The 144,179-nt window shown below is 41.2% G+C and overlaps 1 protein-coding gene and 1 long non-coding RNA gene across 2 annotated transcripts; one reads left to right on the top strand and one right to left on the bottom strand.

Moving 5' to 3' along the window:
- Nucleotides 1–90,348: 90,348 nt before the first annotated feature.
- On the bottom strand, nt 90,349–133,055 carry EPM2A (EPM2A glucan phosphatase, laforin). The gene is made up of 4 exons (XM_072856183.1): nt 132,752–133,055; nt 119,249–119,423; nt 94,845–95,086; nt 90,349–93,431 (listed from the first exon to the last, which is right to left on the bottom strand). Exons 1-4 carry the CDS (start codon nt 133,011–133,013, stop codon nt 93,151–93,153), a joined length of 960 nt encoding a protein of 319 aa, XP_072712284.1. The 5' UTR covers nt 133,014–133,055; the 3' UTR covers nt 90,349–93,150.
- A 197-nt stretch (nt 133,056–133,252) lies between these two features.
- On the top strand, nt 133,253–142,312 carry LOC140650078 (uncharacterized). The gene is made up of 5 exons (XR_012041846.1): nt 133,253–133,368; nt 139,394–139,514; nt 139,885–140,101; nt 140,951–141,032; nt 141,829–142,312. It is a non-coding gene; the product is annotated as an uncharacterized lncRNA (long non-coding RNA).
- Nucleotides 142,313–144,179: the final 1,867 nt, after the last annotated feature.

The following is a 144,179-nucleotide window of genomic DNA, read 5'->3' as shown; positions in this document are numbered from 1 at the left end:
TTACAGCACTTTCCTTTACTCCCTGCTGCCTGTCAGCTATGCACACAAACCATAACGCTCCTGCATACCCTGCTGCTATCACAAACCCATCAAGTTCAGACACCCCCCCATGCACACCTTTCCTACTCCCCCCAGCCCCCACACTTACCCCAGCAGCCCCAGGCACCCTCTCTGATGTACTCAGAACTGGCAAAATTTGTGCTTATCTGTGTCTTTTCCTAACGCTGTTTGTGGAAGGGCAGATTAACCATAAACTGAAATTAATTGGCATGTAAAATTATTTTTAAAATGCAAATTAGTCCATTAAATCATTTAAAATGTCATGCATAGTGCAGCACAAAATTTGGCAGGGAGAAGGGCTGATTATCACAGGTAGGCAGGCCAGCAGATGGCTGAGTGCTTGGGAACACTGGCTGTGAGGCAAGGATATTGTTCATAGCTCCTGGACTGCCTCTTTCCATGTTAATAAACAAGTACTAGTACAGTAATGGAAATGCCTATCAGCTCTTTTTGCTATAATGTGGAGCCCGTTAACATAACACTGATATTTGCATAGCCACAATGCTACCACATGCTTATCTCTGCAGGGTCGATTTGAACTTTAATGTTTCCAAAGCTGGTAAACAGAAGCTGGTAAAGTGAACGGTGTTTTTAGTGGGAGAGTAATGATGCCCATTTAGTTCCCGCATTTAAGCTCCTATGGAGTGTTTTCATAAATGTTAGGTTTAGCTAGATATCATGGTGAAAACTATTTCTGTGCAGATGCAATTGCTCCTATATGTTGCACAGTAGTTCAGGTGGACTGTGAGATGTGGTTATATTTCAGCAGTCTTTTTGTTCGTACTGTTTGCTGTTCCTTGGTGATCTAATGAATCAGGAAACACTTTAATTGCAATGAACATTACAGTTCCTAAGGGGCTGGATGGTGCCTGTGTGGAAATGTGCACAGTGTCTGGTTAGGGAGCTGTGCAGTTCCTACAGTGCAGGAAAAGGAATCATAAGCTATAACCAGATGGGATCAACCTCAGAAAAGAAATTGGGGCATCAAGCAGGTGGCAGATGGAAACTGCCTGTGTAAGAAAGTCCAGATGGTCAGAGCTGCAAATACGCTGTGCTGGGAAGGCTGGACCTCCATTCCAGGACCCCTGGCATCTGTATTTCTTCTTACAGTCAGCCTGAATTCAGCCTGGGTTCAGGCTACTTACAAAACTGTCTGGTCCTATTCCATCCCACCAGGAGCATGGGAAGATGTTCAAAGGAGAACCATGGGTCCTGTGACTGCTTGAGAGGGTGATCTCTCTTGAGGGGGTGAGAAAGCCTTCGCGAGAGGAGAACTAGGACGGAAGGCTGCTGCAGTGCTGGCCCTTCCTGCTAGAGTGCAGACAGGCAACAGTCTCAGGTTTGAAGGTATCCTGTGGGTCAGACCACACTCAGAGCAGGGACTAACAGTTGCCCCTGAAGGAAAAAAAAGACTTGCTTGGAGGCAGGAGGATAAGGTGAAGAGAGCCCAAAATGATGCTTTTGTCTGAAAGGGACAGTGCTTGTATTTCCTCTGATTAATAGAGCACACATCCCACAGGCCAGACACCCAGCGTGACGGTTACCACAATACTTGGGGTAACCTTCCCTGGAATAGGTGCAATATGTAAAGTATCTTCAGGCATTTATATCCATTGATATTGTGGAGATACTCAGAACCTGACTGGACACAGTCCTGGGCAACCTGCTCGCAGTAACCCTGCTGTGGCAGGCGGTTTGGACTAGATGGTATCTAGAGAGTCCTTCCAACCTCAAGCTTTCTAATTCTTAGTTTAGAAGCAGACATAAGGTATAGTGGCAAAACACCATCTGCAACTTTTAAAAGGTTTAGAAAAAGCTTTGAAAAACAAAATAGATGAAGTGCCAGGTGGTCAGCATGATATTCCCACAGACTGGATTTATGGCATCATATATTTGAAATCAGACTTCTCCATGTCTGCCTACTGAAAGTACCAGTTCTGCCATGAAGTACTCTACAAAAAGACAAATTAGTTTCTATGGCACAGAGCACATAAGCTTCAAGTTCATTTCTAAAACTGGAATTTCGGATCGAAGCGCATATAAGCCTCATGATTTAATCTCTTTCTCAATCTGAACAGGAGAATATTGTCTAACAGATGCTATCACATGAAAACTTTGAGAAGTCAGGCTTGTACTAATCAGTATCTCTTTAAACAAAAAGGTTTGTTTAAAGAGGTAATGTTTGTTAAAAGAGTAGCAGATTATGGAGCTAACAGAAGATATGTCAATACAGAATTCATGTTCAATATTATTTATAACTGTACTTCGGATTTATCCTTTCACTGTGGAACATGCAATTAATATTTCTCTTTCTCCCACTAACTTGCTGTGTTACTCATCATGTAACAACTTCACTGAGGTGAAAGCAACCTAAGAGATCCTGTACATATTTCAAGTCAGTTTAGGCATTGTCATACTATTATTTTTTTACTGATGTCTAATTTAGAAGTTTATATAGCTTCATAGGCCTTCTGTAAGTGTGCTTAGTTTTCATTATCAGTACAAACAAAAGGTGACGTCAGAGTCCTGGCCTTTTTTGTAGTAATCCGTTCATAACAAATAGGTAAGTGGCATTACAAGAAAAAAATGTCAATCTGATCACTGACAGCTTCCAAGTTTTTTGCATGAAGTTAATCTTGGAAATCTTTGCACAGCCTATCTGCATGCTATAAACTATTTAATATTCTCTAGCTCTTTTTTGAAGACTTCCTACAGACCCATCAGAGAACTGTTTTTCAGATAATCAGACTTTTCTCTCCCTGTGACAGTTTCCATTGAAACCTCAAAAAAATATAGATAAGCAGTAAGTACAAATGAAAAAGACAAGAACCTGAGGTAGCTCTCAAATCTCATGACATAACAGGTTTCTTTCTTACATGTGACAACTTTAATTATCATGACTGCTTAACCCTGTGACTCAATTAAGGCTTTCAAAGTGCTTTTAAATTATTGACTGAAAGGCAGCAAGGAGCAACCAATGATTGAATATGACTTTATAGTGCAAAAGTAACAGTAATTCAAACTGCAACCCACAAATGAATGTTTAAAAAGAGTATTTTACTGAGCACGGGCTTGCCAAATAAGGAGGCAGCCCCCAGTCCTTCAAATCATTGATTTTTCTCTCATTTTGAACACTATTTGTCCCCATTGCTCAGAATGACATACACAATCATTGCTGTCAGGCAGTAATGAAATTTCTGTTCAACACACTCCCTGACATGAGAAAGTCAATGCAATAGCATTTGTCAAAGGAAAATGAGATGCTACTAAATCCTTCGAGGCAGCATTTGACCTCTTCTCTACCCAAAGAAAGTGAACAAAGGAACCTGGTCTAAGGAAACTGGAGGAGGGTGGTGCTCATAAGGTCTAATGTATACACAGTTTTTAAAAACAGCACTTTCTACCATGAGTATGGTTACAGTTAGCACTACTTTGGGATTAAAGTTAGGAAATTCAGATCATTTGGTGCTGTCTTTATTTCTGAATCCTGTAAGACCTCTGATGATAGTAAGAAGGCTTGTGCATATCCAGGACATTCAATTATAATCTCTTTTAAAATGTGATTTCCGTCATCGCTTAATTCTCCATTGTCCTTTTAGACAGGAGTAGGGTTTGTGACCCGTAACCAATATCTGCTGTTAATTCTTATTGTAGGGTTGAAGCCAACATATAATTAAGAGTAGGACTGTAGTCTAAGGCCTTATGTTCTCTTTTATCATCAACATCGATGCATTGTCTATAACTAAGCTTAGGTGTATGGGCTACAGTTAAGCAATCTAAAGTCTAAAAATCCTATTTTATTCTTCTGCTGTTCCCAGCCTACAGAGTAAGGAGAAGTGCTCATTCTGGTAAGGACTTTTACTGTATTTTCATTTTAGTGATCCTCTGGCTATGATAGGGCAAAGATTATGGTTGGAAATATAGTTAATATTGGAAAAATCTAAATACACAAAAGCCTATTTTACTTCAGGATTCTTTGGAGTTTCCAGAGACAAATAGAAAAATTCTCACAGTTATTGCTGCTGTCTTCTAGCAGAAGATTTTTACTCAAGGATACAAGTTAGAGTTAGGATTGTGGTTACATTTCAGCAATTTCAGAATCCCATAAAGGTCCAAAAATGAGGAAAAGAACAAATTAGAATTGGACATTATACTCTGTTTTACAATAGGCTTTGATACCCTCGAGGTAATATTCTGCACATCCTGAAAAGACAGAAAGAAAACAGATATAAGATTAAGGCCAAGCCCTTAATCATGCACATTTACATGGAGTGTCTGTAACTTAAGTTCAGAGCTAGAGTCAGGGTTCAGGCTTTGGATCAGGTAGCATAAAAAGCTGTACTTGTTGCTGGGTTAGTTAAAGCCTTTGGCATTGGAAAGAAAGCTCATAAGTGCCAGTAATATTTTTATATTACTGTATTATTTGATTTCCTAGGCATCTTGGCTGACTACTAAATAAAAGATGACAAGACAGTGAACTCAAGCATTGGTCCTGAATCATCCCTATAGCTTATCAGTAGCTTGCTAACTCTTTCCTCACCTGTTCCAAATAACACTCTTCAAGACAAATTTCCTGTGTGATTCTAGAGATAGTTTACTCCAGGGACAATTCCCCAAAGGGCAGGATGGGCAGGACTGCAGAGGACAGCAAGTCTGCCTGTTTCTGCCCTACATAGTCCTCTAAAACCGTGTCCTTAGCCTTTGCACCCACTCCTGCTTTCATTCCTGGGCACAGAACACAACTTGCATTGCTGTTATAGAAACACCAGTTCTAAACATTTCTTTTGCTAGCCTAGAGGATAACAGTTCTCGAATGGAAGGCACATAGCCACACGTAATCTCCTACTGATGAAACTTTGCCATTAAAATTAGGTCTGCTGCTTTAAATCTCATCTGAGTCATTGGAAGCATCAAACATTTTGAAGGAAGAATCTTGGGGGAAAGTTCCTGAAAAGTCTGTCGAATTAATATGATGGCAAAAGCTTTGTGAAGATATGATAGCTTAAAGTAATTCAATGAAAAGCATGCCCTTAGAACAAGGATGTGACTGCTTAAATTACTCTGTTGGTTTAATAGCCTAGAGCACCTTAGAAATGCCCCAAACCTCAATTTCAGCAAAATCCCTCCTTGCCCCAACAAGTTTATTTTGAGATGTCCTGAGGGGCTGAGACAGTGAAGAGAGCTCTGCACTGAACAAATGTGAGGGGAAAAAGAATAAAATCTGGACTCATACCTCCAATGCTTAATATAGATGGAACACCCTGAGGTTACTTAGAAAAAGGCTAACCCAAAACGTGACCTTCGTAAGTGCCCTAAATGCTTTCACCTGTGGAAAAAAATCCTGGCATTTGCCATACTAAGGCCATTTAAAAAACAGAGAAATTCAGATGGATGCCTGAGGTATTTTTCAGTTTGTGATCCCCTTTCTGCTTTTCATAGCTGAATGAGATATGGAAATCACAGAGGTACAGCCACAGCAAAGCAGCCCCAGTAGCACTAGCTACAAAAACAACACAATTATAAATGCATTGTACCTGTTATTGAAATCCTCCACATTTAAAACAAAACTTAAGTATTTCAGGGTAACTACTCCATGAAATTTGTCCTCAAATTCTGTTTCACCTGACTACAAATTGTCTTTATTGTGCTATACGTGGAAATTGAGCAGCGTTGTTCTTAGCCTGTGTGCTTGAAGAAAAATGAGCCAGAAGCGTTTTCCAGACAGCCACCCGTCTCAGCACTCCACTACTCTTTCTTATTGTGAAAACTCTCTTTCTGAGCCGCAAGTACAGGCTGTATATCTAGTTCCGTACACCAAGACACCCTACAGTGGGAGAAACCTCTAATTTTGCTATGATGCCAGACAGCATCTCTAATGCAATTTAGTGGTGGCAGTAGCAGTTGCTCAGGGGGTTGATAAAGGAAATGCATTTTTCAGCGTCCTGGAAGTTAGTCTCAAAACACTACATTTGCATAGTGACGGAAATTCATTATCGTCAGATGACTGTAGGCTGCTGGTACCATATGTGACAAAGGTTGGTTTTAATCAGTTTCTGATCACACTGGATCCTCCACTATGGTTAACACAGCAGCAGAAATGCCAAGGGCCAAAAGATTATTGAGGATGAAGTACCCACATGCCTACAACCCAGGCTGTAGCTCCTCAGTATCAAAGCTGAGCTTCTTTGACAGAGCAAAATGAAAGCTCCTCCATTGTCAAGTCCTGCAGAACAGAGGTTCTGCAACTCAGTAGAGTATCATGATGGCATAAGGCATTACTTTTAGCTCTTTGTGCATGGATTTCACAATGCATTTGCAGGCGTCCGTGTTCACAAACACGAATAGTTATTCCAGTTCTGTGAATATGCTACCACAGCTGTACCCTTTAAGCGTTCATTGCCCATATATGTGGCCAGATGGCTACCTAGCTTTGTGGATAAGCAGGATGGAAAAAAAATCTGTGCATGTGTAGCCCATACTGAACAAGCAAAATAAGCACATTTCTATGATTTAGTAATAGGCTGAGCAGTCAGTTTTGTACTCATCTGAAACCTTCAGAAATGCTGAGCAAGATGTCTAGCTCTCTAGACCATTTTATGCATTATGAAAACAGCAAAACACCCACCTGCTTGCAGCTGTCTGCATGTCAGTGTGGCAAGTTCACTTCTGTTGCAGAATCAATAAAGGCTTCAAGCACCTAGCTCAGGATTTTTGAGATACACTGAGGAGATTAAATAAGCAAAGCATATTTTTACTCCTTTTGTCTAAACTGAGGAGATAGTTTAGAGCCTTCGTTACTGCGGCTGCACCACAACCCAACATATGGGGGCTGTAGTCACCCAACAGAGGATTCTCCACGGAAACATTTCCATTGCGCTTGTGGGCAGCTCCCCTTTCATTCTGCACCGCAGAGGAGGTACGTATCTGTGGGGTTCCCCCTGCATGTCTCCCCAGTGTGCCATTTACCTGAGGCAATAGCTGCCTGGCACAGAGGGGAATTCTGAAGTGTAACAGCAATTCTGAAACAGCTGGTAAATACCGTAAGGTCTCAATGTTAATGCATTTTCATATGCAGACCCAACAGAGTCTACTACACGTATCCAGATTTACCTATTTAGCTACTTAGGGCCTTTTTCCCCTCAGCTCTGCTTGCCCCTCTTTTTCCTGCTTTTCCTCTTGCATTCTCTCCTGTTGCCTTCCTCTCCTTTCCCATCTCCTGTTCTCACCCTGTGAAACACTTCTTTCTGCTCCCCCACCACACTCTCCATTGTAAATGTCTCTGACTTCTTAAGTAATTGTTGCAAACAACCCTAATTCATAAATTAAATTCTGTGTTGACTGCCCTGAGAATTAAGTCAGTTCTCAAACTCTGTGCATAATTTCCAACTTTGTTGTAATTAAATGTAATCATAATGTAAATGTTATTCCCACTGTGTTACTTATTTAACATTTTTCCTTCCACCTTAAACTATTATTTTAAGAGGCAGAATACACACAACTTTAATATAATTTATTCAAAGCTGGTTTAATCTGACCTATTTCACTCATGAAAACCCTCAGTTTTCAGGCAAATGAATTACTGGCTGTGAAGTTCTCTCTTAAATATTTTCCTTAATAATGCAAGATAGCTCTCTTGAAACTATTTCAATTCTGTCTCTATTCTCACTCTTTGTAGTTCAACCTTCTACTCTACTTACACACTATTTTTTCTGTTACTGATACTTCCTAGCGTGAAATAAAAGAGTCACAGAAGATACACCAACCTTCTAAACATTACCCCTTGAATTACCTTTCTATGAATTAACCATATTTTATCAAGGTTCAGCCAATGCCTTTGCTTCCCACTTTTCTTCTTGTCATGGGGGAAGGACAGAGAGCAAAACCTGTGTCTACTTCTTCATGTGAGAGCCAGCCTTTAGGTTAATGGGAAATCCTATCCTGCAGGCTTCTCCTCCCAGCTGCTGGCCCCAAAGTCATTCCAAGCCTAGCCACAGAAGTGAGCCATCTTCAACCAGTTTGGCTAGTCCTGCTCTGGGGGAAGAGCAGAGGTGGCCATGAGACCCTCCAGGCAGACGCAGGAAATGAACATCAGACTCCTGTTTCCCACAGAAATTATTACTGTCCTGTCACATGCCTGTGAGGGGTTGAAAGTGGCTGTTTCTCTTCTTTCCAGCTGTGTTTTGTAAGACAGCCTTGGCTGCTACTCTTTGCAGAGGGACTGCAGTCCTATCAGTATGTTTCACATACTTTGAAGATACCTTATGAGAACGTGTTTCTAAGGAGACCAAAAATGTCAATTTTTTTTTTACTCCAGTCAGATGTAACTGGAACCTTACGAGATTGAAAGAAACCATAATCAACAGTGGTCTACAAGAGTCTTAAAAGCACAACACAGTTAAGCTGATTTTTGGGAATAACATGGGATGTTTCAAAAATTGTTCTTCAATGTTTATTTGCATGCAGCAAAGGAAAAAATAAACCCACAGCAAATCCAAACCTCAGCTCTTTCCTGGTTATCAGCCTGTCTTACCATTCTAGGGTGCTGTCCTGGTTTAACCCCAGCCGGCAACTAGGCCCCACACAGCCACTGGCTCACTAACCCCGGTGGGATGGGGGAGAGAATCAGAAGGATAAAAGTGAGAAAACTCGTGGGTTGAGATAAAGACAGTTTAATAGGGAAAGCAAAAGCTGCGCACAGAAGCAGAGCAAAACAAGGAATTCATTCACTACTTCCCGTGGGCAGGCAGGTGTTCAGCCATCTCCAGGACAGCAGGGCTCCATCACACGTAACCATTACTTGGGAAGACACAGTGCCATCACTCCAAATGTCCCTCTTTTCCTTCTTCTTCCCCAGCTTTCTATGCTGAGCATGACGCCATATGGTATGGGATATCCTCTTTGGTCAGCTGGGGTCAGCTGTCCCGGCTGTGCCCCCTCCCAGCTTCTTGTGCACCCCCAGCCTCCTCGCTGGTGGGGTGGGGTGAGGAGCAGAAAGGGCCTTGACTCTGTGTAAGCCCTGCTCAGCAATAACTAAAAGATCCCTGTATTATCAACACTGTTTCCAGCACAAATCCAAAACATACCCCCATCCTAGCTACTATAAAGAAAATTAACTCTATCCCAGCCAAAACCAGCACAGGTGCCTGCTTGTAGGAAGTTGCCTTCTGTCCTTGTTCAAGCTCTCTTCTCCTCATTACAATGGACCATTGGTTTTGAACATAACTCTGCAAAGCAAGAAGAGTTTACAGGTATTTTTTAGTAGTTAAAACAAACAAAAGAAAATCCCTCTGTAAGTTGTACCTTAAATCAAGGAGATGATACCCCAGAAGTTTCTAACTTCTTCCTTTATTGAGGAAGAATGGTAGTTTACCATATGGAACAATGAGGAATGATGTAATTAACCATATTTATTTCAAATCAAAAGGTAAATAGTTCCATAATCATAGAGCAGGAAATAATTTGTAATTATAATAATTATAGAAGAAATAGATGTAAAATTATACACAAGTTTCCAGCAGTGCATAAACCCAGTAGGCTGGGAGTTTACTAGCACTATGGGAGACCTTCGTTAAAACTTTTATATATTGGTATGATATACCATAATTACTTTGAGAAGAACAGTATCTCATTACAGATAATTACTCCCATTTCAAGCAGCTTTAGGCTACTTAAACTAGCAAGGAGAACTCTGTGGGTGCTGGGTGCCCCTGCTGATGCACAGGTTTCATCACTAGCTGTGAGGAGCTCCATGGCACAAATGACCTTATGGCCTTGGGTACTCACTATCCAAAGGAAACTGATGGCAGTGGTTTTGCTGAGCATCACTCACATACACCAGTTTCCAGCACGTGCATTGGTGGTATGCAAACATCTGAGCAGCCTGAACAGTCAGCTTGTTTAACTATAAGTTTGTGACAACAGCGTTGAATTATCTGAACGCATTTTGTTCAACTAATTGTGTTCATAGGGAAAAATAGTCTCCAGAAGCTGTTTTCCATCCATGTGCCATTAATAAGCTATGTCTGGAAGTGCATTATTGGGTTTCAAAGACATGCTGCACCAGCATACTGATGCTAGCAATTTGGGCCTTAATGCTTAATTGCACCACAGCCACGGGACAGTGGCTGAAGTAACTGCACAGAGCTGTGGTCAAAATCTTGACTCAGTAATGTGAGGTTAATTAGGTAGGACCATAAAAGAACTTAATCTGATAATGAAGTATCGTAGGTTAAATGCATACTTTTTCTTTTTTTAAGTGGTAGTTCAACAAGGTTGGCTGCAATCACTTCTCTTGCCTCATTTCTGGAAAGGAAAAGGCTCAGGAGATCTAGGCATTGTACCAGTTGAGTATCAAGCTACCTGGGTCCCGCCTCAAACTCGTTTGACCACAGAAACCAAACATAAGCATACAGTGCCAAATTTAACAATCCGTGAAACTGTTACTGCAGAGAAGCAGGTAACGCGCTGCCAAATGTACGCTTGCTGTCACCCTCGGGAGCCCAATATGCCCTGCCACTGGCGTGGGCTAGGAGGGCTGCTACCTACAAGAGCTCTTTCCAGAGGTCAGTTTCTGTGGGACTTGTTACAGCATATGTAAAGAAAACATTTAGATTATATGTGTGGCTACAGTACACAGAGCTATTCCCTTACCGGTCTTGATTTGTCTGTGTTTACAGAGTATCTGGAAATCCTCAGGGAAAAGTTGTAAGAAGCAGTGCAAGATAATCCTTGGAAGCATCAACAGGGGGAAGGGGAGTCGCATTGCCCTGGTTTCTGTTAGAGCCCAATAGCTTCAGCTCACACGTCAGAATATTTTGATTACTCCCACTTGGTTCTTTGTTGTCTTATAACAACATAACACTTCAAATATTTCAGCTGTTTTCCCTCAGTGTACACCTAGACACATTTCAGCAGACTTAAATTCAATGCTTAGTTTCCTATCTCTTAAAGGAAAGCTTGCTGTATCTTTTAACACATTTGCTACACTTACCTCAGTAATATGTCTAAGAAAGTCATCAAAGGGCAGAGAGGTGTCAGATTTATCAATGCAGAAGGCACTGGATTCAAGGACTCTTGTCTTTAATAAAATTATATTAAGAGTATGGAATAAATCACCTAGTGGAGCAGCTGTCTCATACTGAACTAAGGGAGGCTAAATAGGGTGTTGGTAGGTAGTGATAAATTGGAACTTGATTTTGTGCTAGTATTACCTACAGAAAAAAACATCCAAAAAGTGAATCATTGAAACTTCTGGGTATTGTTGCATTCATTCACTAATCCTGGCTGCCTGCTTACCTGCAGTGAGAAATATAATCCCTGGGGGGACAGGATCTGATCATAGTTCAAGTGCGTTACTATATATTCACTGCCTCTATGTTATGGTTTAACCCCAGCTGGCAACTGAAGTTGTTTGTGATTGCAGACAGGAGAACATATATGCTTCTTTTCCTAGTACAACTAAAATTATCAAATTGTAAATAAGGCAAAAGTACTACTAAAGAAATGGAAACCAATATATTATATCTTAATAGTCTAGTCAGTCAGTGTGCTTAATATTTCTCCAGAACAACTATATCACACTGGTACTGGCAATAGAAGGGTATCTTTGTAGGGAGCCTGAAATTATTGTTTTACAAGGTAACCTTGGGTGAACCCATTGTACTCCAAAGAGAAAACGTCACTCTTCAGAATTAGTCAATGAGTTCAGAGAAAAAACACGTCTTTGGCAAGGGAAAAAAAAAAAGCTGTACACAGAAGAAGAGGAGAATCAAATTAGATGAAGAGAAAAATCACCTTTGATTTCTCCTTTAATTTGACCGCAGAATTCTGACGGGAAGTTCCTGAGAGCTGCCGAGAATATAGTTCACAGAGGTAATGAAAATACTTTCCTTTCTTCTAACCTAAGCTCGTTGAAACAGCTTAAAAAATTAAAAACAAAATAAAACACTTCCATTAAGATCAATCCAGCCAGAAAGCAACGATTTTCTGCTTTGCTAGCAAAATACTTGTGAATGGTTCAGCTGAAATGACACACTCCCATGGAAAATTTCAGGGTTGTAGCAACCACAGTTTCTGTCCCCAAAAAAACCCAAAGAAGTGGCAATGTTTGGGCTTTGGTCCTAAAGTGTATCAGGTACCGTTGCAACAATTTTATAGTACAGATGATTGAATTACAGCCTCTAGGAATCCTCCTTTTTCAATTACTGGTATAGATATAGCCAAAATGTCCAAGGGTTGTTCACATCTAAGCTCAATGTTCTGGAAAGGCAGGCTATGCTTATTAAAAGGCAGAGTTACTGTGCTAGGATATTACAGTGAACTAATTTGAGTTAAGTACATCTCTGTTTTCCTTAGTAAACAGTCTCAGTGAACTACTAATTCCATATAATCTCACACATAACAAAAAATTTGACTTGCTCAAAATTAAAGGCTCCCTCACTTTCAGAGATACATACGTAGTTTTAAAAAGTCATGTTTTTTTCCCAATCCTCTTTTAAATAATGAGATGAGACTTGCTCTGGGTGATTTTTCTGGAGTAACAGATTCTGACATTCTAATATCCTGAAACTTTAAAGTATTACATTCTAACATTCATCTGAGTCTTTGCTGAGTTTCATCCCATTCATTTTAGATGGGCACCATTTATATCACTTGACTTGTTCTTCCTGTTATACAGTGTTTATACTCTTCAAACACTTAGTCTTATTCCCTTCTAGTAACCGACTTCTTGGTTATATTAGTCTCCTATCATGCCATTATAAAAGAACTATTTTGTTGCTCTTGTCCACAACTGGAATTCCTCCAACTTCTTGAAATCTTACTGGTGTTAATTTAATTAATATTGTTGTTTAGGTGGGGACTAGACTTAGACATGTGAAAGAAAAAAGTAATTTTCATGGGCAATGAAAAAATGTTTCTGGGAATTCTGTCCAAAGTCATCAATTTCACCTTGGCTGCAATTCTGATACACTATTTGACATCTTTCCTGGATCACCAAAGATGTCAAATATTTCCATTCTGCTGAATTTTGAATTTTTCATAGTGACTTCACTTAAAGTATTCAGCAGAAGTGTTTTTCTAATTTTGTCACACTTTTGTCACACAAAAAAGTGTGGCTTCTTGTCACACTGAGATCAGTAATGTTAAGAGTTTCCACTTGTTCCTTGGAAGATGTTATTTTACAGTAAGACAATGTATACATTTGCAACATATACACTGATATTATACAACTGTGGTTTGGATTAAGTTTAGTAAAATAGTTTTTTCTTATCTAGGATTATGTTTCCCTCCATTCTATTTCACAAAACTGTTATCTAGGCTTTAAAATAAAAACACAGCCATCTGTAAAAGAGAAAAAAAAGGTAATGATAACCTTTTAGAATACCTTTTTTTCCTCCTTCTTCTCTGTATGTGTGGGTTTTAGTGACAGGTTCCTATTTCATTCCTGACTATCCCACAAGAAGGAACAGCTCTGAGAACAGCAAAGTAATTCTTCCGTGCCCAAAGGTGAGAACGTCCCTCCACATCTCATCTGACCTCTACAAATAGCAGGCTATTTCTATCAAAGATTGCAATTCAGCCTTCCTTAATTTTAGTGCACAGCAGCCAGAACACTGTTGGTCAATGGGAAAGTCCAGCCATCCCATCGCGTCTATGAAATGGAAGAGACTGGACTGACTTGTGCAATTAGACAAAAAAACTGGTGTGAAGGACAGAGAGAACAAACAAGAACAAAAGCTGGTGCCATTCCCCCTTCTTGCAATTCCCCCACCCCTTCAAAGTTTCTCAGGATGTTCTGAAGAAGCAACTAAAGGGTAGCTGGCAACCGAGCTGCAACATTTCAAGTGGGGAGTGAGAAGACAGAAGAGCTATCAGATATGTAAACAGCATGTTTATATTTCTTAAGACGTAAATATCATTTATAAAACTTGTTGTCCAGAAGTTCAAAACCTAGTAAAGGACAGTAATGAACATCTTCAACACCGAACCACTAAATTAAATATGACATTAATGGGAACCATTTAATGCAGTTCAGCTCTGCTTTGATGGCCATTTTGATTAGATTGCTGCTGTGCTGAACTGAAAAGCTGCTGACAGCATCAGAAAACCATGTCTTGCAATACAAAACCTCATAAGATGTTGCTGGATCCCAATTTGCTTGTATAATTAATTAGATATGTCTCTCTCTGGGCACTTCTTACAGGAGTGTAATTTGGTTCAGGTGTCAGGCAAACACATGGGTATTCACCAGCAACTCTCTGGCCTATGGTCTGAGTACAAGGGCCTTTTCCTCTGATGGGGTCCAGCAGTGGGATGCTGCGACTGCTGTGACAGTCTCTCCCTGATTACAGGGCTAATAGGTAACTCGTCTGTTGATTTAAAAGTCAGATGTTTGTCACTGCATGTGTGGACAAGAAGGTTAGACGAATTTTAAAGGCAAGAAGGGGAAGGCTTACAAATACCTCTCAAAAGCAATCAAAATTCCAGCAGAACTAAAGCCTTCCACAAGAAATAGTATCCCACCCAATTTGTTTGATCTCATATGTGGGACATCATTCCTTCTCTAGCTTTCTAGAGAACTAAGGAAGTTAAAGTCCAGCCTCCTTTGAACTCAAAAGGAAAAAAGGAAGGAAAGTAATTCTTCTATGACTGCATTACATGGATACTTTTGAATGGCTTTGAAATGGTAGGAAAAACAAAACTTAAAAGGCTTAATACCTCAAAAGGGAAACAGCACCATAACTTCATCATTTCTAGTATATGTCTAGTCACTAACCCTTTAGAAATGCATACACGTATTGCAATCTACCATGTAATATTTGACTATCAAAAAGTTTTGAAGTCAGTCTGGCTCCAAAAGCTGAGGCATTAAACAGAATTTGCTCCACCATCCTGTTACCCAGAAAGTTCTGGTACTGGCAGTCCACAGGCAATGGTTTTTACTATAAAGCCCCTCTACTGCAATAAGCATAATTTAAGGAACTCCATCTTCCTCCACACACTCATAGGAAAGCAAAGATTAGCTCAGCAATAAAAAAGAACGAGACTGAAAATAAAACGAGTAATTTCAGAGGGTCATTTATACCTCCAGTACTGTGCCTTGTACTTGTCATCCAGCCTCAGGAAGGGCTCAGTAGGAATTATGAGCAAAGACCTTTGGAAAATAAAGCTGGCCATGCAGTGGAAGTGTTCAAAAAATATCCTGAATGCTATTTCATTAAAAAGAATGATGGAAATACAGCACGATCCATTCATTCAAATGAGAATCATGTCCATTTCAAATGCAGTATAAATAGCAAGAGCTTCAAACTTCCCTTCAATATTGTCTTATGGAAGATATTGGATAAAATGTCCATAATAAGTAGCAACATAGAGAAATTAATCTGGAAAATTCCATTAAAGCTGTCTCATAAAAGAGAAACAAAGGAAAGCATCATGAAATTGAAAAGCTGGAAATGAGAGACAATGCAAAGAAGTTGTTGACTTGCTTTTTAAATACAATGCCTAATTAAGTTGTGGAACTCCTTGTCATAAGATACAAAGAGCTAATTAGGATTCAGATAAAAGAACCGGGCTTTTGTAGTTAACTAAGTCCCTTCAGTCTCATGAGATAAATCAGAATATCATGGCATATGTAAGGAAAGAGTAAAAAACAGAATAACTACCCAGTATGTATAATCAAATGTGGTCTGTACGATTTACTGGTCTGAGCAACCCATTATTGCTCCTTGCCTCTCAGTAAGGTCCACGGCCTGTAATAGTGTCTGTCTTCTACAAACCTGCATTCAGTGAGTGTTTTTATGTTGTTTAGTATCTCATTTCAGGCTTGGAGTGCACTTCTGAAGCAAATGTCCCTATCATCTCCAGAACCCCACTACACACCTCCTTCTGTGACTGGTGACACCAAGACCCTCTCCATTTTTATGGAGTGTGCTTGACAGCACTTGACTGTGGCCATGCACCTATCATCCCAAGTTCCTCTACCATGTGAACAGACTTCAGATGACAGGAAAAGACATGATGAGGGAGGCTCTTCAGAGCAGATGGCAATGGGGGCCAGTGAGATGAACTGCTTGGGATGCTACAGGCAGCAGATTAAACATGTCCATAGTGGGTTAAGAAAAATAGCGATCTTTTTGACATGTATTGGGGCAGGAGCTCCAGCATATCCCACATCAAAGATCCTGTTTATAAAAGGCAACACTGTCATCCTGCTAGCAACTTGCCAGGTACCACAAGTCTGGTTATTTAGTCTATTGGCCCCTCTCATCTACTCTTCTTTCTTCTCTTTCCCCATTCATTGCCTTTCCTCCTGTTCGTTTGCATGTGCCTGTGCCAGAAGCCTCCATGCTTTCTGATTTTCTTGCCTCTTTTCCACTCACTGTGCTTCTGCAGAGGATGCAGAGATGAAGAAAATGTGTGATGTACACAGGTCACTATAATGGGACGCTCAGAAAGACAGGGAAGGAAGTAGTTGTTTGCTTCAAGAAGGGAGTAGTAATTATTGTGCTGTGAGTAAAACTGAAGTAAGGGCTTGAATTGCCTTGTAATCTTTAAGATAAAAGAATTTCTGCTCAGCAATTGATATTTTGCTTGGATAAGACCCTAGATCCTCCATTTATATGGTTTTGCCTTACCTCTTCATCTTTCCAAATCCCTCCCATTTGAGTTCTCCTGCCTTCGGGTCTGCTGGATAAATAAAGAGTCTACGTGAATTCATTATAAACCCAACCAAATACAACCTGAATTACTGAAAAGAGTAATGTGTGTGTGATCATCAGACTAGCAGCTGAAATCACCATTCACCTAAAAGCTGTGTACATTATACCATTGATGTAATTTATTTGTAATCTATAACTTAGATCCACATTTTGACCCACATCTTAACCTAGAGGCGGGATTGCTAAAAGAGATGAACCAGCATGGGAGCATATCGCATAAATCCTTACGTTATTGCAGTAAAATATTTTAGATTTGAAATAATCTGTCAGCATCATTGTCGTGGTTTAGCCCCAGTCGGCAACTAAACACCACACAGCTGCTCGCTCAATCCCCCACGGCGGGATGGGGGAGAGAACCAGAAGAGTAAAAGTGAGAAAACTCATGGGTTGAGATAAAGACAATTTAATAGGGAAAGCAAAAGCTGCACATGCAAGCGAAGCAAAGCAAGGAATTCATTCACTGCTTCCCATGGGCAGGCAGGTGTTCAGCCATCTCCAGGAAGGCAGGGCTCCATCACGCATAATGGTTCCTTGGGAAGACAAACGCCATCACTCCGAACGTCCCCTCCTTCCTTCTCCTTCCCCAGCTTTATATACTGAGCATGACGTCATATGGTATAGAATAGCCCTTTGGTCAGTTTGGATCAATCATGCTGGCTGTGTCCCCTCCCAGCTTCTTCTGCACCTGGCAGAGCACGGGAAGCTGAAAAGTCCTTGACTAGTGCAGCAACAACTAAAACATTTCTGTATTATCAACACTGTTTTCAGCACAAATCCAAAACATAGCCCCATACCAGCCACTATAAAGAAAATTAACTCTGCCTCAGTTGAAACTAGGAGAATCATTTAAAAAAAGGCAGAGGAAAATGCAAATGTTAGGCTGCCGTACTTCAGATTTCTTCAGTTCATAGCTTGGCTATCTAAACTAAAACTTTGTTATTATCTAATTTTCTTTCTTTGATTTAAATGACAGTCTTTGTATGTAAGGGGTAACTTAGATCAGTGTTCCAGGAGAAGATTTTTGCTCCCCTTGCACCTCCTTTTTCCAAGAAGTATTTCCCTCTGTACGCTGTCTTAGCTGGAGAAGCTGTGTAACTTGGATTAACCCTATCAGCAACCGAAGGGACAGGTGGCAACAAGGCAAATGATGAGGCAAGTGCACTTGACCAATGCTGAAGAAGGTCGGACAGTGTTAATCCAATAAGTAAAATGACTGACAGCCTGGGGGACTGGAACAGGAGTGTTAATCCCAAAAAAAGAATTTACCAACCCTATATGAGCATGTAGTCAGAAAACAGGGGTAAGTGCACTTTCTGTGCCTGGAGGAGAATGGAGGCTGACAGTGTGAATAACTGGAAAAGGTTTTTGTGGCCTGCAGATGCAAACCAAGAATTTCAGAGGAAGCAGGCTGTAAAACAGCACAGGTATGATCTGGGAGACCCCCTGCAAAAAGCTCAGCAATCATCCCTGTCAGTGCCACTCATGTTTGCAGGCAGACACTTTGGTAAAGAGGAGTGAAAATTCACCTACATCAGAAGGTGACCTCCACCTCTCAGCTACCTTTCCTGGCAAATGCTGACGTGTTGTAACTTATACTCCAATAAAGTTTCCTGAAGAAATACAGCAATAGGTAGCAGTAGTTTGTGGGGTTTAGCATGTGTACATTTGGTTTAATTGGGTCAATTTTGGAGCATTGGCAATAAATGATGACAAGTATATCTACATTTTGGCATCTAGCATAGGATCTAATTGTGTAACTACAAACTTCTGCCAGGAGATGAATACCTGTTGATCAATATATACATATTCTATATACTTCAAGGCATGTTTTAGTAAGCTGTTTTGTCACATTGACATAATTAGAGGAAGCTATGAAAGCCCTGAGCTAGGAAATGTCTATTTTCTGTAAATGCTGCAAACCTATGCAAAATTCAAGAAAATCCAGGCTTTCCAGTTAATTATGGTGAATTATGAGCATGCCACATCTGGAAAATGCCCTTCAAGCTAAACTGTTATCTAACAACTTTATCCAAACTGAATCTGTTTTCTTCTGACCAATGTTAGCATATTGGTAAATTCAATGCCCAAGATTGCAAGAAACAGAGAAATATAAACACAGATGTAAACATCTGTGTGTGTGTGTGGCCCCGAATACACATATTTTTTCAAGTAGCAGCATTGTCATAAGAAGTTTAACAATAAACAAATATATCTTTTTAATGTATGCTCAACACCAGTTCCAAGGTCATCTTTAAAAAGGTCATCTTTAAAAAGCTTAAAAAATTCCATTAGTGATGAGTACCTAGATACTATTGCATATATGGGCATTGAGAGGTTTAGCAAAGGAGAAAGATTGAATAATGCCTGTCTTTGGTCGCCCCACTAGCCTAGGTAGTGGCTGGTTTGTTATGGTTGATAAATCAGTCATGGCATAAAACATCCTCCAGTTGGATGGCTTTCTCCTGCTTCTTCATCTCTCCTTTACACCTTGTACCCCCAGTGGGCTCCTGCCCATAGCGAGGGCATCCTAGTTTCAAGTTTCTTTTCCCTCACACTCCTGTCTTGTACAAAACCAGTAAGAGAGAAGACAAATCACTATATTGGGCTGACAGCAGCTCAGCAAACAACCAGCAAATCACAGCTTTGGCAAAGTGGGCAGCCCAGTGGAGCCCCGAGGGTCAATGTCAGACCATGCTTTCTTCACTGTTCGCATTTGCTTACAAAAGCACATGAACAGGAAAAATTGGGCAGTGATTGTCTCTACTCATGTATGCAGTCGGTAGTAGTCAGAGGACAGTAAATTAAGCAAAATGTGTAGCCTGCGATCTCTACTCTCTGCCTCAGGATAAGGCTTACAGAAGGTTTTTGTTGATAGGGTATGTGTACACTGGGAGAATCTGTCCATTTCGGTAACAGGTTTCCTTTTAGCATCTCAGAGAAGTCTACAGATATTGATTAAGCTTCATAATGCCCCTAAAGTATCTCAGATTTCTGTTCTTATATAACAGAAGAGTAGCCTGAAGGGCAGAGAGAAGTTTTGCCCAAGGTCATAAAATGAGACCTTGACAGGATTAGAACTAGGTCTCAGGAATCATGGTGTGAGTCTTGCTTAAATACACTGCCTCTCAAGAGCAAGAGTGCATATACTGCAATCATGGCTTACATTTCCCAAAGCTTTCCTATATGAAATATGCTATAACAACTGACAGAATGCAGAAGAAAATGTGCAGTATAATGCAGAGGCATTTTATGAGATTGTGAGAGGGTTTCCAGCCCAATTGTTTTTATTCCTTTTAAATAAGAGGGAAAGATCAGCAAAAAAAAGTATGAAAAACAATCAAGCAGTCCTGTTCCAGCTAATAAATGACAATAAGAATTGGGAAAGGATGTGTCACTTTCATCTGCCACTATTTTTCTTTTATTTGCCAAACATCCTACCTAGGGAAACATGAATGATATGAGGATATCTATCTTCCTGTTCATGACAGAATTACCTTACGCAATTTCCAGCTAAATTGCTAGAGCTGGTTGAAATGTTTTCAATAAAGAAATTGAAAATATTTGCAGAATATTTTTATATCTGTATAGAGAATTAAAGTGGATGTACTGTTTTTTCCTTGTCCCTGATACCCTTTCTCCCTCCTCTCTCCCCTTTCTGCTTGCAAGTCGGATGAGAGAAGATAAAAGGGATGAAGAAAGAGAGGAAAAAGAAAGAGAAGAGGATTTGGATAAAAAAGGGGCACAGGATTTTGAACACTATAACAAGCAGTGAAAAAAAACTCTGCGGAAATTAATGTCTTAAAGTCATGTTTTTCAATTGCATTCATACCTAAACCTGGCAAAAAGTGTCAAACTATCTTAATCTCAAGCCAAAAATGTAAATAAGTAATGTTACAAGTTTTCTTTTTCTTGCTATACAGTGTTTCCAGAAAATTATTATTTTGCTAATACGACAGCACAGTGAAAATTTTGCTATTACCCCCTTCATTATTGGGTGTTATTCCCTTCTTAAATTTAAATGTAGAGTCTTATCCTAAAATGTATAAAATGTATATTAAAGATTATTAATTGAGAGAATTTCTACCAGTGCTCCGAAGTTTTTGAAAATGACGAATGTGATTCACCACTGTATTAAACCTCTAGAACAGAGTGATGAATCAGGCCCAGTGTTTTAAATAAGGCACTGTTTCTGGAAACTGCAAGCAACATGTGCAGATCTGACTTTGGGTAAGTCCAGTAAGTGATTTCCATTAGTTTTAGGACAGCCCAGCCTGCAGCCTCCTGTAGGGCTGGACGCTGCCTTTATGAGGGACTGAATCCCACTGGCATCACGTTGCAGGATCTCTCACCGAGCGGCAGCTAAAGTCAGTGCTCCACATCCTCCGCTGCTCTCCAGCTATGTTTGGGGTGTTCCAAAACAGCAAGCTGCAATGAATCTGCAGTGCCATATTAGGTTCATGGCTTCTCAGGGATAGTGCAGGGGAGCAGGACTTAAAAGTTAGTGGGACACAGTGACGCTCCTGCTCCTTCCTGCCCTTGTATTTCCCTGCCCAATTTCATTATTCATGTTATTTTCTATTCAAGTTTGCACAAAAGCACTGCACAAACAATTGCCTCTTTATTTTAATCCAGCTGGAATAAGGAAGTTCTTCTCCATGTTACCCAGGCCACTTGCAAAAAAATTTGGTTTGTATTACTTATTTATTGTATCACTTGTGACAAAGTTGTGAGGACCACCAAGAGGACTAGAGATTGGAGCACGTGATGTAGGATGACAGACTGGGGCAGCTGGGTTTGCTTAGCTTGGAGAAGAGAAAACTAAGGGAGATCTAATTGCTACCCTCAGCTCCCTAAAGGAGAGGATACGGAGAGTCAGACTCTTCCCAGAAGTGCACAATGAAAAGACGAGGTGAAAGTTGCAAGTTGCAGGGAAATTTCAATTGGATGCAAGGAAAAAATTCACAGTGAGGGTTGTTCAATGCGGGAACAGATTGCCCAGAGAATCTGGGTATCTCCATCCTTGGAGGCTTTCAAAGCTCAACTGGGAATGGCTCTGTGCAACCTGCTCTGACATTGAAGTTAGCCCTGCTTTGAGCAGGGGTTGGAAAAGATGACCTCCAAAGAGTTCCTTCAATGTAGATTATGCTATAATTATTTTATAGGAATGCATCTGAGCATCATTCTGAACCTGAAAATAAGTAAAGGTAAATACTCTTTTAAAGTCCCCTATGTTTTCTGCTTATACCATGAATACAATTTCTTGCAAAGAGCACAGCAGTAGGAGAAGTTACTTTGTAAAGTGTTAGAAGGAGTAATGAATGTTTTATAGCTTCTGCATTTACTAAGCCCAAGCGTTACCTACATGGCTTTCACGATAGAGATTCACAAAGCAAAAACATTGCCACTTTGAAACTTCCCTGGACTACCATCACCTTTTATTTCTAATCAACATAAGAAGCTTATCAAAACTTATCAGTAAAACAGGTAATGAATCCCCATGCAAAGTATAATGGAAGCAGGGTTAATTAGAAAAGGAAAAGGTGAACTTGCAAAGCTGTCCTTATGGAAATCCACATCCCTGACTCTGTAAATGAGGGCTTCAGAAGCATCACCTGCAGTTTTGGTTATCAGCTAAGCTGTACACTGCTTTTCAATTATTGCAAAATCTGTAGTCAGAAAGGTTTGGAAGACAGTGCTCAGCAAGACTGTCTGAAGAAAGAATATTCTGGAGCTATGCAGGGTAGGAGGAAAATTGGGATTTGGATAACTGAGCAACCATCTGTCCCAGGCTGTTAAAAAACACACCCCAAGGGGCATCCATCACAGCTTTTATCTGGATGTTACTCCAAGTGCTCATAGGGAAGAATTTATTCCGCTCAAGGATTTTTATTGCCATTGCTAATATCATTCCTGTAGCCAGGAGGTGGCAGGAGATACAGGATATTGACAGGGAATAATTGGAATATGAGGAAACTCAGGAAAATATGACATGAGCTGCAGGTGGGTAATGAGAACGAGATAAGCCAAATCTTTGGCAGGGAACTCTGGCAGAATTATTACTTTATATTATTCCCAATCTTAAAAACTTCCACATGACAGCCACTGTAGTACAAACTATCCTTCCCTCATGTGACATGCTCCTAGACTCTAAATGCATGAGAAAGTACGATTTGGTAAGTCATTTTCTACCTCTAATTGGAGGATTCAGACACTCCTCTCCTTCATTGTACATTAAGCCCCTCTGTTCTGCTAGCTAGGACATAAACAGAAATGTCAAGCCTAGCTCAGGGTTTTATGTAAAATGAAATATAGGGTGGAATTGGTTGGAACTATTATCAGAAGAAATCCCAGAGACCTGCTCAGTCCCACTAGAAATACATAAAATTGGGTAGCCCTGAGGGTATACATTACCTTAAGTGACCTAGAGTCTGTGATACTTCTCACTGACATTATCCTACATCGATGCAAATCCATAAATGTGGATTCGTGATGTGAATTTATCAGTGACATTACTGCTGATTTATTGCTGCTTTATGAAAAGAGGAAGGTCCCCAGCTAGATTTAAATGGCCTCTAGGAGCTCCTCCTTATACCCTCTGCTATAGGGAAAGCAGGGTGAGAGCTCATGGCATCTGTATCAACCGCAGGGGTCAGCAAAAGTTGGGGAAATATATGAACTCACTTTGTTGTCCTGGTGCTTGTTCTTCGGGGTTGAGGACAGTAGACTGTGGCCAGTAATTCTTTTAATCCCCTCTTAGGTTGCTTAGGGCTGTCCATACCCATTCCAGCTGGAGTCAAGGTTTCAACATGGGGGCCATTTCAATAGGATGTTTCTTTACTTGAGGCAGCCCATACAAACTGGAATTAAATTATGAGTCTTGCCAGCAATTCTACTTACTCAGGTGTATAGTCAATGTCTATCATTGGCCTTGTTCCACACATAGCACACCAATGAGATGGGCTGTTGGAAAAAAAGTAGAAAAATGACAGGTTGAGGAAGACCTCTGTCTCAGACATATCACAGTCTAAGGAATTATGATTGAAAATGAGTATTCTTATGCCATATAAACTGTTCTATTGCATATATTTGTATATAAGTACTTGAATGTGCAGCCATAATGCTTGTTCATTAAAATCACACTCACTTAAAGTCCTAAATCCCTGTATAGCCCTGCCTTTATGCAGCTTTACTCCTTTTCAGTTCCTTCAGATGAGAAAATAAATAGGTTTTTGCTAGGCTGAGATATGTCACTTCTCAGTCACCTGCACACAACCAGTTATCTCCATTTTCACTGGAGATAAATAAAGGACTTGTCTTAAGTATCCTCAATCACAGCTCTATTCGATTCAGTGCTTTACACATCACAGCCCTCACTCTTTCTGCCCCAGACCGTAAAGTGTTTCCTTCCTAAGGAGAAGCCAATGTTGCCTCAGTATGGGTGGACATAACAGAAAGATTTTGGAGAGAGTTTACAGCTTGCACTTTAGATAAGTTTTCCCAGAGGATTTAATCTCTTTTCATGTACTTCAGACTGCCTTCTTCTGCAGTAAACACCTGCTCAGTTTAGCAATTTCCCATTGTTCTGATTTTAGGTGATTTCAGAGCAAAGGTGTCTTGGTAAGCCTGTGTACCCAATACACATAGCTACCACCTACGTTTAAAAAATTACAGCTGTCATTGGAAGTCCACCTCTCAATCAATGTTTGTCAGTATAATGTGACAGAACAATTCTGCAGACATTTATCATTCTAATTATTGATCAGTAGTACATTATTCTGTGCTCAGTCCTTTTGTACAAGGAAAAATAAGCATTATATAGTGTGCCTTTCCTTGGGAACTTTAATACTATTGTTCATGGCATATTACTAAAATACGTTAATGGATCTTTCTTTTTTCATACAAGTCTTGATTTTGAATACAGATTTCCATAATGAGGTTTTCTGAAATCACATAGAGAGCAGCAGACAATAAATAAGAGTAACATTTCTGCTACCATTTTCTAGCCTACTGTTGTGACAAAACCATGAGGTTCCTTAGACTTTCTGGGCTAAACTTACGGTAACTTTCCTGAAACTGACTTTGTCCAGGTTCTGAGCTGATTTTAATCTAACATTTAACCATTCAGTTCTGATGTCTGCAGTGGAGCTGCATAATTTTATATGGAGGATAAAAGATAGGTCTTTGGTCCAAATAAGGATTTGCACTTAAAAATATGGACATGTTAAACAACTATTAGTAGGAGGAAAAAAGAAAGACAGTTAAAAAAAAAAAAACACAAAAAAACCCTCAAACATATAAATCACTGTGCCTGCATGGAGATTTTTGTTTGGACTCCCTTCCCCTTCAAGCCCTCAGTCTCTGCAGGATAAAGACCTTCCAGAGTAGTCTGTGCTTCTTTCTCTATTGAGCACACTTAGGGAAGCAATGCAATGCCTGTAATAACCACAACAAAGGTCTGTATTTGATTCTGCAGAGTGCATCCAGCAACTCCAAGACAATAAGGGTTTTGTTTCCTTAAGTCTTCCCCCCCTCCAAGGGCCTTTGTGTACGATTTGCAGCACTTCCTTGGACTTTCATTTTAATAACTATCAACAAAATCTATTATGAAGAAAGCTCACCTTAAGTAATTTTTTTCTATTTAGTACTTCATATTTTAAATAGGTTCATCTTTTCATGAAGATTTTTGGATCTTTATGGATGGAGGGGCTCTTGGCTTATTCTAGGGGGACTGGATCTGCTTGCTTAATTTGCTGTTTGGAGAGGAATCTCATATAATCCCTTTTTAATATTCCAGGAAAGGTTTTGACTGTCTATCAAGGTATTCTCATCAGTCAAAAGGTCTCCTTTTTTCTCTTTTTGAATTAACATAACTAATGACAGGTAGTGGCAAAGCTTTGAAGACTGAAGTCACTTCAATCCTTTATAGTTACCAATACCTTTCCCTTCATACGCTCATTCAGGAAGTTCAAAGAAACTCACAGCACAAAAAATGTTGGCATCTCGGGGGTGTGATTCACTCCTGGCTCCTGCACTGATCGGCTGGCAGGCTCAGAAGACGTTTGCAGCTGCAACTTTCAAGACACGAATTAGCTGCAAAGTCTTCGCCAAAGACTCCCAGCTAAGAGGCCGGAGAGGCGGAGGGGCTGGGCACGGAGCGTGGAGCAGAGGATCTGGAGAGGCGGGGGAAACCTGGCAAGAGACTGGTGGCTTTTAAATATCGCAGCTGGTTGGGGGAAACTGTGGATAACAAATCACTTCTAGGCAATTCCACTGTTCTCTCCAACAAGCCATTGCTATAACTTTCTCATAGTTTGAAAGGGTTGAAAAATGTTCTTAAAACTTCATATATGCTAATGAACCATGTAAGGTATGTGTCTGAAGTTTGAAGAGTTGTGCCAGATAGTGTCAACAGGGTATGTTTCATAGTGCCTGGTTTGTAATAAACATGAGTAATTGACACAAAGTATATCCAATACCGGAAGAGCTGCATAAGTTGTCCCTTACAAAAAAAGGAACCTCATCTAAGAAATTTGAACAAATGGTTTCGTTCGAGAGAGAAGAACTTATGAGAAGAACTCTGTAAGAGAGCGAATACCCGGCTGATGTCTGCATTCTCCTTTGCCAAGGTCCCTGGTAAGCTGGGCGTGTTGGGCAGACCTCTGCGACTTGCTGCAGAAATGGCCTTTTGGTCACCACACCCCCTGGGGCCACCTTGCTGTGATGTGAGAAGCCGTCATGCTGCAGCACAGTGCGGCGCCTGGGTAGGCAAGGCCGGCAGACGCTTTGGCGCAGCAGGATGCTCTGGTACTAGCTTCCTCACGGTGCATTTACCAGGATCTCTCAATGCCCTCGGACTCCCAGCCCAAAAAGGGCCCTTATGCTTCTTGTCCTTGTCCTTATGCTTCTTGCCCAATCTATAACAAAATGCATGCCTAAACAAGCAAAATAAAGTCTTTTGTCTTTTTTTTCCCTCCTTTGTTCCTCCCCAACTCATTTCTCTCTTACTTACCCTCCAATTCTTCCTTTACCTCTCATTTCCCCCACAGAATTCCCATTAAGCAAGTATTCAGCATGTGGCAAGTGTTACCCTGGAAATCCCAAACACCCACGCACCAGCAACCAGATGAAATTAAATCAGGGCAAGCAAGAGAAATTATGAAAGATTCAGACAGTAAATGCTTATGGGGAAGTTGCAGACACCTGGATACATTCAGTCTGAAGAAAAGATGAAAGAGAAAACACGGAGTTTACAAACAAGTAAAGGGATGTTGTGAAAGGAAGAGAAATCTATTAATCTGCCAGACCAGCAGAACTGAAGCTGCAACCTACATCATCACAAAAAAAAAGGATGTTTACTATTTCTTCAAAGGGAAAAAAATATTCAGGAAAGTCATATTCAGAGCAAATCACTTGTCAGAAGCTGCCTCATGAACTCCTTTTAAGGTAGCAATAGATTAAAATCTTAAGTGGACAGAGTACGTATTTGTATCTCAGACTGGTACTGGTGACAGTGGTAGGAAAGCATCAGCCTTTTCTGCAGCTGCAGGTGCTGTCAATTTTTTAGTATCATTTTGAGCATTTCCACTTAAAACATTTCCTTGCTACTGAAAGGAACTAGGACATTGCCAGCACACCCTTGAACTATCCTGCTTTTTTCCTATGTGATGCAGGAGCTTTTTATGGCTGAATTGAAGTTTATTGTAAAGTGTAAAAAGTACTACCTGGCTGGATCTCTGAGAGTGAGTATGAACTCGATATTCTGCGGACTTGTCTGGACTAAGCAGCTACCCACTCCATGGTCATTTATAGTTGTGAGGGACAGGACTGGATAATCCTTCCTGCCTGAAATCCACAGGAGAGACTCATGCATGAGTTTGAGAATGGAGTTTTCACCAGCCTCTCCAAGGCTCCTAAATATACCACCACTGAATATATCAACATTTTATTGACTTTGTAAAGAGGGTCTCTTACCAGAGAGGAAACAAAGACAAAGAACTAATACAATACATAACTCTAAAAGCTGTTGCGATGGTTTTTGATGAAGGTTAGAGTTGAGATCCGTAGTACTCCCATGGATTAGCTCACAGGCACACTGGGAAGTACAGAACTGGGAGCTGCAACTTGTGGTATCATTAAATAGCTATGCTTGTTGTCCTCGCAAGCAGCTTTAAGAAAGCAAGACTTCTAAAAGGTTAGCAGCAAGTATTCACCGCAATTCCAATCTCTGATGAGCAGCTCACAGAAGCTTTTATTAAGAGTAGTAAGCCATAGTTAAACAGACAGATATGGCAGTCTTGCTGCTTTCAGGATCTGGAAGTTACCACCAAACCACTTGGGTCTTTACACATTTTAATTTACAAAAAGGGATATAATCCCCAAGACTGGCTGGTAATCAAACATTTTGTGCCTGCTACACTATTGTTGAGAAGGAGAGTTCCATGGCTACATCTCAACACATCAAGGACAGAACGCTAACTTCTTTTTGTTTTAACACTATAGATGTGAATCATCTGTAGAAGAATTCTTACACAGAGAATGAAAACATAAAGGATTCAATGTTCACTATAGTTTAGGTTTCATTCCATGCATATTCAAAATCTGAAGCAGGCCTCTAGAGGAAGATGTGCTTTCATTGATAGATGGGGAAACAGCTCAGGGACTCCCTGAACTTTAATATCAGCACATATGAAACTTCAGTTACTTGTCATTCTTTGGGCGCTTTCCATTTTTTCACAAGCTGTATGAAGAACTAATTTGATTTCTCTTTCATTGTTCTGGTGCAGACACTTAGGTTTCTGAACATCAGTTAATGGCATAAAGCACTTTCTTTTAAATTCTACCAGTTCAAATCACCATGGATGTGTGCAGACAAAGGACAAGAGGCACAGAAGAGCTAGCCCGCTGCACATGGTGAAACTTATTGTTAGGCAGTATCAACCCATGGAAAGTGCCATTTTGTTCCACAGAGATACTTAAAAAAAAATTTCATTCTCTCCCTCTCTTTTTTTTTTAATAGGCTTCATTTCCAATGCACTACTTATGATACACTGTTTCAAATTTATTCTCTCCCTTTTCTTTTTCACAACCCTAACATGGTTGTTGTTTTCTTCATAAAACTTTTTCCATTGGATTAGCTCATCCTCTTTCTTATCTGTCAGCGTTCATTGTAACAGGTTTTTGAAATATTTAGTCTGCTAAAAAATTGAGCGTACAGCCAGACCTGATCTGTGCTGCACCTTTTAGTGCAATGGTTCTTCAGTCCTCAGGTGAGAGGAAAGTTGTCATGGACTGGCAAAGTTTTCCCAATGTAACCCTGGAAGCTTGTAATGAGCTAGCATCCTGGGTACCATACTGCTAAACTTCTGAAAGTCCTCTCTCTGCACTGTTGTTATGTAATACGGCAGTTGTCAGAGCGTCTTACAGAAGACATAGTTGTGTCTTGGTTTGTTGTTTCCCTTTATCTAAAATAAGGGAGTGCAAGCTGAAATTATGTAATTGGTCTCCCTTCAAGAGAAGAAACCACAAGGAAGAGAGAAGAGGTTGTTGGGCATACAAATTCACAAAGTGGAACTGATGGAAACAGGTGAGGGCAAGAGGTTTTAGGAGAAATAAAAAGAAAAAAAAGGTTTTGTTGGGTCTCTACATAGAACAAACAGCTGCAAAACTAGTCCTGGCTGAGGCTACCCCAGGTAAATGAGTCAGGCAAGACCCTGACCACCCACCATCCCATGCCAGCACACCAAAACTTGGACTTGGGAAGCCAAACAGTGCTTTCCCCTTCCCTGACACATGGACTTGTACAAATAGTTTATCCATTAAAATTACATAGATAAATGAGCAACTAAACTCTGACATGGGACTTTGGGGTGCATGTGGGATTTGTGACATGGAATGCACCCATGTCGCGAAATTTCTAGAAGGGGAGGAAAAGGTTAGAAATATCCAAACATCCACATTTTGTGTTTTAGGAGAAAAGGGTTGGGTTGTGGTTTTTTTCCACTCCATTTTATAAATCATGATAAAGAAAGACTGAGAAAATTAGATTCAGCCTGAAAAGTAAAGCATCTGTTACCGAGTAGCTGATCAGAGGGGCTGAGAAGTGACAGTTCTCAAACTCAAGGATCGAGGAACCCAGCAGCATGTCACACTGAAGGCAGCAGCTCCCCTGGAGGAAAAGACTAGCCAGAGAGAAGAATGAAAAGTGAAAAGTGGGTAAGAGTTGATAGAAAGCATTTAAAGGCTTCTACAGATCACTGTATTCAGGAAAAGAAAACAAAAATAAAAACTTAGTGGCTTTCTGAAAGCTCCAGAATTAAAGACACTGCCCCAGGTGTTAGACTTATTGTTATAATGACGTAAGACACAGAAACTCAATTTAATCACTTAATAAAAAGCAGCTCTCAGGAATCCAGTGAAGAATTTGTGTATATATCTAAATGTGCGTGTGTGAGAGAGAGAGAAAGAGAGAGAGAAAGAGACTATTTTTAAATCCTTTGAAGATCTACAAAGCAACTTTGGTTTTATTAAGAGGAATTTCTCCCAATGGGCCTGACACTTCAGCTTGCAGGTCTGACACCTCCTGACAACGGGTAGACCTGGGAACATAGTTAAGGCGGGGTAGAAGAAGTACCCAGCACGCAGAACAAAAGAACTTCTAAAATTAAACATGAGCTACGCACAATGTCGGGGGAGAAAAATTAATGCCAGGGGATGTAAAAGCGCATTTGTGTAAGAAAGCACTAGTAAGTTTCCTAACGGAAGTTTCTCCACAGTTTTCATGCTACAGAGATGGTTGGTATTTTGTTCCATTTGGCCCTTGGCACCAGGCTCAGTCAAAACTCTCACCCCTGTGCAGTCAATGACTAACTCAATCTACATTACAACTGTTTAGTTACGATCCTGCTCTTGGGACCCACTGTGGCCCTGGTCTGGCTGGCAAGGGGAGGAGAGAGAAGGAGGGACTGCACAGCTGCGTGGGCGTGCGTGCCTGCTTTGCACCCTGGGGGAGCAAGCAGCCCTGGAGGGGAGGGGACTGCAGTCTTCTGGGACCCACTTAGATGTATGGTGATTGATGGTTTTGTGGCTTCCTCTCAGAAGCGTTGCCTGAGCGTCAGCTGCACCAGCACCAGCAGCAGCGCCAGGACCTTGGCACAGACATGGCAGGCAGGGGCCATGTCGCTGGCCCACACCATGGTCCCTCTGTTCTTTGGTGGCAGAGCTCTGCTCCCTTGTATTCTGCATTGCTTGGCTCCTAATGGGTTCCCACGTGCAGAGCATATGATAAAGAACTAACATTTCCACCAACACCAGGACCCTCATGCTTAAGGTATGCTGGTTTGCAAGTCTCAGCAGAGCTGTCCTTTGAAGTAATATGTCTTGAAAAAGAGTCTTGAAAAGATCTCCCACTCGGAGGTGATTGAATTTAATTCCGTATTACAGCTACAATTATTTAGTGTGCAAGGATGCATGCCAGGGTGTAAGAAAGGCCCCCAAGTGCAGATATTAGGGGGAGCACAAGCACGGTCAGGGCAGGGAGGGCTGGAGCCAAGAGCCGGAGAGCTCAAAGGATGCACCGTGCTGAGGACCTTGGCAAGAGCATGCTTGGGACCACAGACAAGGGTTCGCAGCGGTTGGTGTGGCAGGTCTTGGCATGAAAGGGCAAGGTGAGAGCGTGAGCACAGGCAGGGGTGTGAGGACAGAGGGGCCAACTCTGCCCAGGGGTACCTGAGCCCCAGGGTGGGTGGTGTCCAGTCCTGAGCGCATCCAGGGCCCCACTGCTCCTGGGGATGCAGCCCGCAGCGTGGGCAAGCTGCTTCCTTTCCTCTGCCACTGTCGGGGGAAAAGGGGAAAGGCTTGAGGTACCAGCAGAAGGGCAGGAACCATCGTCTGAATTTTATTGTGCCGTCTTCAGAAAGCCACTCTGTTCCTCAGTATCTTGACCTGCAGACCTGCAATGATGCTGCTTACCTTCCTCACTGGAGCTCTGCAAAGCTTGATGCATTAGCATTTGTAGCCTATTTTAAAACCCTTAAGTGAAATGTGCTAAAGAAGTGAAACGTATTAGGTAAAAAGCATGTGGATAATATTGATGCTCATACAAAATATGCTTCAATAAAAGCTTAATAACTTACCAAGAGGCAATAAACCCGAGTGTGACCTCAAATGCACTACACAAGGCTAATTTACTATTCCTGGCATGTTTCTACCTTGGAGAGACAATCAGCACACGCTATTTCAGAAAAGGGCTTTACAGATAAGCAAAATGAGTATTATAGTGTCCTTGGCTGGCATAAATCAGCATGACTCCTGTGACCGCCAAGCCAGTTTACAGTAGCTGCGTAGCTGGGCCGGTTTTGCTTGGTGTGACCAAAATAACCAAAATGAATTATTTTTCTCACCTGCTGGAACTTTTTGGCATCGGGGCTCAGAGAGAAAGCTGCTGGAGGACTGCAGTTCCCCAGACAAATTTACATACTCAATTTCAGTCAGAAGGATTATGCCACATTGGTAATCTTCTTCTGAATTAAAAGAAATTCTTTGAGAGAGCCCTTGGGAATTTAGGGCACAATGGTATTGTGATCGTTTGGAAAACTGCCATAATTACTTTTCCTATAAAAAGAATCTCCGTATCATACATTGTGGAGCAGAGAATTTTTAAAGAGATGAGAAAAACTGACCTGAGGGGATTAAAGCTGAGGGGTAGATTTTTAACGGGATGAGGTAGAACTGGATAAAATGGGTTTACTCTTGTTGCACTGAAATATTCACTGTAAGCAGCCCTTGTTCATGCAGTGAGTTGAAAACTCTGGGTCCTGCTTGTAGAGGTGGTTTCCTGGTCTCTAAATGACTCTTAATGGGCATAAATGATTGAAATACTTTTCAGCATGTTGTTGCATAGTGAGAGGTCATAAATAATTACAAATGTATTTTATGAGGTATATTCAACTGATTGGCAGGAAGACATCCTGAAAGTTTTTTAGCCTGTTTGAGCTAAAAAAAAAAAAACAAAGAGAATTGTACCAATTGCCTCTAAAGATTTTTCATATTTTCTGAGGAAACATGGAAAATTCTTATTTTCTAGGGATTTTTTTTATATTTTACTCTTGTCTTTACTTTATATTGTTTTAATTAGTTTTAAACTACAACTGAAATAGAGTTAAGCAAAAACAGTTCAGAAAATTGTTCATTTGTCCTACACAAACTTTCATATATGTTCTTAACTTTCTGTGCTCTGAGCAAGCCTCATGACCTGGCTGAAAGTTAAGCACATAGGTGTGCAAACTAAGAACTGCCATTCCCCTTGTCTTTCTCTCACCCAAGCAAGAATTCCTTCCTATAACTTTATAGCCCCTCTTTTGGATAGCTGCTTTTCTATACACACACACACATCCCCCCCCCCGCAGTTCCTCTTGCCACATGAACTTGCTTCAGCGTCCTTGTTTTTTGGAAGTCATTCAATGAGCACATCCTGGAGCCTCCCATCCCAGTGCCCTGCTCACTTCCCACCCCAGCAGCTCATTCTCATGCCCAGACTATCCACTCCTTGCAGCAATTTGCAGTCACACTGTGAACTGGTTCAAAAACCAAACCTGGCTGGGAGCAAACCATTTCTCAAGTTATTTTTCAGCCAGTTCAGTACCACAGGTAGTTCACTGAATGTTGGCACAAATGATTTGCCAACCCCAAAGGAAAGGTGATTGGGAAGGGACAGAGTGGTACAATCTCTTTGGTAGCTGCACTAAGTTATGCCACCCTAAGGTGGTTTTCCAGCTACCCATGATACAACAGGTGAGGTACCAGTATCAAGCTATTTTCATCCTGTCAGACTGCCAGGTTTTCAAGAAGGAAGATGAGGTCTTATCCAAATGTGTGTTTCTTGTGCTCCTGCAATGCTGAATGGCTCAGCTCTGGCACGTGCAGTGGGCTGCAGGGGAAAGGGGCCGTCACCATCTCCCGTGCTGGGGCTCTCCTCCCCATTCCTAGCTTTCTATCAGATCTAGAAAAGTGATATGCCAGCTGATATGACAGAGACTATTTTCAGTCAAATCAGCAAACCATGTATACTGTGTGTTTCAACTGAGTAAAGCTCAGAAATGGAAAGTCCGGGCTCACACTGCACAAGAAAGTCCATAGAAGTCACTTTGGCACCAACTCAGTGTTTAAGCTGAGCTGCATCAGTGCTATGAGCCAAGAATATCCAAATGCCGCATAGTCGTCTCCAAATTCTTTCTAATATCAGCTGAGGATTTCATGCTATTTTCCAGAAAAACAGATTTTAATCACCATAATTTGATAAAATGCAGGAACATACCACAAAAAGGGAAAATATCATCCTCTGAATGTCATGGCCCAGCAGGCAAATGAGCAGGATGCTATTTAAACTGTGAAGTAATGTGCACACTTACAGTACAAATGTTCTTTATCAAGTACCATATCATCATGAAGTTGATGGCAGGCAAAATATGTTGTATAACCTCTTGCAAGAAGTGAGACACAAATCCCAACATAAGGAAACAAAAGGATAAGAATTCTTTATTTTCCCTCAAGATTGATCTTCTGCTCTTTCCCAAATGAAGGAGGGGAGAGGGGAGAAAAGTTAATTCAAAGGATAAAGAAAATTTGTGGAAAGTCAGAATAAGTACAACCAAATTAAACAAGCAATTAAACTCAGTGTCCTAATGAATGAATAAATACAAATACCAGCAGCAGATGCTGGAATGCAGTAGCAAACAGTTGTGTGGCAAGTTGTGTCCATTACAAAATAAGCAAGGAAAAATAATGGGGATATCTTTACTTTTCACATTGCTATAATTTTATACAGGTCATTTATGTCAATTCATAGACAAGAAAGATGATAGGTAATATGACTGGAGACATTATTCAGCATTTTCCAGGTAAGGGGAGTTTTATTACTATTCTTATTACTATTACTATTAATTACTATTACTATTTATTACTGGCCACAGATATGCCAGCAGAACAAGGGCAGTAATTGTGTGTGTGTGCATATGTGCGTGTGTCCTCCTAAAAATCAAATCTTACTGCATTTTGGGTCATTTAGTAACACCAATAACTTCATATATAGTAACTAAGCATATAAAAATGATATAAAAAAGAATAAAAAACAATTTTATGTGTTTTGTTACAGGTAAAAAAACCCGTTATAAGAGCGACCCAAAAGTCAGTAAGTCAAAACAAAATCATTGTGCAAATTCATCGCAGTATGAAGTTCCTCATGTCATTGGTAAGCAAGCTCAATAACTTGTTTAAGGAACTCAGTCACAGATGGAGACTGTACTGGATACTTTTCAGAAGCAATTCTAAGTCCTTCTCAAAAAGTGACTGTGTCAGGCACTTAGGGACTAAAATCCACGTAAGAACCCACCTTGAGAGGACACAGAATTGATTGCACGTATCCACGCCTCTTACAGCAGTTTGTCAAAGCAGAGGGAGCAGGGAGGGGAAAACATGGTTTGCACCTGAAGGGGCACTGCTTGTTGATTCCTGCTGGTTTCATTCTGGGGGAAAAAAACAATCCCCTCTCAGGCAGTGTCCTGAACAGTGAGACAAAACCGGCAGTAAATAGATTGGGTTACAGTCCTTTTTTCCCAATAATCTAACATTTTTTTCCTCTATAAACCTCTCTCAGAATGGGCCTGTGGGGAAATGCCCACGCTGAGCTCCCATCCTTCTGCCAGATGCTCGCCACCGGGGTCTCTGCTTCCCGCTTTATCTTAGCACAGACAGCATGCTGCTTGCGGTGGAGCAGACATTTTCTGGACCCTTGGCTCTAATTCGGGTTTAAGATCCTCTGCAGTCTGCAAGGCACCCCATCACTGGCTGGAAAAGGAGGTGTCCCAGAGAGAGGAGGCATTGCTGGCTGAGTGCTCCCATTACTGGCTAAGCTGCATGACAGGTAGGGATGGAAACAAGGCACTAGCTGTGTTTCATGCAGGGACTGGTCCCATGTGGGGACACGTTTTCAGCCACCCCATGAGCTGCACCTCAGGGGACTGCCACACCCCATTCCCCGGTCCTGGTTCGCACAGAGATTTGGCAGAAGCCATGCCAGCACGCTGCTGCACCCGCTGCGGAGCTGCTGCCATGCCGGGGACAGCTTTAGGCAAGCTCGGTCACAAACTTGGGTCTAAATACCCAAAGTCTACTGACATCTCATTTCAGGCTCTCCCACCTGATACACTATTCAGAGCCGAGATTTCCTGACTCCTAGTTCAGCCATCCTTTCCAATACATTTTACAACAACATTTTTATTGTTGTTGTTATTATTTAGAAGGTTTCACTTGATCCTCACAGTTCTCCCCAAAACTTTCACATCACTCAATCTTTGAACTCTTTTTGGCAGGGAAATTGCAGTTGCTGCTTTGTTTTGTTTTTCTTCTTGAGCGAATGAGCTCTGCTATTTTTTTTTATTGATAAGGACATTCCACATATCACTGGTGATACAGGCCTGAAGCCCAGATCCAGCGCAGAGAAATGGCTCTAATCCTTCATACAAGATGAGGCTTCGGGTTAAGGAACACTCCACCAAATCACAGTCATGCCAGTAAAATTCATTTTTCTGTGATTTTGCTGCAGTGGAATAATTTTCTTCTGTTAAGAAAATATATGATGAATGATCAGGTTATTTTTATTCTAAATTGTATTTTATATGAGGCAATCATCAGCAAAGTGAGGATCCAAGACTTCTGGTGTTTAAAGCCAGAAGGAATCATTAGATCATCCATTCAGGCTTCTGAAATATCATAGGCCATTAAGTTTCATGCTGGTATCTTACACTAAATCCAAAGGCCTTAGAAAAACTAAAGCATTTCAGGTACTTGCATCTCTTGAGGAGATTAAAATGCAAGTTGCAGACAGAATACCAGAGAGACCAAGTCAGTGCCGGAGGAGTCGGAAATGGCAGAGAATTGATTAGGTGCAGGATGTTCCTGGAAAGCAAATAGTGCCCTCATCACTGAGGAAAGTAAAAAACATCTTTGTCAGTCTTCCCTGGGAGTTAAGCTGCATTTCTGACCCCCAGCCTGAGCCTGCTGTGGGCAAAGTAAGCAATCTGTATTGGCAAAACAGGGGTTAACAGGGCAAGCCAGTGCCAGTGACCTGAGAAACAAGGGAGACCACCAGCACGGTCAGCCTAACTCTCCCCCAGAGTCCATAGCATTTTGTTAAGACACAGCATTAAAGCCTCCCTTTTAAGAAAGGTTTCTAGATGATCCTTTTTCTGATGGGAAATTAAGTCTGCCTGAAGAAAGTCGATGGAAAGACTTGACTGCATGTCCCCAGTGGCACTGGCTGGTGGGGCAGACCAGCTCTGGAGTCGCCTGGCACAACTGGCGAGCACACAGTCCCGCTGGCCGCGTCCTCCTCCAGCTACAGCTCTCCAAGAATGGTGAACTTAACTTAAAGTTCAGATCACGCTTTAAAGAAAATCCTGTTCATATTCACAGCTTTTATCATCTCTGGACTTTTTAAAGTTTAAGTAAGAAACCTGAATATATTTAACAGTCAGCAACCACGGGGTATGGAATAGCATAAAGTGAGTGGGAAAATGTACAGGAGAATTATTCCCTAGGGAAGGTGGCAGAGGAATGAGCATCTTGTTGAAGCACCCAAAACAGCTACCAATTAGGGGACACGTTTATCAAATATTCATTGACTCCATCCTGCTATAAGCTTCAAATATTTAGCATGAAACTGTACCCTACCTTCTAGTGATTCTGAAGGGGTTGAAAGATCCCCAAAATCTAGAAGACAGATAAGACATCAGAAAGGGAAGTGCTAGCCAGATGGATATGGCTAAACCTTCATTATAATCTTCTCACAGTGAGGTAGCTGCATTCAAGAGAATTGCTCAAGGGAAGAACTGTGAAGAGCTACTTTGTCATCTCACTGCTTCAAGACCCATTTTCTTTGATTACAGCTAAAATCTATATGCTCTGCTGATTCAGGAACTCTCAATGTATTTTTTAAGTGCTACTTTTTGATTATTGAGCAAGGATAAAGTAAACAGTGAATGTTCTTGGAGTTCCAAGGACATTCTCTTGGATCATGAGTGAGCAGGAATCGCCAAAGTCTGTCAGGCACACATGGGGTGCATAAAATTGAATATTCAATATTCTGTTGAATATCCCCTTGTCTTCAAGGGATCCTCCTGCACATTTGCAATGGCTCATCAGCCACTTTGCTTGCTGTCTTGAAGTAGAGTGGTAACCCATACAAAAGCAAACCACAGCAGGATTCAAGTTCCTGAAAGAACAGAGGAGCAAAGTTTCTACCCGATATATTGAACATTGTGAGTCTTTACTCAATTAATTTCTCAGAGCTGGCAGGGCATAGTTTATGCTAGGGGGAAAGTGACCTTAACACCCCTTATAAATGCCTCTGCAGAGATCAGCCCGTGATTTGAAGCTTTGGCTCATTTTTCAGCTTTGTGCATGTTAGAGGAAATGACTCTGGGCAGCTCCACCAGTGGGCTGTGGTATCACGTGAATTTGGTCTCCAAGCTCCCCAAGCAACACGGTGCACTGAAACAAGGATGTGACTGGTATTTGGTTCAGCCCATAAATGAAGAAAAGCAAAATGTCATCCAGTGCTTCAGAATGAAAGAAAGTAATTCCTTTGGACAGACTGATCTAATTTTATCAGCATTGACTTAAGTGGCAGGTCAGGGGGAAAGTCTTTTGAAATTTCTCTGTTAGAGCAGGAGATATTTGCCAGTCAATATAGAAATAAACTCTACCCAAAATTTTTCTTCTCTGACAGATTATTAGGCAATGGAATCCCTAGGTAAAATTTCATGGCTTGTGGTATCCAGGAGGTCAGACTAGATAATTATAATGCCCTATTCTGAACCAAAAAAATATCTATGGCTGTTATCACAGAGAACATGCTATTTTAAAATTGGTTAAAAAAATCAGTGAATTCAGTGAAGGAAAGAATATTGCAGTAAGAGTGGAACAGATAATTTAATCTTTGTTAGTATTTCTCTGCTCTTACCAGATTTTGTCTCTGCTTTGCAAGAGAAGAGAACATCACAATCCTTTCCTTTCTCCCACTGTGCTGGTTTTGGCTGGGGTAGAGTTAATGTTCCTCATAGTAGCTAGGATGGGGCTGTGTTTTGGATTCATGCTGGAAAAAGTGTTGATAATACAGGGATGTTTTAGTTATTGCTGAGCAGGGCTTACACAGAGTCAAGGCCCTTTCTGCTCCTCACCCCACCCCACCAGCGAGGAGGCTGGGGCTGCACAAGAAGCTGGGAGGGGACACAGCCGGGACAGCTGACCCCAGCTGACCAAAGGGCTATCCCATACCATATGGCGTCATGCTCAGCATAGAAAGCTGGGGAAGAAGAAGGAAGGGGGGGACGTTTGAAGTGATGGTGTTTGTCTTCCCAAGTCACCGTTACACGTGATGGAGCCCTGTTGTCCTGGAGATGGCTGAACACCTGCCTGCCCATGGGAAGCAGTGAATGAATTCCTTGCTTTGCTTTGCTTGCGTGCACGGCTTTTGCTTTCCCCATTAAACTGTCTTTATCTCAACCCACGAGTTTTCTTACTTTTACTCTCCCGATTCTCTCCCCCATCCCACCGGGGGGGAGTGAGTGAGCAGCTGTGTGGGGCTGAGTTGCCGGCTGGGGTTAAACCATGACGCCCACACATGTTCTATTTCAACATGAAGCAAAAAAGTGTGACCTCAGCTCTGCACAGCTGGAGCCGAGGGCTGGGCCTGCAGGTTGAAAACTCATAAACCAGTAAAGCTATTTTAGTTGTAACATATACAAAAAAAAGAACAGACTTGAATAGCTGTTTACACGGTAAAACTTCTTAAAATTTTGTTATATTTTTCCTAGAGCTTTGGTTAAATAGATTATGTATTTGATAAATTTCCATGAATTCTATTCATAATTTTTCTGCACACAATGCAATCAAATATTGTTTCATTTACTACTTGATATTGTTTAGAAATATCCGTAATGGGTCATTTTTTATGTTTATGTGCATCCAATTCATTGCAGCCCACACTCAGCAATATATATAAATTCTGAGGATTATTTCCCTTTCATACATGATCAGGGAGTGACTGAACTCTTCATACCCTGCTGTTGTGAAAGAGAGTAAGCACTTGCCTGTGTTACACAGGTGGTGACGAATGCCAATAGAGGAGTGCAGGGCCATTTCAGAGCTGTTCTTCCATATCCTCCCCCTACCCACCAAAAATGAGTCCCATGCTGCAGATCTGGCTTGCCATGGATGAAACTCTCCACCCGCACTTACTGGCTCCAGCAACCCTCAAACACAATTGGGGAACCCCTTAGCCTGGAGCATCAACAAAGCAGACTGCTACCTTAATAACAGAGCTGGTGTAAATTATAGTTTTCTGCAAATATACTATTTTCATCCTAAATTTTTTAGAGTTTCTATGTCATTAGCAAGCTACCTAAAACTTGAAAACCAGCATATTTTGTGTCAAGAATTAAAAAATCATTGTTTTCAGAGATCCATCCTTCATGTTCCCAGGTGGTAGTAAGAACCAGGGCTATAACAACATAGCTCGGACTCACAGACTACCTCCTATTCTACAGGTGATGAGTGAAAAAATGGTTATTAAAATAGCAAGTGTAAAACAGTAGTGTATTTTCACCCTGTTCAAAGAGAGCCATTAAGAACATAAGACCAGCTCTTTGTCATTCCAGGCAACTGCACAAGAGAGGTCCAGCTTACAATGGTCCACAGCATCCCTGTCCCACATTTATCACCCTAAGCACAGAGACAAACCTCACCAAACTTTGGATCCGTAAGAACAGATCAGAAGCTACTAGGAGAGTGGGTCACAGGAAACCAAACCATCTTCCCCACTTTCATCTGCAAAAACAAGCTATGCATCAAAGCACTCCTGCTCACTCCCTCCAGGTGACCAGCAGAAGCCTTGAAGCGATGGGAAAGCAATGGCAGTTGTAACAGGACGGACAGTCCCAGAGCAGGGTTTGATCCAGCTATAGACTGAGGAGCTCAAAGCCAATTCTGTGAGCACAGCTCAGAAATGCTTGTGGTAAACTTAATGAGAGGCTTTTCTTGATGAAAATTGGCAGCTGGTGACAAGTTCAGTGATTTTGAAGGGATGCATTGTGAGGGAATATGCAAACAGCATTAACAAGGGCCTACTCAGCTTTTATGTGTGTCTCTGTCTACACAACAACCCTGATTAGGTAAAGATAATAATAGCTGTTTCTCTTTGAAGGTACACATCTCAGCTGGGAGCTTTACATCTTCACAACAGCACAGAATAATTTCTTTTAAGAGGGTTAAGCATCGGTGCTTCCAAAACTGTAAGAGATAGCTATCTATTTACTCTCATGCCACTAAAATTTGGTGACAGGTTCTTTTTTTTAAAAAGACAGTAAGATATAGTACTGATATCACAACCTTGGGCTCCCACTCATTTCAAAAGATCTGTCAACTTCATAAACTCTAATAGAGACAAAAGTATCTTAACACACTTCATTTTAGCTAAAGTGGAAAAGCAGCTAAAAAAGTGACAAATATTATGTTCCTAAAATTGGAAATTGAGTCATTCGGACAAACTGTGAGACTCTTGTCTCTCTCCCTGGCAATTAGAAGAAAAAATGTCAGCTATTTTCTCTGAAAAAGGAACAACAGGCTAGATGTTAATTCTTGACCGCTACGGCTCACCAGGGATTGTCTTACTGCAGATGACTCATATGACAGACAACTTTTATCAGTGCAGTCTCTAAGTTGTCTTTTAGCAGCATGTTGTCAAGGACCATGATCAAAATCACACCCTTACTTCTTTTTTCCCAAAGTTATCATGCACTTGCAATGTCCTTGGAATAGCCTGTCCATGCTCCAGAGCAAGGCTTCAAAACCACCCAAGCAGAGCTCCCAGACAGCTCATTTCACTTTTGCTGACACAAGGCAAACTAGGCTTGGTGCTCTCCTCTTCTAGTGCAAAATGAACAATGAAGATTAGATAGATTTGATTATGCTGTGCCACTTTTTCCTAATGACCAGGATTCTATCTGGTTTCCCAGTTCTGCACCTGGAGAAATAAAAAAAGATATACATAGCTGCATTTGAAAACAAAGTCATGAGCTGCTTTATTCTATTTTTTTTCCTTCTCAGTCATTTTACACTACTGTTGTGTTTTCTGAAGGATATGACAGCAAGATGTTGTGTGCTCTTGGGAAGAGGAAACCTCTATACAAAACGTGTAACCCGCAGAATGTGTATGCTAAGCCATAATTAGGGTGGTTTACCTTTTTCCATCTAGCTCTCCCTCTCATAAAAATCTTTGTTTGCAGAGAGTTTAAAAAGAATCAGATCTGAGCATCAGGAAACAGAGTAAACCAAAACCCCAGCATAGCTGGTCCCAAGTTGGGTCCCATCCTTACCAGCTACATTTCACAAGACTAAAACTCGACATTTTTAGCACATTGTAAGCCAAGAGTAAAAGCAGGTATCACATATGGGATTACTATTACCACAGGCCCCAGGGACTGCATCAATACTCATGTACAGCTGAAAGCATTCTTGGATTGTTTGAAGGGCTCTTTTTAATATTTTGTTCATTTGGATGCTTTTCAGTGGCAAGGTTTGCTCTCTCCTCCTGTGGCACCGAGGTCTGCTCATCAAAAGCCTAGGGAAGAAGACCTGGTGTCCAGCCCCCAAGTTTTTTTGTGTTTTTGATATTTTAAAGCTAAGGTTATAGCAACAGGTACATTGTGACCAAAGTGGTGAAATGGTTGACTTGGAGGTTTTCATTTTTTTAATTGTTTCTCCCTTCAGTAAATTTGTTTGATTTCTAATGTAAGATATGCACTATACAAAAACAGATTTCTTCTGACTTTAGGTAGCAGTGTTTCTAATCTTGTTTCTTTATAAGCACCTCCACTACATGTGAAGGGTACTGATTAGCAGTCAGGTTTGTGCCAGACAGCGACAGCACTCTTGCCTGCCTGTTTCTCCCCAAAACCGGCAAATGACTTCGGCTGGTGTCTGCAACAATTACTGTTACTCCCATCCAGAGCACTCCAGATACCTCTGAGTAAAGTGACAAGTTTTGCCAGGTCTACAAAAGGAAACTAGGAAAATATGTCCAATGCAGTCTCTGTTAAAGCTGCAAGCAAAATTGAATCTCTCATTAGGAGGATGACAAAACTCCAGACCACAGCATCAGAATAGTCCTTAGCAGTGTTTGTCCCCATTCTTCTACCTTTTCAGGAAATAAAAAAGCACCTGTATCAGCTTGAAAGATGGAAGGACACTCGTCAAGGAGAGGTCTGCTTTGAACTAAGTGAAGGAAATAGAGTTATCTCATGACTCATCTCACTGACTTTAGACACCTACTTGCCTGGAGGTGAGCTGCTTGCCCTTGGCTCTGTTTTCTGTCAGTGAGATTGTAGTGTGAGTTGCACTCCATTAAGAATGGCTATTTCTGTCACCAGAATCAATGTGGTTTATCCTAAGATGGTTAAGAGTGGTGGGAGGGCCTGATCTTGAATAGTGCTTGCTCTTTGCATCAGCTACCCAGTGAGCATAGACAACTAGCTTATTTTATATGCTTTATTTTGTACAGCTAAAATAAGATTAAGTGAATTCCACCAAATATTGCTCCTGTTTCATACTAGCTGCTATGTGAACAATGTTAAAAGCCCTTTCTCAAGCACCAGCCTGGAACTTTTCAAATTGTTGAGGCAATTAGGAACATGCATTCTGCTGGCTTTCCGCTAGGGTTATGATCCTAGATCACTTGGTACTTGTGAAAAACCCACCTAGTTTCCAGACTGGACTGGTTTTGGTAATTTTAAAACATTTTCAGAACTTTCAACAAAACCCTCCAATTATTATGCTGCTGAGAAAGACTGAAAATCCCAGGTCCAATGTTGGTGTCAGTTCCAGCTATGTAAGCCAGTGCATTGACACTTGCCTGGCTGAGATGAGCATTTTCATTTTATTAGAGCTGTAATGCCGTTTGCTGCTGTTTCTCATAATGACCTCACTATTTTTTCCTTCACCTGGTTATTTAGCATCTCTCATATCCTAGAAAGAGAGGGCATTCCGCACTGCCCATAAAAATGTGCTACCCTGTTCTGGTATATTTTACATGTAAACAGTCCTGGAGGCAGAAAAACTTTGTTCAACCTCTTTCTTCTCAATTTAAACATCATGTCTCCAGTTATCACAGTGAGCAATCAAGCATTGATGGAAACTTTTCATTTCAATTACATTCAATAACTCCTCTAATTTCTGTGTTATTAATTTTCTTCCAGGCATTATTGGAAACCCAGATTTAGTGTTGTGACAAAAGGGTCACTTGAATCAGCTCCACAGAAAGGCAAGACTGCAGGAAGCTAAAGAAAAGAAAGACTTTTTTGCATCTTTTTTCTGAGAAGTACAAGCCTTAGGCAATTTTGTGGTTGAGTCTTCATTAATTTCACCTAACACCTTTGAACATGAACATCTTCGCTCATTTTCTGCTCACAAACCACAAACATTCCAACTTTCAAATTGTAAGTGTCCTGGTCAAGACTGAAAACTTAATGGCCATTCCTACCGTGTAAAATATGCTGCAGGGGAAACACAGACAGACTCCCAATGTCAAAGAGAACTTTACAAAGACAGAAGTGTGAAAGAAGAGCAACAGAGACTTTTCAGATAAAACTGGAAGCTGTTCACGTGGCCAAATTATTAAAACCAACATGTCATTAGTGAGACGTGCCCTTCAGCCAGACTCCTAAGTCAGGAAATTTCATAAACTCACACTTAAGGTTCCATACATCCATGGGAGCCGTGGATGCCTACAAGGCTTGCTTTAGGTGTTTTTCTGAATAGGAATGGGGTTTCTTCCAGCCATGATGTAAGAAAATTTTTAAAATTTCCAGTGAGAATTGCTGAGAAATCACATGATAGATGAGGTCCTGTTCGATAAGGCAGTTGCTATCTTTGGAAGAAGGTCTTGAAGCACTCTATAGAGTTGTGACAACAGCAGCCTGAATATTTACAGCAATGCATGTGGTTGTATAGAGTGTAATGAGGAACAGTTATGTGTTGAAATGGGCCTCACATAAAAACGGTACAAGATTTGTGGTCCAGGCTAAAGAAGTATGCGATACTGTGTAAACACATCGTGTGGCTGAGCTTATCCAAGAACTGCCAGATGTTTTGAACAAGGCTGTTCCTGTGCCAGAGGACCTCAGCAGCATTGCTGAACTAGCAATGCCAGTGATCTTCAGGTAGCAAGTGGGTTTAAGGATGTAGAGGAGAAATAGGCAAAGACAGATTATTGGGAGCAAAAGCGAATTTCAAAAGGGCAATAATAATAATATTTTTTTTAAAGATGCAATTTTTGCATCATTACTCTTCCCTGATTGGCTTGTTGTCAGTGACAGTGGACTCCCTATGTGTTTTCCTCATGTGGGAACACAAACACTTCTCCTACTGCCTCTACCTATTGCACCAGACACCAGAACCAAGAGCTGTTCAGGGCCAGATCCTGCTGCAGAGGAAAACACATTTTTGGGGTGTATGAAGGTCAGAATCCACCCACTGGGAAAATTACCTTGTGTAAAAAGCATGGATTGCCCTCTCTGAATGCTAGATTGCATCTTTGTCCTTCCTCAGAAAGTACTGTTCTCCTAAGTATTGTTTTCTGCGTAGAATTGAAGCAATCTCTGTGAAGTAATCAAGAAGGCCATGCAGAAGTTGCTAAACTTGGGAAAGGTGAAATGCCAGTGACAGGAAAACCTCAGATTCACATCTTCTGAGGAGTCAGATAACAGCAGCTGGGTCATCAGTTGCAAGAACAGGTTTATCAATACCAAGATGTTTTGCCAATTAATCCTCTCTGAGCTTTACCTAAGATCGGAGAGTCTACGGAAACTTGGCAGAGACTAACAGGAAGAAAAGGAAAGCCTCTGAAACAGGCTAAGTATGTCACTGAAAAGCTGATAATCTCATTGCCACACAGAAAAACTGAACAGATCAGCTTGCCTCTTTCTACCCAAAGTGGAGTACAGCTGAACTGATGTAAACCATAAACAATGTCACCCACATGGGCTTTTTAACTGTTTTTAACCATTTGCCTTAAGCAGTAGTCACTTGATACTGGGTGGTCACTGTTTGTGAAAGCAGACATCAAGATCCCCAGTGTCTCAGTGCCCCACTTATAAGATGGATAACATTGATACTAGTGATGGAGAAGACCTCAGGGATGATACAGATCATTCCCCCTTCTCTGTACAGATTGACTTTGCATCATACCACTTCTGATACCTCTCTTTTTGCCAGGGGAGTGCAAACAGTAGCACACCTGGAGCTGGAATTGCAGATGAAAAGGCAGCACGAGATACTGACATGCTTTGGACTATTTGGGTGAGAGGCACTGTAGGAATGCAAGCAATTACTGTATATTTTGGCTTCTAATTCTGCTATGAAAGTGTGCTCTCTGCTATTTGCTGGCTTGCTTTTCTAAATTAATCAGCTGGTATAGGGCCTCCAGGTCCAGGTGCATTTTCCTTCTTGTGTGGATAGTGGGTCAGTGTTTAGTTTTGCGCTTGGTAGCTGTTTAGCTCCTATGTTTTCCTCACTCAGCAGAGTACCTGTGCTAATCAAGTATCACGTGGTGAGCTGGTTATAGAACACTCATTGTCCCTTCCATGAATGTACACTGTATGTGTTCCCATGGCTTTATATTCAGGGGCTTTGGCATTTCCACACCTGTATGTTAATGACACACTTTAAGCGAGACTTTTTCCTCCTGTTTTCTTCCATTAGTCACTTTACAATGCTTTGAAAAGATAGGCTTTCCGTGCACTCCCACGGGCACAGGGGTGACAGGCACCGGATAATGGCTTCAACAGCTTCCAAACAGGAGTCACTCAGCAGTAACTAGTAAACCCAAACATCCATGGTATGTCCCTTATCACAAGATGTCGTAACAGCTCTCCTGTGCTAAGCAGCTTCATTTGGTAATTCTCTTCCACAGTCCCGTTTCCTCAGCTGAGGGGGAGGTGCTGATCTCCTCTCTCTGGTGACCGGCAATAGGACATGAGGACATGGAATGAAGCTGCGTGAGGGGAAGTTCAGATTGGACATTAGGAAAAGGTTCTTCACTGAGAGGGTGGTCGGTCACAGGAACAGGCTCCCCAGAGAAGTGGTCACAGCACCAAGCCTGTCAGAGTTCAAGGAGCGTCTGGATGATGCTCTCAGTCATATGGTTTAGTTTTAGGTAGCCCTGTGAGGAGCAGGGAGTTGGACTCGATGATCCTTATGGGTCCTTTCCAACTTGAGATATTCTATGATTCTACGATTTTTCTACTATGGAGTCATTATTTGGGATACTGCTTCTCTCTTCTGTTGCAATAAGAATATGAGGTAAGACTTATTTTGGGATGTAAAATTACCTCCCACAAAAATCAGAAGAACGCTTCAAAACGAGCAGGCATGAGAACAGCACAGTGGATCCATAGACAGCTAAGTCACAGCAGCTTTCCCCCAGAGCATCTTGCATTGATGCAAAGTTCTCCTGCAAGTTTCTTCTCCAGTGAACATAAATACTCAGGCAGAAAAGACTGGGCAAGGCACTAGTTTGGACAGAAGCATCCTGTCCACACCACAATTCATTTCTGCTCTTGTTAATGGTACTATACTGGTTCTATGACTGTGATGGTAAAAGGGAAGAAAGATGCAGGTGTAGGCTCAGGCAAAGCTTGATAATCATCTATGTGAGTGTTAAGTCTACTTGCAGTTAAGTTTTTATGCTGAAGCCAGGACACCGACAAAATTAAGTACCCACTATGAAAACAATAAGTGACACATTAAACCATCCTATAACCTAATGAAAAGCTATAATTTTGTTCTGAATCTGTGGTCTGATTTTTTTTTTATGTTATAAGCCAACTGGAAGCTGCTGATGAGAGAGGAGTCCTTTCTCTGCTGTTGCAGCTATTTACAGTGTATGTTTTAATTAATCTCTTCCCTCCAATACCCCTGCATTTCATTGCAGAACTGACTTATTTTCTCATTTAACAAAATCCAGCCCTCATCACTGGCCTCTGGAAAAGGGTTAACCCATTTGAAGTCAGCACGAGGGGCTTCAAGCAGGTGTCCAGAAGCGGGTGTGAACTGCTCTCAGTAATTACTTTCAGCTCTCAATTTGTCCTTCAATGTCTATTTGAAATTTAACCTTAAAAGAATCAAATGGCACAATACCCCATGTCATCTTCAAAGCATGTCAAACTCAAAGCAAGCAAGGTTACAACACAGTAACTCCTACAACTTTTCTTGTCACTGAAAGCCCTTGCAGATGTTTCTGAGATGTAGGAGATTAGGAGAGGTGGAGGTTTTACCTGAGGCATCAGAGTGCTCTTGAGAGAGGCTATGACAACACAGGTCCATTTCAGGACTGCAGCTGAGGACGCTGTGCTTAGCCAGAATTTGTGAACAGGGCAGCCAGCATCACCTGGCCACAGTAAGATCCAGAGGAAAAAGGCTTTCATGCAAGTCATGATGAACCCATATTTCCTTTCTGTCTCTAGTGGGAATATTTCTCAAGTTACTGTATTTTAACAATAATACTGCTACTTGACAGTTGCTGCACAATAGACTGTAGTCTCAGACACATTTTCTTACTTTGGGAAATACATTCTCATAGTAAAAATTACATGGGAAAAAAAGAAATTACAGCTCTGAGCAAAGTGATTACAGCAAAGATAGACAGGAATTAGACCATACAAAGAAAGTAATTTTAAGCTTTTACGATCACGGGCTAGATGTTGCAAAATGCTTATGACAGATTATGTTAACCACATCTTGGCTGCACACAAAGAACAGTGCTGTCTCATCCTCTGTGCCACAGGGGGGTTCTCATCTTTTCCCTACATTAAGATGGCACATTTTTGAGGACACCTTGGTAACTGTAAAATGGTGTCTGGGTTTTGGATTTCTCATTTTATACTTTTTTTAAAGCATTTTTATTGAAGAAAATGACAAAATTCTCCCTGGGGCCACAAAGCTAGAGTTTTACTGGGTTTCTACCATCCTGCTCTAAAGCTTTGCAGCTTATTTGGCTTCTCCTACCTTAAAATACATGAAGTCTGTTTAAAAATCTGTCTTTTGCATAGGAAAATGAGGCAGTCTTCATAAGCCTAAAAACCCTTGAGCAAGCTTTCTAACTTAAGTGATCCTAATTTTCACCTTAAAAAAACCCCAGAAACTCTGAATATTATGCTAAAAGGCTTTCTCAAGATTCTTTAAGTTTCTTTACAACTGTGTAAAATCCTAAAAAATACCCAGCCAGAATTGTCTTAAATCCAGATTCATTAATCTTTCAGGTAATCTCTTGCTGTGCCCTGTTTTTACTGTTATGCTTTCTAAACACTGATCCAATTAACTGAAAAGTATTGGCTGAAAAATCCATCATTTGCTATTTTACCTTAAGTTGCCTATACAATCTCCAGTTCCACAATTAAATACCCATGGGGAAGTTAAACCAAGCAGGGCACGAGCAATGCAACTGACCTGAATGTGTGGCCACGCATGTCCATGGCAATCCCCCACCACGGATGACCAAGGTCATGGCTCAGCCAAGGCCTGGGCTCTGCCTGGGCTCATCCTCCCAAACAACCCTCTGAAAAGCTTTAACGTCTCTGTCCGACAGTGAGCAGCTTTCTTTTTTACATGTAGGAAAAATGAGCGAGAAAAGCACAAGAAGCCCTTGAAGCATAGTGGATAACCAGCCAGTTTTCAAAGGACAGCACACCTCCCTCTGAAGCACAGAGACAGATCTGCCAGGATTTGTCCATTTAAAAGGTCATTAACCAGCCCGGCCTGCATGTTTAAACCTATGGTGGATAGCAGCACTGCCAGACTTACAAAGTGAATTATGAAGATAGCTGTTGAACAGCGTGCTTCTTCACAGTGTCTAAGCACAGCACAATTTAGCGCACGTGTTTCTCTAATTGTAACGTGTTGCAAAAATGCACCATGTTCAGTCACCTGCAGAAACCTATTGCAACTAGTGCAGCAAGGCAAAAAGGACGGCGGGGGCACCAGGAAGGCCTGTGAGTCCTAATACAGACGCGTGAGCGCTAACAAAGACTCCCAGACCCTGATATTGCTGACGGGCCCCCCTCCTCTCGGGTACCATGTTGTCTTTTTTCCATCAGTTGGACTTCTGCTACAGATGAAACCTCTTCTCGGAAGCAAACCATTTGCAGGTTTTTGAGGAAGCAATGTTATATAGTTTTAATAACAGGAGTGGTCAGGTTGTACAACATGAGGTCCTACAGGATGACATGTAGGTAAGGTCACTGGAAGTGGAACCTTCCATATCCCCTTTCTGGGGATATGGTGCTCCAGCAGTCAAGGCCAGGTGCTTGGTGGGTTTTGGCTGAATTTTCATATAAGTGGAGAGGTTGCACTTTCAAATTGGTCTGAGTGGTTGTGACAGAGAGCTCTCGTTCCATTTCAAAGAGCAATACTACAGGCACTTGTAGCATTATGGAAAGGCTGAATTTCCAAACTACTGGCTGAAGAACAAACGCTATCAATACCAGTAATGACAAGGTATTCATGGATATATTAGCCAACACATTTCTTCATCGCAGTTACAGTCAATGAGATGTTACGCTGTGGGATTTCAGCAAGTGAAAAGGGCATTAAAAGAGAGATGGTTAATGGAACAGAATAATAGAAAGTAACTGCAGAATGATCACAAATTGATTCAGCTTATATTTAAAATCAAAGAATAAATAGGAGTAGGTCTTTAGCTAAGGATTTGGATTTCAGAAAAGCAAATTTAGACAAGCTAAGGAAGCTGATTAGTGAAATCAGTTGGACTGAGATTATACGGCAGCTTGACTATGGAAGGAGAAAGGACTTTTCTACTGTCTGAAGAGCTAAAAGTAACAGAAATCTTTACCCTCAGCTAGAAGAAAAACCTATAGAAATGGATTCCACACTTATGTAAATAAATATCCATCTTTAAAAGGATATTTTAAAAAATTATTATACTTTTTAAAAGGATATAAGCAAAGGATATAAGCAAAAAGCTTACAAGAGCTAGAAAGGCAAAAGGACAGATCAGTAAGTAAAGCTAGATTTCACAGGTTAAGACATACAAGGGTAAAAAGGAACTGCCCAAAATCGATCTGAGCTAGATCCTGCAAGGGATACAAAACCAAACAACAAAATGCCCTTTGGAAATATACAGCAGAAGGAAACAAGGAAAAAGGTTTGCCTGCTAGTCCTGACGACTGGGTAACCTGTAGATTAAAGATCGTCTAGGTGTGATCCCAAAACTAAAGGAACAATTTACCCAGATTTTCAATAAGGGTGGATGCACTGATGGCAAAGGCAATATATAGAATGGCAATGAGGATATGGAAATTAAAGCTAGTCCCCTGGAGAAGAGAGCAAAACTTGAGGAGGGTTGAAAATGAGTATGGGAAGGGAGGGAGTGGGAGTAGTCTCCATGCCAGAAATAAGGTCTGGTACATGATGTAGGTGTATATGTGAGCTATTTTTAGGAAATCCCCCAATCCAAATGTGGTACTTTCTAAATGGAAACTACTTACAAGGAGAAGGGAAGGGGGATGCAAGATCAAAAAACTTCTCCAAAAATGATCCAAACAAATATCAGCCTGATTATTTGACTTCAGTAGTATGGCTTTACAACAGCTTTAGAAGAAAAGGAGAACAAAAGACATGGAGATAAACACAAAGTGGCTTGCTAATACCCTAATCTCAATAGGAATTACCTACTAAATACGATGTCTCCCACTGGCTTTCTTGCCGCTCCTGGCTCTGCTCAAGTCCAGCTAGTCCCGTGAAAAGCCCAGAAACAAGGAGAGCACAGGAAGCAAAAGCATGTAACCATGTCAAGTATGTAGTTTCTGGTTGTATTTATACAGTAAAAGCATACTCTACAATCACTTAGCCTTTCTTTTTCCATTTCATTCATCATTTTCTAATATCCTACAGACTGTCTCATTCTCTGACTAGCTGGACAGAATTTTTGAACTTCTGGTTTCAGTTCATTTTTCTTGAAAACAGATGCCACAATTCCTGACTGCTGTATTTCAGGGGAGGGCTCATCAGGACATTGCCCAGTGGTATTTAAACTTCCCTAACCTGGAAATAACTTTCCCAAAGAATCCTAGAGGTATGTTTTCCTATCTCTGTCTCTCTTACATGTGTCTTGCCACTTGTCATTGACAAGTACATTCACATCTACCTCAGTCACTTCACCCTGATCAGCTTATACTGGAAGTTTATATCAGAGACTTTCTTATCCTAAAGGGTTTTTTTAATGTCCTGTAGCCAAATATTTTTCAGCCACATCTACCATGCTTCTTCCATCCTTTTCTGCTGATATTCTCATACTGTTCTGTATGATGATGCTTCTCAGTTCTGTCAGTGCTGCACTCGTCCTGTTTGTGTAAAGGTCACAAATGGAAACTAACAGGGTCAGATCTTTTAGGAACCTCCTGCTACTTCATCTTTAAAACTGGCTATTTCCCCTGCAGCCAGTTTCTGGCTGTGCTCTAGCTCCCTATGGCAATTTCCATATCTCCAATCTGACTGTGGTACTGAAATCTAAAATAAATGGCAATCAAAAGTGATATGGAGCACCTGAAACTGTCAGATGATTTCCAGCCTTTATCAGGATTTGTCTCCATATCTGTTTCCAGCCCATATGAAATGTCTATCATGCAAACTAATAAATGCTTTCGTAGCCAGAGGGGGACTGAGGAAGATGTTCAAAATATAGATACCTGGCTGTTTTGTAAAGGAACAAACAATCTTCTTCCCCCAAGAGCAGTACACCATGGTAAAGGTTGCAGAGATATAACAGAGCATATACAGGCCAACACTTAAAAAACAGAAAAAAATTCAGGGCTTTTTTTCACTAAGGTATTTTTCTGTTGCTTTTTATGTCACAGTTTCCTGAAAATATTACTCCTTTCAGAAAAGAAAACAGACGTGCCTGCAGAGGAGTTACTTGTTCGTCACACGTGACCAGAGTCTCTCTGGCAATATGCCTGGACAGAGGCCTGAGCATCCCGGTCTGACCTCAGCTGACCCTGCTTTGAGCATGTGGGTTGGACTAGAGCCCTCCTGATGCCTCTTCCAATCTGAATTATCCGATGGTCCTGTGAGGCTAAGATGCCTCCATGCTGCCCTGTAGCACAAGCAGAAAGGCTGAGCTTACGCAGCAGGGGTGTGCCTGCTCCCCGAGTGCACAAGGTGAGCCCTCTCCTAGGCACTCCTGCCTAATTTCCGTCCCACCTCTCCGGGGAAGGATGCCTAACAGGTTTTTAAGGGGCTCTATCACAGCCCTGTGAGATCCAACTATAGTGCTCTGCAGAGGCTGGAAGTTACACACAGTGAGCAGCAAGAACCCTGACACCAAGCAAAGCTGACTTCTATCAGACACCTACTCTCTGACTACAGCACAGCACCCAAGGAAAAGCAACCTTCAGGCTATTCTGACTACCATGCAGTCCCCTGGCAGGGCAAAAAAGAGACATGTCAAAGTAACTTGCACTCATTCTTCTCACTGCAGACATGTGCTCCCATCCTGAGCACAGAAAGGGGGGATGAGGAGCAGTACGCTGCCTGTCTCCTTCCTGAAATCGCCCTGCCTTACCCGCTTTAGAAAGCAAGAAAAGCAAATAAAGAAACCAAATAAACTCCAGACCACAACCATACTGACCCCCAGGGATAATGTGCTACAAAAGAACAAACCTGAAAGGATTGTTGCCAAAGTGTGATTCCCTGCCCGCTGCTTCTCCAGGTCTGCTGCAAGTGACCTGATGAGATGGTGAAAAAACCTCCACTGCGTCAGTGCAGCTCCCCTCCAGTGAGTAGCACTATGCCTGAAGCATCCCCTAACAATCCACTGGTGTGTACTCTCTAGACACTAAAAGAAAGCTGAAGAAATACTACAATATATCCAAAAGGTTCAAAAAACATATTCTGAAAGAGCCAGTAAATTCTGCCTCCTGCCTTAGAGAAAACTTCAGCGCATGTATTCAACAAGAGCTTCCTGGACCCCGTTTGCCAGAGTTGGTTGGTCTCCAAGACTGATAAAGTCCCAAGGCTGTGTCCAAAGAGTCAGGAAAGAAACAAAGACCAAGACCTTTCTGATATAGAAAACAGAGGCCCTGGCTGAGTGTGTGTTATGGGATCTGGCCCCTGCTGCAGGAAGTGTTTGTTTCTTTCTTGCGGACGGGCTGGAGCATGGGCAAGACTTGTTCTCCTGGAGCATGACAAAGAAAAGGGTAACACACTTCTTAACTGAACAGGAAAAAAGATTTAAAACCAACTATTTTTCCAATGAGATGTGGCTTCCACCGTATTGAAAACTTCCTTAAGAAAATTCTGATTTTGATTTACTATTTGTATTTTCTACCAGAAGACCTAAATTGAACAACTTGTCTGCATGGCTTCAGCATTAATTTCTGTGTCTTTTTCAGCTGTTCAGTGCTTCATGGGTGCTGCTGTTGGATACTTGATGACCGCATGGTCTCTGGACGTACCACCTAAACTGTATATCTGATGACAGACACACTGTGATAGCAAAGCCAGGAGCACTCATTGCTCCAAAATAGTTCAGCTCATTTCAGGAACACCTTTGTGACAAGCATTTCTAATTTACCTTTTCATACTCTCAAAGGTAAAAACCAAAACCCAAAATACTGGAACTTCCCTCTAGGTAAAAATTCTGTTTTCCCATCACCTCTACCTTTAGTTGGAAAAACAGAAAATGACAATGAAAACATCTCTGCAAAAGGCCTCTCACTTTGGCACAAAGACAGGATTGAAGGCAGGTTAATTTTAAGCTTATTGAATTCTTCCACATGAAATACTATGGAACCAGCCAAGACCCTCCAGGTTCCTTTACCCAGTGGGGCTTCTCACTGACCCAGTCAAGCCAGCGCCTGCAGCCTTTGGGACAGCAGGGTCGGCCATGAGTGGTGGCACCTGTTGGGAAGTCTGAAAGCTTACCAGCTGCTTAAAAAAGAAATATCAGGTAAAAAAAATGAATTAGCTTGGGACTGGGCCAGTGGCCCAGAGCTCACTCCCACCCCCTTTGATTAAACTGCCAAAACATATTCTTTGAGCATCTAGTGTGCCGATACCATGGTGTTTGTCTATGGCTCAGTAGCACTGGGAGGAAAGGATTTAGCTGTCTGCAAAACAAACACGCAAACAAAATCACAAAGCACTAGCAGGTGAGACCAAAAGCACAAACCCCTCTTTTCCGATCAATAGCTCTACAGCACTCACAAAAGTGTGCCGGGAACCAGGCTATAAAACAGAGGCCTATGTTAGTGATGACACTTTGGGGACAAGAATCATTCCCCTCTTGCCAGCAATAGGGTAAATCCGCCCCACTGATTTCCACAAAGGCTTATTGCTATTTATCCCACTATTCATCAGAAGACAGATAGGATCTCGCTGTGCCCTTGACTTCCTCTACCCCCTGCCCTCTTCACTAAGCGTACCGTGGCCATTCTCATCAACAGGAGTTGTTTCTGGATGCACAATGAAAAGAAACTGAGTTCGAAGTACCTTTCTGACTCCTCACATACCCCTCACATAGCCCTCTCCCCAGCCAAGGAAGCGCCCTGGTCCTGGGGCTGGCGTTGGAGGGCAGAGCAGTGCCGCAGGCAGTCTCCCTGTATCACAGACCCACAGGGCTCAGTCAAATGGCTGAAACCACAGGCTAGGTTGGATTAGCTGAAGTGGAGCCCGGCCAGAACACAAAGGCTAAAACTAAGCTTGTAGGAAAATGTCATTGGATCTTTAATTATTAAAGGTAGGCAGCGTCTTGATCCCTTGTTGTTGTGAAAGGCAGATTATACACATTCATGCGGAGATGGTGGTTATACTTCTGTGCAAAGTTCAATAGTATTCACAATAAATTTTAAAACAATGTCAGCTACTCACAATCATTCCCCTCCTAGAGCCCCTGGTTGTGTCAAGTTATCAGATTTAGAGAGGACGTTTGGCAATTATATTCCAAATTCAACCCTTATTTCTTTTTAAAATTTACAAGCTCACCTTAACATAAAAATACTCCCTTTAGGGTTTTTTTTGCAGAATTAGAAACATAAAAAATGATTTTATAGCTGCAGGAAGGCATGCTTTCTGAGATGGCACTGGTTTGTGTAGAGAGATTATTCAAATACAGTGGCAGTCTCTTTCCAAAAACTGGAAGGTTACATTCAGGAAACAGGATCCTAAGATTGCTTAACCTCTCCAGAGTAAAGAGATATCACCACCTTCCTGAAACCCACTGCTCGCCCTCAGCCTTTTCAGCAGCACGCAGCTGAGGGGTGGAGGAAGCCGTGAGTGAAGGGAGCAGGCAGCAAGAGAAGGAGCGATCTTTCATTTTTATGCTGAACCACGTCCCCCCAAAACATGGCATAGTGTGGGATCATACGGGTTAGTAAAGGTACACAACATACAGGTGGGAGGAAAGTGGAATATAGTCAGCCATGACCTGCAGTCTGCAGTCAGATGCTCTTTCCAAGTGATTTCTGTTGCCGTAAAGTGAGGGCAGGAGGCAGCATGCCCGCGTGGGTATGCGTTAGCCTCACCTCCTCGGGCTGCAGGTGACCACACAGACCACAGGGCAACTCAGCGCACTGGCGGAGAAGCTCACGCGCTCCAAGCTGGTCACTCACGCTTGTGCTCAGAAGACCCCATTCGCACTTGCCTGTTCTCTGAAATTTTCTCTAGGAAAGCAAATGTTACCATTGCCAAATGAAGTACCTTGAGGCAAGCAGATTGCCATGGTCCTTCCAAGTAAAGAGAAGTAATTCACCTACAGGGAGCTTTGCCCTGTTCCAGCTGTTTGCTGACACATTTCACGTTACCACAGCCATTTGCTGTTTCAAGCCTCAGTTTTGTTATCCAAGCTGGGAAATGGCAGAGAGGTAAATGTCTGTAGCATTTTCTGGCATGAAAGGACTCAGCAACACTGGGAACATGTAGTTGAAAGCATATCTCATTTTCTGGTTTGTTTGTTTGGTTTTTAATTGCTTCTAATCACTTCTTTAAAAAAAAACAAACCTAAAAATTTGCCTCCTAGTGCACTTGCTGTCTCTGCTGAGAATTGGAGGATTCAAAGAAATTTTCTGGACACTAAGCTTTTCCCTTTAGTATTTTATCATATGTTATAGACAACAGAGAAACAGTTCCTTCTCCCCTTTCTTCTGTGGGAGTCACCCAGCCCAAAACATTGCACTCAGTCTAGGGCGTGAGACACCATGAATGAGCTCTGTAACCAGGAAAAAGGAAAGCTGAGCTCTCCAGGTGGAGAATTCAGAAGTTTCACAGTACCTCCTAGGAGAGTCTCTGCTTTCAGTCACAAACCTTCAGACTTTGAAATCTTCAAAACTGAACTGGGATTTCGTAGTTCAGAGAGTACGAAAGAACTCTCATTTGTTTGTAGAGCAGAGAGTGTGTATTGGCCTTGGGCAGAGAGTAAACCGGGTACAATTGCTGCTGTCTGCTACCTGGGGTCTACAGCATGTCATTTCCGTCATCTGGGCCAAACAGCTAGAACTCACAAACAAGTTTTTGACCTTTTGCCATCTCTGTTCATTACTGCCAATAGTAATGAATTACTGCCAATACCTAGGTTGGTATCATATTGCTATGCTGCTGGCTGGAATGGTGGAAACGTGTTCGCCCCAGTCCAAACTCAAGCAGTAGCAGAACAGTTAGGTGAGTTACAAGTTTCACTTGTGGCCACATTGGAGACACAATATTAGAATACAAAAGAGGAAACAATTGGAAATTGCTCTCCATTTTACTCTGTGAATATCAAGACTGGGTGAAGCATTAAGGTAGGGTTGTTATAGCAACAGGATAGTTATCTCAAAAAAACCCTGCAGTCTGGTTTCTGCAGATTGCTTCAGCGAGGCAAGGCTGGAGGGGTGAGGTAGTGTCTTTCAGCAAAATAACTGATGCAATGGGAAAAAGAAATCAAACAAGCTTTTGGACGTACCAGCCTTCTTGAAGAACAGTTTATGCTCTTGAAAGTTTGTCTGCTTTATCCAATTTTTTCAGTTGCCTTCAGAAGAATTTCATATCAAACTCTTCTTACATATGTCTTTGGTCCGTCCTGGCTACAATACTCCTGCAACAGACAGACTGCCACACTGAGGTGTACAACTGCTTTAGTGTCCCCAATACAGCTCAATAGAAATACAAAACATTGTCACAATAGTTTCCACGATTAAAGTGTCTCCAGAAAAAAAACCCTGAAAATGACGAGCAAATGTATTTTCCCCATAGTTATTGTATGTATGAAGTTGTGCTGGAAAATCCTGTAACAGTAGCTTTAGGTGGGGAGAGAGCTGTATGGCCTGGAGGGAGATATGAAAAAAGAAAGTAAGATAGACAAGGCAGGGAAGGAAAAGAAGAAAGATACCAAGTAGGAACTAAGAATAAGATCATGAGCAAAAAAAGATTAGAAAAAATGTAATGTCCAGCTGGTAAAGTGGTCAAGTCACTGTTGGATGTAGGCACAAAGTCAAGAAACATGGAAAGCAAGGAATGCCTCTTCCACGCGCAGTGCTGCCCCGCTGCAGGGCTGAGTGATACTGCTGCTTTCGTGACATTCAGCAGACCTGTTAAATATAAAAGCTGAATTTGACATGTTTGTGATCTGCACCACACCTGTGTAGCCCTGTTGCCCACAGAGAAGCCCGTAGTTCTTCAAGATCATATCTAAGTTTATAGCCCTTGCAGAAATAACTCAATAATTTTTCTTACTCTTTTGCATTCCTACATTTTAGATATTTGTTGTCCTCAATGCCAACAAAGGGTTCTTCTACTTTACCGAGCAAGTACACCAGCAAACCCCGAGAGACCAGTTAAACCCTGAGAGAAAACCTGACCAGAGTCCAGAATCGACCAGTGCGGGGGAAGAAAATCCCAGTAGCCACCAGCAGCAGAACCTGGCAAGGAGGAAACTCCGAACAAGGGGACTCGGGTTTTGTGCAGCAGAGCTGTATGATGCACTCACAGACAAAGGGAGCCTCTGCGTGGCCACAGGCAGCATTATCCACGTTTCTGCCAAGCACAGCTGCCTCTAGACATAGGCCCATGCCAGGGGAGCAATGCATCCTCCCACCTCCCTGCAGCTCTGCGTCTCGGTGTTGCTCCCTCCATGTCCCAGATGTCCACCCCAGGAGAAGAGGTTGTGTGGCCGTATGTGGGTTGCAATGGAGGGCCTGTGCAGGCTCTACTGGCTGCACTGTGAGCTGGGGTGGGAGCGAGGGGTTGGGAAAGGAGAGTAGCGAGAGTCAGAGCTGTGCTGGCTGCTGGGATTAGATCTTCTCTGGAAAGGATTTCAAATGCCCTGGCCATGGGAGTGGCACTATGGATTTTGGCAGAGACATCCAGTAAAGGCTGTGGTAAGTGGAGACTCTGATTAGGAAGCAATTTAGCTGAGAGTATAAAACTGTAGATACAAGAAACTCTCAAAAAATCTCTGGATGGGGAAGAAAGTGCAGGAGATGAGGAAGAAGAGCCTGAGGTGATCATTGTGGAACCGGGGTTAACCCGGGAAGGCTATGCGACACTGGTGCCAAACTGGTACCGGACACCACGAGCAGGATTAAACAGAGAACTTGAGTTTTCAAAGCTCTTCACCAGGTCAGCTCTACTTACTCCACATTAGCAGAGCAGATGTCTGAGGCTGCATACCAGTCAGGCTGGGCATTTTTCAGTCTTCCGTGAACAAAGGCATAATGGGCCCATTTTGTCTCAGTGCTTGTTCTGTTGTTTGAAAACTACAGCATTTAAGGCAATGGCATGAAGTCTTATTTAGCAGCAAAATGGAAAAGGTACAAATTTCTCTCCATCGTGTCCTGAAAAGCTACCTTTAGTTTAAACAGAGGGGACAGTGCTTCAAGGGATGAAAGCTCAGTAAATCATTCATGTGCTCTTCCCTGCCCTGCCAATGGTTTTCTGTGGGAAATCTTTTAACTGGTCCAAAGTTTTCCTCACCTCCTGACGTGGGGTACATTTAAGGAGATTGATCTCACCACTCCTGGTTTTAGTGCATGCTATCCTTAAATTAAAGGATGTCTCAGTTTGCACATCAGCTATCATTCTGCAGATGGCTGTGGATTAACTGCTAAACAAAATGGATGAAACAGTAGAAAGCATTAATTTACATCCATTTTGGAAAGAATCATAATGGAAGGCACCCAAATACAATACATCAGGCACACCAGCATCGTTTTCCTTCTACAGGACCACAGTTTGCCAACATCTCTGCATGAGCAAGTGCTGTCTCTTGAGAACACATACATAGAAATACTGGTTTCTGCATCCCTGTTTTAAAGAAACTCTTACCTTTCTGCAGTCAGCAGCTTCCTGACCTGATGTTTACAGCAAAAGCATGCTCTTTCCAAGCTTTTTGAAATGGCCATATGGCATAATGCAGAGCAGGCAAGTGTAATGCTGTTGGTACAGGTGCAACAGCAAGTGGAACAGCAGCAAATAGACCCATTATCACCTTTCAGCCCTTTGCTTCCTTTTACTTAAGTGGTTCTTTGTACACATTAAGTATGAAAATGAAGGATTGCAGATATTCTATTTCAATTTTATTTAGTATTAAGTACGTATTTAAGGCAAGCCCTTGGGCTGTTAAAACATCTTCAGACAGAGATCCTTCAATAACTGAGGACAGATTTGAAGAAGCCATTAAATGACTGAACTAAAAATTGAATTATTAAAAGGAAAACAACATTGACTTATTTCTAATTTTAATAAAATCATAGTGCTTCTCATGGCTGTCTTTAAGTCTGAAAAGGCAAGCTCTTGCTTCCTGATCATCTTGTTTGTACCACCAAAATGTGACCCCTACTTTATACGTATGCACTGTTTCTGCATGGGCTCCTTCAGCAGCCATATTGGTATTTGCTGGTGTTGTCCTTTATTCCACACTGAACTTGTGCAATTCAGGACATGAAGTGTTTCTGTGGTGCAACAGGACTTTTTAATAAGTGATGGAATCTATAAAAACCATGCTTAACCATACTGTCCAAAATATTTATTACACGTTTAATTTGGCATTATTTTTAACAGACTTTGAGGTGATTTTGTATTATATTAGGGTGTTTTAGAATCATGAGAATAACACATTTAAATGGTAAATAGTTGTGTCAGTTTATCTAGTACCTACATTTGCAATCTAAGCTTTTTTCCTGGGGGAATGAGAGGATTACAAATAGTTTTATGAATCTCCTTTATAATTTTTCTTTTACTTCTAGACCTTTCTGTTGCTATCATCACCTTCCAAATATAAATAGATGCAGCAGTTAGCGTTACTGACTATATATTATACCTGGAAAGAAGCAATTAACCAAGGTGTTTTAATTAGAGATGTAAAAATGATGTTAAAGTGTGATTTTAGTCATCTATGTGACCTTAGAAAAGCAAGATAGCAGTCTAATTCTGCATTCCTGTGAAGTCTCCCAGCAAAATGAATTTCATGGAGTGCCAAGATCAAAGCTTGTCTGAAAGTATCTAAGATTACAAAGATGGCAAGTTCATCCACATCTCCCCTAAAGCAGTTTCCACCAAAAAAGCTGGCCTAGCATCCCCCTTTTTTGAGACTGGAAGTATAGCCAGATGGTTTATTCCTGGAGTGAAAAATATTTCTATAGCTTTAAACAATATCAGGAGATATGACTATCTTGCTGCCAGCTCTGTGGGCAGTTTTACAACCCTGGTAATGATGCATTACTGCATGCCGGAGGCTGGTGTTGACTTTGGACGGCTAATCTTGGTCTGCAAAGGGAAATGCAAGCTATCTTGCTTGGCATCCAGCAGAAAGATGCTGAACTCAGAGAGAGGGTACCAAGGCTTCAGTCTGGGGGTTAAATACACCCAAGGTAGTTAAGGGAGGTGAGTGGAAATACCCAGGGATGCAGACTTAGGCCCTGAACAGTTTGGTGATAAAGTACTGAACACTACAATTCTCTACACAAACCCTGCTTTACGTTCTCTTCAAGTAGCCACCCCTTCATGCAATAACCTTTCTTCTCCTGCTCCTGCCCCTCTTCTCATTTCCTCTTGCCAATAACTTTCTTCTTTCTTGGAAGCAGTAGATTCTTTTCTCTGATTTGAATGTTGAACTGTTTACCTGCCTACAGCTGTTTTTTAAAAAGGAGAATCACTATATTTTAACTGAGTCTAAATTCCCAGGCTTTGATTACATACAGCACTCTGAATTTTACATAGGCAGTAAAAATGAAAACAGTAGGTCTTTTTGGAGTTCCAAGTGTGGAAAGAAAAGGTTAGGATCCCTACCTGATCAGAGCTCTTAAAATGCAGGCAAACCAAATTTCTTATTGGGCTACCCGACTGGAGAGCAACAACAACAAAGCATTTTCACATAGTATTGAGATAGCCGAGAGACTGGCATGTTACTGGAAAGGCTAGAAGGAGAGGTTTCTCCTCTCCTGCACTGGAGAACATAAGAATAGATGGATATTCAATACAGAAGTTTGTCTTGATCACTGTGGTCGTTAACCATAGTTGTTCATGAAAATTCTGTGTCCTGAAGCATGAGACAGGTATTTCCTATTAAATTTTAACTCAATCATACAAGTCCTGGGGGAAGAAAAATCTCTTTCGTTGATTAAGGACATTGTGGCATACAGTTCTGCCATTACCTTGACAGTGCCTTTTCACACTTCTTGACAGAAGTAGAGGACCTAACATGGGAATCAAATAGTTTTGGTAAATTATTTAAAACTTGGCTATAAACTAAGGGATATGGAAACTGAAACTTTTGCTTTAATATTTTTAATGTAGCTATAAAAAGATTGAACTGGCTTTTGAGTTTAGGTTGGACTAAAAAGTAGGCATTGATCCTCCCTTCCCCCAAACACAATATAAGATGCAGAGTCCACTTAGTGCACTATCCCAACTCCAGTAGTGAAAGGTAGAAAATGTTTAGGGAAAATTTATAAGAAATAGGGCAAAAAAGGCATGGACCTTCCCCTTGCAGCTCTTCCAAGCCTCTATTGCAGAGTTTGCATCCAGTCCTTCATTTACGATTGTCCTGGTTTCAGCTGAGATTGAGTTAATTTTCTTTATAGTGGCTGGTATGGGGCTATGTTTTGGATTTGTGCTGAAAACAGTGTTGATAATACAGAGATGTTTTAGTTGTTGCTGCACTAGCCAAGGACTTTTCAGCTTCCCATGCTCTGCCAGGTGCAGAAGAAGCTGGGAGGGGACACAGCCAGGATGGTTGATCCAAACTGACCAAAGGGCTATTCCATACCACATGACGTCATGCTCAGTATATAAAGCTGGGGAAGAAGAAGGAAGGGGGGGACATTTGGAGTGATGGCGTTTGTCTTCCCAAGTAACCATTACGCATGATGGAGCCCTGCTTTCCTGGAGATGGCTGAACACCTGCCTGCCCATGGGAAGGAGTGAAGGAATTCCTTGCTTTGCTTTGCTTGCGTGCGCGGCTTTTGCTTTCCCTATTAAACTGTCTTTATCTCAACCCTCGAGTTTTCTTACTTTTGCTCTTCCGATTCTCTCCCCCATCCCACCAGGGGGGAGTGAGCGAGCGGCTGCGTGGTGCTTAGTTGCTGGCTGGGGCTAAACCACGACAACGATATAGCTAGCCAAGTTTTGCTGCTCTTGAGGTGTCATGGTTAACAGTAGCGCAACCCAGCTTTGGAAGGCTCCTCTTTGCAACTCAGTGCTGTTCATCATTCCCTTATTGTCTGCCAGTTCAGCAGCAAATAAATAATGAGACAAAACAAACTGCAAATAAATAATGAGATGAAAAGATGAATTCTGGGACCAAGAAGTGCCTTATTTTTCCAGACCTTGTGGATTTAATCCAACAGTGAGCTCTGAGGCTGCATGATCATTGTGCTTTCTTGTAGCAGTAACACACAGTTCTTCATTTCCTGCTGGATTTACTGCCTGCAAATATGAGCCTGTGTGTAGGTCTTGTCATCTGATACATTTGTTTTAGTAGTCGGTATAATATGAATCGACTACTACAAAATGCATATTTGTTTCACAGCCAAGCCGCAATACAAAATATATTTCCAGCTCCTTTATTTATTATTTTTTCCCATTTATTAACATATGAAGTCCAATACTGTTCTCTTACGGAAGTCAGTAGGGTCACCTGGGCTAAGGAGCGCTTTAATTTACATGAGGTTATCAAACTGCAGCCTTTGCGACCAGCCTAAATTTAGGAGGAGGATTCTTGCAGCAGCCAGAGAGTGAAGCAAGATGTGAAAGATGACAGGAGAGGGTGATGCTGCTGGGTAGCACAGCAGCAGGAGGGGCAGCAAGCAGAGGGCTAAAGACTCTTGAAAACCAGTCCTCAGGTATCTCCCTAGGGCCCATGAGGGGGGCCCACTCAGACCTTACACGATTACTACCTATTCTGGTCACTTTGACTTTATCTGCCTTTTGCTTCGGTATCCTGGTTGTAAGTTGAGGGTGACAACAGCAGTCAATCCTACCTGGTTGTTATGACAATAAATATATGATGCATTCAAATACTAAGGTGGGCAACTCAAGAAGTCTGCGAGGAAAATGATATTTCTGCACTTAGTCCAGTGCTTAAGCAGGGTACAGGAAACAACAGAAGGAACTCACTGACTAAGAGATTTCCTTTGGAAAACAGAGTTTGAGATTACAAAAGTAAATCAGTTATCACAAATACAGACAAGGAGGCAGCTTTACACAGTGTCTTAATTATTGCGACATTGTTCTTTAATTTCATGTGATGTTTTGGGCAAAATATGCATCTCTATTTCCATGGCTTCGCAGAGATTTAGCAGTGTATTGCGTATGTCTCAGGAAAATTGACCTTCAAAGGAACCATCACACCTCAGTTTTCAGACAAGACCTTAAGTATCAGCCTAGGGCTGTTCAGAGCTTGGGAACAAACTGTTGCCTTTTGCAGGGACTGGTGCCCAGGGCGGCAGCACGCTCCAGCTAATCAGCAGTGCCAAGTGCACATTTAAATCATGCAGAAATTAGAGATATGATGAGGGCAATAGGAACCTTCTAATGGCATGATTGCTTTAGCATGGGGAACTGATGCTGCTGACGCTTGGTGGTGCTTGGACTAGCAATGAGTTCTTGATGTGGTGGTGAACTAGCAAATGGTGAGAGACAAACTGGCTGCCAGTTTGTGGGAAGTAGAGCCATCATAGTTGCTGGGTGCATTAATGCTAAAGAGATCTTTGTTTCAAAAACTTTGACATGCACAAAAGCAGAAGGAAAAAACCCACCAAACCACGTGATGCTCAGTTCTTCTGAAGTTAAAAGCCAGTAGCAAACTAAAGATTTTTAAATCTATTGCACCAATGTCTCATTACCAAATGACTCTGAGATATTGATATGAATAACACTTTTAACTTTAAATATCATACTACTTTCCTATCGGATTCTGGGTGATGTAGATACCTGCCAGAGAGCGAGCACCAGGCAGCACACATTAGCCAAGGTGCTGCTACAGCTCTGAGGCCCTGAGGGTGAGATTTAGAAAAGAAAGAGAATGAGCACACATGAAAGTGAGTACACATATGACAAAGATATGTCTGTAGCTCTCATTTTTGAAAGGATACAGGTCTTGTTTCTGGCCACAGCATTTTCGCATTCTTTCCTGGCACACCCGGGGTAGCCCTGACACACGCAAGTCACTCTTAATTGCAGGAGGTCCCTTGACCAAGAGAGAAATCTTTAAAAACTATTTGTGCAGAGTTTGTTCTCTCTGGGGAAAAGTATCTGTCTCAGCAATCAGGAAGGAGCTGTTGCAAGGTACATTTAAAGACATTGTTCCTTTTATTTTTTAATGCCAGATATCTTTGACAAAATAGCAAATAACAGAAGATCCTGCTTGATTTTGGTTTTCTCAGATTTCTTTGTTTTAGGAGAGTAGCGGAACCATTCTATCTATCTCCAGGAGCCCTAGGCCCTGGCACATATGGGTGTCTAGTAAGTTGTGCTGGTTTTGGCTGGGATAGAGTTAAGGTTCTTTATAGTAGCTAGCATGGGGCTATGTTCTGGATTTGTGCTGGACGCAGTGTTGATAACGCAGGGATGTTTTAGTTATTGCTGAGCAGGGCTTACACAGAGCCAAGGCCCTTTCTGCTCCTCATCCCACCCCACCAGCGAGGAGGCTGGGGCTGCACAAGAAGCTGGGAGGGGACACAGCCGGGACAGCTGACCCCAGCTGACCAAAGGGCTATTCCATACCATACAGCATCATGCTCAGCATGGAAAGCTGGGGGGATAAGAAAGGGGGGACGTTCAGAGTGATGGCATTTGTCTTCCCAAGAAATGGTTACATGTGATGGAGCCCTGCTGTCCTGGAGATGGCTGAACACCTGCCTGCCCATGGGAAGTAGTGAATTGATTCCTTGTTTTGCTCTGCTTCTGTGAGCAGCTTTTTCTTTCCCTATTAAACTGTCTTTATCTCAACCCATGAGTTTTCTTACTTTTATCCTTCCGATTCTCTCCCCCATCCCACCGGGAGGGAGTGAGTGAACGGCTGTGTGGGGCTGAGTTGCCGGCTGGGGTTAAACCACAACATAAGTGTAGTTTAGTAACTGAGTGATGCAGGCCAAGTTATTGTGTTGGTTTGAATAAATGAATAGAGAAAAACAAAAATTAGTTACAAGGTATTTTTAACAAGGGAATTATCACATACAGTAAGGAATTACGTCATCCATTAGCAACATGTAAAAAAATAAATAAAAATGTATTAAAAATATGGGTTTGTAAATATACACATATTTATATTTAACAAAGAAACTGTCATATATTTGGCAGAGAAATTAAGATACTTTTTCTCCCATAAGAGAACCAAGCTCAAAGCCTACAGGAAGTTTATTTTGTGTAGAGCTTACATACTGTTAAATGTAATGAGAGAAGAGCAGTCAAATTTCACAGGAGGGGTCCTAGCCAGGACTTTTATTATTTGTTTACACTGTAAATCCCTACATGAGTCTCTACAGCTGGGACATGCAAATGCTATAAAAAGTTGCTAGCGTTTTAAATGCCTTGCTGAATGAACATGAGAAAAGCAACAGACAATCAAGCTCAACCTGCAAATGTGTCCTGTAAAATTGTTAACAAAAGCCATTTCCTGACAAAGCAGAAGAAAAGTGTTCTCCCTGGTTTAGGCAATCCAAGGAGAATTCAGTGGTGAAACTGAGCTCCAGGGATTCACTTAGGGCCCTAAGTTAGCACAGCAGTAGGAAGATAAAATCTTTGAATTGCAAATTATGTTTGGTGCACCTAAAGTGTGATCTTGATACATGGGTGACTGACACAGCTGCCACTGTGGTCATCTGGCAGTGACAAGGGACCAGGTCCTTCTCTGACACTGTTATGGCAACGTAGGGTGAGTACTGAGAGCTAGGGAGCTCAGACAATTTTCTCCTTCTCAGAGGTGCTGGCATCATCCCTCAAGGAACCCACAAAGCAAACTGACTGCAAGGATGCCCAGCCTATTAAAATTCAAGTAGTTTTTAAAATCTCAGGTTTGCCATCATCCCCTCTCTTCCATTTATTTCTATTCCATTTAATTTTTTCCCTCTTTCCTAGTCTTTCGTTTGTGTTTTTCTTTTTCCAATTTCAAACTTAACAAAGACAGATCAGTTACCCATGATACCTGATTAATGCAAGTGCTCAGTGGGAAAGACCTTGCTGCAGCCTGACAGAGAAGCTGTGGCAGATTAACAGCCTATCTTTTGAAAAACTTCACTGAATCTGAAATAGAAGGAAGGGGAGAACTTTTCCAAAGAAATTTTAAATTTTTTTATTTGTCTATTTAACTTTCAGCAGCATTTTAAAATGATTTTTTATAGCAGAAGTGGGTGAGAGCTGGTTGATGTCCCTGCAGCAGAAAGCCCAACCAACAGAGTGTGCTCTGCAACAATTTCAGCAGGACTCCATGAGCACCTTTGCATCTGATCTTGCATTGATCAAGCTGATCTCTTGAGGCAAGAGGACAGAATTGATTTTGTGTTCTACCTTTCTTTTTTCCTTTCCTTATTTTCTGGTGTAAAGAACATCATCTAATCTTTTCCCACTTCTTCTGAGAAACAGCTAAGTTTCCTTCTTTCTAAGTGTTTCCATCTGCTCCAGCCTTATGTACTTACCTATGGCAATTTGTAATATTGTGCATTTACACTGTGTGGTTTCAGTTCAATGAAATGCTAAAGTCTTTCACTGCTTTCCCATACAGCAATACCTTAATAGGCTAATAGCCAAGCACTTGTGTTAGAACTTCCTTCAGTGAACAGTATAAGCCAAACCAACCAACCCAGAAAAGTAATTTTTGCATAGTTAGGCAATAAAGTGCTTTTCACCATGCTATTAAAATACAGCCAAAAAGCAATAGTAAAGAATCATAATCAAATTACATTTTCTACAGTATTTCACTACACTGCTACAACTTGACAAAAATATTTTGTTTCATGAAAGATATTTTTGTATAACAGGAAAGTAATTATATGTTAGTTTATTTTAGAAATAACATACATTAGTTCAGCCAGAGATTGCATGATAGGTCTATATAAGCAGAATATTTTTCCCCCCAGGTTCTCCTCCTGTAAATAAATCTCTGTGCCAAGTACAGCTCAGACAAGTAGCCCTGATTTCAACTGGTCTACTCACATAAATGAAAATTCCTTTCTTACATAGCGCATACTGCATTGGGTCTTCAGGTATCAGGCTGTGAGAACTACGCAGAAAACAGAAAGCTTCACTGCTTTTCTTGCATCACTGAGAATTTCCACATACATAATTTGGAAAATTATACAAATATAAAACCACATATATAATTTGGAAATTTATAAACCAGTTTCATACCTGTCTGGAAATACCTTGCATACTGGAGATGAAATTAGCAAGATACACAGATATTCCTCTTGCACCTGGACTGACAGAGCTTCAAAAACCATCTGCCAGCAAACTCTGTGGCGGCTTCTTGTTGCATATATTTAGCCAAGAAGACCATGTTTAGTCCTGTTTAGAGATTGTGCTGGTTTTGACTGGGGTAGAGTTAATGGTCCTCATAGTAGCTAGGATGGGAGTATGTTCTGGATTTGTGCTGGACACAGTGCTGATAACACAGGGATGTTTTAGTTATTGCTGAGCAGGGCTTACACAGAGTCAAGGCCCTTTCTGCTCCTCACCCCACCCCACCAGCGAGGAGGCTGGGGGGGCACAAGAAGCTGGGAGGGGACACAGCCGGGACAGCTGACCCCAGCTGACCAAAGGGCTTTTCCATACCATATGGCGTCATGCTCAGCATGGAAAGCTGGGGGGAGAAGAAAGGGGGGACATCTGGAGTGATGGCGTTTGTCTTCCGAAGGAACTGTTATGTGTGATGGAGCCCTGCTGTCCTGGAGATGGCTGTTTTGCTTTGCTTGCATGTGCAGCTTTTGCTTTCCCTATTAACCTGCCTTTATCTCAACCCACGAGTTTTCTCACTTTTACCCTTCTGATTCTCTCCCCCACCCCACCGGGGGGACTGAGCAAGCAGCTGTGTGGGGCTTAGCTGCCAGCTGGGGTTAAACCACAACACAGATGTGGAGGAAATTATGGTGATCACTTTCCTGACAGGCAATAACGTCTTGTTAGTAAAGCCATCAGAACCATCAGGTAAATATGTAGTTCAGTACATAAAGTTATTTCAGGCATGCGTATTATTTATTCAATTGCCTGTAGCAAGTCTGGTCTGCTTTAGCCTATTCTATCAGTCAGTGCTTTAGAAATACTGATTACATTTTTTCTTAAAAATAGGTCTCATCTCTGTCATGCTGACACTTTTTTGACACTATTTTTCAGGTTACTGTAAAATCCCGTGAAGTCTCTACACACTCTGAAGGTGACTACCTAAAAAGCCATTTCATACAATCAATTGCCATATTTCTCTTCATTTACATATACTATTTTGTTGACTTCCTGGGGAATACAGCTGTGTGAGTGAAGGCCCTACACCAGTAAAATATTACTATGCAAATAGTGGTTGAAAAACATCTGGTCAACCTACCATTTTATTGAAGTCCTGAAACTAAACCTTCCACACAGCACAACGATCTGAATTCCGAGAGAGTGAATTTATTCGTAATGAGATAATCCTTTAGCAACAGAGAACATAACCTTTTTTTTCTGAAACTGAGCTGAAAAATAACATTATTTCTGAACTGAAACCCTGTATGTTGTGTTTCAGCATAGAACAAATGGGTTATAGCTCTATGATATGGTAACATTTTCTCTTTGTTTGTGAGAGATTAGCATGCAGTTTGCAATAAGCAAGAAGGGTCAAAATACATTTAAAATGAAAAAGAAACTCCTTTTCCATTGTAATTTATAGAATAGCCTGACTTCTGAGAGCCCACCAACTTGTTCTTCCCCGTCACTTATTCTTTAGGAAACTGCTTCCCTGCAGGAGTTTTACAGTGATAAATTTTAACTCTGAAATTTCAAAATGCCGCAAAGTTTTCATTAAAATTTAGAAGACTGCCAGTACCATCATTTCAGCTTGGAATGGCCAAAATCAGAAACTGTTTTTGAAGGGTACTGTGTAATTTATTTTCTTCTATTCTAAAACTCCAGGTATTCTCATTTTTATGGAGAGGACTTCAATTAAAAGTCTATCTTCTTTCCTAAGTATAAAAACAAAGCATTTAGGAGCACAGTGTAAATGCAGCCCTGAGCCCTCTTGCTCAGCGACAAGATATATGGTTTGTATTTTCTAATATTCTCAGCATGAATTAGCTGAAGTCAGTTAAAGATGGTGATTAGTGAAATATTGCTCTCTACTTGGTGTTGGAGAGATTTAGGATGTGGAAATTAGAATTTAGCAGACATGCAGAATGAAAAAAAAAAAAGGAAACCAGCCAAATCCCACAGTTCTGTATTTCAAACTCCAAACCCACACAGAAAGAAAAGCACCCACAGGGAAATCACCCGCAGTCACGTTATCTTGGTTTTATTCGGTGACACTGAGCAGATCAGTTGTTCTCTGTCTCCAGCACGCTGCCTCTGCGTTTTCTCTCTCTAAGTTGTCCCTTCCTTAGTCAGTATATCTTACTACATGCCCCCCAGATAACATCCCCCACCTTCTTTGGCAACTTCCTTCACAGAATAAAGAGAGCTCGTAATGAAATACTAAGCCAAACAGTGCTTAAAGCATTTTGGGCCACACAGGACATGAAATGACTCTCCTCTCACGGGTGTGAGTGATGTGTAAGAAGTCAATAGCCCTCCACCAGAGGAAATAGATACCATGGAAGAAGGCACAGGCTTACAGCGTTCCCCCTTATCCTGCTCTTGCTGTTCATCAGCCAGTGATATACACCACCCTCCCCCCATTTCTCTGCACCCCTCTCAAGAGGGACATAAATCTCAAGGCTCTCTTGAGAGGTTCTACTAGCTCTGCTTCAAAAGAGTTGCAGAAGAGTTGGACATTTTGGGTAGTTCTTGCTTGATTTATTAAGAAGCAAGAATTTAAAATAGTTTGATTTTTTTCTTACATCGAATTTTCTTTGAAGAGTGCAAAAGTGTATGCTCTCGTTTGTTCCCTTTTCCAAGCGGAGCAGCTGAATTCACTCGCAGGCCACTCACTTGAAGCAAAAAGCCGGGTTCTTTTCGTAGCTCTTTATCTTGTTTTAAAGCCAATTGTTTGCTTCTGCCAACTCATAATTGCACAGAAAGGTTGATGTCTGTGAGTGTGAAAGGAGGTTTTCTATCATTATGTCTAATGGCTGTTCTGCTCTGTTGGTGATTATTCATTTACCTCTGACGTTTGCGGCTCTTGGCAGCAGTTACTAGACGACTTGCAGCAGTTCGGTGTTATTTCCTATACGTCTTTTACAGAATCATTTGTTTTCTGTTCCAGGAAAACATCAACATCTTAATGCAATTTATTCCTCTGATTAATGAGAGAAGTAAACCCACCCATTTTTCTAGTTTGCCTCATTTTATTCAATAAGCTACAGTTGTAAGTATTCAAGAATATTTGAATTGATAACACACCTTGAAATTTTAATCCCTGTGTGGAAAAGAACGCGTCTTTACCTGATTAGTCTCACTTTTTCCTACCATCTGCTACAGGAAACAGAGATATTAGGGAAAAAGAATTTTGCAGTAATCAAATAAGGCAAAGTTATATTTTGTCTCTGTGTGCTCGCTGTGACCCATGAGGAGGCAACTGGCTTTTGTCTGCCATGAGCAATAGGTCTATCATTGGGGAATATAAATTATGATACCCTCTTTGTGAATCCCGAGACTGTGCCCAAAACACCATCATCCACTTCAGAGACTAAAACTCACATTCCATAACTAGTCCATTTTGAAAGTCCATTTAGTCCAATAGTCTTTTTCTATAAAGAATGTAGAATTAAATTATTACTTAGTAAATGTGAAACAGGCCAAAATGAGTCCTAGCATTTATTGAGGCAGTGCCATGGCCATCAGTGGAGAGATATGTATTTACAGAATATACATTTGATCCAATCAGTACTGGTAAAAAGTATGAGACTGCATTTTAACTGACATCCTGACACCCTAAATACTTGGATGACAGTCTGCAGCCATAAGAGGCACCCATACCCCCGCCTTTGGTTTTAGCAGACAGTTTTACACTTAAAAGGAAGTTAATTTCTTTAAGCCTTAAAGATAAAGATTTTTGTTTGAATTTTTAGCAGGAAGAACTTAACTCTCTTACTGAATAAGTAATGATTCAATACATCTTAATCAGAGTGTATGTCCTTCAGAGGCTGAAGGTCTTGTGAAATTTCACCTGCAGCCCATTTGTAACGTCAGTTTGACGAAGTTCAGCACTTGTTTGGTACCATCAAAAATGCAGACTCATTTTGTCATCATCTCCCTTATGTTTTCTCTGAAGGACATAAAGTTACCAGCCCAGATCTCTTGTCTGGTTTAAATAGGTATCACCAAATGCATAATTTCTCACAGCAGTTATACTCATTATTTACTACCTCCTTTCTTGTATGGTCTGATATGGTACCCAGTCACTGTTGTCAATGGGAATGTTTTTATACTGTCTTCCTATATAATTTACATGGAGCTTGGCATCTTTGGCCCTGGTTTTCCATGACAATGGAAATACCTGTTCAAGTGCAAACTCTACTGCAAAGTTTTTTACAAGACAGTTGTTGAAAGATAACTCAATTTTCAATGTTTACTTTGCTCTGCCTGAGGAACTTTAGTTTTCTTCTCCAAGCAGTTAATCTGTTAATTAGTTCAGCCGCCCATTCTTATTCAATGAAAAATAATTAATCCTCCAAAAGCATTTTTTCACAGCATTGAAGGATTTTATGAAGTTTTCTCCATTATTAAGGGGTGTTTTGCTGGGAGTCTAGTGACTGGCAGAAGATATCAGCATACCATGGATATGGTCACCAGTAACTTCTGAATCCAAAGTCCTGCAACAGAAGCTGAGAGCTTGGCAGCCCAAAACCTTCTCTGAAAAACAGCCAGTTCTGTAGAGCAAACAAAAAGCCAGGAGCTTCAGTAGGGGAGAGCAATAGATTTGCTTCTGGATCAAGATTGTCATCCTGTAAAACGTCCCTCATGACTGATTCCATGGGTATGAACAAGAGGCTCAAAAAGAAAAATTTTGCCATGCAAGTGAATAATCTGTCACTCACCTTCCCTCAGTTTTACTGCTGCTAGTGGGCCTCATATGGGTTTTGCTGGCATCTGATGTAAGGTTCTGGTAACTTTGAGCAGATTTTTTTTAAAAGGCTGGGTAATTTCATGCAATCATTAACCACCTCTTGCTGCTTGGCACGCTGAATATCACGCTTGTGGGTCTAAGCTAATTGCCCGCAGGGCTCTGGAAGGATGTTTCTTCCCTGTACACCACATAGCATAATTGGATAGGTAATAGGCATTATGGGAGCCTTCCACCTTCCTCAAGAATATCAGTGCAGAAGGCAAAATGTCAAGTTAGATGAACAAATGATTTAATCCAGTATGGCGAGCCCTCTGCTCCTATGGTGCCACGTTGAGCAACCGGTTGGATTGCAGGATATGCACCTGCCATTGTATAATGAGGTCCTGAGTAACCTGGGTCATTATTTTTAACCTGAAATGCCAGCGAAAGCCCCAAACTTCTCAAAATGCTCATCTCTATGGCAACCTCCATATAAACTATTGTTCAGTTGTGAATTAATATGTATTTATGCTTAAATGAGAACCAGGAGTGACTATTCCTGGTTTTACAAGCACACCATCCCTTGAATCCCTTTAATCTTCTCTGTGTGCTGCTGAATGTCAGGTAATGGAGAGGCGCAGTGTGAGCTCAATTAGTTTAAAATCTTATCAGTGTAATTGGGCAGGATGAGCTGTATTAGCTTGCCAAAGAGGACTCAACACTTTGAAGTTATTTACTGAATTTTATATTCTTCCAAATGCAATTAATTGCATAACCATTAGCAACTAATATTAATTAATTAATGGGGTTCCAACATAATTGTATGTGATAGACATCACCAAATGAGTCCTTCAAGATGACTGGAAGGTAGGGAAGGGGATTGCTACCATGAATACCAAATCTCCTCAGCAGACTGACTCACCTACAAAGCATGTTCAGGAACGATTAGAAAAACGGCCAATGCTAAAGAGGACTCTAGAGCATGCACTGCCACACACGTGGCCTCAGCACGGAGATGGGAGCTGTTATGGATTCAGAATAACCTTGGTGAAAACAGGACTCTCAAAAAGCTATCTACAAGAATGACCTTACTACTTTAATCTGCCTTAAACAGCATTTCACTGACTTCAACAAATTTCTGTCCTTCAAATTCCTTTTTACTAGCTAAACATTCTTCCCTACAATTTCAGCTAATTGGAGCTGAAATCTTTCTGTGTAACAAGCCATTTACTCTGAGGGTTGTTTGCCAAGAAGCCCTGCCCATGCTTGTCAGCACACCGCTTCTCTGTTTTCTTCCCTTCACCACTAGAATAGGCTCCGCCCGAGAAAAGCAAGCACATCGAAGGTGTGTTCTGGGCTGCTGTGCTTGCTGCCCCCCTGTTTTCTTACAGACAGCAACGCAGAAGCTACATAAAATTATATCACTGACCATCCAGTTGCTGAATTGAAGTCCCAGAATACTGTTGCTATTATGCTATTAGAACTGCCATTATTTATAGCAGTTGTAACGCCTGAATGCCTGTGGTTATCTCAGGTCCTGGACCGCCTTACTAGCTAGAACAGGCTGTTACGATCCTGACTAGTTTTCTTACATGTGTCCGTTGTGCGTTAGCAGGGTACTGCTGTTATGACCAAAATTTTCAGGAGCAAGCATTCATTTGAGATTCCTGACTTGGGCTATCCAGGGAGCCTGTGTTTCAGTGGGATGAGTACGTGAGCTGGGCTCCATCAGTACCCACTGATTTTCTGCAAGGACATGAGCACCTCTGAGACTCAGAAAGCATATCCTACCTAAGCAAATTCAAAAGCAACTAGAAATTAGTGGGTTTTGATCAAAGCACTAGCTATAGGGTGTGACAGGTAGACCAGATACCTTCCACATGATACGTGTAATACAAATAGGCTTAAAACAGGTAAGGGATGAGATGAAGTTAGATTTTTTTTCAGAAAAGCATGTTAGTTGAATATTCATTTTTAGCTACACTTTTACCTGAAGGTCCCCTGCTGTTTCTGCTGGATTCTGCTTTGCTTCTGTCCTTCACTGTGGGACAGTGTTGTTATACACAATTAAACACATTTCCAATTTGTGCTCCTGAGACTGTGGCAGCTGTACTTCAATAGAGGGTGAAGACAGACCAGATGGATAGAAGGTGAAGTGCTGTCAGCCCTTTGGGATTGAAGATGCCACAGAAATGCAAACAAAACCTATAGTTTATAAGGGAAAATAATGCCCTGACAGTCTGATGAAAAACTAACTCAGAAACCCTTCGTCCTCCCAAAGATTAAGGTCTGGGAAGATTGATATGGGTGCACTGTCAAGTACTTCATCTTTTTTACCCTTTTTTAGGTTTGGGTTTTTTTAATGAGAAACCATACCAATCTAATCTGAATGAGGAAAGTCACCTTCCCTGGTGCTCGGTTTCATTTTCCTCAAGCAATAGAAATGAAAACAAAAATTCCATTTTAAAAACATGAAAAGAGGAACATTCTTGGAAAGGTAGGGAAAAAATCTTCAACAGCCCCACAAGTAAAACTCTTTAAAACTGTCACTTACATCCTTAAAAAATGAAGCCCTATGAGTCAGGCTGTTCAAAACCATATGTGGGTGTTGCACATTTTTTTTTCTCAAAGACCAATAGAAACTGCAGTGACTTAAAAATTCAATAAATACATAGCAAGGGAACACTTGAGAAGGCAAAGAGAGAGGGGAGACAGAGATGAAGTCAAGTTAATTTGGAAGACACTTTAAGAAAAGAATACGAACACTGTTATGACAGTTCTTCTGGGACTTCCCGTTCTGTTCATTAGTCAGGAATGAAAGAAGGTGCTGATGTGTAGATCAACATTTAAATCCATTATACTTTCGGCAAAGCCTTGCTATTAGCTTTATCCTTTACTTCTCTCTTTTTATACTGTATCTATTTCACATGCATGTGTTCCTATTTCTTATAGGCCAGATGTTGCACATCTGAAGCAGTGCTACATCCTATGAGATCAATGAAACTTTTAACCTGAACTACAAAGCAGGATATCATTATGTTTCCATGTGCTAATCTTTATGATACTGAGCAAAGCAACCACCTGTGGTGAGCTACGAATTCCCTGATCCCAGCGGTAAGCAACTCTTCACCTCGCCAGTTCTAGCCAAGCCAGATGCAATGAATTGTGCGAATATCTGCTCCCCTGTCGGGTTTACAGATCTGCCCTTTGTCTATATATTACAGCAAAGATTTCCAGTCAGCCAGCTCGACATTATTCTATGAATTGACTATGAAATGATACAGATAAAGGGCAGTATGCCCAGGAATGACCAATTCAAGCGTGGCGAATATTGACTGAAACAGAATATTTCGGATTACGAGGGACTTGCTTGGATTTTTCCGTAAGCACCTGAGACATACTCAGCGTTTGCATTCCCAACATCCCCACCTGCTTTACAGACATGCCATCCAGCCCCAGCAGCAAGAAGAGCTCATTGCACTGGCTGCTCTGTAGACAGAGAGCTGAAAAAATTGCCCTTGCCCAAAACCATACAAAGAAATCTGGGTTTCTACAGGTACATGTTTTTACCCAGTTTCAGAGAGGTAAAAGGAACAAAGAAAATAAATCCTGTGTTGCTGAGGTCAGTGACCTGAAATCTCCAGGGAGAGAGGATGAGCGAGGATGGAGGAAACCTGCTCTCACACCACGTGGTGCCCCATAGCCCTGGCACAGCTCTGCCCTGCCAAGTGAGATCAAGACAAAGACGCTTTTAGGTGGGTTTCTCAGGAACGTGCCCATTCCCAGCAAAGCGTTTTCCCTGCAAAGTGTTATCTGAGCTCCCCGGGCTTTCATGTCAGGATCTCCCCATTACAGACTTAATCACAGAAATTATGTGAGATATGAGGTAAACTGTAGGGGAGGCGCATCCTTCCTCCCTTTTGCATTAACTTACAGATGTTATAATGTGAAATATTATGATATGAGAATGCATTATTCTCTCAGGAATATCTTGGGGGGAAAGTAGAAGAGAATATAGCTGAATTTAAGGAAATTTGCCAGTTACAATACAGCTACTTTCCGGGTAAATGGCTGCTCTTTGCCAAGTGCAAAAGCTTTATGATACACATAGAAGAACAAGCCCATGGCAAAGGCAAACTGTAATCATCGCAGAAGGTAATATTAAAAATAGGATCTTCTGTGGCTTTCTAGATTTCCCCTATATTGTGTATATTTTTCAGAACAAAATAAAAAAATAAGAAACAGCAATTTGTATTTGGGCCTGTATGTGGGCAGCAGACCTCGATAAGTACGTGGGTGCAGATATTTTTATTAGGATCCCGCAAACACAAGGATCGGTAAAGCTAAAGCTTTTTTTTCCCTACCTTCTTGGGGAAGCTGGGAACATTTTGACAGAGTTGCCAACCCCCACACACACGTGGGTGTTTGCATACTTTCTTCTCCCAGCGTGCTTTCCCTCACTTTCCAGGTCTCTCATTTCCTTTTCAAGCTGGTTTCTCCAGCTATCCCATTTTTACAAAATTAAATAGCACGTTTCCTTTGGGTTTCTCTTTGCCTGTCTGCCCAGAAGGGCAGCAGGTCGGCTTGGCGGGCAGGCAGGAGGTCTGGGCTCTCTGCTGCCTTCTGAAATGCGCTGGCAGGAGGCTGACCAGGATTTCATCGCAATATCCCCAAAACGTTTCGTGACGACTCTCAAAACCTTGCTCATGTAAGGAGGCTGGTGTGGGGTTTTTTAAGCGTTAATATGTCTCTGGTTTTGTGCCAGGCTGCAACAGCTGACTTTTCTATAAACTCTCCCTAACGCTAATCCCCGCAGATGGATACACGGGCATGCCGTGGTGAGCAAGGGGCTCCCTACACTGGCTTTCCTCTGTTTTTCTCCCCTCCGTTCTCCCCGAGGGGAAGAGGTGCCCCAGGCGAGGAGTCTGGACCACCAGCACCCACAACACCGCTACGGCGGACACTCAACAGCTTGGGTCCCGGGTATTTAAAGATGGTTTATAGCTCTGAGGTGAGGGGCCGGTCTCTGCTGGGAGGCTGCCCTCAAATCTGCTCCTCTGGCATGTGGACACTTCCCACCAGGAGGGCACGGGCCGTCTGTGCACGACGGAGCTCTCCCAGATTGCAACGAACTCCCACAGCAACTGAAAAAAACATCCCTCACCTTGACATCCACTTTTAGGTCATGATTTTGTCTGTCCTGTTTTTCATGAATATATTTCCTGAGGGACTTCGGCCTGGTTCAGATTTCCCCCACCGCGGCACAAGCTGTTTGAGGGCGGCAGATGAAGAGTGTGGGAACGGCTGCAAAGGCACATGCCCTTTCCCCCTTTCCTTCTTTCCCCCAAAGCTACCATTTTTAGAAAACTGTCAGTAAACTGATGTTTTCTGTGACTGCTCTACAACTAAATATATAGTTTCCCCTTTAAATTTTTATTGAAATGATTTGGTCATTTGGGAAAAAGAAGAAAAAGACAACAGAAAAACCAAATTATTTACATTCTAAACCTGTAATGTTTCTCCATTCTGAACGATAACTTTTGCTGGCAGTATTCGAGTATCTTATATGGGCTAAGAAGGGGAAGAATGGAAATATTTACCATTTGGTGAGGCAGCACCCAACCTTCCCTCTCCTCCACTATGATATACCCTTTTTACACCTTTTTCATTCTAGCAAATGTTTGCAAGCTGTTGAATAAAACAGGGATTGCACATACACACTTTTTTTGTCTCACAACAGATGACAGCCTCAGGAGCTGAGATCCAAAAACCCCCTTAGGTTCTGGGGCGCCAGCGGTGCCAGCACGGAGCACTTCCATGCCTTGTATACATCAGCCACCAGGGATGGGATTTACAGCGCTGTAGGCACTTTGGAGAGTTTAGGCTTCAGAGCAGAAATATCACTTACTAGCTGTGGGTATCTTAAATGCTGATGTGAGCATATGCCACCACTTCTCTCATTTCTTCTGAAATACCAGAGATTATTGTGATATCTTTGGCATAATAGCCTACTCATAAGAATGCTTGCTTTGGAAATTACCATAAAATCTGCAAGTTGCTTTATCAATAAGCTCTAGGCTAGGCTGCAGTATGGTGGGATCAAGTCACCCACTCCCCCCCAGCCCCAGCATCATGCCAGAGCTGTGCCAGTGTGCAGAACAGATCTGAAGTTTCATTGGGCCAGAGAGAGGGAAAGCACACCAGAGATGTGGATGGCGGGATCTGGATACCAGGATGCTCACGGTTGACAAGGAGCCTGGTGGTGTCCTTCCTGCTCTCCAGGATGTTTCTGGCTTGTTAAGGCTCTTTAACATAAATTTCCTTCACGTGCTATACAGCTCAGCGTCTAGGGCCACATCCTGCGAGACACCGTCTTGAAGCATTTTGGGCAGAGGAGTGAATTAAGCCTAGGGTCCCTTTTCTAGGCCAATATTTTAAGCCCTGGATAATCACGATGAGCACTACAGCCATCACCCCCCTCCCCATCACCCTGAAAGGCAAGGGTGAGTCAGCAACTTCATAACAAAGGACAGGTGTCTCCGCAGGGGCCGATGCTATGCCCCGTGTCCCAGGCAGGCAGAGGTGCTTACCTGAAGTTCTCCCAAGCTAGGGGCAGGCATCAGATTTGCCCCCTGCCCTCTGATTTTCTATTAGGTATCTCCAGGTGACTCCTCAGTCAGCATGCAGGTGGCACATGGGGGCTGGGACACCCAACAATAGAGCCTCATCTGGTCCCTAAAACTTACATGGTTTGATTCAGTTTTTAGCTGGTAATTAAAAAAAGCTTCTTAAGAAACTTCTTGCTGCCTGCTCTGTAGCTGGGGTATTACAACTACTGCAGGTCACATACCCAGAAATAAAGCCATGGGGAAAGGGATGGGGACTGGGACAAGGACTTTAGGAGGCATTAATCAGAAACATGCTCAGGCACATCCATGAGGACTCTCATTCCTTTAAGTTATCCTCCATTACTTTTAGGTCTTTTACCTATGCATATATACATCAGGATTTTTATAAATAAAATAATTCACCAGAATTACAGTAGTGCAATTGCCAGAGGAGCCACACAGCAATGCTAAGGTAGTGATTGCTTTCACTTGATTGTTTAATCACTCAGAAGCACCATTTGGTGCCTGCAGGATTTTTGCATCTTGAGGTATCTGCGAGATGGCCAGATGAGTGCAGGTGCTCACCTCCCTCTCCATGCTGGTGGCTTTTGGCCAGGGGCAGTGAACAAATGGAAATCAGAAGAATGCAAGAGTTAATGAAAGCTATGTGGGAATGGCATGCCCACGTTATTTAATATCTTAATAAACCAGGTTTCTGAGGCAGCAGGTAACAAGCAGGGATAGAGCAAAAAAGTTTGCTTCAAGGAAAGCCAAGGTTTAGAAATGACCTTTTAAATGTTTACACCTAAACAAAGGCTCAGAGCAGGGAGTTCCACTTTAAAACAGAACAAAATGAGTTTAGCTCTGCTGCAATGCTGTTGGAGCCCTCATGTTCAGCAAAGCTTTTGCAGATGAGCTTGTGCTTAGGTTTGGGCTAAGGTTTTGTTTATTCCCATTGGACTTCATCTAGCGCTTAATATTCTGTTATGTGTGTGCTTAACAGAGCACACGCTTCTCTGATGGAGAAAGTGGAGAAGAGATTAATTAAACTCTGACTCTTCCAGTACAAAAACTAGGGGATATGAAATGCACTGCAAAACAAACAAAATAATATGGTTATTCCTCCAGTGTGTAGCAGACTTGTGGAGTTTCCTGCCAGAGGCCACTGCAAATGCTTGAGGCTTATGCCCACAGGAGACAGAGAAAGCACTTGAACAGAGATATATTATAGATTACTAAACAGAGGAATTACACCAGCTCTGGAAATCACTTGAGCTACAAATGGTCAGAGCCTGGGGGCAGGGTAGTACCCTCTATGTTTGCCCTGTTCCAACTCTGCCCTTGGCTTCTGCTTGCAGCCACTGTCCAAGTCAGGCTGTTGGGCTGGGTGAACCCTCAGAGTGACCGAGTGCAGCCGTTCTGTAAGTGAACCGCTCTGGGCAGGTATGGCCTACGCGAGAACAACATTATTAGCTTCGCTTTAGAAATACAGAAGCCAAGACTGAGTCTCAGACCCTGTTTCCAGGATATCTCTGGGATGCAACTCATGTTTTTGAGCTGAGCAAACAAGGGATCGCCCTTGAAATCAGAAGATTTCAGGGATCGCCCCTGAAATCAGAAGAGAAATATTATTCTTACAGGCCCCTGGGAGACACCAAGTATAAATCAAAGCAAACTCAAGCTGTTGGTCATCAGTTTTCGTTGACTGTTCTCATTTAGCCACCCACTTCACTGCCGAAGCTCCACCGCCAAACAGAGGTCCTTGGACTTCTGCCGCTTCCCCTCCAGGACAGATAATTGGAGTACAGAGCAAACTCACCACAGTCCCCTTACTGTGCAGCATTTTGAAACGCCTCTCAGAAGTCACTAGGTTATAAAATGCCAATGTACCTCTAGTAAAGAAGAGGACTGCTTGTCTTAGCATTTGTGTTGCGTTAACTATTAAAACTCTGAGTTAATATTTTATGAAATCGAACGGCAGAATAGCCTTGAGCTCGATTCTTTCAGGATCAGGTACCCACGTACACCCCTCCTTGTCAGCAACTGGGGAATCTGCTCCTGTGCAACCAAGGCACTCTGCTGGTCGCAGAACTGCTGTTGGCCACAGCCATGAACGCTGGCTGAAGGAATTGTATTACAGGCTAGTAGCAGAGGGGAAAAATAACTAATTGTAACCAGTGAACAGCTTCAACAGATCTGTGCCAAAACATAGGCAATGAAAGAACTAGATATAGAAAAAATATAAAAATAAGCAGAGATCCATTCATAGGAAACTGCTGCAGCTCTGATATCTAGTATGCAGCTCCAAAGGGCTCTGAGGCACACATCATTATTTGTGTGCTGAAGAGACCAAAAGATCATTCACAACTATTGCAAGTTGTCAAGTGTTCTTCAAGACTAGGTCTCTTCACTGAAAGAGAAGGAAACGCATAAAGGTTTCCTGACTAGCAACTGACGTGGGAAAAACCAACCCATTAGTTCAAATTATGTCTAGAAGGACTGATGGAAAATCATGCTAAACTGTAGTTTTCAGATTCTTCAGCAGGGAGATTTATATCTATCTATCTATCCATCTATCTGCTATGATTTCTGTACATCTCTTGGAGGTGACCTAAAGCCACATAGAACCATTACACAGTTTTATGCTTCTCCCTACCAAGTTCAGGAACTATGAAGGAACAGATGAAAAGAAGGAGCTGTGGCACTGAAGTAGATAGAGTATTGCTCTGGTATTTGGCAAGTCTGGAACGAGCAGTTACCAAGAAAGGGTAAGGAAGCCCACGGAGAATAAAAATGCCACAGGTCAAAAAATTTTCTTCAAAATTTCTGTAGTATTTCAGTCTGCTTCAAACGGGAGGAGAAGCAGGGGCAGAAAGCAAGCAGAAAAGTACAAGAGTAAATGTGTACAGACTAGAGAAAATCACATTCATCCATAACACAACAGAAATATTGCTAAAAACTGCAGGCTCTCCCCAAGACGCTGCAGAGCTCATTTGTGTTTCCAGCCATTATGTATCTGACACGTATGCATTCATTCTTTTCATTTGGAATCCTGAAAACTCTCATCTTTGGTACGCCTTCTCCATTTTATTTCTTTTCCAGACAGGCATGTGGCACATGAACACAGATGCTCGGACAACTCTGCTGGTGTGCACACCACAGTTTTCAGATATTGTATTTGTAATGAAGTTCCGACACCTATTATCCCCTTTCCCTTGAAAAACAAAGTGATTTCACTTTTCCACCTTACACAGCTTGTTTTAATCAGAGAGTCATGTAACAAGCAAGTGTCTTTACCCTTTTCTAAGGGCTCACAACTCACGGCATTTGCTGGGGGCATTTCGGTTGCAGCAACACACCGATTTAGAACTTGTCTCATCAAAAATCAAGGTGGAGAATGCAGCAATTACTTAGACACCAAGTGTAAACTTTTCAACTTGAAATCCCCAGGACTATTCTCGTACTGAAATTTCCACAAGCAGTAAGTGCTTTGTTAGATCAGTTTCTATCTAAAGGAGGTGTCCCCTGAGCAAAGCCTTTCAGAGTGCAGAAGGAGAATCAGCAGATAGTCTGCCTGAACCCACTGCTAAAAAAAGGGACCAAAGGTATGTTGATGTGCATAAGCATGTCTTCTGTTTGACTTTAACAACTTTTTCCAAATCATTTTGTCTCCTGCCTTGTCATACGAAAAGCAGATAATAGCAGGATAAACATTCCGGTAACTCCTGTGTTTCTCGCCAATGTCTGTTTTACAGGTGTGGGGTTTTTAACACAAATTATAACATGGTGAACCCTGGATCTTTACAGCAGCACAAAACCATAACAGTTTCAGAAACAGTTTCAAACCTAGCTATTTTTAAAATTTTCTGTACTACCCAAGCATATGTTTTAGTCTGAAATAGAAGACAGCAGGTGAGTAAAAAGAAGATAACTGCACATTCTAAGCTCAGTAATACCCCAATAAACCAGGATGATAATAATTAAAAGCACAGAAATTACCCTAGGTATATATCATTTACATCAATTCCTGATACGATTCTTTGGGGTTTTGGTTTTTTCTTTTTAAATCAGGGTGCCACTGAAAGACACCTTGAAATTATTGCTATTCAGGAAAGCAAAATAAGAACCATGTTTACAGCTAAAATTAAGTTATTGATTTCAGTTCCATAAGCAGAAATACATGAATGGCAGAGCTCAGCATTTTCCAAAGTGTACTCGAGTCATGTTCCCAGCAATCAAGAGAGACCTAATCAAATTTTTTCCTCTCAAAAATAATGATCTTGGCAGATTTTGCTAAATAGCTTGCCAGGCTTTGCTGTTCCTGTGCATATTGTGTGCTTTTGGTGATCACTGGGTGCCGAGATGTATTTGTGTCTCACTGCCGCATTTCCTCAGTCCCTGCGCTTGTGTGCGCTAGCTGCTGAATGAGATCTTTCCAAGTGCACTGAAATAAGAGCGATGATCTGACTGCGTCAGTCGCACCGCCGCCCCCAGGGAGCCAGCCCTGCTCACGCCTCATCTCCGAGCCTTTCCCCGTGCTCCTGGCCATTTCCCAGCCACTCTTGGTTCACACAGCTCTGCCTGGACTGCCTCCCCTCCCTGTCCTCAGCCTGCGTCGCAAGCCCTCGCATTCTCCTCTGCTTCTTTCCACGTGACGTGAGACCACTGGAAGGAAGGCTGCTGGCCACTTGCTCTGCCTCATCTCAGCAGACCACTGCTTTCTTCAGTTCATGTATTTTCCTACTCCTACTTCTAAATCGTTCTCTAGTGGTCTCATACATATCTAGTTATTGCCTTGTGAAATGTTTTGTAGTCCTTTGCATGAAAATTACTGCAGAATAATGCATTTCTTTTACCATGGAAGATGTCAAAAATTCAGAGCAGCATTTTCTATTTTAGTTGCCCATAGTTGGGTATCTAAATTAAATTAAAAAAAAAACCAAACCTAAAACCACACCACAAATGAGATTTTCAGTGGTGCTGAGAACACCATGATTGTTTTCATTATTCTCTGAATGGAACGGCACCTGGATGGAAAGAGCAATATAAGGCACCAAGAAAACTTCAGTAAGTCTGACTGAAGATGATGGCATCTGTTCATGCATCCTTATTTCCAGGTGAATAAGATATCCCAGCTGGGAAGAAGGCCAGATCAGAGTTCTGGTTCTTATTACTAGACCATGCGTTGCTTGTTGCTTGCAATACTCACACACATACCAGGAAAGTATGTTGGGGACATGGACAAGCAATTCCCTGTGAAATTTAAGCCGATCATTTAGACCATATTAACATAGAGTTGCAAGGTACTTGAAATAGTGTCTGATCAAGTGCTCACAGGCACCCACACAGCCACTGGAGGTGGAGGCACTGAGAACAGCAGTTGTCCCATCCAGTTACTGGTAGAGGACTGAGGTTAAGTATCCTTTGTGCCATGTTAAGAAACAGAGTAACTCAAGTAAAGAGACTAAATAATCCATTTCACCTGCAGAGGCAGAGGCAGCACTGGGTGCAGGACCTGTCTCTTGTTTTCCAGTCCACCCTTCTCCTGGCTGGATCCCGCTGGGCCATCTTGGTTCTGCGAGATGACTTTCAGCTCCCTTATTCCAGATATTCCTCAGACATCCACACGGCAGCCTTCCTCTGAATCTGGCCAGCTCTGCCAAACTTGGCGATGGTCTGAACGATGCCGTTTAACAATCAGCTAACTGGGGTCAGGGCCACTGCTACTCACAGTTACAATTTCCCATTCTGGTGCTCTGGCTTTAGAGAGCACCACAGGTGTTGCGGGACAAAAGACCTCTAAGAGGCTTTCCTGTTTCAGCAAGACACATGTGAAGAGAAAGAATCCATCAAGACATACGCTTGTTTAGGCTTCCATCTGGAGCTATCATTTAAGCATATTTTAAGAGGTGCCCTTCCCATTAGTTCTTCTAAAGCATAGCCTTATCGATCCTATTTCAGAACAACACATCTCTACGCAAGGGATTTATTTGACTGCCAAACCACAAAGCACCAGCAACCACTTTTGTGCTCATAAAGCTTCACCTGCTCAAGTACACGCCATGAGTTAGTTGCCCAAGAGAGGGTGTAAAACTGCTCTGTGTTCTTGAGAGCTTACCCTTCCACTTTTCTTTCTTTATACAGCTAAATATTGTAAGCCTACATAGTTTGGTAGTATCCCTTTAACTGGTTAGTGAACTTTAAATACCAGCTACACTTCTATCTAACATATTGATTATGTTTTCAAATGAGTTGTGGTGTTTGCAACCCCACTCCAAAATATTTTTCCCTTTGACATTAGCTAGGATCATACTTCGTATATTTTTGCCTTTCTCCAAATACAATCTTTATATTCACTTCTTAACCTCTGTGTTTATGTTTTTTATTGAATTTTTGAAGATTGGATTCATTTTCAGCATTTGATTTGTTGCAGTGACTTCGGGCTGGCTGCCCAACTTAAACATGGCTGCTACCCTTGGCTGATGGCCTGACTGTTAATTATTTCCCTGCTGAAACTGCATTGCCACAAAACAAATTTTGTTATAATGACATTAAGTAAAGACCATAGAAACCTGCCGAGCATGAGAATTTTTTTCTTGGCAGCTATTTTGTGCTTTTTCCTCATATCATCTAAATCAAGAATGAGATATCATTTAATATTCTACCAGCTCATGAATAAACAGGCCTTCTATTTTCCTTGATGTAAATATAACAACATCAGCATTGAAGTAGTTATCAAATCACATACATTATCCTGCAATCTTTATAAGTTCAATCTCCCAAATAAGACGATATGTTTAAGCACAAAAAGGTTGAATTATATAGGGCTAAGGTTCACAGTGTCACCATCCTTGTTTTACAGGGTGTAACAGTTCTTATTTCCTTATCCCCAGACAAGCCTTGATATGTAAAAAAGGTAAAGATAAGTAATGCGTATTTTATTAAACAAATATGGCATTTTTAGTCAAAAACCATTTATAAACTAGTCAAGACTGGAATGAAGCATCTTGAGGTGAAAGGGTGGAGCAAGAGGAAAATATGTCTAATTAAGAATGAACACCCTACAGATTCACTGTTAGCATAACTGAAGGGCCAACAACATGTATTTTGATTGCCTATATCACAACTATGAAATTATGCTAATATATGTTAATGTCATTGCCCTTGAAAAAATGCTTTCCTCTGTTAATTTAGGAAGAAGATCAATTATGAAGTCATATGGTTTGGTCTTGCTGTTGGTGATGTCATTGTGTTGCTGGGTAACAGAAAGAGGATTAATTCCTTTATACTTCCACCGTTCCGAAGTCTGCTCCCTCAGAGCAGCCTCTTTCCCTTTAAGCTATATACATGTGGAAAATAAAACACCATTTTTCCCAGCAGAATATTTTTAAGGCAATAATTGCAGAAGTGTTGATTTACCACTAAGAATGTAAACAGCTAGAGTTGGAGACAGTCATCTATATCCTGTCCTCTGCTACATTAATCCAATTCCATTTTAGCTAAGGGCAGCCTGGTGTTCATTATCCTTCAAGAAGGTAGGGCTTGCTTGCCAAATATATGCTTTTGCGGTAGTTGTTATGCTTCTAAATACTTCTTCATAATTTCCTGTTGCACAGTCCCAGTGTATTTTTTTAAAGAATCATAGTATTTATTTTTTTTAACTCTATCATTGGTTTGAAACCTCTCACTGTAATTTAATGATGAAGAATAAAAGCAGTCAAATACACTTACAGCAAATGCATTTGACTACTTCAAATCAAATTTTTTTTCTCAATTACAGCCCAGTGAAGGCAGTGGGTTTTATAAATTAGAACTCAAAAAGGACATCATAGTAGGTAATGGAGTAAGTCTGACTTTTTGCATTCTTGTTTTAAATAGGGATTTTATTACCTGCTCCTGCACAACCTACAGCCTATCTTTTTCCTTTATCTTTGCCCAAGAGGGCTTGGCTGGCAGTCTCAAATTTTAATTCCACCCCAGAGCAGAGACACTGTTTTGCACATGTTTTTGTGCAGCACAAACAGTTCAGTTGCCAGTTGAGAGACTTTCCAACTACTCTGGAGTACAACCTGGTATAAAACCTGCAGTCCCAGCCACATCCAGAGCTTTACTGTGCTTGGTGCTGGACAAACAGAAAGGGAAGACCAAGAACTTACAACCAAAGGAACTAGAGCAGACAACTGCCAAATGGACCAAAGTTCAAAGCATGAAATAACAAGTAAGGAGTAAGGGAGAAAGGAAGGTATTCAACAGTCGTGCCAGCCAGCCCAGTCTCCTTTCACCAGGCTGCATTGCCTACCTAAAAATGTCACGCAGAAGATTCTCATATCAAAAGCAAAAATATTCACAAAACTGTACCATTCAAAGCCCAATCCATCCCTGTATTTGTTACAAAATCACTCGTAAGAGCTAGGATTGCTCAGCTCCTTCATGTACATAGCCCTGGGAAAGAATATATACTATTGTTTGGCCTAATAATGACATCGAGATACTCTAAGTACCTGGAGTTATAAATGGTCCCATTCCATGTAGCAAATTCTACTTTCCTCTTTAATTTACCAGAGGTAAAAAGCTGGCTGTAACAGGGCACAGAATACTGATGCTCATACCAGCACAAAACCATTTTCTCCAACTGATGCTTTTCAGTGATGAGTTATCAAAATATTTCTACCTGGCTCCTGTTATTGTGTATGTATTAGTTTGGTTCCTTGGGCCCACTTTAAAATAACTGTTACTGTTTATCTGTTTCTAGTTCTTTCTATAGTTGTTCTTTAAATTTTGTAGCATTTTTATGACTAAAGTAGCAAGGAAATATACAAGTGTATGAACAACAGACTGTCTTCATCTTTTAATCCAAAATGCATCAAGAGGCTACTCTGTGGAAACAGCTAATGATCCAATCAGCATAAGAACATATTACAAATTGGAATTCTAATAGATAATCTCTAGATGCAGATTTATCATATAATTATACAGTTGGCAAAATGGAATATTTTTATATGATTGCTTTTTCTGTTGCTGTAGCCTCTTGCAATGATCTCTTTAGCATCTAAATTCCTAGTTGCATTCAACAGACAGGGCTTTGAATGAATGTTACTCGACAGGGTGGCCTTCAATGAGGAAGGTAGGAAGGTGGCAAGGAGGAAAAAAAGTATGCTACAAATAGGTACAACGGGACTTCAAGCCATGAGATCTCTTTGGATTCTTTGTTAACATGATGTTGGCAAGTTTTTTCATGTAGTTCATCAGCTAATGCAATCTGTATATGATATAGTCCCCCAGCAGTTCAGCAGACAAACAAAGTGAAATGACAATAAACAATGAATCAACAACCCCTTACTAGGGCTTCCTGGAATGTGTGGCTTCTGTACCATTTGAATTCCTGCCCTACAAATGAAGCACCAGTCTGCTTCCATTGCCAATAAAATCAGAATTATAAATAGCCGATATAGCACAGCTATACTTATTTAGTCATATACTTACTTGTTTGTGCCATGTTATGCACTGTTCAGTCCCAAGAGCCCTAAAAAAGAAATACTGTTAGCTGTGAAACAAGGACCAAAACCACAAGTACTTGTCCCAACATATATTACAAGTTGCATCTGATGGAAAGGACTGTCTGTCGGGGATGCTTGGAAACACGTTTTAAGCTTGGGGTTTCAAATATATCTCAACTGAAATGTAAAACTTAAGCGACTTCTACTCTCTACTTCTTACGCCATCCTCCTCCTCTCAGCACTTGATTTTGAGCGGCACACGGTAGCAAAAGCTCACCAGTTTTACTTTAAATTCAGTCAAAATGAGGTAACTCCTGGGCGCTCAGCTGTAGCTCTGCACATTCACGTGAGAGCCCAACAGCCAGACAGCAGCACTCACACACTCCCTCTGCTCTCCGCATCAGGCTAGGAGGAACAACCCCCTTTTTTGGTCTTTGGAGCTATCAGAGGTGCCATATCAGCCACGCATCTTTGTTGTGCTGTTTTTGGAGATTTCCTCCTCAACAGCCTACCAAAACTGACACAGCATAGCAGACAAGAAATGGGCTGTTACCATTAAAGTGGCCGGTCCCACCTCTATATAGAAATATCAGTCATGACCCTTTTTGCTATTCATGAAACTGGGAGCCAAAGACATATGACAAAATGGGCTGCTGGAATTGTCAATATGTTTTTATTTAATAGAGAAATTTCTCATCCATTTTCTAAATGGGCAGTGTTATTTCAGAAGAAAATATAAGAAACAAAGTCATGATCAAAACCACACATATAGAATAACTTAAACATTTTTGCTTTTGAATATGATTGAAGTATAGGATAAATAAAATGTATTGTATTATTCTGGACATTCTCCATAAACAGTTGTCCTAGGTACTTGCCCACACTATCCCACACACCCTGCCACTCATAACTACCCAGCCTTGGGGCAGATCTCTGGATGATATTCTTAAATTGCTTATTAACCGTAGACAAAACCAAAACAATATTCCCAAGAAGCATCTTAACTACCCAAGGACGTTCAAGATACTGAAAAGTTATGGTAATGAAGGAGAAAACATCATAGAAGAAGGTAGCTAAGGTGCCATTTTGTATTTCCTCTATAAAAAAAACTCTCAGAGGAAGAAGTATAATTGCTAATTGTCTCCATGAAGTGGTACCCGAAGTAAGTAATGGCTTCAGTACAAAACCCAGATACTAGATTAAGCTCAAGGCCAGTGTTTTAGTAACAGATCTCCCAGGCAAAACATCACTAATCACTGCAGAGCACAGTACACTGCAAAAACCAACACCAGTCTTTAAGATGTTCAGCAAAAAAAAAAGAGCATGGTGCAGATCAGATAAACCAATATCTAGAACAGATGAATCAATATTGTGACCTGCAACTGTTAACAGATAGAAATTCCTTAATACTCTCTGGTTAATCTGTTATTATCTCAAACCCTTTGTGCCCCACGCTGGGCACCAAAAAGGACTGTTGTGGTTTAGCCCCAGTCAGCAATTAAGCACCACGCAGCCGCTCGCTCACCCTCCCCCCCTCGGTGGGATGGGGGAGAGAATCAGAAGAGCAAAAGTAAGAAAACTCGTGGGCTGAGATAAGAACAGTTTAATAATTGAAATAAAATATAATAATAATAACAACAACAACAAAAATAATAGTAATGAAAAGGAAAACAACAAAAGAGCGAGAGAGGAACAAAACCCAGAAAAAAACCCCAAGTGATACAACCGCTCACCACCTGCCGACCAACGCCCAGCCCGTCCCTGAGCAGCGATTGCTGCCCCCCAGCCAACTCCCCCAGTTTCTATACTGAACATGATGCCATATGGTATGGAATAGCCCTTTGGCCAGTTTGGATCAGCTGTCCTGGCTGTGCCCCCTCCCAGCTTCTTGCGCACCCAGCAGAGCATGGGAAGCTGAAAAGTCCTTGACCAGTGTCAGCATTACTTAGCAACAACTAAAACATCAGTGTGCTATCAACATTATTCTCATACTAAAATCCAAAACACAGCACTGTACCAGCTACTGGGAAGAAAATTAACTCTATCCCGGCCGAAACCAGAATAACAGTTCATATCTAATAGTTTCTCCATTAAGTATTCAGATAATCAATAGATATCGGCTAAACTACTCTGGTACTGACTGGGTCTTTAGAGGGTCAAGTCAGCTGGAAAAAATGAGATTTCACTGAAGAATAAACCTATATAAATTGGGTTTCTTAATGTTTATACATCCTTAATTCTCTATTCCTTAGGAAATGCTTTCTCTCCTTTCTCTCTTGGACTTAACCTACAGCAAACTGGGTTTACCTGAGCAGGGCTGGAAGCTGTTGGTGCCACTGCTTAGTTTAGCTAAGGGACTGAGCAGCACTGGAAAACTTTAGGGATCATCCACAAAGCCAACATTAGCCTACTGAGGCTAAGCTCCTGAGAAACTCTCCACAGAGTTGCTCTTTGCTCCTATAAAGGAATGTATTTGTTTCACTTTGCTAAAACTAGCATCTGTGAACATCCACACACTGCTTGTGCAAGAAGAAGAGACTTTTGCTATAGTGAAGAACTTCATCTAGGTCAACAACACAGAGGCTGTGGTGTCAATCATGCACAGAGGCTTATCATGCAGTTCCTACAGGTCCTGTTTTAGCCCAGCGGTTACTGCTTAGATTGACTTGGCACCTAGGGAGCCCACTGTACAGCACTGCATAGACCAGAAGAGCAAAATGTATCTTTGACTTAGAGATCTCACAGCCTAGGATAATGTAATAAATAGTAGACCTTTCCTGCAACAGAGTAAGACTGCAGTAAGTGGAGCTGTTTCCTCTCTTCATGCCACAATGCAGCATAACCCCAATGTCATAAAATACAGCTATAACTCATAATATTTAACATTAACTACATAGGCAAAGAGAGCAAATTTTAGTTCACTGCATCAGAAATTAGCTTTTTGTTTAAGAAACTGAGTTGAAAAATCAGTTTCCTTCTGGTCTTTCTCATTAATACCACCTGTCTACAAAATTACTAGAAAACACTTCAGTAACATACACTCCACCTAAAATAACTGAGCAGCTTTGACAATGGTCAGCTCCATCCTAATCTGAACCTTAATCCAGTCAAGCTTTGTTGAAAAACAAAAAGCTTTGTTTTTCTGAGAATGCCTTCTCTTTCTTGTCACTGAAATATTGCCAACTCTAACTATTTCACACCACGTCTTATTTAGTGTCTACACAAAAGCCTCAGTTCCTATAGGCAAGTAGTTAAAAGAAAACCTTAGTTTCCCTTTCCAGAGTTTCTAGGTCTCATACTTGCAGAAAGACTTGAAAACATGAATCATATCAGCTTAAAGCAAGCAAGTAAAAAACCCTCAAAGGCACTTTTTAACAGAATTCTCACGACTTCTATGACAAGTTTATAATCTGAAGAGGAAAGGCAGGACTCTGACTCATGATTTCTAAGTCCTTGGGTTCAAATGTAAGGATTCCTCTTCACCTTCTTTTGCCTCTTCTGCTTTTCTACTCTTGTACTTTGCATGAGGAACGAAGATGCCCAAATTTCTGGTAGAAATCATCTTCAGCATGAATCAGAGCTTCCTCATCAATGTATACAGCTGGTCTCCTGGAAGCCAAAAAGTACTGCACTTTCCGCAGGCTCCATCCCATCACGTACTTCAGCCAGCCACTGACAGCAGCTGTAGACCTGCCAACGCCAGCGTTGCAATGAACGTAGACAGTGTGTCCATTCTCCAGTAGCCCGTGCAAGAGGCAGACAGCTTGTGGCAACATCTGTATTCTTCCTAAGGTTAAAAACAAGGCACGTTCATTTGCCTTTGAGAAAGCTAGGTTCACGGTTGAGATTATGTCTGTACAGCCTGATGCACTGTGAATCACAATGGCAAACCTGACATATTTTGGGTTTTTTCTTTTTTTTTTTTTCCCAAATGACCTTCTACCCTAACCTTTGTTTCTTCTGGCAACACAGATTCAGATGACACAAAATCTGTAAAATCCCCCAAGTCTTCTCTAAATATACATTCTGATTAACACTGAATGCGTGGCATATTCCTTTTCACAGGGACTGAGATAAGGCAGCAAATTACATCAAACAGCACATCTTACATAGCATTAAAGTTAGCAAGCCAAAAGTGCAATATTTTTTAGTACCAGAGGTTTGTGAAGCTACCTACGTACTGCTGCTTTCCAAAACATTGTAATGAAAGCCATTATGTCAATAATAAGTGAGGGAGGGAGAGCAGAAGGGTATTTTCCTGTACAACTTAATACTGTTGTGATTTAATTGTGTACTAAGCATATGGTTAAACAACACAGAACAGTCTTTCTCACTCCCAAAGGGATGACTATACCATATTTCCTGACGCCTTTCTCCCTGTTACCCTGGGAACTGAAGCTGCAAACATCAGAGCCTAACTTTTCCTCATGGCACAGATGAGCACTGACATTAAGCCCTTTCAAATCCCTGGTTTAAGGTCTCCTGTCTTCCCTGATGTCCTATTACTGATATGACAGTTCTCTATTTGTGGCAGCAGTATTTCACCCTATCGAAAGCACTCTCTTCTCCTGGGTAGGCTACTCACTCGAAAACACGCACACTTTCTAACCTACTGGCTGGAAACAAGATTCTGAACTGAGCATTCCAATGGAGGAATTAAAAATAATAATTTATATTATGACATGAGGTGCTATGGGTATTCTAAATTTATTACAAATAATTATATAAATTACGGAGATTTATCAGACTGGGATACTATAGATAAAGAAAAATTATTTGCTGGGGGAGGGGAATAGCAGAGACAGATATACAGCACTGTCTCTTCATTTTTAACCAGCAAGGATGGCAAGCTGTTCTGCTGTGCCAGCTTGCAGTCTTCCACCTACACAGCATATTTTCATTATACGGGCCGAATTCAAGCTGAAAGCAAAAACAGTCAAGCAGTTATCAATGTCATATAGCTTTAAACTCAAATACACATATACTGCCAGATATGAAGTACCTTAGATGGCCTCGCTGTCTACAAGAAAATATGAATAATTTGTTAGAGACAACACACACAGAAGTTACAGCTTGTGCGTTAGCTATATTTTTACACAAAATTTACACGGAAAAAAAACCACAGTCATGAAAGTGACAGATTAGTAACTTAAAGGGTTTGTTACTATTAATTGAGCTGCAAGAGTGGTCTGAGCATTACCTTCAGTGCTCATGTCCGGAGTTGGCATCCAGACATAGGCAAGACCTTCCTCTTTATACAGTTTCATAAGGACTTCAGGGCTCATGGGTTCTGGGTAGCGGTTGCAGCCCCAGGAATTCTGAACAATGTCCCATTCGGTCTGGAAGTTCATCACAGCCGTAACACCCAGCTCATGCTTCAGCTTGACGGTCACATGCTCCAGCTGCCGAGGGCAACTTCCCAGCCAGATGTTTGGCAGAATTCTAGCATTGAGAAAACATTGCAGTGGGATCGATTAAAAAATCTTAACAAAGAAACTGCCAAGTTCAGTGCCATTCCAGCTCCAAACGTGCTTAGCATCATCACACAAATACTGCTAAGTGCAGCCTTTTCATGTCATGCAGTAAGCAGCTTCTTATTTCATTACAGTTGAGTTGGTAATGTTTGATGCTGGGGATCAAATTCCTAATCTACCACAAAGAGCCAGATGGTCTGAGAAAAAACTCAGAGCATAACTAGTAGCACAGGTCTCCAAGGCATCCATCATTAAGCTTGCAGTGGAAACTTACTAACATCACAGATTAGAACAAGAAAACTCTGAAGATTCATGCAATTTGCACCAAAAAAAGGAGACCTAAAAGATTCACATGATGCAGATCTGAATTACTTTAGTAATAAGCCAAACACATAGAACTCGTCCAGCTTCATAGCTACTTCTGCAATGAGGAAAGCAAACAGAAAAAAAACCCCTAACTTAAACTACCCTTCTGTGAGGAAGCTCAAAAACAAATGAGGAATTTTCTTCTCATTTTTCCCTGCTCTTGCAGAGTCTAGTGGGAACCAAATGCAGAATTACAATACATGTCTAGTTTCCCTCAAGGCCTGAAGAACCAGAAATTTTGCAAGAAAACTCGAGAGACGTGTAGGATGGATAAACATCCTACTTATCTAAATCAAACTTCAAGATGTCTATGGTTTTCCCATTGTTAATTATCATAAAACTATTGTTTTATGTATGTCTCAACAGATTGACATAAATACAAACTGAATATTAAGAGGCTTGTTTTCAAATGAGGATTTTTAATCTGCACATGCAATTAAACTGATGGTATCTTCAATGGATTATTTACATGCACAAATTATTAGTGATCATTTTAATTTTTTTTTGTTTGCATAAACTTCTATTTTGAACACGCAATCCACAAACTATACAAAATATCACTGCAGTTAAACATACAACTTTGCAAACATTATTAACTGCAAAAAAGTGAAGCCAATCTACAACAAAAGCAAGAGCCTCAAAAATAAAATGTCTGCCATGCATTTCTTATGGTCTTTTGCAATTTTAATCTCAGAGACAAGACAAGTTTTATGTTTATTCAGGAGCAGTTACCCCTATAAACAGTCCTTAAATCATCAGGTAGATATTTCCATTCCACTATCACAGTAATAAGTACTTACTAGCTTTTAATTAAGACCTGTAATCGACAATGATTAAATCCTGCTATGTTACTACTGAAAGATTGTCAAAAAGAAAAATCCAAATCCAGGAAGCACTTATTATTGTTTCCTGTGTTTCAGCTGCATCCACAGTGAGTTACATACCAGCTACACAAACACAGTCTTTAGCCTTAACAGCCCCTGTTTCAGTGAGACAACGCGCTTGATCTCAGTACATGGTAACTGAGTCCAATTTAGACAAATATATTACATAGCAAATAACCATTTCAACCATGTTTCAACAGTGCAATCATTTGAAGAGATTTGACTTAGCTGTTGTTTTACATCCATGTTCTGGTCTAGAATGCAGTAAGAGTATTTCCCACTGCTAACAGAAAATGCATTTGTTCCTAAGCAGCAAGCAAGCTTTAACCCAAAATTTCAGAAATTAAGATCTACACCTTGAAGTCATTTCCTTTGTCACTTTTCCCACACTCCTGAACACTGCCTTTCTAAAGGAGAGAAGACATGGAAAGAAAGAAATTCTGATAGACAGGCTCTGGATTTCTTAAGCTACAAATTAAATTCAGTTCATTTATTAAGAAGTATCAATACCCAGTGGACTCCATGGCAACCTGAAGGAAATCCAATAAAGCACAACAATTGTGTATTACCATTATGTTCAAGGCACAGTCCCCCATGCTGGTACAGGAAGGGAGCTTCACAAAATTGCCCAAAATCCAGCATAACCAGCTAGAGCGTTCCCACTGACCAGAGGGATTAGCGAAGGCCCACTGCAACAACTGCTTCACTGCCCCACTTCCCACGTGCCAGCCCCACAGCAAACCCCATCCTAACCTGAAAGAGTGACTGCTGTCGGGCTTCTGCCATAGGGACCCGCCGCAATAATTAGAGCATTTCAAGGTGGCAAATGTAAGTTAAAGTGCCCTAACGGACACTGATGAGTGGCTGATGAGCAATGCCCACAAAACTCCATAGCGGGAAAAGAAAAACGGCAATATCACTAATACTTTGTGATAATATGAGGATATTCTTTCAGGAGCAAGAACATTAGTATCCTTCCTTAAAAGGCTTTCCTGGAGACTCATACATATGTAATTCTCTTGGTGTTTTGGGAAATATCTAATACAATAAGTTACCTTGACAGGAGAGCAAAAGTGTGTTTTCTAGCATTTGATTGAATCAGGAGTGACTAAAGCATTCCTGAGATAAATAAAAGTCTGGATAGTACCCTTGCTTACAGATAAATCAATGCTTTATGATTTTTTCCCCAATTATTATTTAGTGGGTGAACACCACAGCTGCGCTATCTGCAAGACCACTGGGATATACGCCATTTGTTTATTCTGGTTTTGTAGCCTAAGGGTCTTGTCCATGATGAGACCTCCTGTATTTCACAATAACAATTGCATTTACCAAAGAATCTGATGGGTTTACCAAGTTTTTATCACTCTCTTTCCCTGTGATTAACCGAACTAGTGGTGGTATTCAGAGAATGACCAAAACAATGTATTTAGGACAGCTAGAATTATTTTTCTGATCAGGTCCTAGAGTTTAGCCTTTGAGAGGATCAAGATGCAGCTTGACCTTGGTCTTCAAGCCCCTTATTTACCCACCTCCAAATGACTGTAAAATCTTGGTTTTGCTGGATGAGGCTTAACTGCTCTTTTAGAAGGAAAACAGTCCATGCAGAAGACAGTACTGCAGAGCTGTCCTATCAGCCAATTTATGTAAAAATCCTGGGATAATCCTACTGCATAGTACCTATATTTCCATTTGGCTTTATCTGGTTCATACCTTGACTTTGTCTTACATCAGAATGAAAGAATGAAAGGGTCAGTGTACATGTGAGTACAGAAAATGATGAAGAGTTTAGCAGCTGTATTTTATATATAGATTTTTTGATAGCCCTACTGAGGGCTTAACTACGCTGAGGACCAGGGAAACGTACATATTAAAGCAAGAAAGTGGTAATTTCATTTTTACATCTCCTTCCTTAATAATATAACTTTTAGTTTTCCTTTTCCAATGTGGCTTTTCTTCTTCAAGTTGGCACTACACTTCAGTAGGTAACTAGATTTTAGCCACGAGAGTATTTGGCATGGGAAAGAGACCTCTTTTACTTTCCCCCCTCAACCGTCACGTAATAGTGCCCCGAGCTGTCCGACAGCTGCTGCTTTCCAGCTCGTGTGGTTGTTTTCCAGCAGCAGATTAAGTGATCCCTACGTACAGTTCAAAAAACATTTAAGGATTATGTGTGATCGATAAACCTATAATCTTTTCAGCCGGTAAACCCTTTCATATTCCCCAAATGTCACAACAGGACAGTGTTTTAACAAAATTCTACTTAGAATTCTGTTTTAATATAAAAATGGCACTTTGTCATTGTACATGTTAACTCCCTATGTTACTAAGGATAACAAAGCATGTTTGGTCCCAGAAGACATGGTCAATTCCGAGATATTTTATCAATGAAGAAATCACCTAGAGTAGCATAAAAAATATTCAGCTAACTTCTCAGATTAAGACTTGTAGATTGTCTGAAAGCTCTTTCTTTAAAGCTACTTTCCGTAAAGTTCCTTTCAGCCTGCCCTACATCTCAGTTCTCCATCAGTAATAGGGAGATAATATTTACCTACCTCAAGGGGACTTTTGAGGATTAAATGAATGAATGAATATGAGAAGCTTGAATTTGTGGTAACAAGGGCTAAATGTTAGGCAGGTGTCTGCTCAGTTTACTTGACACAGACCCCAGACTGAAGGCTGACGTGTTAAAAACCTGCCTTTTGACTTGTAAAGTGAGAAAACCAACAATGACTTACCATTACCAGGGAATAAATATGCAAAACCCTGATATCACTTGTACAGTTATTTTCCAGCTGTCATCACACTTAAATTATTTTTAATGATGCAGATATATATTGCACTTGGTTGCTTCCCCCCAGGACCCTGCATAGCCTAGATTAAATTATAACAATTTACCATGAATGCATCTGAAGCAACAAATGCATTCTGTTTAATCAATGCATATGCAAATATTCTTCCCATCCTTAAGGAGTAAATGAATCTGAGGCAATGAAAGATTAGCATTCTGTTACGTTTTTTTTTTAATGGTGCGGATTGTAAGTTTCAGGCTAGAGGAAATGTTCCCAAAGAGTGACACACTGTACCTTTCAATCTTAGACTTCCACAGATAGTACAAAAGCAACCCAGCAACTGTAGCTGTAGGGATCTGATTCACAGGGAGGGTGACCTGACCTAGGGGAAGATAAAGTGTTTGGTGAAACAGTGGAACAGGTTGCCCAGAGAAGTGGTAGATGCCCCATCCCTGGAAACATTCAAGGTCAGGTTGAACGGGCTCTGAGCAACCTGATCTAGTTGAAGATGTCCCTGCTCATTGCAGACGGGTTGGACTAGATGACCTTTAAAGGTCCCTTCCAACCCAAACTATTCTATAATTCTATGATACGCAGCTACTGCATCAGGCTGTCAACTCCTCCTCCATGACACAGTTGTGTACGCTACTTCTTAAGCAGCTCCTGTGTTACTTTTGTTGATAATGGTTTAAGGCAAATGGGCACCAAACTCAAATTTCCTTAAAATGCTGAGCTGTAAACAGGAATGACTCAGGTACTGTTTCCAGATCTGTTCAATCATCAGTGTACTAGGAGCAGGCATCTTATAATCTCTCTTAAAATCAGTCAACCCTTCTAAGGGGTCACAGTTCTTACAGAAAAGGGTAGGATTCAAGCCTTTGGGGAACACATTTCATCAGAACATCTATCAGGTACAATATTTCAGATGTCCTTTTGTCCCTATAGTTGCCAGCTTTAACCAAGAAAGAGGACTTTGCCGAACTAAGGAAAAATACTAAGGTATTTTTCATTGGTTATTGGCAACAGAGTGATCCATCCACCATACCATTTGTTTATATTGGTAATATTTTTGACCAAGGTCCAGCGTATTATTTTAAATGAAAAGCGATGGATTCATCCTTCAGCGCCAGGTCAAGATGTAGCCTGATGTTAAAGCTTGCAATTCACTTCAGTAGTCTACACTAGACTTCCTTAGATCCCACTAAGCATCTGATGACAGCAAGACGAGCGCTAATATATACATACAACAAGACAGAGCAATTTAGCTGAAACAACAAACAAAATAATGATTAAATTAGCTGTGTTCTCCCTTAAGGGTTTTATTTCCTAAAGGTGTAGCATGCAACTACAGTTACATGTAACTTGCAGCAAAACTTATTTTGCATTCCCAGAAGAGCAACATATATAATTCAGTCAATTTACCCCCAGCATTTTGTGATGCTCGTATGCATACGGAGTGGTTTTTGTACAGATGTAGTGCTATTACCCTGACACCACTACGAGCAAGCAGCCCAAGGGGAATGTAGGCCTGAACTACAACTCAGAGATGTTTTTGCAGCACTGTAACTACTGGAGACTGCTTCCAATTACAGTGCATTCCTATTTCCTCCCCTGATGGCACTGAAGTAGGAACTGGTTCAGAATTTTTTGATAAAGTGGCTTTTTAATGGAAAATTATGATCTGTCTGAACCAAAAGCTTTCATTGAAACTTTCTACTTTTAACCAAATTTAAACTAGTTCAAAGACCAAATGTCTGATGAGAAATAAAGGGAGACAGAGGGATGGCAGCAAAAAATTCCTACCTCTCTCTCCCTCTCTCTCATTTGATACAAAAGAGATTTCCGAAAGTATTGCTTTGGGCATATTCAAAATGAGAATATAGGAAATCCTACCAGCTGCAGCTGAGATGCTCTTTCATCTTTTCTCTACCTTCTGCCTTGTGACAAGGCACATCACTTTAAATGGTGATACCACCAGATTATGATGACCCAGAACTATCATCCTGCATCCTGTCATCCTTCTTTTGCCATTGGCATCCTTTTAACAACATATAGCAGCTTATTCTTAGGAACATGCATGCCTCTTCTGGGCCTTCCTTGTTCTTTTCTCCTGAATCTGTGACAGTGAAAATACTAAGAGCACTTCCTAGAAATCAGATGAGGTTCCTGCACCTCTGTCAGAACAATCTAGAAACATATAAGTAGATTGCTATCTAATGTCCTGAAATGCATTTACAAACAGACAATGATTTTCAAGTGACCAAATTCTGCTCTCCAGTGGAAGATCTGGACACTGGAGAGTTCAAATATTGCTTAATATGTAGAAAGCCCACTGATGACTATCCTTGCCTTCAGAAATATTTTCCTAATGTCGCACATGAATAGCGCAGTCACAGGTCACAGTGACAAGTTCTTGCCTCCACAATGGACTCAAAGAACAGATTATTCCTTTCCATTCTGCAAAATCCATTTACCTATCTGAAAATTACTAACACACACACACGCACACTTGCTCAGCATATATTCAAAGCATTTGATGATTCTTATTTGCCTTTGGACTCTCCAGCTGGTCAACATCTTTCTTAAGATGTTATGCCCAGTACTGGAAAGCGGTCTCACCATTTCTGAGAAGAACTGAAGATTAGTTACTTCTTGTGCCTCAAAGGCAATATCCCTATTTATAGTTCCCCGATGGTCCTTTTACAGCATGACACTGTTGACCTATATTCAACATGGAATTCTGTTCAGAAGTTAAGATCTCTCACACGAGACAAGCCTACTCAAGGAGAGAGTAAAACCTGCCCAAAACAGAATAATTTAAGATTTTATTAGTTACAACTGCCAGTGGTATCAAATAAAACTAAATGAATATGCAGCAAAGGAGCAGATGAAATTCACAGTTCATGAGTGCATCTCAGTAACGTGTCTTGGAATAAATAATCTCAGCCACTCACACAAATCACTGGGTTTTAAGTTAACTATAATCAATTAGAAAGGGAAACAGCACATGCTTGCAGTAGTGCTTGGTGAAAGTGTTGCTTTATAGAGAGGTCAAAGTGGTAATATTAGCCAGTACATAGAAATGAACTGAAAATAACAGAAAATGTATAGTAAGCTAAAAATCAACGATCCCATTCTATGCACTCCAACTTTGAACATTCTATTAACTATTTTATTGTATCAAAAAGATACAGAAAAATTAAATCCTTCAAATACAGGAGATGCCAGCTATTTCTTGTGAAAGCAATTCTTTCTACTGACTAAGAATTTAGCATATTTAAGAGGGAACTGGATGACTGCTTGAAGACAAAACATATGGGAAAGGCAAATCAGCTGGCCCTATCTTTACCTAAGAGGTAAAGAATCTCAACTTCCATGTAGTTTCACCTATAAAGCAACTACTAAGAGATGAGAAAAAAGGCAGATTTTTTTAAATTTTTTTTATTATTATTATTCTTGCATTTTCCTCCAAAATACTGACAACATAGGCAGATATCAAAACAGAAGACTCCCTGGTTTGGTCTTGTACAGGAATTCTGGTTTCATTACATTCTCTTTAAATAAAGAACGGAGCTATCTCTCAGAAAAATGCCTCCTTACCAATGAAATAATAATGTAGAACTGAGGGGTTACGACACTGGTATTTCATTGCACACTGCACAGGGCACGTGGGTAAATGGCTGTGGTCTTAATCCCTTCTCCTGCTGACTAACTGATAAAGTCTCCTTGCAGAAGACAAGCTGACGGAGACTTTGTGATGAGAGGCTTGACTTAAGTAGGATTGACTGAACACAGTCTGATGCACTCAATTGCCCAGCATGCAGACAAGCACTACAGGCCAGAGCAGGAGAGCAAGGTTTGATGATACTATAGTCTAACTCACAGAACACCAAGATCTAATAGACAGGCTTAATAAGCTCACTCTTATCAATAAAGATGGATTAAATGGCCATAACCTTAGCAGAAGTCAGAGAAAAGCGCTGATTAATGATAAAACTATATCCTACTGAAACAACACAGCTGCAGACCTTGTAAAAACTACTTATATTTTTGAACAAAAAATTGCTTTTACCTAAATGCCAAATGTAGAAGGAGCACAAGTCCTTGCTTACAAATTTGTTCTGCTTTACCATTGAAAGAGTGCAGTTTATTGTGAAGTTAAGAATTCCACCTCAGGGCTTTAAATAAGGAGAATTAAATAGACTACACTGTAGTTCCAACGTGTTTTTCTTATTATTATTATTTGGCACTGTGATGAAAAGTAATTAAGCTCTGGCAAATTTTCTTCTTAGATGTAATTTGGACTACTTATCTAGCCTCTCACATGGGAGCAGACTTGGCAACTAAAAAGAAACACCTGCTTTTATCACTTTAGAACAACACTTTGTCAGCTTAGCAATATGCAAAGTTTCTCAAGCCCTTGAATTCTGAGTGTGATGCTTAATAGTATCTTATTTATTCCATGTTCACAAATTTATGCATGAATGTGGCATCAAACTACCTCATTTGCTGATATGCAGAGCAAATAAGCCCTTAAGATTTGACCTCAAGCTGACAATGTGCTAAAATGAAAACAGGTAAGAATAATATCAAACCGATAACTGAAATACAAGGTTACCCAGACATTCAGCTACAAAGCAGTTCCAGTGGTACAGTGCCCTCAGGTTCTGCTGTCGTAGGAGGAGATTTCCGTAGCATCAGCTTGATGGCACAAAAGGGCTTGGTTGTCCCCTCGTCACCCACCAATCTGCATTTACAGCAGGGGGTATGGTGCACTCTTCAGGTTGTGAGACAAGGAGCAACCATGCTAATGCCTAAGCACAGCACAGCCCTCCCTCCTCATTCATAACCTCCTGGTGGATTCTGACTCTGGGGAGGCCTGTAGGCTACGTCTGCTTTATGGATTGTCCTAGCTTTGAATGCACCAGGGATACAGGATAAGAAGGATCCACATGAGTAAAACTAAAGTCAGTCACATAAGAGAAGTTTAGTCTAGATGGATCCACAAAGCTTTCTGTTTATGGCTCATTTTCCCCTTCCACAGCAACGACAAACATTCCCTTACAAGGAGCATAAGAGCTTTATTAGAAGAAACTCCCAAAAACATCTCATAAGGGCAGCTGCAGAGATCAAGGGCATTTCTAACATCCTATACCTTGCCACAGCAGGGAATGTATTTGATGAAAACACCTAGGCCTGGGAAGTAAACCACATCCCACACTGCAAAAATGACAATACTTGGATAAATAAGCAGTAGCACTATGCCTGAGAGTCACAAAATAATCCTTCTATTGTATTCAGTACTGGTAGACCATCATCAGGAGGAATGGGAAGAAGGAAGAACACCTGGAGAGCCCAGCAGAGAGTACCAGAACAATCAGAGGTCTAGAAGACAAGTTTTCAGAGAAAAGACTGAAAGAACCGAAGGTTAATATCAGAATGAAAATACTGAGATGTTCCAACCTGAACCACTCTGTGATTCTGGGAAAAAGGATGGGAGTTTCCAAGCATATATGAGATAGCTATAAAGGGGCAGGATACTAATTTGTTCTCCAAGTCTTCTGTGGAGAGGACAAGAAGAAATGAACTTAAATTGCGCTAGGAAGACTTAAGTTGCGATTAGAAAAGCTTTTTAATGATAGGAATAGCGAGGTAATTGAATGGAAGAGTAACAGGGCTGTAGAATATCACCACCAAGATGAGATCATATTTAAGATCAGGCTGGATAAACCTGGAATAATTTAAAAGTAATTGAGACTAAGTTAGCGCAAGGAAATGGACTGGATGCTTTCTGAGGTCTCTTTGAGCCTATGATCTATGATACTATAATCATAAACTTTAATTTCCATCTCTGGAATCACTACCTATCTTAATTTATCAAGCTCCATCTTGAAATAATTTAGGTTCCTTGTCCTCCCTGCCCTATTTGAAAGGTCATGCCAGAATTCAGACATCATTCCTTTGATGTCAGAAACCTTGTTCTAATTTACACTCTAAATTCATTCAGAAGCAATTAACATCCATTTGATCTTAAAGCAGGTTCAATCTCAATAATTCTTCTTCCTCCCTTGTACTAATTCCTGAATGTCTTTTACAAATAGTAATATATCCTCTTCCTTAGTCTTCATTTAACTATACTGTCTATCTATCTCAGACACCAGAAGTAGTCAAGCTATGGTAGCACAGAGTTCCTTGCAAGCCAATTTATTTTGCTCCAACTCCAGTGCCATAAAAGCTACACAGCCTGTGGAAAATTCCCTCATTCATTCCAAGTTAGCTCAGGTATCTCTGCTTTTCACTGCAGTTTGTGATGAAGGCATATCTCATGTCAGGGAATCCCTGACACAGAAACAAAAAAGAATGTTACACTATTTTGTATTTAAATGGGTTTGCAAAACCAAATTTGCTATTCCCATTCCTCCTGTGATGCAGAGGATGTAAAGTTCACCTAACAAGAAACTTTGGGGATTCTTTTTGTGGGATATCTCCTGACCACAAAGTTCCTGTGAAGCAGGGAACACAGAAGAGGCAGTGTATCCTCATTAACAGGGACTGCACCATTACCTCAAAGGTCAATTACTGATAGATCAGATAAACCAGCCTGATACGGCTGATCTCTTCCATGCCAGGACTAGAACATGTTCCAGACTTGTCCCTGCTTGGGAAATGGAAGTGCAAAAGGGATTGTTAACCATCTTTGTTCTTCTGACACAATAACAGTTCAAATTTATCTAATTTTGTCGCTAGGATAAGTGCGCACGCTCCAATAAATTCAATGGAATTGCTCTCATTAAGCTTACAGTACATTTGAATCTATCCAGGGAAAAAAACACACACTATAAACTCTTCTCCACTCTCATTTATCTCACTCCATTAAAAAGCTTAAAGCCAATGAATTTATATCTTATACATTTTTTATAATCTGTTTTATCTCCACTCTAGATATAATCTAAAATAACTTGGTCACACAAGACTTTATGTACATGGCCAAAACTAAATTGTGGAAGATAAAATTTTATCCTCCCTGTATTCAAAGTTAAATATGTCGTATTTCACTATGTATTTCTCCTGTGAAGATAAGAAAGTAATCATTCATAAGCACACCAATGCCTTGTAGGACAGGGTGTCTAGATCTAGCCTTATAGGACTTAGTCAGACTTTATTTTCAAACATACACGTAAGGTTTCTACTGATGCCTAAGGAGCACACTGCATGCAGCAGAAAGCAAGATTTGCCTTTGCAGGGAATGACTTTCTCATACTTTCATTTGTATAAACATTATCTGAAGCAAACAATGTGCCAATTACAAAAATACAGCCTGAGAAGAGAATCAGGTTCCAAGGCTTGTACTGAACAACCTGGAAAGGACTCCTCTGTTGGCTTGTGAGGATTAATACTTAAATGCTCCAATTACAGATTCTTGTCTCTTGCAACCATGGTTGCCAATGGTTACTTCCTACATATGTCTCCGTTAAGTTGCCAACATTCCCATTTGTTTTGCATTAGAACAAATACTCGGAAACACAAGAACAACAGGCTGCTAAACTAAGCCAAATCGTAATGAGCCATGAATCTCTCGGCATTAGAAATGAGAATTTCTAACATTAATGCTTAGCAATGGGAATGATGCCACTGCTGGCACCTTTAAGTTAAAGCATCTTAACAAAATTGACTTAAAACGCTACAGATGAACTTAAGTTAGTGCCCGAGAAGTTTCAGGAATCGTTGGTAAAAATATCTTTTATCTTCTTTCAGAGTTTACTTATTAGCAGCTGCTTAGAAATCTAGACTGCAAAAATAATAAAAGATAAATCCACTTTTCAAAATGCAGCATTCCAGATCCAACGGAAATGCTTTCCAACGCTTCAGAAACAAGCACATGTTCATGAAAATTACATAACTGCAAAGCACAGTTTATTGAAAGGTGGCCTTGTCATCCACTTGGCAGCATATGTACATGTACAGAATACTGGAATCCCCATAAACTGCAACAGTCAGAGGAAGAAGCACATCCATCCCTTGTGGTACCAATCCAAATTCAACAGTCTTGACAGGCTCTGTATCTGTGTTCATTCCACTATCCAGAATTTCTAAACCCGCATCAGTTCATTTATATTAATTTCAAAGAGGGACAGACACATTCTAGAGTACCACAGGCTGGGGGACAACAACTTAGAAATATTGAGAAAAACTGAATCAATGCATCACCATAGTCAGCTACATAAATATCTAAAAGAATGTGTTCCCACAACAAAGTCAAATCAAGGGGACAACAGCTGCATGGTGCTACCATAATAAAATTGTCAGAAAACTTCATTTTAGCTAAAATACCTGGTTACTAGATCATAAACATAAAATTAATAACCCTGGTGGATGAGTTGCCAACCTCAAAGGTTGAGGGTGAGACTGTAATGGAGCTACTGAGAGGCCCCAGAAGGACCTCTGTAAGTCTTCTTAACACAAAACTGCAAAGTATAGTGGGATCTCTTGAAGAAGTCTTGGATGTCAAAAGGGAAAAAAATAATTTGACTTAAGTTTTATGACCCAGTAATGCTGCAGGTTTTACTGGAGCCCAAAGACTGACAAGAATTACCAAGGGTTGTTTATTTTTTTAAACTGACATATTTTTTGAGATTTCTTTCTTTTCCTAGCAATACCATTTCACCTGCTTGGAAATCGAAATTGCAGGCATTTGAACAAATGTATTAAAGTGATCTACCCTTACTAAAGTTTATGTAAACGTGTATACATTCTCACCTGAAGCTTGACTTTGTAAATTTGTAAAACATTACTCATACTGGATAGCCTTATTACCTAGACCGCAAATATATTAGAGAAGCTTTTTCCTTCTTTCATCTCACCAGATCAAAGCAACTCAGTATTACAGGAAGCTGAGAAATTCAGTGTTCTGTAGTGAAAGCAGTAGTTAATGCTGTGTTTAGGAATGGTCTGCACTCATCCAACCCTTCAAGCTGGCAGCTGGACTGCAAAAAGAAGAAACACTAAAGAAATTATTTTATTAGGGAAGCTGCATATCCTCCTCATCAGACCTTCACCTTGGGAAAGTGAAGGCACTGGATATAACTGTTCTGAAGAGTTTTGAAAAGGCAGTCCTGAAGAAGCTAGAGAAACTAAAAAAAATAATTTTTAAAAAAGGCTCTTAGAAGCCCACCAACATCCACACATATATACTAGAGCCTAGCATCCAGCCCCTGAACTGAAAGACAGGGCCATAGAGAGTCTTGCTGCTGGCCCACGGCTGATGAATGGACTTTCTGCATGAATGCTACCATCCATCCTATTGCTGCTGCTCTCCACTCAATTACTTTAAATTAGAGGGAGGGAAGGGAAGGCAGACAGGCAGGAAGGAAGGTTCTTCTTCATTATTGATCTTATTTATATTCTACATTTTCTTGTTTCTGTATTAAAACTGAAATGCATGTTTCCCCTTTTTCCTCTTCTTGCATGCTTAAAATCACCTTCTCTATTATTAGGTTTTTCACATCAAAGAAAAAAGACATTTCATTTAAACTTACTCATGGTGTCTATTGAACCAATAAAGAGGAAATCCATATTTCTTATAACTTGGCAACATCTATGATATTTGACTCAATTTTTATCATAGTTCACAAGAGGACATACATTAAACATCTGAACAATAGCAGGGATTATGCACCTGACTCCCTGAAATTAAATTTCCCAAAGTACAAGCATTAAAGGAGGGAACAGGAGATTTTCCGTTCAGCCTTTTAATATGTTCCCTGGGAAGACAAACACAGTTCTGTTCTTTGCTTTTTGTTTTTTCTTGCAGAGACAAAATTATATACAGGAAAATAAGCAGCAATTTGATAATCTCTATTTACTCTTAGGAAATAAAATACTTATGTTTCTGAGACAAACAAAGAAACTAGAGCTACATTCGAGTTTCCTTTCTAATAAGTAATTTTTTTGTCCTTTAAATAGGATTCTCCATATTTTTATATGGAGGAACTTTTTTAAAATTATCTTGTAAATATCTAGAGTATTTAAGCGTGAAAACTTGCATTTATACCTCTCAGCATTTATAAAAATTATTGAAGATAGAGGTAGAATTCATAACTTAACAGCTTCAGCTTTCTACGGTTTTAAATGAAGTATCTTTTACACTTTCCCCATTTCATTTGAGTTGAAACTACTATGCAGTGTTTATTTCAGATTTTCTGACTTACAGGTTACCTGTTTCAGAAATACAGTATACACTGAGCAAACAAACACCAAAACAGCTGGTGGTAATAAACTATCTGATGCTGTCACCTTTCACATTTGGGGACTGAAAACTCTCTCACTTTGAGGCTTTTTTTTTTTTTTTTTTTTGTAAGTCAGCTACAGGCTGGTTGGGCTAACCCGCTGTAGGAGTTGTGCCTGCGAAAAGCCACGGGAAGGGTAGGCAGAGTGGGCCTACCCTACAAACACAAGTCCCTGGTGCAACAGTTTTACTAGTTGTAAATTTTGGAGTTTTCTTAGCAAAGTTCTGATAACAACCAAATATCTGAATTCGCTCCCTGCTGGTACACTAAGTAGCAATAAGGTTGAGTACACAATCTCTGCTTTTGAAAAAGAGCTTCTGCTATCTTTAGACAAACTATATTAAGAAGTGACAGCGATTACAGGGCACCTAATAAAGGCATGTAAAAGCTAACAGGAAATAAATATCTGCAAGACAACTGGAGCATCATCTTTGGTGAAAGAGCAATGCTGCCCCTTCCCTGTCATCCTGGCTGTGAGTTAAATTGCCCAGGATTTCACAATCTCAGTCAATTTAGTTCACAGCCGGCAATGCCGGCAAATTGCTTTCCAACGGAGACAGAACTTTACTCTCTCACTGACAGCCTGAATTTTAAAGAGTAGAGAGGCAGGAAAAAGGGCTGAAGACCTCCAGAAGAAATATAGACAAGGGACAGGGAGGCACAGTAAAACAGAAAGCAAAATCAGAAGCGACAATAGTTTTTGCTCCCTAACAGTGATACCCCACATAAAATTCATATTTACTAGACTATCAACATTTTTCTGTTATATCCCACAGAGCAAAACAGAACAAATAAGTATGTTTACTCCTCAAGGTTTTTTCATGGAGGGTTCCCAGTCTTCCTTCTGGTTTTTGCTCCCAGAATGACACAGAACTGTAAGCTTTCCTTAAGAAGTAAGGAAATCATTTTGTGCAGCAACACACCTATGAAAAGATCCATTTTAAATAACAACAGTGGTTTTAAGCAAATATTACCCATTACCAGCCAGCTGATGAAAGGTGTTCATCTTGCCATCAACAGCCAGTCTCTGCTTGCTGCCATTTTATTAACGAAATACTCATTCCTAAACAATCACCCCTCTAAATAAACAATTCTCAATCAAATGCCCATTCCAAATGCCACATATGAATGGCAGAATGCTAAAGAAACATTCAGAAAAAAGTCCAGATAAAACTCACTAGACTATCCAGAGAGCATGCTGAGCTCCCCTTTAGCTTGTTGTGTCCTGTTGCCCAGTCCCTGTTTAGAAATTACTTGGCTAAATTACTAGCTCTTTTGAGTTGAACCCTCATTTCAGGTTTTCTTCTAAAGCACCTTGCAAGCCACAAGCTCCTGGTATGTGAATAAAAGCCAGTTGCTTCCACGAAGCAGCAGCCGGTCCTTGCAGCTTTCTCTCCCTCTGCCATCTCACACCACTTGGTCCAACTTGGCTATGGACTTTCTACGCAGTTTTGAAAATTATTTTAAAAATTTTTTTAAATTTGCCAAATTCACTGAGCTGACTAGAAGCACATTGAGCCATGCTCAATTTATACATATAAATTATTTGGTTTCCAGAGGAATGACACACCTAATAATTGCTGCCCTGCAGAGCTTTGTGCCGATGCGGTGTTACAAGCACCAGGACTCTTGCTGCAGTCCCCCTCCTCCTCCTGCTGGCACGCACACGCCGACAGTCCAGCAGTGGCACAGCACAGAGCTCAAAGCCCAGCCCAGCCCTGCGACAGACAAAACGATATTAACTTCTGAGATGAAAGTACATTAAGAGCTTTGTTGCTGCAAAAGCTCTCTTTTGCCGAGGGGGCATTACTGTTTAGGGTTTTTAGCAATACTATCAGGAAGCTAATGCATATCCACACCACTTCCCTAGCCATCAAAGTTTAGGGAAGCCAACTGGTTCTTCCTTGGCTAAGCCACATGGCAGTCTGAAAGGCTTTGACGTTACTTCAGAGTATGATTCAGACAGTGATTAGGGGAAAAAAAAAACTTTTTCAGATGTGTAACAGCCAAAAGATTTCCTTTATCTTTCTTTGCAGGGATAAGGAATGGAAAGAACTTCACAACCCTACTTTCACTCATGTGGAGTATAACAAAGGCAAACAAGACATAACAAAGGTGCCATGGAAGCCATTTCTTTCTAGTACAGATGAGTGCTAGGCATTACTCTGGGGGATTCGGTAATTTCTGAATGGTTAAAATATTCCGTGTTTCATTAGAAATACACTGGTTTTCATCAAAAGCGAAATCCACACATCAGTGTGATTTGCCCTTATTTGCGATCAAGAATTATTCTAATTGCTCTATAACCTAAAGCAATGTAAAATTCCACATTAAATCACTTATAAAATGTTATGCTATTTATGAACTGTTCAAAATTACTAATTTATCAATAATGCTGACAACATACATTGTGGCTTTATAGAGAAAGGAGAAAACACTCAGAAAAGCTGGTGAATATTAATGATGCCTGCCATTTGAAAAATCGCTGACATAAAAATATTAATAGTTCACAAGTTTTCTAGTTTTCAGTCCCGTTTGCTGCCAAAATCATTCCTGTCCCCAATTTTATCATATTTACAGAGATAATTTACCATTCATCAGCCATTACTTTAACAGCGTCATCCCAGTGTCTAGACGATATTTTGTCCCTCAGCCACTGCAGTACACAACAAACCTGGCAGCATGCTGGCTAGTCACCGTTCATCAGATTTAACAGACCAGACACTAATAGAAGTAATACTGGGAATTCAAACACTGACGACAGTCATGCAAAAATCTTTCATCTAAAAGCGCTGTGATTTTTTCTTCTGGCAAAATTTACATCACCCGTTCTAATGCCAGATTTTGCTTGTTACTATGGCACACACAAGATGCGCGATTAGAAATTAGTAGCTGAGGTCCAGGAGTTCCCATTTCAAGCTTCTGTCTAGTGCTCAGGTGACAGGTCATGGTGAGGGAACCAGAGCTGTGCTGACAACAGTCATTTGCCAATAGAAAAACAAAATGACTTAAAAGTGAGTTCCCTCGATCCAGTTCATCCACAGTATTACAACAGTGCCACAGTTTGTGACTGCACCACTGGGCACACCCTAACTATGATCCTGTGCCCAATTCATGAGACTCAGATTTGTAGCTAACTCTCTGATAGCCTGGCTTAGGTTATCCCAGCCAGGTGCCATCCTGCCCACGCAAAATCACAAAATTTGGAAAAGCAGAATCAGTTTTCAAGTCTTTAGCCATTGTTAGGGAGGATGCAGTGTGGGGAGTTCATGAAAGGAGAAACTTTTTGTTTGGATGAGCAACAAATGTGGAAGAAAAATACATTTGTTACCCAATACAGGGATACATCCAAATTAAAGAAATGTAAACAAATAAGGACTTTGAAAATGGATAAAATTCTGACCTCATAATGTGTTTGTCTTCCCACTCTTGCTACTGTTCCCTCACACTCACTCTTAATTTTCAAGAACTTAAATAAAAAAACACTTAAAAGTCACTTCTTGCACTGGTTTGAAACCCATTTTCTTCACAGCAGAGACTAGGAAAAGCATTTCACAGCTCCAGTTGAGAGCAATATAGAAAAAAAATGAAGATATACAAAGGACACGAAAATAGAATTAATATTTAAGCCATTCTATAAAAGATGATTCCCATTGGTAAGTAAACAATGGCTCTAATTTAGACTAGTTTAAGACTATATATACTGAGCTCAGTATAGTAAAATTCAAACGAGTGGTCAAATAACCTAGTTTATGGGACAAACATATCACAAAATGTGGCTTAGGATATTTTCATTATTTAATGTATAAAATGGCCAGATAACTTTACAGTTAGAACCCCAAGTACTGAAATCAAAGGCCAAATTCCTACTGATGTTAAGAATTTTCAATGAGGATTATTTTACTAGAATACAATCGAAGACTTCTGTTCCAGAGCTCATTATTTCTTATTCTTTTTTCTAATATTGTTACCACAAGTATTCTTTAGACACAGGGGACAGCTAGCTCTGAGCTTTTAATGTTAATTATGGTAATCTCCGTAGACATCATCACCTCTTATCTTAATTCATAATGTAGGCATAATGTATCAGTTCAGCTTTCTACTACAGTAGTATAGTTCAATGCACTCTAGGGGGTTTTTGCGACAGCTTCCTCTTTAAAGTTTTTTTTATAATTCAGTAACTAAAAAATTACTTCAGAATTACACTTAAAACAGAGGGCTATTTTATTTTGTGAATGAATTAAAACCAGTAAGTCAGAAGAGAAGTTAAAGATGTCCTGGTTTCGGCTGGGATAGAGTTAATTTTCTTCCTAGTAGCTGGTATAGTGCTGTGCTTTGGATTTTAGTATGAGAATAATGTTGATAGCACACTGATGTTTTAGTTGTTGCTAAGTAATGCTGACACTGGTCAAGGACTTTTCAGCTTCCCATGCTCTGCTGGGTGCGCAAGAAGCTGGGAGGGGGCACAGCCAGGAGAGTTGATCCAAACTGGCCAAAGGGCTATTCCATACCATATGGTGTCATGCTCAGTATAGAAACTGGGGGGAGTTGGCTGGGGGCGGGGGGGGGCATCGGTCGGTGGGTCGTGAGCGGTTGTATCACTTGGGGTTTTTTTCCGGGTTTTGTTCCTCTCTTGCTCTCTTGTTGTTTTCCTTTTCATTACAACTTTTTTTTTTTCCAATTATTAAACTGTTCTTATCTCAACCCATGAGTTTTCTTACTTTTGCTCTTCTGATTCTCTCCCCCATTCCACTGCGGGGGAAGGTGAGCGAGCAGCTGTGTGGGGCTTATTGCTGACTGGGGCTAAACCACGACAAAGAGTAAAAATAAATAACAGCGCTCTCTTGTATTTTTTCTAGTCACATAATTCAAAGGTAATTCTGACTTCATATTGAACCGAGATGGACATTATTAATTAATATAGGCTAGGGATGGGATTCAAGATCAAGATGAAGACACCTGGCTGTGGTTATCTACAAATGGGTGTCTTCAGGCGCAGCAATGCTCAATGCATTGCCTAAGGACAGCTTCCCACTGACATCTGAGACGTCTTATAGCATCTGGAACATCTGGATGGGGCTCATAGATACGGCCAAAGAGCTATAAGAAACCATGTTCCTGGAATGCAGCAGCTGGAGGCCAGACAGTAAACTCTAGAGCATCTCAAATGACACTAGACATCAACATTCAAGCAACCAGACAGGATGTTTAAAGTCTTATTATAAATCAATAGAGATCTCATCAGCATCGTCAGTGGAGTTCGGAGACCAATTCAATTCTTCAATTCACTCTAAAGCATATATCTAGTCACCAGTGAGTTGAATTGCTGCATACAGACATACGAATTTAGTGGTCTTAATCTCAAGCCGAGTCCTACCACAAATGTCTTCAACTATATCTTTAAGTTCATCAATCACAGCAGTGTTCTAAGATTCAAATAGCAATAACTGTGCCTCTTATGACCAAAATAAGTTAACAGAAGTTACATTATTTCCCTTCTCCAGTGTTCCTCAGGCAAAAACATACCCAACCAGATTCTTGTTTTCCACCCCAATTAAAGATCCATGTCAATCAAGTAAACGCTCATTTTCTTCACAGAATTACTACAGACAAAAGGAAACTCAGTGCTCATCGGCAGAATACTGCTTTAGCGCCTCAAGAAGGTAAACAAGAAGAATTTGGATTTTGCCCTGGATCATTCCTCATCCACTCACCTATCTACATTAACATTTTAGTACAAATCAGGAACGCACATTTTCTGTGACTCTCCTGATGATCCCCACTTAACACTTTAAAAGGTTTATTTAAAGGTTTAACTATATATAAACCTATAAAAGGTTTATTTAAAGGGTTTATTTTCTTTTATCTTTTGCTTTATTTTGTCTTATGGAAAAAATTAGGGACCCAGACACTGATGACAGCAACACATTAGTCAAGTTTACCATTTTTTGGATTATATCCAGTTACAGGAGCATCCCACTCGCTCCCTAAACATGAAATATTAGTATTTAATGGCCTTAATATTTAAGTGCAAAAAACTGTACCCTCAAAAAATTGTTTTCAGGAACCACAGCTACTCTCATGTAGGGACTCCCCCATTACATTCTTTTACAATTAAAGCTGATTGTGTATTTTCCTCTAAAATGTTTAGCAGCCATAACAATACTTCAGTTAGAGATTAGCTACCATTGTTGTCTGAGGAGTTCACAGAATCCAGTTTAGCTGCATTCTCTTTGCAAAGCATGTAAAAAATATTTTTCTTCGTCAGATTTAGGAGATATTACCCACAAAAAGCACACACAATGAATAAAATTACAGTTATGAAGACAGTAAATTTGAAACACATATTATTAAAAATTAGACACCACAGATGGCATCAAAGTATATGTCCTAAAATGAAGAGGTGATGGTCATGCATCATATTCAAATGAGTAGGCAAAAACTGTGGCAACTCACTACTTACCAGGGGTGTATTCGGGAACCTAAAATTAGTCTGAAAATAGAAAACTGTAACTAGGTGACTTTTCCTCTCGTTGATATTCATTCCCGTAGCACCTGATTCTGACATCAAGCATCATTGTCTCCAACATATTATTTAAGGATTTTGTAATTTCAGGTGTCATTCCCTCTCTTGCTCTTATGCAATGCCTTTCTTCTGAGAATTGCAGAGACTTTTATATAAATAATAAGGTATATAACACCTATGAATTAGGAAGTTCCACCTTTCACAGATGGAACCGAAACAGAGCTAACATGCCCCAGATTTACAAAGTTTCTGAAGTCATCTTCTCCCAGAAAAGATTACAATAACTCTAATTTGCTTTGGAAAATTACTGTGTCCTAAGTGAACTCTCCTGCAATTTGAAGACATCTTATTGCAGTAATATCTAACACAAAAGTGAAAGGGACTGTTATTTTTTCCTGAATCAGATTTCGGTGACATGTGTCATTACATGTCCAAAACAAGTGAGCACTAACACCATGGAGGTATCAGTCATGACTCTGTAGCTGCAGGCGAGCTCTACTTCACACTTTAAAAAAATTAATTCAAATCCTGCTATGCTCAAAAAATGCATCATATACTCTCCAACCTGAATGACCAACACCAAATGTGTTCTCTAAATATAAGTTTAAACATAAATTCACTGATTTATGAGCAAATACATCTACATTGAATAAGAAAAATCTGATTCCTCAGAGCATTGCCATCAGCCTCAGCATGATTCAGAATGATTTTTGGCAACAGCAGGAAGCAGGTTCTTCTCATCCTGCTGCAGCCCATTTAAAGTTCCAGCACATGTTTTATGAAGAAGCAAGGTAGTAGTGAAGCTCAGAGCAACTGTTTCTAATTGTTGTGATTAGACAGACAACAAGTAAAATCAGTCCGAGGGCTCATGTGGGAGGCCACTTTGACAGGGATAAACTTTCCTCTCCAGCTAATTTGCACATGGCAATCCTATTAAGTGGAGCAACATAGAGAAGGGGCTTACATCAAAAGTTTTCACTGATAAACGACTTCTTTCCAGCTACCACCATTCTATAAAGATCCTACAGCTGGTGACAGTACACAGAATTTGTGCTCATTAAGCTCCCCGTGGTACTGCTGCCTCTGTTACAGCATAAAAAAAAGTAACCTTAGCTGGATAACTATGATCGGATCATACACTCAGCTTTTAACCGTACAGGCAGAGGGACTGGCTCTTTGCTGCTGTTTTGGGGGTTTTTTTGTGTTTGTTTTTTTTCTTTTTGGTGATATTAATCTCCATAGTACTATTCTGAATCAATAAATCCGTTACAAAATAAAGGCGTTTTCATCAGCTCATTTCAGCTGCTCTGCCAAAAAAAAAAAATCTTAATTAGCCAGTATTTTTGGGCTGCTTTGTTATAACCAGCAGAATGGTGAATCTGCCCCCAACTGTTAATAATTAAAAAGTCATTTAAGGCTGCATATCTTCAAAGTATTAAAAATAATTATGCAACAGGACTGTTATGGGGTATGCTCACTTAATATAGCTCAAAGAAATGAGATAAGAATTACTTCCTGAGGATGTACATATAAGGTTGCCTTGCAATGAAAGTATGTATGTGTGAGAGGGGAACGGAGGAGGAGATCTTCACCTGGAAAAGACTACACAGCTCATAAAATTTTCTCCAAATATTCTTTAGTGGAATCTGCAGCTTTTTACCTAATTTTGGAAACATATAGTCAAGCAGATAAGGCAGTATTAAATGGATCACTGCTGCCTCTGGAAAGGAAGATAAGTTAGCCTTTGGTGCTTAGATATTTGCTTTCTGACAGCTGTTCTTCTTTCTCACAACCTTCCTCTGCCAAGCGAAGATTATTTGGGATTGACAAGTCTGTGCTTTGGAATAAACAAGATCTTTTCTCTGATAGGGTGTTGGAAATGGATGCTTAAGATACAGATAACGGTATAGTCTGTCAGGCGTATTATATAGCTTGAGGGGGTCTCAGGGAAAAGGTACCAAGCCACACGAATACCTACATAAGCTTAACAATGTTTATGAATCCATACTATTCCAAAAGATACCAAGAGAAGGAAGTCTTTCCCTCACACTCTGCAACTCTGATGAGAAAAAGACAATTCTGCTTCCTACACTGTGTGAGCGTGGAGACAAAAAAGCAGAAAGAGGAGACAAGACTATGAGGCTGATATGGAGAAATTCACACAAAGCAATGCTAAGACCTAATGAAAGTATGAGGTGGTTCGACTTCTTAAAAAAATATGTATCCCTTCGGCATCATTACCTGCACTGTAACCAACGCCAGTTGCACATGGCATAGGGCTACTAGCATTCATGCAGTCATTATCAGTCAACAAACTTGCTTCCACATCCACAATTGGAGAGGAGGAAAAAGTTACAAATGGTCCCAAATTCCTCAGTGCCACTTTGTTAACCACCAGTGCTAAGGCTGCTGCTCTAAACACAACCTGTGCTTTTATCTGCAGCCCTAAAGGGTGGGTGCCATCTTCTCTTTAAGCCTTACTGGCTCCTAATTCAGGCCAGGATGCTTCACCAGTGAGGCAGCAAAGAGGCACTTCAGACTCTTGCACCAGTGCAAGGTCTGGAGGTCTTCTCAGTTTCCTCTCCCTCAAAGAGCGGCAGCAGTTCTAGCAGCACTTCTTGAACCCGGTACTTCAAAGATGAGCTATACTGTTACAGGAACCCAAGCTCAAAGCAGTCTTCTAGACCCAACAGTCCATGGGAATTGCCTGGACTCAACTGAACACCAGGGAAGTACAAACATTTTAAGACTTCCCTAAGTTTTAGCATTTTTTTTTGAAGGGCTTGCATACACAGAAGCAGAAGTCATCTGTAACAGCTGTCACTAATTGCAGTTGCTGCCACGCATGAGTGATAACGTGATGCCCTAAAGTTCTGGTGCTGAAATATATTCTTTTTTTCCCCAGATGATGTTCTGCAGCAAAATAATCCCAAACCAAACACACTGCATACATGCATATTTACATGTGTATGTGGACAAGCACTTGAAAATGACAGTTCCTCATAAATTTATCCATAAATTACCAATAGTCATTTTCAGACATGATGCAGCTTAACATACCTGTGCAGGCTGCAGGTATCCTTGAACTCAGAATGTCTCCTTTTTATTGCCAAAAGTGACATTTAATTCCAAAGAGGTGCTGAAACTTTGTTAAGCTTTACTGTTACATACATACTACCATTCACCACTTCAAATTCAAAGTTTGCTAACATCACATCGGTACAGATTTTCTGTTTGAGTACTTGACACCAACCAAGCCCTGCACTTTTCTTTTACCTGGAGTAATGGATAGCTTGATGTCCTGCAATATTAAAATAGAAGTCGGTTGTATGTTTCATCTCATCAGTATGTCCAGAGACTTCAATCCAGTGTGCTATTGGGAGGCAGTAAACTCCATCTACTATGTTGCTCTGGTTGTAAACACAACTTCGATCGTGATGGGGCCCATTACCTAGAACAGAAGAAAGGACAACTGCAGGCTGTGTATCCGGCAAATCTTCCGGAAGATTTGTCGGAGATGTGAACTGAGTATTTAAGGCAAGGAGTGGTGTTTGCTGCCTGTTCAGACTGCATTTTTCATAACACATTAACACCTCAAATAGTTCTAACAGAACCGCTGCCACAAAGCAAATGTTCAGCATTAAAATCAATTTTTGCAAATTATTTTAAAAACATTAAAGCTGTATAAGACTCCCAAACCATCAACCGTGGCAGTTACAATTTAAAGAATAATTAATTTCATTTAAGTTCCTCATCTGATGTCTGATAGTATGTGAAATCAGTGTTTAACGTTTCTGCTGTGCGACCTCCTTCTGGGGGGTTCAGCTTGCTGTGGCCCGAGGTCTAGCTCTGACATGGCACAGCAGCGTCACCGTGCCTCAGGCTTACTTCTAAGGAAATTGCCAAGCTACAAGAAAGACCTTGGAGAAAGCACAGACTACGGCCGTGCAAGATCAGAACAGTAAAACCGCAAACAAAGGTAGGACTGGTAACACTGGGATTGTTACCAGCTTAAGGATTCAAGAGGAAAAACACCAGTGTGGAAAGGCATCAAACCCCGAAGAAGAAAAGTAAGCAGGCAGCAGACAGCAACCCGACCTGTTTCAGGGAGAAGTGACAGGTCGTCCTCCTCCACCTCATTCACAGCTGCCTGGCCAGCAAAGACTCTTCAGGTGTCCTGCTTGGGACAGGACGCACACTGACGCCTAGCCTAGGAGCTCATTAAATCCTACCTGCCTTTTTTGTTTGCTAACCAACAAACAATTGCTTTGTAGTCTTCAGATGCACATGTCCCACTTACAGAGTCTGTTCATACACAGTAAAAGTTGCCCAAAGTGACCCAGAGAGAGACAGTCACATCTGCAATGCTGAGCAATCACAATTACCTAAAATGGCCTTGTCCAAAGTAAGAAATTTTTCTTACGGTTTTCCACTCTCTAATATCCATTACCCCTTCTTCTTCTCTTACAGCAATAGTGTGAGCTTTAGTACAGAAAACCAATTTTTAACACCATGCCAGAGTAAGCAACTTGAATCGAACCAGGTCATGTCATCAAACAAAAGGTTATCTAGCCTCCAAAAATTCAGTACATGTATATTGTCCCCCCCTCATTTTTACATACTTATCGCAATACTAACTGCCATGTAGGAATTATTGTGCAGATTAGAAGTGACCTAGTCTATGGTCTGCTTTTAATGTAAGCCTGTTACACTTATACATTATTAATGATGTTAGAACATTTCTGAGTAAAATTATGCCCGAAGGAATATCTTCAATTTCACACTGCACGTAAATGCATGATCAGCTTCCAAGCACCATATTTAGGGAAATTTGCTGGAGCAAGAGCATTTTGGGAGATGTATTAATGCAATGATTACAGAATAAGACTAACATTTAATACTAAAGCTCAAACAATCTCCTTATTTCCAGATGACACACAGCACATTCTATCATAATTGTGAAATATTATTATTTACCAAAAAGAAAAAGAAAATACTAGGCAGAAAACTATTTTCTCTTTCTGTATTGCTGAACCATTATGCATCATATGCAATGGTAAGACAAAGGTGAGCAAGATCAATACGTCACTCCTGAAGCTACAAATCTTACCATTATATTTTTACCTCACATTTCTAATTGTTTACACATTCTTACCACTTTTAAACAATATTTGAATACAGCAGTATACATCGACGAATACAACAGCATAACAAAACCTACGTATGTTTATGACACTTAATTGACTTCATGTATTCAGCAAAACCTTTACAACCACAAATAACACATCTTGCCTTCCCCATTTTACCTCTGATAACTGTCTGTAGCAATGCACATTGCCATGGCCCTGCCCAGCCATCACAAGGCTGCGTCTGATCCTGACCCCCACCCACCCACCCACGGGCAGACGTCCTGTCCCAGCCTCAGCCCCATCCCCAAGGAGGTGCCCGATGCCCAGGGCTGGGACTGCCCCGGTGCCCCCAGCTGCCTGCTCCTTTATATTCACACATACATTATATTCATTCAACATATATATTCATGTGTGTGTATATATATTCATGTATTTGTTGAATATATATTCAATCAATACAGTGATATAATTTCAGATAGGAAGGAGAGAGTGCTACCATCTCCAAGAAATACTAATTTAGAGAACAGTATGATCATATTGAGCTGTTCAGGAAGCTGAATTCCCCATTCCCCTTGCAAGAGTTATGAAAAAAGGCAATTACCACAAGTGACCAGGATCTCACTACCCAGGCAATATCCAAGCAATACACAAGCCCTTCTCGCCACAGTTTGCTTCACAAGATGCATTTAACAAATGAGTCTCAAAAAAAGAGAAAATTGTTGTATCAGTTGACATCATGCTTCTGCTAGCACAGTTTGTCACAGGAAAACCATAATATTTTGGATGCCATAAAACAAAAATGCAAGGAAAGAGTTTCAGAAGTAGAGCCAGATGACAAGTTTGGAGGAGGACTGTAGAACTCATCTATAATTTAGAGCTGCTATAAAAGGGTTAAAGATTGAATTCTCTTAACTTTTATCTCCCAGAGCCATTTAATACAAAAATAAGTCAGCCAATAAAGCCAACTTTAATTCAAGGTAACTGATCGTAAACCACATTTTAAATAGAAAACAACTAGCATCACTTACATGTTCTGTTATATATTTGCAGAATGTATACGGCTAGGAAAATGGGCACAGCTTGGGTGATGAGCAGAAATCATTAACTGGATAATCCTCAGTTCTTTCTTTTCCACCCCTATCTTTTTAAACCTTTCCTCATGAGTATCCTCTGTCTGAAGCAAGGTGCATCAGCCTCATGGTGTGAGGTACCTCCAGGCAAAACATGCCTTAGTCTTATCTTAGCCCCTTTATCTCTGCTGATGGAAGCAGGGTCCTTGCATCTCCTTTGTGGTAATTACATGACTCTGTCAGACTCAGAAGAGATGGCCCAAGACTTCTCACAAGTACAGGAAGAGTTTGTGCCAAGAACGAAAAAGCTTTCAGTCAGGGGCAGGATAAAAATCTGGCACACAAAGTGAAACTCTCCCCTCCCTCACCGCGACAGGCCAAGCAAAGTCCTTTCTGGATTTGGATCCCTGGAGCATGGGGACTTTCCCATGCCCAGGACAGCAAGTTGGGCAGGGTGTCGGTTCCAGGCAGCAACCAGCAGAACCACAGATCAAAGACCACCGCTTCCTCGCTCTCTCTCTGGTCCAGGGCTGTTTGTGGGGTGTGGTTGGTTAGTCTGGGAGGAAACAGAGCACCTGATGAAGGCACTGGGACCAAGCTCAGCAGAATCCGATTCTTCTCAGTGCATCAGAAATGTGTTGCAGCCCTTCCTAATTCACTACCTTCTGCTCAGGCACCAGAGAGAAAAGATAGAGGCCAGAGAGAAGTGCCATGAGACTGCATGTATGCAGAGTCTGGACATGCCTGCTCATGACTGAAGCTGCTCATACCCACATCAACTTCCTACTCCACTTTTTTCCCCCACAGGTCCCAGTTATCTGCATTATCTGAAAGGCCATACCACCTTTGGATGTTCTAAGTGACTTCCTAAGAAGTCAGAGCCAGCAACCCATCCCCACAGAAACTCAGCTTTATTACTCACTTCTCAAATGCGCAAAGCATTTCACAAAGTAAATTACCAAAACTGAAGGCCTAGTGCTGAAGTTTAGTTTCTATACCTGAGGCTCGGAAAGGTCCTATCTACAAGCCAAGGCGGCTATCCTGACCATGCTGGGCAACCATGCCTGTGAGGACACCTCTACATCATCACCTGGCATGGCACAGAGAACATCCAGGATTTAATTTGCTGCAATCCAACACGCTTCCAGGACCACAAGTGCACATCACATCTTTACCAGCAACAAAGCGTGCACCACCGGCCAGTCCCAGGCACATACCACTCATGCAGAGACTGAACGGCCAGAGGAGTTTGCATCCGTATTACAAGCTGGGTGTTAGGAGGGAAACAGCTTGAAGCATACCAGTGCTGAGCACAAGGGCATACTGCAAAATCCCTAGGGGAGCTGCAAGGCAAATTCTCACCAAAGGGAAGCCTTTGGTGCATAAATTGTTCATGTAAATACATCTGTCCCCTTACACTGACTAGTCTCCCCAAGCTTACCCAAACCTTGTACAAAGACTTCACGATACTTTAAACAAATCGTTCATGACTCCACCAGTCTCCAGAGTGGGAATTCATCACAACTCTCATTTAAACGCCCTGCTCAGGCACAGCAGCTGTGTGCCTCCTCGCCAGTGTTCATAAAACAAGAGCACCAGTCTCAGAACCAAATGCTGTTTTCTTACACGTTGCTCACAGCACACAACATCAGACCACTGGGTAGGCTTCCAGGTATTTTTAATATGAAATAAACAGTTATTTAGGTGAAATTTTAAATTTTTTTTGTAGTCAAAGAAACATTGTGCTGCCTCAAAGATTTAGGGGAATTTTAACAGCATTTCAAGTTTTCTGTTCCTAGAGCCAGTAGTAAAGCAAAGAAAATCAAATCTGTTTTCCACTCACCTGTTCATCTTTGCAGAAAAGAAAACAAGCACAAATGCCCTTTGAGAAAGGGCAACACAGAACAGGAAACACATGTTTTCACAGCCCAAACCACTCTAAATTAGTATTTTTCTTCATCTTGTTATTATTCATGTTGTTCCAAGTGGCAAAACATTGGTTTAATTATTTATTTTTGGGAGGCAAATACACAATCATTTGAAAACATGTCAAATTCAACCATAAAAAAGGGTAAGTTAAACATCTAAACAATACCAATCCTCCTGTTAATTGATCATGTGGAATCCAAAGGATCCAAATGGAATTTGGAAGAGCTTATTATAAGATACAGGTCCCAGTTTAACCGATAGGGTAGCACTCTTTTTCCTTCAATAAGGTCCAGAACAATTTTATTTAAATTCCGTCTTTGTGACTCTTCACAGCAAAAATGCTTATCTGAAAGAGAAACTTAAAAATAAGTTTCTAGGCATTAAATTATAAAATTCCATTGCTTTTGCAACCCACCTGTTGCTCTCTCTACTGTGGATGATTGCACAGTGGAATCCTCTGATGTAGGGAACTACTGGAAAGCGAAGCAACCAGCAGCCCTGCTTACAGCTCAAGCCTCACAGAGGGCTCTTTCACAATCTGCATGACTGCACATATGGCTCCTGGTTTAATGCATATGAAGGATGATCAAAGTGGCATATGAAGGAGGCTAGCTGCACAAACAACCAAACAAAAGATTAAAATCAAAGATCTCCACATACCTGATAAATGGCACTGGCAAAAGATGGAGACAAGAACGAAACAAAGGAAAAACAGATGAAGATATAGTAAGTAAGAAAAAGATGTCCAAAGATCAAGGACTGGAAAAGATTAAGCAGGGACCAGAAGAGGCTCTTCTGAAATTTGAGCTAACCACATGCACTAACAGAATACAATGAAAAACCTTCAGTTACTATGTTATTACAGCTGTACTGCAGAGATGAAAAAAGTATAATCCAACAGCCTGCCAACAGCACAGGCTCATCTTGACACAGACAACTGCAAACAGATTGCATAATGTTCTGGAAGAGTCACACTGGTGAAATTATCAGCTTGATCCTAAAAGATAATGAGCAAAATCTAGGCCAATGAGATTTCTCAGCATCGTTAAATGTGGTGAACAAAAAAACCATGAATGAATGGAAAAAGTTAAGATTGCCTCTTCCACTGGCTCTGCAGAGCTCTGCAGCAAAGCCACTTAGTCTACTGCTCAGCCACAGCTCTCCCAGCTACCAGCTTGTTGCATACCTTGCTGGAAGTTTTTTCTGGTTTTTAGTGTGTGAGGGAAGGTATGTAGAAACTCCAGGGCACAGCAGCAGCTGTAGAGGTGCTGTGTATCTCATCCCTGCCTTAGCCAGACCCGAAACCACAGGCATACGACTTCCAAATCTCCAAACCCCAGCAAGGTCAGCATGTTTCTCAGTTCACTGCTACCTTTGAAAAACCACAGGGCTACTTAGATGACCTTAGGTATGCAAATTAGCTTCAATGGCAACTAACAAATCCAAACAGCAAGCAGCCAGGCAATTTTCAGATCACCTACTTTCAAATCAGTAAGAGCGAAGACTTACTTTTTTAATCTTTGTCACGCATTTTGCATGAACCAGCAGGCTTTACATATGTCAAGTCAAAATTTTAAGTATGCTTAAATATAAGTAATTAGATTTGAAATATTAAATGAGGTCCTTTAACAAGGTAAACAAACATCTTGAGTTTATGCTTAGAAATTCCCCTGGAAGAGTTGAATAACATTGTAAGCATTATATACACTCTGGGGCAGAGGAATGGGGAAGGGTTGAGGAATAGAAAATTTTTCAAAAAAATAGTAATAGAACAACAGGATTAAAGGAAACAGATGGGGGGAAAAAAGTCTCTGAAATGAAGAATTTAAAAGATTAAGTACTTGCTAGCTTCCTTTCATACATACCTTCCAACCATCTTTCATACCAACATTACAATGAAGGAAAACCTTAAGCCCTATTTTGGACCTGATTCTCACAGTTACCTGAATGTGCTACTGCATGGTGTCATTACCAGCCATTACTCTAATTGGACTTCCATCACTACACTTACAATATTCACATTTACTTACCCTTTACACCAGATCCTGTCATGAAAGTCTCCCTGCTGTCTGTTTGAACGAAATTGAATCTCTGATGTCTTGAAAGAGGACCTGTCTCAATCCCACCAAGGCTGAACTGCTATCAATTGTTAAAAACCAGAGAGATGGGAGGCTGAATTCCCCTCACTGGAACTGAGCTAGGTCAGGTATTTTGGCAGTCGGAGTCTGCCACAGGCTCTTAAACTGGAGTCCCACCTTCCTAAAGTCTCAGTAAAGCCCCTGAATAGCTGCCCTTTGTTTTTACACCTCTGACGAATAGCACCAAATAACACATTTTAATTCTGTATGTCATGTACCAGCCCTTACTCGTATGCTTAATAAAAATATACTTACTCTACTGTTTAATGCTACTTTTTCTGCTGTCAATAAACTATCTTCCCTTTAGATTCTGAAAACAGTAGGTGAAATTCTTCTATTACTTAAGTATTTAATATTACTATAAGACAAAATTGTTAATTTGCCACACCTGGTTCACTAACACCTTCTTCATGACTGGTTTAATTTTCAAAAATGTTTCCTTGCATTTACCAGCCCGAAAGAGGTATCAAAGAAGACCATTTGTATCACACACCACATGTTTATTTTCTACCAGCAGTAGAAAATCTTAAAGCAGATTGTTTCAACTTCTCATTTGGTAGGGCTGATATATATAACCAAGGAAACAAGTTTTAAATCTATTAAAATCTATGTTGAATTCAAGATTTTTTAGTCTTAGTCTACTCCTAAGAGCATTCTTTTTATAGATTTTTTTTTAATTATGCCAGAATTAGAACTAAATGGTTTACAAGAAAGCCCTCCTCAGCACTTAATGCTGTTAATCAACAAGGCTTTTTTTCTTTTTAATCAGAGATGAGAAAATAAGAATTTTCAAAGGCAACTTTCAAAAACGTGTGTTTTATTTCTTTCTCTAGGTCTGCTTAGGCACAGGTGTTTCTCAGTGGGAGCTACTACCATACTAAGAGTTTTTAGCCAAATGCCCAGTCTAATGACATAGATTAAGCCAGAGAAAAGCAACTAAAAGGGAATTCAGCTCATGTGAAAAAGAGGTTCTTCTCAGACAGATGGTGGAAATAAGAATAAAGGAAATGCAGATGACAGAATAATGGCTGATAGCAACAAACTGTATAATGTGATACAGTCTTCCTAACTGCTTTGAAACTCTCTATGGCATTGTACTGTGTATTACTGATTGCTACTTTCTACCATACCAGAAAAGACTACTGAACTATAGGCAGGAAACAAGCTACATCAAAATAGTAACCGTGGCAAAATCTTAATCAAAGTATCATCCCAGTTACTTTACTCACCACTTCTCAGTGCTTCTCACCACTGAAAATAAATTCTCGACCCATAGAGCATGCTGCTGTCACTTGGAAGTGAGGGCAGGGAGTGAAGTGGGGGATGGGGAAAATGATAAATAAAGTATTTCCATAAACAATGCATTTATTGTAATTTTACCATTATAATCACAAATGCTTTAACTGGGCTCGCACAGCAGTCAGAGCTGGCCCCTGATTATCCCTGCAGGTAGGAAATGACACATACCTGCCAAAACCAGAGGAATGCATGTGTACATATTTTTATTCTTCTAATTTTGCAGTTTCATGGGCAACTCTCTGTTGTTTTATTGATCTCCAGCAGTCTGCCAGTTAATGCTGACATACAGATAGGAAGTAATGAAAAACCTGCTACCAATTATACCATAATCCATGCTAAGTATATGTCTTGAGGTGGCTGAAAACAAAACACTAGGAGCTTTGCGCTTTGTAAACAAAAGTTTCTCCTCATTCATTAAAGAGGTATTGGGTAGTAGATTTCAAAGTTACCCACTTTTGCTCACAAAGTTTCCGCACATCTGAAAGGTGTTAAGGCACCTAGCATTGCCCAGGAAGCAACAGCCTTGCACAAACAAAATGCATATTATGCACAATTATTCCACTATCAACATCCAATTGTACTTTATGTTCCTTCCTAGTCACTACCTACTTCAGAACAAGATGGGATGGAGGAGGCAAGTAAAGCCCTGGATTATTTTCAAAAGCAGAACTGATTACACCAAATACTGATGAAATGTGCAAGTAGCTGCAAGAAACTAGGCAGTCCCTGGCTATACACAGGTAAAATGGCGACACCCAGTGGGAACAACACCACATAAAACATCTGCATTAAAAGACGTATAGAGAAATATTATCCTCTCCAGGTTTTTTTTTTCTTTCTTTAATAATAGAACTGCTATCTAATTTGGGGATCTGTAGATTACAATCTCTTACAATCTGTTCCAATCGCTCCAACTCGAATGGCAACTAGGTATTAACTTCCCATACAGCTTTTAAAGAATCTCCTCCATTAAATTAAGAAATTATACCCATTTTGTTCCACAGGGTTGAGGCCAAGAAGTGAGATTGTTTTAGATTTCAACACACTGCCACTTTAAAAAAGAAATTTTAATGTGCCTTACTGTCACCAATGTTTTCAATCAAGTGCTCAACCCTTGAAAGCTATGAGTAAATTTTACTTGATATTTTCACTAATTATATTACAATATTATTAAAACCTTTATTACTCCATAAATGTACCAGTCTTTTTGAACTATCATCAGAACTGTACGTTGTCCAGCAGATGGCTTAAACTCCAACTAACAAGCTCACAGGAGCATGAACTGGAAATGTTGGAATGCCAACATAGCAAGCCACAGGCTGTGTAACCTAACTGTTCCTAAATCGAACTGTGTTGTACTACTTCTTTTGGGCCCCCGAGAAACCACAGGCAACAGCAGCAGCAGGTAAGTGCAAACAAGACATCTCCTTTTCCCTCCTCCCCAAAAGCAGCAATGGTTTCTTTGGAAGGAATAAGGCTCTGCTCACCTGTACAGATTACCAAAATGGAGGTTGATCATGCTTTTCAGCTTTAACTGGCAGTACTGTATCTGTCAAGCAAGCACCAACTACATCAAACTAACGGTTATGTGAAAATGGATCAACATTTTAGAATATAAGCTTATACTTTTTATACATATTTTTCCCCTTGTCAAAACGTAAGGTGTCAATAGACCGTATTCCATCATCTCAAAACACAGTTTGGAGCATACCCTTAATAACTCCTCTGTCCTTTTATGGAACATGTATCTTGTACGATACCTGCAGTTTATTTAGACCAGAGTAAAGGGGAAAAAAGGCATAGATGAGTGTTCAAGCATAAATTCACAAAAATAAATTCAAGCGTAAGTTTCACCTTGTATTTATTTAGTTTTGACAGTAGGCACAACATACTTTTACTTTCCAAGCTGAAAGAGATGTAAATAAACCCAGTTCTGAAGAATCTACATCAAAAACAAAGCACACAGAAAGACACATACGATGCAGTTGGAAAAAAAAAAAAGGGTATATACATTCATTTATTTCTTCTAATGGGTAAACCTATTCCCAGGTTCTAAAGCTCGAACATAATCAACATGTTTTCCACAGATACTGTAGCAGTTTAAAACCCTCCTGGATAACAGGCCTTTCAGCTGAGCTCATGGCAGGTAAGCAAAGTACCACCCCTGAAGAAACCTCACTTGGGCCAGAGCGCATACAGAAATCACGTGATTTGAGCCAGAAGAGCCCAATGGCTTTAAGTGACAGGCCCTGGATGCGGGATCATCACCCTGGAACAGCGGAGGTAAGCATTTGACCCTTCCGGAGCATAAGAGAGTTTCCTTTCCCACCTCATCCTTCCTAGAGAGGGGAACTAGTTCCCTCCAGACACAAGCAACAAGCCAGCAACCCTCCCGCAGTCCAAGCCTTGCCTGAAGGCTTCCGACCAGACCACCTGGCAGAACCCAAAAGCCACAGAACACCAGCCCGTGACTTTGACTCTTCTAGCCCACAGAAACAAATACCCTCACTTTATCTTTTAGTTTCCCGATTGCATTGGAATGGCTGTAAGGATGAACTAAATTTATACTCAAAACATATGATGGAACATGTACTGTAGTATTATAAAAATACTATGCATTACTAGTGGAATTCTCACATGAAGTATACTATTAAAAAAATTGGGAGTAATTTTCTTAAATATGGCACATTATTTCACATCCAATATATGTAAACATCTGACATCCATAATTGGACAGAAGTTTCTCTGGTTACAGATGAATGCCTCAACTCATAAATTTAGAGCAAGTATCACTCTGCACCTTTCTCTATCCCTCATGACCATGTCTTCAAAATTGCAGATGTTCTGTAAACTGCTAAATGTCTCCCAAAGCACACTGTAATTCTAAACACACAGGATACTAGAGAGCCAAAGCACAGCATTTGCTTATCACAAAAAAAAAAGTTTTGTTCTTTTTTTAAAAGGTAGTTCTTTTCAACCTGTGATTTTTACAAGAATAAGCAGATGATAGCCAAAACTTTTACTGATCTACAGTTGGAAAAAAAAAATCATTAAAACAAATGACAAAAAAAGACTGCAAGACATTGCTTGATTATTGGATAAAAAAACATCCTTAAGCACCCTTCACATAAGACATGAAGAACAATAAATTGCAGGGTTTAAGCAAATGTAGCTCTTTGTGGTAAATAACAACTTAGAAAAAAATGGTTGATATGAATGACTAATTAAAAAAACCCTCTGCATTTGGACAATATACCCGTTTGTCTTCTATCACTCTAGCTAGCAATAAGCTCAAACCACTGAGCATTCACAATGACAAGAACAAAATCCCACACAGGTCAATGCTAAAACTGCATCAGTAGCACTACTGTCAAAACAGAATCAATTTATTACTCAAGAGACTACATTTACTAAGTGTGCTCCCAGGTATGGACAAATACCTTGAGATATCATTACTTCCAAACTAGACAGTAACCATCACCTTACAATTGCAGATTCTCTACAGACTGGAACACTTTATTATTATTTCTATATTCTGTGTGGTGAGGACCTCTTTATATACCAATATCACTGGCATATTATGTACAACTTGGCACCTTCAAAAGAGACCCAATTCTGCTTCCTTGGACAGATGCAAAGATTTTTATTCCATAAATTCACTTTTCCTGCATTTCTGCAAAAGAAAAACATGGTTAAAACAGGCAGAATATACTATTTATTTTAGCTGCTAAACGAAACAATTACTATTACATGGTGTAAATAGTACTTTATGATGTAAACTTCTGTGAATGTACTATTAACATGTAGTCTTTTATTAGCATAAAGAAGAAAAAAGAAATGCAACAGTTATGACGACATGCATGTTTTAGTCTATGTGACAGAATGGCAGTTTAAAAGTATGATATGTATTCTTAAAAGGGGTGAAGAGCAACTGCTCTACAATGTGTATGTCAGTACACAGTTCATAAAATTATTTTATAAGCTAAAAAAAACCCCTCGCAAATTACCTAATCATCTGTTTTCCTTTCACCAAGTCAGATCTATTCCTCAGTGACAAGAGGTATATTTAAAGCTTTATTTCACTCAGCATATAATTGTATGAGGTTCTCTTTTATTTAAGATACTTAAATGTACTAGAACAGCACAGGGGAACTAACTAAAGTTATTCAACGTTTGACAACACAGAACAGGAGAAAATCATGGTGGAAGTACTACTGAAACAGCAAGAAGACTGGAAAAGCTGTGACAGAACTTTTCCCTGTTTTTCTCAGCAATTCCGATGGTAAAATTTGCCAGCCTGAAAACGCCATCAAGACATTTCAGCTTACTGAAATAAAGTAACAAATCACACCTTAACGCTTAAGTAGGAAATTCTGAGTTCTTTACTTCTGGGGAAAGAAAGAAAAAAACCATCAAGACAATGGATGCCTAAAGTAAGAAAAAAAAAAAAGAATCTGTTTCAAAGAACCTTTACCAACCTAGAAGAGCAGCTTCCTTCTGCATTCACTCTCCCCCATCACACGGTTAAAACCTGTTTTTGTTAGCGAGTGCTCATGTCATGTCACGACAGCCTAGGAGGTTCTACCTGCAAGCGTAATTCAGGCCTTCCCTGTGTAGGAGGCGGCCGACGCCGTCTCCGCCGACACCCGGCAGCATCAAGCTCAGGGTATGGCCCGTTTGACGGGGACACCCCTCCCGGCCCCCGGGCGATGCTCCGGGGCACCGGGCAAGAGGGGGAGCTGCCGGAGCCGCCAGCGCGGCAAGCGATCCCTCGAGAAGAGCTCCCACCTCTGCGCTGCCCCCGCAGAGCCGCCCCTCCCGGCCGAGCCCCAGCGGCCCCGCGCCTGCTGAGGGCCGGCCGGGCGGCTCCGGGCCCGACCCGCTCCCACCAGCCTCACCGCAGCCCACCGCCCAGGCGGCTGACGGCTCCTACCCGCCGGCGGCCTCCCCCGGCCGCCCCAACCGCAGGGCAAGGGCACAACGACCGAGCGCGCGGACCCCAGCCGCCGCCAACGGCAGCCCCCGCGCGCCGGCGCCTCGCGGGCCGCCCCTCCCTCCAGCCAGGGCGGGCGGGGCAGAGGCGGCGGCCCCGCCCAGCCGCCGGCGCGCGGCCCGGGGAGCGCGGGCACGGCCGGGCGGCCCGAGCGCCGGGGGGCGAGAAGGGGCGGCGCGAGGAGCGGGGCGGGCCGCCGCCGCCGCGCGCCCGTCCGTTACCTTCCCAGAGGAAGCCGCCGCCCTGTCGCCGGAGGAACTTGTACCAGAAGGGGCTGGCGGCCTCCCCGTCCGGCAGCACCACCTCCCCCAGCCACAGCACGGGCTCCCGGGCGGGCAGCGGGGCCGTCGGCCGCGCCGGCTTCATGGGCACGGCGCGCTGCGGGTCCCACTGGCCCAGCTCCGGCCGCGAGCCGGCCACCAGCAGCACGCCGCCGCCCTCCGTCATCCGGGCCGGCAGCACCACGCCGAATCGAAAGAGCATGGCGGGCAGCGGCCTCCGTCTGCGGGGAGCCTCCTCCTTGGAGCCGCGCCGCCGCTAGGGGGCCGCGCCTGGCCCGCACTTCCGGCCGGGGCGGGGGCGGGGCGCCGTGCGCGGGACGCCGCCCCCCGCCCCTGCCGGCGCCGGGCGTCCTGTGTGCGCGGCGGCAGCGGCCCGTTCTGTCGGGGCTTTGCCCGGTGTAGTTTTTTTTGTTTTGTTTGTTTTTTTTTTTTTTTACGGTGCTTGCCTGCACGTAGCTGAGGGGACTTCCCTCCCAAAATACCCGTCGGAGTTAAAACAATAGCTACCCCGGATAGCCTCCTAAAATTAGGGCTGGAACGGAGAATGCTCTCTGCAGGTAAATACTAGGTTTCCAGGTTGCAAAAGGCTATTGTATTAAAGTGAGTAGTATTGCTTCGTTAAATGAAGCCACTGCAATTACTCCTGAGAGCCCTGACTTAATTTAGCGCAGCAAACACATCATTAAATAACTGCCATGCGTGCAGCATTACAAACGAGGTTTAGCCTCAACTAACACTTACGTGTCCACGATGTTTTTATCTTCTCTGCAGACAGGCAGCCAGTCGTGGTGAGACCAGAAATGTGAGATATGGGGGGAGGTTAGAAGGCTTTTTAAAAAATTCTGTAGCTCCCAACTGTAGGCATTCTGTTCTGCCCTTCTGGCTGTAATTTGGCAACTCCTACATGTAGCAATATTCAGGGCTTGCAAAGAATGACTGAGAAAGAGGATGCAATCCAGCCATTTACAGGGCAGTCCTTGTCTGAATACACCCATTTCAGAAGCATTTAAGGACAGAAACAGAGGAGTGGCAACTTTATGTAGGTCAAGTTCTGGGAACAAGATGAAGGCCTTTCAGTGAGTCAAAAGAAATCCTGCCTCAAAAGATGGCTGCTTCTTTCCTGTATTCAGGGGTCATGACACACTGAAGTGTACGTACTGCCAAATTTATTTTTAAGAGTGCTTTACCTCATTTTCACTGATCCTCATTGAACTTGTGTAAGTGATATGCCACCACTTTTCCAGACATAACCAAAGCTAAGGGAATTCTGGCTGTCCTCCATGCATTTCTGCTAGCACCAGCCCTCACTGTAGCACTGCTGTCTTTGTGGAACAGAGCATTACATTTTAATCTTTGCTTTTGCTCAACCTTACAGTCGACTTACCCATCTCATAATTGTCTTTCAAATATCTACCCCTTTACCATACACCTTCATTTTAGTATTATGGGCAATACAGAATGGAAGAATGAACTTTGGGGTTTTATCCCAAAGTTCAAGCTTGACAGTAGCCCTAAAAGCACCCCAGCATATTGTGTCTATGTAAAAGCATATGCTTCTGTTGATTCCAGTCACAGTCCCAGCTAAGAAACTGCAGGATCCGACAAGACATCTGATTGATAGTTCAGTTCCTGGCTGTTGTCTAAGCCTCAATGTAAAGAGAAACCAGTAACACATGTACCTTTAGACAAACCTTAACTTCTTTGTGCCTATAAGTACCGAGTCCTCATCTTAAACCTGTAAGCCATGTGGAACAATAAATAAATTGTTCTGTAGACTCTGATGTGCCAAATACTAGCTTTAAAAGCAATTCAGTCCGTTTCTTCTCCAGGTTCTGCCTTAATCCATTTTGTGCCTAGTGTTAGATTAAGGTTAAAGATGGTAGAAAGTGACAAGCTTGACTTCCTGCTCTTTCCTCAAAAACCCTAGTTCAGGTTAGGGTTAGCATTGAGAGATCAAACGAGAAAGGCTGAAAAACTGGATTTATTGCTGGATCCTGCAAGACTGGGATAAAAACTAGAACTGGGGATAGGCTTAGGACTCCAAAGTCCGATGGCTTGGCGACAGTGGGAATAGAAGAGCAATTTTTATTGATGAGTACTACCAAGTTGTGGACTGAGTGAGGGCTCTAGACAGGATAAAATGGATCCTCGTTAGATCTGAGACTGGTGAGCTATAGGTACCATAAGGTTTGGGTTTAAGCTCAGAAGCAAAGGCAAATGTGTTTTTTTTCCATTGCTAGATTTCTATGGTCTATGGATTTGTCATCTCTAAACTGGAATTTTAGCTAGAGTAAAGGCGGAGGGATGTTACATTTACTGTTACTGTTTGAAATTGCAGGAGTTGAAGAAGTACTTCCACTGTTGGGCCATTGCCATAACCCTAAATTTAGTTTTGTCACCCTAAGCCTCCTAATGAATTAACAATAAACTAGTTTCCTTTGCCAAAATGACCCCTTATCATAGTACTGCCTGACCAGTGCTCTTCCCCTGCAGTCCTCAACACTATTCTCAAACCTAAAAGCCTTCCCTATAATCCAGTCATCTTTTACAGCCACAAAATTAAACATGACCATTTCCTTTTTTTTTCCTATATTAAGTCCTCATTCCAACTTGGCAAGCCTTCCAGGTCCCATTAGAAAGCTTTGGCATAAAGGAGCCCAAACCCTAATAATCAAGGTGCTTTTACCTGTCCCAGAAATTATTGTTAACTGTTCATTCTTGTGGGAACAAACTACCATCTTAGTGGTCTGTCTGAATTGTAATAATAAACGTTGTGCCTCTGTGTCCTTAACAGCTATTTAGGACCTGGCAATATACTTAGACCTACAGCATCTACTGAGTGGAAGATTCGATCTACCTCAAATCTAACAGTAAACTAGCAACACAGTGATGCTTAGTGCCAAATGTATTTTAAAGCCTTCAATTTATTGTCACTGGTACCATCCCAGGTGCTTGTCAATGCTGACTGTGTTTCTGTGGTGGGTTGACCCTGGCTGGACACCAGGTGCCCACCAAAGCAGCTCCATCACTCCCCTCCTCAGCTGGGCAGGGGAGAGAAAATATAACGAAAGGCTCGTGGGTTGAGAGAAGGACAGGGAGAGATCATTCACCAATTACCATCATGGGCAAAACAGACTCAACTTGGGGAAATTAATTTATTGCCAATCAGATCAGACTAGGATAATGAGAAAATAAAAGCCAAATCTTAAAACACCTTCCCCCACCCCTCCCTTCTTCCAGGCTCAACTTTACTCACAAGTTCTCTACCTCCTCCCCCCAGTGACGCAGGGGGACAGGGAATGGGGGTTGTGGTCAGCTCATCACACGTTGTCTCTGCCGCTCCTTCCTCCTCAGGGGGAGGACTCCTCACGCTCTTCCCCTGCTCCAGCGTGGGGTCCCTCCCACGGGAGACAGTTCTCCACGAACTTCTCCAACGTGAGTCCTTCCCACGGGCTGCAGTTCTTCACAAACTGCTCCAGCGTGGGTCCCTTCCACGGGGTGCAGTCCTTCAGGAGCAGACTGCTCCAGCGTGGGTCCCTTCCACAGGGTCACAAGTCCTGCCAGCAAACCTGCTCCAGCGTGGGCTCCTCTCTCCACAGGTCCCGCCAGGAGCCTGCTCCAGCGCAGGCTTCCCACGGGGTCACAGCCTCCTTCGGGCACATCCACCTGCTCTGGCGTGGGGTCCTCCACGGGCTGCAGTGGATATCTGCTCCACCATTCACCTCCTCCATGGGCTGCAGGGGGACAGCCTGCCTCACCACGGTCTTCACCAGGGGCTGCAGGGGAATCTCTGCTCTGGCTCCTGGAGCACCTCCTCCCCTCCTTCTCCACTGACCTTGGCATCTGCAGAGTTGTTTCTCTTGCATATTCTTGCTCCTCTCTCCGGCTGCAGTTGTGCAGGTTTTTTTCCCCCTTCTTAACTGTGTTATCCCAGAGGTGCTACCACCGTCGCTGATGGGCTCAGCCTTGGCCAGCAGTGGGTCTGTCTTGGAACTGGCTGGCATTGGCTCCATCGGACATAGGAGAAGCTTCTAGCATCTTCTTACAGAAGCCACCCCTGAAGCCCCCCCGCTACCAAAACCTTGGCATGCAAACCCAATACAGTGTCTAACTGACTAAATGGGGAGAATTGTATGAAGAAGACGGATTATTTTTCCACAGCATTAGTATCCAACAAGGGGCTCAACCATTAGTATCCAACAGAGATCTCAATCTCTGCAGGAATCAATTGCTTCATGGGATTTCTCCTAAATCATACTGATAGGTCTAACCTTATGTATTTTCCAGCTAATTAGCCTTTATGTCTGGTTTATTATCCACAATTTGTGCAGGTGGTGCAGATTTCACAGGAGGAATCACCAAGGCTGTGTACCAACTGTAACATCAACAGTTGTATCTTCAGTTTCTGCTTAATTGCTGTAGCTAAAAGGGTTCTAAGGAAAAGTTTGAATGTCCAGAAATTGGAGCTGTGATTATATTTACATACATATAAAACATGTTTAAAGGCATTTTCTGTTGCTGTGCACTAAACTTTTGCAGAATCACAAATCTAACTTTCTACGTAGGGCCCTACTGAAATACTACTGCTGAGTTTCTGTGTTCATACAAATTCCATTGCCGTGGATGATTAACCAGTCAGGAAAGATATGTTTATGGTTTTCTTATGCTACAAAGTCCCTCTAATTTCTTATACTGTCTCTTCCTGGCATAAAATCATTCTCGTACTGTATTGGGTTTGCATGGCATGGTCTTGGTAGCGGGGGGGCTACAGGGGTGGCTTCTGTGAGAAGCTGCTAGAAGCTTCCCCTATGTCCGATAGAGGTTAGGGTTAGGGTGAGGTGAGGCAGGCTGTCCCCCTGCAGCCCATGGAGGAGGTGAATGGTGGAGCAGATATCCACTGCAGCCCGTGGAGGACCCCACGCCAGAGCAGGTGGATGTGCCCGAAGGAGGCTGTGACCCCGTGGGAAGCCTGCGCTGGAGCAGGCTCCTGGCGGGACCTGTGGAGAGAGGAGCCCACGCTGGAGCAGGTTTGCTGGCAGGACTTGTGACCCCATGGGGGACCCACGCTGGAGCAGTTTGTGAAGAACTGCAGCCCGTGGGAAGGGCTCACATTGGAGAAGTTCGTGGAGAACTGTCTCCCGTGGGAGGGACCCCACGCTGGAGCAGGGGAAGAGCGTGAGGAGTCCTCCCCCTGAGGAGGAAGGAGCGGCAGAGACAACGTGTGATGAGCTGACCACAACCCCCATTCCCTGTCCCCCTGCGTCACTGGGGGGAGGAGGTAGAGAACTCGGGAGTAAAGTTGAGCCTGGAAGAAGGGAGGGGTGGGGGAAGGTGTTTTAAGATTTGGCTTTTATTTTCTCATTATCCTACTCTGATCTGATTGGCAATAAATTAATTTCCCCAAGTTGAGTCTGTTTTGCCCATGATGGTAATTGGTGAGTGATCTCTCCCTGCCCTTATCTCGACCCACGAGCCTTTCGTTATTTTCTCTCCCCTGCCCAGCTGAGGAGGGGAGTGATGGAGCTGCTTTGGTGGGCACCTGGTGTCCAGCCAGGGTCAACCCACCCACAGGTATTTTTGTGAACTCAGAGTTTTGAACCGTTTGTTACATTCAGAAAACTCGGACAAAGTATTACTGGCTGAAATTATAATAAAGACACTAATCCAGATGTTTGACAGTATACAGCAGTCCAAATTTCAGTTTTCCAAGTGGAAAGTCATATTTTTCTTCACAATTTTCTTATTTGAAAAGTGTCTACTAGGTCTAGAAATAGCACACAGTTATCTGAACAATGTGAACACTACTAAAATGACAGATGAAATTAATACTACCATGTCGGGGTAGCCTGTGTCTGTAGTTTACATGTTTTTTACCTATTAAAAGCTTTTACACCATGGGCCAGTTTGCTGCTTGGCACAGCTTTATGTGTTGTTGTGGTACAGTGATCTCAAACGATAATATTTCCAAGTAGGGAAATCTGTAGTGAAGACAGAGTTTGAAAAACAAAACCAAAACACAAATACTGAAAGGATCTGGTTGGAGAAGGGAGGAGGGGTGGGGGGGTGTCCCTGATTGCAAGTTGTGGGTGATGTTTATATTAGCTGTGCTCCTTCCTAGACTAGCCTTTCTTCCCTTTTTAGGTCATTTTCTTTCTTGTAAAGATACAGATAAAGTATTATTGCAGTTTCCAAATGTTTGTGCTAATTATAGAAAAGAGGAAGGCAGGACACTGTACAGCCTTGCTTTTAAAAGGGAAAACATTTATATTATGTGGTAAGTAAGTTGATTTAGATGTATTACTGATTTAGATGTATTAGTGATTTGGGTAAAATGTTCATTGCTGAAAAATTTAGACAGCCTATGTTTCTTCAAAGAGGTTGAACTAAATATAAAAATAACTAGTCTAATGCAAAGAATTTAAGACCACTGTTTTAGGTGGAAGTTGATCATGTTGATTAACAATCTAAACTAATCAGTGATCTGTGGTTCCAGACCTTCTAATTGAAGTCTAACTGCCCTTCTCATGATAATTCTGATAGAAGTATGAACTAACGTTTTCACTGTTTCTTCTAATTTGACAGTACAGCAGCCAAGAAAAGAAAAGCTGAGATTTTACCTTTATGTCTGAAGACTGAAAGGAGAATAGGCAACTGAAGAACCTGTTACCAGATAAGCACTGCTATTCTCATTTTTTCGTTTTAGGTGCTGTGTCAGAGCAGTGATAACTGCATGAACTGTTTTAGCTGCTCGGTGCTAGTAGCAGCCTTTTATGCAGACTAAGCTACAGAAGTTCTGGCATGACTGACCATTTTAGGAATTGTGTTGGAGAATTATATTGTAATAATAGGTAGGACGCTACAGGAGATTATTTTCACTTTTGCACGGGGTTTTGTATAGCATCTTTCCTTAACTTAAAAAAAAAGTTTGTTATTTTTAGAACTAATTAGGCAGCATAAATATGCCATAACATTACCGTAAACAGTATAGGAACACATACAGGAATAACTGTTCTAGTAGGTTTGTTTTTTCAAAATCCAATAAAAATATAAAGCCATCTCTGCATCCTCCCCAGCCTCAGATGCCTTGGGAGCTGGAGAAAGTCCCAACGTATTTCACCAGAGGGCCCTTTCCATATGCCGTATCAGCCTCATCAATGCCCCAGGTATCAACAAATATCGCAGGCAAGCCCAGCACGCAGCTCCTCTCCTGCTTCAAGCAAAGTGACCCACACAGTTCTTGGAGGGACGCTCCAGGCCAGCCTCACAAATCTGTGGAGTGTCTGCACCAGGGTAATATGTTCCCAAGCAAACCCAGAGTTCTGGTAGCCCTAACAGCAATGCGGCTCTTCTGCCTGGCACAAAGGGATGGAAGAGAGGCCAAGGATTTACTTGGAGGGCTTGTGTAAACCCCTATAGGAGAGTAAAGATTTGATGATTGCAAAGTCCCTTGAGCTGCTTGAGTGAAAAACAGTATGTAACAGTAAATTGTTACAATGCCAACTCATTATAAGGTACATTGCTTGAAACCTGCCTTTTACCAGAAATTTGTACGACAAATTTCTCATTAAAACACCTGCCTCGGGGAAAAAACATGTTTCAGCCCTTTTGAAACAAGACACAGTATAAAACCAAACACTTGACTGTATGGAATACCAGAACTTTATTCCATTAGTTAGGAGAGTGCGAACTGACCCCAAATTGATGTGCAATATGACAGATGAATTTTTAAGTAGAAGAATGTGCCTTTTTTTGTGGAGACTTACATAATCCTTCCACTTTCAAAAGCAGATGCACACAGACCTTAGTAACTGTGCTCCAGTCTAATGCACCATCTGTAACTGAGGATGGTTTCAGTGTTCTTAGGACCCCCAAAAAATTATTGGTTGATAGAAAGTTCCTGTATGTTATACTCCTGTGACCATTTTAAGAAAAAGTTACTGTTTAGTTTTTATTATGCAGACTTTTTTCTTACAAGTGTTTTATGTACGACCAACAATACTTCAGAAAGTCATACACAGCATTAGAGGGCAAAACATTTGGCACAGTCTTTAAGATCATAGCATCACTTAAGTATTATAAGTTATGCATAATTTGCTATCTTTGGAATATAAATGACTAAATTATTGATCTTGAATTCAGGAACAATAAAAATCCAATTGCTGTTGTGTAAAAGGCGAGACAATGCACTTGTTAGTTTGCGAAGCAACCGTGGGAAAGAAAGGTAAACAAGTTTCTTCTCAATATGCTCTTAAGCAATACATTTCTAGCTCCAAAGCTGACTGAAACTTTATGTACAGCATTAAAAAAATGGAAGTCTTGCAGAAGAGTCTTCTGACTAGACTTTAAGGAAGTTAGAAATAGACCATTTCATTGTATAATAATTAAACAGCTTTGTTTCCTTTACTGTTTAAAAAAAAAGTAAGCAAACACAGACTGTGGGATGCTATCCCTAAAGTCATGACTCATATAACAGAAAAGGGAACAGAGGATGAAATGTAGAGAGATGATTATTCATTTAAGTATACAGTTCTCAGTGGTTATTATATGCTCCTCATAATACAAGAAATCCAACTTATTGGTGACTGACCTCACCAATCAATTTATTTCTCCAAGTATATTAAAAAATAATAACAACTTAAAGCCTTTTTCTTAGACTGAAACTGGATCCAAAAAATCCAGAAGTTATCTTTAGATCAACAAATTATCTTTAAGGTCAAGGTAAAGTGGCAGCAAAAAGAAAAAAAAATCCAGAAACCAGCCTGCTGCCTACCTGACAGTCCCACCACACACAAAAAATAAGAGGAGGTTGTATCATCAGCCAAATCTAATAAAGAAGTAGATTTAATGCTCAAGTGGATAATAGTGCACAGACGATCTACTCCATTATCTTCTTTCCTTGTATGGATATGTTGCTGTATCAGTGTATCAATCCAATACATTGCTGCTGCTTCCTCATCTTCTTGGTTTCATGTATTTACCAGTTTTTCAACTGTACATTTCTTGTTTCTCTTTTAAAGAAACTTCATTTCAGCTGACTTGGCAAGCGTCACTGAATTCGCTTACCTGACACAGAAATAATCCTTGCTGAGGAACAAACAGTGTTTTCATCCAGCCATAAAGAAACCCTTGAAAATAGGAACTGCAGTCTAGAATGAGTGTGTAAACAGCCTGCAGCTTAGCAACCTTCCACAGGTCATGGCAACAGCTTGCAGCCAAGAGCTAGAAGATGTGTATGACATACTTTGGAGACTAGATCATAGACAGGGGACTCCTACTACTTAATTTGGTGTGTGTATGTTGCTGTGTACCATAGTGACCTGTTTCCACTTGAGCTCGAGTTCTCCCACAGATGCCTTTCCATTAGCACAGCCAGTCCCTCAAGGTAATCCCAACACGGAAGCCACAGCTGGCTGCTCAAGAGCTGTACCTGGCCCTTAAGTCACCAGCTGACCACTTCTTGGTTTTTTCTTCACCTGTTTTGAAGGAATAACAGAGTTTGGAGATCAGCCCGAAAATGGATCAGTCGTGTTAATGAACAATATTACAATAGCCTTTGAAGTACAAGAATATATCCTTCATTATAAGCATATGAATAGTCTCCTTGTAGAGTTACACTTGTATTACACATACATATTAAATTGTCTGGAACAGCTATGAGCACACTTCCATTTTCAAACAACATTATCTTTCTCAGTACTTCCTTTTTGCTCCTTACTGCACGAAAATAAAATTATACAAGCTGTCTGAAACTTCTTATGTCTTCTCCCCCACACCAAGTGGTTTTAAGTTTGCTGAAAAATAGCACCTAGGTCTAATTGTCCTACTTAGATTCCTTCTTGGTTTACTTGTATACATTAAGTCATCTGCATACCTACATAGGCACAATATTCTCAAACTAAGATCATTATGGAAGGCTTAGTGCTATAAAAAATTTGTTGCAAAAGCCTTTCCTACTCTGAGATAAACCTAAACAGAAAAGTACATAGATTCACAGATTAGTAACAGGCAGTAATTTGCCCAAAATTTAATAGGTTTTGAGCGTGTCACTCATCACCTCAAATTCCAGGTAAGTGGAATTGTTTTCTTAAATTATCAGAATTAGTTTTTGCTTGGTAGCAAATTCTTTGTCTGGGAAACTTGTAGAATAAATCCTGATCTGATCTCTCGCTTTTCAGGTTCCTACCCATAAAACAATGAAATGGAGTTTTTAAAAATATGTTTATATATGAATTGTTGGAACTAGTTTGTGTGGAACTAGTCCCATGCAAACTTCAAGCCCTCTCTGAGCTCCTGCCAGCCAACCAACCATTCTTTGTAGCGTAGAGTAGTTCTTTAATAAACGCATGTAGCAGAATATTGTGTTCCAAGTTCTCAAGAGCTTAATCTTGTTTAAAAAACAGTTTTTACACTGCATACGTTCATGAGTGTTTTTAATTTATTACTGGTTACAGCTATCCCAGTGGTTAAAATATTTTTAAGGAGGAAAAGGGAAAGGGAATTGAGCTGTTAGACTGGCATGATGGCCAGTCTGGATTGACAGGCGCAGCACAGTGAAGCACTGGATGAGCAGTTACTAGATTTCCTTTGTAAGCATCCACATTTCAAATGACTTAAACTGAAAGCAACAATTAACCTCTGTATTTTCAATTCTACTGTAAGTATGAATATGCGGATAAAGTGACTTTTTTTTTACCTTAGTGATCAATGATACTGGTACCGTAACTATTCACTAGCCTGATTGCATTAAATGGCACACAACATAAACTGTGTCCTTCATTTTGGAAAGATCTAGATGTGATAACTCAGTCTGTTGCTTCCATAATTAGAACTTCTATCAGTCCTGACCTAGTGAATATGACCAGTGCTATTGCACAGTTCCTCCTCACCAGGCACAACAGTATATTAGGTGAGGTACTGACTGTGCGTTCCAAGTGTAACAGACCACTTATTTTACCTTTGCTCTCTGAATTACCTCATTTTCACTACACACCCATTTCTTTCAAACTACATCAATTCTGTCAATATATAATAATAAACAAAGTAAAATAATTGGCAGGGTTTTCTTCAGCTATACTTCTAAGAAGTTATTATGCACACAAAAAGCACATGTAATATTTGCATGTTGATCTGCATGTTCCCTTAGTAACTATCTACAGATGCTTGTTTGTCTGTATCTACCATTCTACTGTGGGATGGAAGTAAACAGTCTGGCGGAGTTCTCAACGTCAATACCTTTAAAAGGATCAAGCCTGTTGCCACGTGTGACCAGTTGAATAATCCATGCTACAGGATGCTCAAAGCCACGCACCGCAGGCGAGATGGCAATCGCAGACCTACCCACATTCACACACAGCCACTACCTCAAGGA

The sequence above is a fragment of the Ciconia boyciana genome, chromosome 3, assembly GCF_034638445.1.
Source record: "Ciconia boyciana chromosome 3, ASM3463844v1, whole genome shotgun sequence".
NCBI lineage: Eukaryota > Metazoa > Chordata > Aves > Ciconiiformes > Ciconiidae > Ciconia > Ciconia boyciana.
The sequence above is the reverse complement of the archived record's forward strand: the minus strand, read 5'-3'. Positions and strand labels throughout refer to the sequence as shown.

What these genes read in the sequence shown, in the direction of transcription:
- EPM2A (XM_072856183.1), bottom strand. Translation starts at nt 133,013, where the DNA reads ATGCTCTTTCGATTCGGCGTGGTGCTGCCGGCCCGGATGACGGAGGGC. An exon ending in CGGCGGCTTCCTCTGGGAAG is followed by an intron (nt 119,424 to 132,751) that starts GTAACGGACGGG and finishes CTTCTGTTCTAG; the next exon opens with GTAATGGGCCCCATCACGAT. An exon ending in CAAGCTATCCATTACTCCAG is followed by an intron (nt 95,087 to 119,248) that starts GTAAAAGAAAAG and finishes TCTCAATGCTAG; the next exon opens with AATTCTGCCAAACATCTGGC.